General features: G+C 56.1%; 2 protein-coding genes across 6 annotated transcripts in view; one reads left to right on the top strand and one right to left on the bottom strand.

Moving 5' to 3' along the window:
• The first annotated feature begins 6,445 nt into the window (after positions 1–6,445).
• On the top strand, positions 6,446–82,420 carry Adgrb1 (adhesion G protein-coupled receptor B1). Of its 5 annotated transcripts, none has more exons than XM_074069314.1 (33): positions 6,446–6,602; positions 14,827–15,048; positions 18,618–19,579; positions 29,363–29,524; positions 30,388–30,498; positions 30,963–31,127; positions 31,220–31,384; positions 31,700–31,864; positions 32,163–32,327; positions 32,502–32,603; positions 33,917–34,023; positions 34,204–34,398; positions 35,127–35,195; positions 35,840–35,948; positions 39,946–40,089; positions 40,594–40,669; positions 40,894–40,996; positions 42,344–42,387; positions 55,947–56,088; positions 62,400–62,503; positions 64,207–64,309; positions 64,873–65,023; positions 65,932–66,001; positions 67,052–67,118; positions 68,978–69,063; positions 70,763–70,861; positions 74,519–74,690; positions 76,203–76,298; positions 77,139–77,193; positions 79,359–80,059; positions 80,924–80,959; positions 81,173–81,280; positions 81,636–82,420. In XM_074069314.1, exons 3-33 carry the CDS (start codon positions 18,808–18,810, stop codon positions 81,831–81,833), a joined length of 4,842 nt encoding a protein of 1,613 aa, XP_073925415.1. In that variant the 5' UTR covers positions 6,446–6,602; positions 14,827–15,048; positions 18,618–18,807; the 3' UTR covers positions 81,834–82,420. The 5 variants fall into 5 exon arrangements, with proteins under 5 accessions (XP_073925415.1, XP_073925416.1, XP_073925417.1 ...); XM_074069316.1 differs by having other exon boundaries at positions 6,447–6,602; positions 77,139–77,178; XM_074069315.1 differs by lacking the exon at positions 14,827–15,048.
• Positions 82,421–98,954: 16,534 nt separating this feature from the next.
• LOC109681786 (maestro heat-like repeat family member 5) overlaps positions 98,955–139,236 on the bottom strand; it is a 73,198-nt gene continuing 32,916 nt past the window's right edge. The window contains exons 9-29 of the mRNA XM_074066999.1: positions 135,082–135,204; positions 133,523–133,645; positions 133,339–133,415; positions 132,903–133,038; positions 126,973–127,068; positions 124,709–124,813; positions 115,383–115,518; positions 115,150–115,244; positions 114,017–114,166; positions 113,232–113,386; positions 112,080–112,224; positions 110,631–110,815; positions 110,294–110,431; positions 109,983–110,094; positions 109,602–109,745; positions 108,828–109,004; positions 107,409–107,564; positions 105,573–105,695; positions 99,654–99,756; positions 99,384–99,458; positions 98,955–99,159 (exon numbers count right to left, since the gene is read on the bottom strand). Coding sequence (XP_073923100.1) covers positions 99,062–99,159; positions 99,384–99,458; positions 99,654–99,756; positions 105,573–105,695; positions 107,409–107,564; positions 108,828–109,004; positions 109,602–109,745; positions 109,983–110,094; positions 110,294–110,431; positions 110,631–110,815; positions 112,080–112,224; positions 113,232–113,386; positions 114,017–114,166; positions 115,150–115,244; positions 115,383–115,518; positions 124,709–124,813; positions 126,973–127,068; positions 132,903–133,038; positions 133,339–133,415; positions 133,523–133,645; positions 135,082–135,204 — 2,652 coding nt within the window. The 3' untranslated portion in view covers positions 98,955–99,061. The remainder of the gene's footprint in view (positions 99,160–99,383; positions 99,459–99,653; positions 99,757–105,572; positions 105,696–107,408; positions 107,565–108,827; positions 109,005–109,601; positions 109,746–109,982; positions 110,095–110,293; positions 110,432–110,630; positions 110,816–112,079; positions 112,225–113,231; positions 113,387–114,016; positions 114,167–115,149; positions 115,245–115,382; positions 115,519–124,708; positions 124,814–126,972; positions 127,069–132,902; positions 133,039–133,338; positions 133,416–133,522; positions 133,646–135,081; positions 135,205–139,236) is intronic.

Here is a 139,236-nt window from a genome sequence, read left to right on the forward strand (position 1 = left end):
TGATCGTGAATCAGGGCTCGTCTCTGAACAGGGATCAGTATGCATCCAGAGTCTCTGAGTGGGGAGCAGATGAACATGTGACCAGGCCAGGGCTCAGACAGTGACAAAGGATCAGAACTCTCTCTGGGAACAATTAGGATGCTTTGAGGACTAGAAACAGTGCTCAGGTGTCTCAGGCCATTTCTGACCTAGTTCTCTACGGGACACGTTCTCTCCTTCCCTTTCTGCCTGTCAATCTTGAAAACTTCTCTCAAAGAACAGGTCTACGAGTCAGAGTGTAAGCTCTGGTCCTGGATCCTGGCTATGTGACTGTGGGCAGTCACTGTCTGCTGTTCTCCCTGCTGGGGAAGAGCCCTGCCTCGCCACCTCCATCTACAGTGCCTTACCATCTACAGTGGCCTGCAAGGCCTCAGGGTCCTCCACCCAAGGGAGCCCGTGGCACACAAGGCTGGCTAGTGCAACCTTAACTCTGGGTGACCTGCATTTTGCCAGGCCCCTGAGGGGTGTTAGGAAAACCCGCGGATCTCGCCTTGTTTGCACAAGGAGAGTTGTGAGGAGTGACTGAAAATAGCCTGACCCCAAGGCGGGTGGAGCAGGGTGCCTGTGGGGTAGGCTGGGCCACTCTGGTTACATAAGTGTACAGCTGCTGGAGGCCTCCACGGAGGCCTGTGGATGAGAGTTGGCACCACAGCCAGGAGAAAACCTGGTGCCCCTGGCCCTATGGACAGGATTGGTGCCCTTGTGGCTCCTTGTTTGGGTAGGGCCTGGGTGGGACCTAGGCTTTCCTGGCCTGACAAAGATAGCCTCACAGACCTTGCCAGTGACCACAGGGACTGGGTGTGAGAAACCATTCAAACCACTGGGTCCGGAGTCCCCCAGACAAGCTCTAAGAATCATTCTTCCTTTGTCCTCCTCGCTGGCAGCTTGCCCGGGTCCTGGCCTGGTCAGCACTTTCACCTCTGAGACTTGCTAGAGCAGAGAAACAAGGCCTGCCCCACAGAACAGATGTGGTCTGGACACTCTCCTTCATGAGCCCTTCACCCTTGTCTGCTCCCCCACCCAGCCTTCAGGTCAGCTCCCATGGGCATCCTTGGAACTCCATGGGAAGAATGTGGCAAGCCTGATGTTCCCCCATGTGACATCAATCTGTGAGCCAGGCTGTTGTGCCAGGGCTGGGGGCAGGCAGCCAGGCTTCTCCAGGGTCTTGTCCATAGGAGGTTAGGATTAGGGTTAGAGTGTGAATGTGGAGGTGGGGTGGGGAGGGGATCCTGGCCAAGGCTGCTGCCCCAAGTGTCATGGCAATGAAAAGCTAAACACCTGGGGATCAGAGGCAGGGCCCAGTCTCTTGTGGAACTGTACCTGCCCAGTCCTGTGGACCCTCTGAATATGAGAGCACAGCACCCACAGGACCTTCTCTGGCTCTGAGTGGCCATTAAGGGTCCACAGGGTTGGGCAGGCACAGTTCTACCATTCTGGAGGCCGGAGGGGCCAGGAACTGTGGGGTAGCAGGAGGAGAAGCTATTAGTGGCCAGACAGCCATCTGCTGCTGTCACCCAGGGCCTGGGGGCCTCACTGAGTCAGGGCAGCAGGAGGGCAGTGGACAGGAGACTTGCAGTTACCCGAAGCTTCCCACCATGGACAGGTGCTCCCTTTGCTTACTTGGTCCTGCAGAGACCATATAAGGAGGTGCCACTGTTGTCCCCATTTACAGATGAAGCAAGTGAGGCACAGAGGCAATGATTTACTTGCCTGAGCTCATAGAACTAGAAAACAGAGGAGTCAGGACACAGCCCAGTTGCCTGGCTGCAGGGATGACTATACTGCATCCTGAGCTGTCCCCACTCTCACCTGGGGGCTGTGATGGGGGGAGGGAGAGCTGCTCGGCTACCTGGAGCCATGGATTGGACTCACTAGAGACAAGTTAAACCTCTGCCTGGGAGCCTCTAAAGGAGGGAGACCATGGATGAGGCCAGCCCTGTCTAGTATAAAAGCACTAGCCACACATGACAATTTAAATCAACTAAAAGTGAGTAAAATTAAAAATTCAGGTCTTCAGCACAAGTCACATTTCCAGTGTTTGGTGGTCACCGTGGCTGGAGGTGGCTGCGCTGGTAAGAGAAGAGCTAGAACATTGTCAGCACTGCAGGTGGTGCATGGACAGAGCCCTCTGGACAACTGAAAGCCCCAACCTTCTCTGCCCCATGCTGTCCCTAGCGCCCAGGTGTGAAGCCCCGGAGGGAGGCGAGGGGCCTCGAGGTGGACACAGCTGAGGTCAGCCTCCCGAGCTCTCCCTGCTGCCTGAATTCCAGGCTGGAGGTGACAGAGCGCCCATATTCTTGGAACTACTCTGGCCCAGATGACCATGAAGTTGGACAGCCAGAAAGCACACAAGCCCAAGGGCTCCAGTGTCCACTTCTGCCGTAGCTGGCATGGGCAACTGTCAAAGAAGGATTCACAGAGCTTCACGGAAAATGAGCAGCTGTGCAAAGCGCCCAGAGGCCACCAGGTACCTGTCTTGGCCACCCTCAACCCTAGCTGGTCTTGGGGTACAGAGTCCTCACTGGGCCCAGGTAGGAGCAGGAGCCATGGGGGAGAAGAGAGGAACCAGGGAGGGCCTTGGATGTTGCCTTTGCTGATGGCTGGGCTGAGCTGAGGTGCTCGTGATGAGCCTGGGGTATGAGAGGGGACTGGGGGGCTTCCTGGAGGAGGCTTGCCCTCAAGAGTCTTGTTGCCAAGAAAGCTAGGGAGCATCACTTCACTACAGCACCACTTCCTGGACACTGTCACGATGTGGGGCCTTTGAGCCAAGGAGAGTTGAGGCTGTGAGGGCAGAGCTGGCAGAGGGCAGGGCCTCACATCTGCTGGAGGTGGCATGGAGGCTCCATGTCCTGTCTGTGAGGCTGCTGTGGCCTGTCACCTGCACAGTGTGTTATCTGAGACCCTTCTGCCTCAGGCTTCCAGTGTCCACTGAGCAGCTGGGGAGGGCCACGGTGTGCCCAGGCTGGACCTCTAGGCTGCCCTCTTCCTGCCCATTCCCTGGGTGACCTCAGTCTTGGGAATCTGGCTAACGGAAAGAGGTCTCACCTGTCTTGGGCATCCCCAAGGGCGGGGTTGGTGACCACGGGACTAGCAGTCAGGGATCCGATACTTGACTGCAGATAAACCTGTTTCCTCTCTGAGGAAGGGGCAGTCCTTGGTGACAACGACTGGAAGTAAACAGGATGCTAAGATTTGCTTCATCCTGGAGGATTCTGACCCTCTCCCTGTGCCTCTCTGATTCCCATGCTTCAGAAGTGCCTGACTGGCTGCACTCACCCTCTGACCAAGGCCTGGATGTATAAAATTGCATGGGTTTGGGGTCAGTGTGTGACCAGGATTAAGGCTCAGCCTGTGAGCATGGTTAGGTTCAGTGTGTGACCAGAATCAGAGCTCAGCTGCTGGAGTCTGTGGTCAGTGAGTTCAATGTCAATCAAGGGTAGTGGCTGAGTCTATGGATGTGGATAGGGTTTGGTTTCTGGCCATGGATAGCACTTAGAAGGTAGCAAGGGTCTCATTTCCTCTGGGCTGTATGAGGAGACTACAGGACTTGGTGCCCAGCTGAATGGGGCTGGTCCAGCAGAGGACAATCAATTCTCCAGCAGTGACCATACCCCAGAGGGAAACTGGTTTGCGTGGGGCCAAGACTTAAGAGAGAATTGGGGGACAGGCTGCTGGGGGCAAATTGGGTGCAAATCTGGTTTAGAGTTTTAGGATCTTGGAGCATCTGGTCTGGAGGAAGCCTTCGAAATCATTAAGACCTCATGTACCAAGAGGGAAACTGAGGCTGCAGCAGGGTCAGGGTGTACTCCGTCTCCACTCCTCAGGTGCCAAGATAACAGGGGAAGCTGGGCTTTGGTCTGCTCTGTAACTCTCTGGGCTCAGGATCAGAACTGGGGTGAGGAGGCAGATTTTCTAAAAGGAGCAAGCCAGGGGACAAGCAGGGACTTCCCACAGAGGGAGAGGAAAGCATGCCTTTCCCAGCCCCAGGCGGGGAGAGGAAACTACCTTGCCCTTATGGCCATTCCAAGGCGGAGTCCTAGGCCATGCCCCAGGATCCCATGGCAGATTCCAAAGCTAGGAGCCAGGGATTGCTGCTACCCTCCCCCGTCATAGGGGAGCACAGAATGGGCTGAGATCCTGACTCAGAGCCTCGGCTGCTCTGCCTGCCTCTTGGCCTGATATCAGAGGCCCCCTGGTGGCTACAAGCTGCTACTGCAGTGCAGAGACCAAAGCAAGGGCACCTGCAGCTAGGGGACTGGGCATGGGGAAGGCCCAGCAGGAGTCCTCAGCCAGATTCTTTTTGGGGATGTCAAATGCTTGGGGAAGAGTCACTTTCCAGGGAAAAGGAAGGAGGAACGGTATGCTCAAGAGATTGGACTGGGAGGGGGATGTTCCCAGCTTTCTCTATGGCCCTTCTGATCAGTCCCTCAGATTTTTCTGGAGTTCCTAGAGGTTCAGATCACAGGCTGGTCTCATGGGGGCGACTGGTGTGGGCAGCGTTGTCTGGTGAGATGTGCAATGTGTCCGGGTGCCTTGTTGATTCACCCTGAAAACTGGGGTGCGGATGGTGTTGACAGTGACACTGATGGGGGAGGTGTTGGTTGGAGATTATGGTGGTTGCCACTGGACAGCAGGCTGAGGGTGCTGACAGTAATTGTGAATTCAGGTTGGTGCTGACAGTGGTGGTACCTGAGGGAGACTCATGCCGAGTTACTGGAGAGAAGCAAACAGCCAAACTAGATGCTGGACTTCGGTGGCAATGGTACCAGTGACCTGCCAGGAAGGTGAGTGTGGAAAGTAGTGAACACTGTGCAAAGGGTCTTGCATTTAGAGTGGACCACAAGTTGTGGGGCAGAACCAAGCAGCTGAGGCAGAAGCATCCTGGTGGGGAAGGACGAAGCTTCACTTAGGTGACTCCTCCAAGACTCTGGCTTTCAGTCTGAGAGGACCCATTTGAGGACCTGGCCAAAGACCTAAGAAGCAGAGAAAGGACCAGGGCTGGCCCAGCAGCTGGAGGGGACAAAATCCAACTAGGGGACTGGGATCCCCACTGTCACCAAGTCAAAGAAGAATGGATGATAAGAATGGGAGAGAATTGCTGGGGACAGCCACACAGGGTCAAGGGAGGGCTAGACCTCACTTTCAAATCCACCCCCTTTTAGCTCTGTCCCCAGCACCTCCCCTCAGCTTCTCCGGATAGTAGTCCCCTTGAGGAGAGTCTGGACCAACCCAACCTGAGCAGTTCACATTGGCCTCCCCCCACCACCTGCTCCTCTTGGATGGGTCCCAGTCTCTGCCTCTGACTCCATCTCCTTGCCCATCACTCATCCAACGCCCCCACCCACTCACCCACCTATTCATGCATCATCCTTCCATCTGCGTGGCCCACCCGTCTCTGCAGCCCTCCCTCCTGTGCTGCCCCGCCGTCCATGTATCCCCCAGTCCTGCTCATCCTCATCCACGTCCTTCCCCATGCATGCACCCATCTACGTCCACAATCCCACAGGCTCTCCAGTCACCTATCTATCCATCCATCCTCCGGCCCACCACCGTCTACACTCACCTACCCCATCACCTTCCACCATTCCATCTACCCAACGCACCTAAATGTCTGTGCACAGCCCTTAAGTCCTCCTCCCCATTCATCCGTCTGTCGTCCATCCATCATCCATCACCCATCACCCAGACGGCAGCCACTCTCCTGCTCCTGGAAGAGGCCAAGAGAAGAGATCCAACTCTTGGCTTTCCTGCTGCGTGGGGCAGGAGCCGGCTCTCCTAGGTGTGCGCGCCGGTGCGTTTTGCCCCTCTGTTATCCCGCGCCCCTCCCCCACACCCCGCCCCCCAGCTCGCGCTCCCCCTCTAATGTGTGATCTGGAAGCTCTATAAAGCCTGATGTAATCCGTAATGCAGTCTCTGGCTCCCGATTCGGGATCCAGTTTCAGAGAGCGAGAGATTGGGGAGCGCCGGCAGCCGGGCGGGGGAGCAGCTCGCGTCTCTCCTCCTCCTTCCCCTCGTCCTCGTCCTCCTCCTCCTCCCCGCGCCGCCCCGCCCCCGGCTCGGCTCGGTTCGCCCCCCCCCCCTCCTCAGGAAGGGGAAAAAAGGCGAGAAGCGCGGGGCAGGCGAGAGGAGCGGAGCGGCGGCGCGGCCGGAGAGGGAGCGGCGGGCGCAGGCGGCGGCGGCGGCGGCGGCGGCGGCGGGCGCGGCGTTGGCGGCGGCCCCGGCGGAGCGAGTGGAGCGGGCGAGCCGGCGGCACAGGCGGCCGCGTCGCGTCCTGGCCGGGCCCGGGCCCGCGCGCCTCGCATCGCCCGCAGCGCGGGTATCCGGACCGTGTCGGCGTTCGGGGGGCTCCGACAGGCGGGGGGCGGGGAAGGGCCTGCGAGCGCTCGCGGGGCGCTCCAAGGGGCGTCTCGGCGAGGCCGCGAGCGGGCCGGGGGCGGCAGGAGGAGCCCCCCCCTTCGGGTCGGGCGCCCTGCTTGGCCGCGGGCGACGCGGGGCGCTCCGGGGGATTTGCAACTCGCCTGATCAAGTCCTGGCCGGTGGAGCTGCTGCTGCTGCTGGGGAAGGTAAGGAAGGCTCCGGCGGGGGTTGGGGGCGCGGCGGGAGGGGGCGCAGAGCGGTGGGAGGGGGTCGGGAGAGGGGCGGGCGCCCGGACTTCCCAACTTCGCCGTTTGGGGCTTCGCAGCTCCCAGGTTTGCGCTCCGATCTCGGGAGTTTGGACCCCCCCCTCCGCCTGTCCCCCCACGCCTGCCCCTTTCTCCAGCGTCGGCGACGGAATCTGGCTGGTCCCCTCGCGCCCGCATAGGGCAGGCTGAGGAGGGGGCGACCCTGGACGTGGGAGAGGCTCCACCGCGCTGCTCACCTCACCCCCATTCTCACACACACATAGCCGGGCCAGGCTGGCAGGCTGGGTTGGGGAAGGCACCCCCTCCCCATCACATGCACAAACCCGGGGCAGGCTGGGGAAGGCGTTCCCGTGGTGCCCCGACACACAGACGCTGGCAGGGGTCTAAGGGAGCCCCGCATGGTTCCCCAAAGCCATGCTGGGGAGGCTCGGGAGAGACACCCAAGTGTGTCCCCCCTTCCCTAATCACCCCAGCCCCTTACATACATTATAGGGGCCCGCGACATCCTCCCCCCACGCACAGAGCTGGAGGCGGGCGGAGAAGCCCAGACTCCCCCTCTCAGCCTTCACTCACAGACCCAGCATTGGGAGACGAGACCCCGAGAGGTTCCTCCCCAAATTCGGGAGGAGGGCTATCCTCCCCACCACGCTCCGCACCCCAATCACAAACACGGGCAGACGCCCTCCGTTCGTTCCTTGTGTTGCTTTCCACTCGGTCGTACAGGCGGTGCGGATAAGCCCCTCAGAACTTTGGGTCGGCCCTGAGCCTTCTCCGCGCAAAGCAGCGAGGCCGGGCGCCCAGCACTCCCGGGTTCGCGTCCCCCACAGGCAGAGGCCGCCGGCCTCCGCCGCCGCGGAGCTTGCTCGGGGCTGCGCGCGGTTGCCTCGAGGAACGAGCACGGCCCCCGCCCCCTCCCAGAGAAGCTGGGGGGCTCGGGATCCGTTCGAGGGCCCTCTCCTTTGGTCCCCGCGGCCCCTGGGCAGGGCAAAACGTCTCCGGCTTCAGGAGGGGATAGTGGAGCTGAGAATCACCGTGAAGCGAGGCAGCCGGGAGGGCTTGTCGGAGGCTGCGGCTGTGAGTCCCGGGTCCCTCCGCCTGGCTGCGATGGCTCCTGCTTGGTCACTCCCAGGCAACCCGGAGGGAGCGCCCAGCCTGGCACCCTTGACTCGGGCCTGCTGGGCACCTTACCCTTTCCACTTTTATTTTGGGCTTCCAAGTTTCTTGGAGTGCACGGGCCCGGACTAGAAGCGGACGTCCCTAACCCCCTCCTCCTCCTTCAGCACTGGTTCCCTCCCTGAGGTCTCCATCACGTTCTATTCCACCACGGGTCTGGGGCTCAGAGTCCGTAGTGTCAACTCCCAAGTTGGTGAAAGGCATAGAAACGTGTGGACGGCCAGGGGGCGCGCACTGCCGCCCCAGAGAAGCCACTTGGCATATGTGCTGGGGAGGGGGCTGGGAAGGTCTGCGCGTCTGCTCCACCTTGGGGTCACTAGGAGACCCTCAGGACCATCCCTTATAGACACAAACACACACCCCCTCCGAGCGAGAACCGCCGCGGGGGGCAAAGCTGTGGCCGCGCGGACGGAGGCGTGGGGAGAAAAGGAAGGCTGGTGTTCTTTTCCGTATCTGGGAGGCAGTTCGGTGTCCAGGTCTGGGAGAGCGAATATTACGTCTCCCAGAACCCGCAAGGGTTCCATTCCTCTGCGAACCCCACAGCAGAGGGAGCAGCAGCAAGGGAGATCGAGCGGGGGAGCCGCTCCCTCCCAGACCATGGGCGGCTGTGAAACTCTGCGTCCTGGACGCCCGGGTGTCCCCGGGTCTGGCTTTGAGTACCCGAGCAAGGTCAAGCAGGCGAACAAGGGGGCGGGGGCTCCTGGGCGCGCCCCCACCGGCGCAGAGTTGGGGCCTTGGAAAGGGGTGTGGGCATCCCGCGGAGTCAGTCCCGCGCGCCCGCCGCCCGTGCGTGGTCCCCAGAGGTGGACATAGCGAGCGTTAGGGGATCCCGGAGCGCCAGGCGCCCCGCCCGGGGCCCTGCGCCCTCCCTCTCGGTTTGCTCGCTGGTGCTTTCAGACTTGTTGCACCTGGATGCGGGGAAAGGAGGCTGGCTGGGGAGCCTGGAGCCTGTACGAGCCCCGAGGCCAGGGGATGAGCCAGGCCGGCGCGCGGTTCCGCGGGCGGGCACTGCGCCGGGGGCACGAGCGGGGATTTTGCCTCCTCCGGTCCTGGAGAAGGGCGCTTGTCCCCGCCGCGGTCCCGCGCGGGGGCGGAGAGGAGCCTATTCTTTGCCTTCGGCATCATGCAGCACTCCTTGGGATCCTGGGCCGGGGAGGGGACGCGGCCAAGTTGCAGAATCCTCCAAGTCCTTCCCTTTGCCGCAGGCTCCGGCCCCTCTTGGGCCTCGGCGGCCGCGTCCGTGAAATGGGGACGTGGATTATGCTCTTGGAGCCTTCCAGCCCTGACCCCTTGCGCTCATCCCGATCCAACGCTGTGGGTCCGCATTGTGCTGGGTCTGCGGCGTCCGGATCGGAGGGACCCAAGGCAGCTCGGCGCCTGCGATCACACGGCCGCGAGGCCGGGCGGGAGCGGGCCCCGGGCAGGGCCGGGCAAGCGGCAGGGGCCTAGGCAGCTTCCCTGGCGCGCTTGTCTCCTGGCCGGCCGGTCTTGCCCAGCCACGCCTGCTGGAGCGGATCTCAGGTCTCGGAACCTGTCCCTTGGGGACGCCGCGGACTCCAGGCCCAGGCGACCAGCGCTGGGCTGCGGTGGCGGAGGGCGGAGGGCCGAGAGCGCTTCCTCGGACGACCGAGAGAGGGCGCCCGCGCCGCGCCGCACCGCGCCGGCCCTGCCCGCCCCTTCCGTCTCCTCCGCGGCCGGCCCGCGCTCCGGCCCCATCTTGGGTAGTCGGGAGCTGCCCTGACTTGTCCCTAGGTTCCAACTGCTCAGCCGGCGTCACTAGTCTTGCCCAGACTTGCCTGGCCACGGTCCACCGTGCACAGTTGTGTGTGTGTGCTTATATGCACGTGTACATGTGTGTCACGCGTGTGCACGTGCGTGTCGGTCTGTCTGCAGGCTGCTGGCTTGTGTGCACGCATGCAGACGTCCACCTGGCTGTGAGCAGCGCCACTCCGGCCTTGTGTGAGTGTGCGTCCTGCAAAGCAGGACCTGGGCAAGCCACTTTTCACTGTCAACTATGGGCAGGGTCTGTACACTGTGTGTGCTGCGCAGCTCGGGTGGAAAGCCCTAGCAACCCTCCCACCCCAGGCAGTCCCTCCCAACCCTTCTCTTGCCTCCAGCTGCTCTCTGCCCTCCATTCTCTCCATCCACAGCTAAGCCATGGTGCACAGAGCTGTGATTTCTGGGTAAACATGGCCTGGGGCACCTGATGGGAGCCGCTTGTGAGGAGGCAGCACACGCCAAACGTACACCCTAGCACTGGAAGTACAGTGGTGGACAAGTGGTGGAATATGTGAGGAAGGGGCCTGAACAAGCTCCCAGTGGCTCTGGGAACCCAGGGACACAGCTCCCCCAGAAGGCTCCCAAAGTAAAACTGGGGCCAAAGAAGGGGTAGGGGTCAAAAGGGTCTGTGCAGAGGAAGTTGTTGTGTAAAGGCCCTGAGGCATGTGAGAGTACAGGTGTGAGCCCTGGACAGGAGGACGGTGAAGGGTAGGATAGGGGGATTTTTCAGGGGCAGATCCAGACTAAGGGACCCTGAAGTCCTTGTTCCGTGCTCTGGGAACTGTGGGGAGGCACCTTAGGGTGTTAGAGTTGGTGACTTGGCCCGATGGACATGCCAAAGAGATGGTAGGCACCCCTTTGGGCAGCCAGGTCAAAGGGGAACTAGTCAGGAGGCAAAATGCACACCGCATTGTATGGGGCGGCCACACCCACAGCTGCATGGCACAGGAGACATGACAGCACCCAGCCCTCGTGTGACCCAAGGCCTACACACACACCAGCATGTGCATAAACACATGCACAGTGCAGACGCGCATATCCCACAACACAGGACGCACTCAAAGTCTCTATGCCACTGCAATCTTCACGCCCTGCTGTGGGCTCACTGGAACATGCAACACAACCTGCACATGGTGAGTTGCACACAGAAGTGCACACGGAGACCCTTGCTCACGTGTACACGTCTACACATATATACAGGAGGGAATGTGGGCACAGGCTACACACTCAGGGTACCAAAAGTGTATGCACATGTCCTGGGACATGACATCACGTGTTCCAGGAATATCTAGGCTGGAAGGACGGGAAGAGTCCTCACTTGGCCCACTGCCAGGGGTGGATGGGAACCCCCTGCAGGGCAGGACTGAGCCACAGGACCAAGCCTCAGAGGCTTGTGTTCAGATATCAGTTCTCGGGGGGCCCTCAGCTGTCCTAGCACCTCAGTCTGTGTTGTGATGACAGCCTTCTCCTGCCTCACGGCTGAGGTGAGGTGTGGCCCCCAGGACAGAAAGCACTGAAGCCCGCCAAGGAGGGGAGCCCCCCGCCTGTCCTTTCCTGCCTCACTGCCCTCCCTCTTCTCTCATGTCATCTCGTGTTTTAAGTGAGAAAGTGGTAGAGCGGGGTCAGCATAGAAGGCCAGGCTGCAAAAGGAGTGTCTCCCTGCCTGTGTCCTCCCTGCTGGCAGTTTCCTACTGTCTTTCCGGAACACTCAGCCTCCACAAGCAGGATCACGTGTGTTTAGCCTGTGAGTGTCCTGTGAAAAGACATTTCTTCCTGGCTCTTACCTGCTTCTCCCCAGGATGGACCCCTGTGCCCCTCTCTGCCCCCTGCTTCCCTCCTCTTTGCACAGCTATTTGCACAACACAGTCATATACACACACATGACCCTCCCTCTGTCCTCATCCTCTTCTTCATCATCACCCCCCGCCCACACTCACCTCTGAAGCCCACATCATCCCATGCACACACATCATGGTTCACTCCACCATCACCACCACCTGCATCCCTATCACCCATAGCTACCTCTGCCCACGACCTCTGTCTACCACCTGTCCCATGGCTGAAGTGTGGGGTCTGGGGCTTGCTCAGGAATGAAGATGAGTTCCTGCAACCTCACCAAAGGGCCTGCAGCTATCTGTGCTTTCTTGGAGAGGAGTGTGCGTCAGGTGGGTCCCCTGCAGCCCACTGGTCCTCATTTAGCGGCTGGGACACTCTAGTTCAGTCTACAGTATTCTGGGAGTTAAAAGGCAGGACTGGACCATGAGATTGGCCCAGGCCGACCATAACAAGGCTCTAGCTCACCCAGCTGTGAGCCAGTTTTAGGGGTGCTGACTCTAGGCTGGGACTTTGGGTTGAGGGGCCCTTGAAGGTGGGAGACAGGCAGAGGAAGGGCTGGAGGCAAGGCCACTCTGGGGCTCTGCAGGGCCATGTAGAGGTGGCCTGGGTCCTTGAGACTGATCTTGACAAACTTGGCTTTTGAGGGGGTCCAGGAGGAGTTGCACAAAGCCCCAGCCCACCCCCTCGACATCTATACCCTACTTTATGAGTCATAACCCATCCTTCCCAGGCCCCAGTACAGGCACAGGGATCCGAATTGTACTCCTTGCTTCTTGGTACTGTGACTTTGGACCAGCACCCTTGCCGAGAATGGGCTCACCGGCCATGGCAGTGGGCAGAGGGATCCTGCCTGCTGGCCTAAGCGTGGGCCTGAAGCTTGCCACATCTCGGGGCTGTGAGGCACCAGCTTCCTGTGGCTCACACTGACATGCAAAGCCATGCCCTCATCCCTTGCACACCATAGAATTTGCACACCCGCACTCCTCACACACCCACATGCTGCCCACTCATAAACCGCACGGCACCTTGCGTGTGCACACACTTGCTCTCACATAGGCACGTTCGCACAGCAACTCCAGAAAGAACGTGTACACACGGTGTGTCCACATACTTACATACTCACTCTTGTACACATTGCTCATGCACCTGCACTCGCCTCTGCACACACTCACACACGCGCACACATCTTGGTCCCCTGGGCACTAGGCCTGCCCATCTGCAAGATGCATCTGTCCCCTCTCTCACAGTCTTGTCCTTCTGTAGTTCAGCCCTGAGATTGCCCACCTGGGCCTTCAGTGGAGGCCTGGGCAGGGCCTGCTCCCCAGGCTGCAGCCCGCCCTCAGCTACCTGTCTGAGCACTAGTTTGGGATTGCTCTCCCACTTCCTTCTTGGAACGGACCTTTAGTCCTAACCTGCTGTAGCACTGACATACTGAAGCCAAGTCAGGAGACCTGTAGGTGGTCTGGGCTCAGGTCCTTCTTCCTCCCATCCATCCCTCGGCCTGCTGCCATGAGCTCTGCCACTAGCAACCCTGCACTGGGAATGCAGGGCCTGAGAGTAGCAGGGCAGGGGGCACATGTGGTCAAAGGCCAGGGGCTGAAGCGTATGGAGTGTCTTTGAGGCTCACAGGCAGAGTGGGGTGATGGATCCTAGCTGGAAGAGGGTGCAGTGAGGCATAGGGCCGCAGTGGGGTGGGATGAGGGGGTGACACCTGAGGGCACTGATCAGCCTCTCTGGGCCTCAGATCTATGTCTGTGGTGGAAGTGAGACCCTGTGGCAATAAGACTGGAGGAATGCCTTTGCCAGGGCAGACTAGGGAGGCCCAGAGCAGAGCCTGGTCCAGGCAGGGTCCCTCTCCACATCCCCAGAGTGGCTCTGAGTTCTGCCTCCCAGCAGCTTCCAGCCAGGTTCCCTGGTAGCCCTTGTGCCCAGGCAGTCAGTGGACAGAGGACTAGGGGGCTGGGCCTGGCAGGCATGGTGAACGTGGTGAGCTATATGGGGACCCTCTTGATTTTTGTGTCCCCCGTGGGCATAATGCACTGGTCTTCCCGGCCACCCTGCCTCTCTGCTGAGCAAAGCAGATGGCTGCATGAGTACAAGCATAGCTTCCCTGCAGGACCCCATGGGGCCTCCCTGGTATAGGCTGTGGCAGGACAGGCAAGTCTAGAGACCATGGGCTGGGACAGCCCTTCTTGGCTCCATGCCTCTGGAGGGAGGCCTATCCTGGACTCTCAGCCCCTAAGTGCTCTGAACCTTGAGATGCACATACAGGTTGTCCTGGGCCCGTAGCACAGGGCCCGTGAGCTGCCAGGCCCGGGCCACCTCCACCTCCAGTGACCAGCTGCTTGCTGGGCCAGGCTCTCAGTCAGTCTCTTGGAGTTTGCATACAGTTGGGGAAGGGGGGTGGCTGCTGAACCGCCCTGGGGCTCACCCTCAGAACAGGGGTACACACCCAGTTCCACTCCCACCAGACATGCATCCATTCTTAGGCAAACCATATACACATGCCACACAATCAGGCCTTGATTTCAATCAGGTCCTATGCCTCAGTTTCCCCATCGTGCTGCAGGGGGATGGGTGGGATGCTGTCAAAGGCTTTTCTCCACCCTCAGTGTGTCTGTCCCTGCCCCTCAAGGCCAGCAACACCCCCACCCTGGACTAGTCTATACCAACAACCCCGACCCAGGGCCCAGGCCCCTGTGTCCCCTCCCCACCCATCCTGGGCTGCCAATGGGATCCCCAGACACCAGCCACAAAGACACTCTGTAGTGCTGCGGCCTCTGAACAGTGCCCGCCTGTGTCCTGAAAAGAGGCTGTGCTGGGGGAGGGGCAGGTGCCCAGGGCACAGAGGACTGCCCAGGGGTGGGAGGGGTGGGCATCCATCCTGTCAGGGTGCCCCACGGCCTCTAGGCCTGCTCCTCCTGGCCTGCAGGCATTGCTCGCTAGTCCCGGTCATCGGTGACCTTTTTCTATCCTGTGACTTCTGGCTTTTTGTCCCTGCCCAGCAAGGCTCCTGGGTCCCTGTCTCCACTCCTGGGCCCCTCCACCCTATGGCCCTGCTCAAAGACCCGGCATGGTCTCTACCTGAGTCACCCTGCAGACTCTGAAAGTGCTAGGCAGCCTCCTCTGCACTGGGGATGGCAGGTGGATGCTAGGAAGGACTTCCTGGCACTAAGGGCAGTTGGACCCTGGGAAGATCCAAGAGAGGCAGGTGCCAAGGGGGATTTGCCACTAATTGAACACTGTCCTGGGAGCCAGAGGGGGCAGAGGGTTATAGGGTCTGCCCAGAGTTATGCAGGCCTGGGTATGAGAACCTAATTACCACAGAGGTGGCTTGTGGTTTGAGGATCAAGACAGTCACCCATTTCCCTGGCAGGAGGGCCAAGAAGAGCCTCGTGATTACATTGTGAATGCCTAACCAGAGGGTTCCAGCTACCACTGGACCCCCAGCCATGGGGTAGGAGCTAAGAGCCTCCTCTTGCCTGCCACTGCGGCCCAGAAACACAAAGGAGGCTGGGGAATGGTGGGCCCTGCTGGCCACAGAAAAGCCATGCTACAACTCCATTTCCAGTTCCCTGCTGCACTGAGCATCTAGGAGGTAAGGCTGGGAAGATGCTGCTTGGGCAACCTGGAGCCTGCCAGGAAAGTACTGAGAGTGGGCTTGAGAGGCACGGGGCTCAGGGGCCACCCAGTCCAGCCCTCAGGACCCTGGCACCCTCCCAACCCAATGGCCAGGGGACACTCTCATCACCCACATGAAGCCAGCCTTCTGCCATGTGGCCCTGACCACTGCCCTGGGAGAGTCCTCCTCTCACACCAGATGTGTGAGAGCCACTGTCTATGCCCACTTGACATGACTCTTGACGCTCTGTCCCCTCTGATGGGGGGAGGGCCTTCTCCCGCTCTCCCTGCCACCCTGTACCCTGAAGCCAGAGGGGTCCCCAGTGAAGATCGGATAAAGCCAGCTCCCCACTTACACTTAGGATGCCACTGGGGCACTGCCCCTCCAAGATGCTGACCTCCCCCCACCGCTGCCTGGGAGTGGGAATGACCTGGGCCAAAGTGCTCAGGCCAGGCTTGGCATGGTGACATTGAGACCCAGGAGGGGTCCCTGTGACGTGGCCCAGCTCAGCTTTCTGCCTAGGGGGTCTGCTTTGGGATGAGAAGGCGAGGAGGGCCCTTGAAAGAGGGGTCAGGCAGGTGGAGGTGAAACGTTGCTGCAAGGCTGCTGGGGGTGGAGGCTGGTACGGGCATATGGGTCCAGTGCACAAAACCCGAGACTGCTGTCAACGTACCCTGGAACCCAGTATCCAGGGCAGAGTCAGGCGCTACTGTGGTTTTCACCCTCGGGTTGACTGGGATACCGCTGGTGCAGCAGAACCTTTCCCAAACGCCAGGGGGTGGTGAGTTCAAGTTCAAGACACAAAAGAAGACACCAGGGCTCCAGGAAGGGCCCAATCTCCACTACCCACCTCCAAGGCCTTTGTGGACCCCCTGTGGGAACCCCAGGTTTCCCAGGGACCCTGTTTGAGAACCCCGTGATGGTACTTGTTGAAGGCTTCTGAGTCTCCACGGACACGGCTGCCTCAGAGGGAACTGAGCACTGCCTGACTTGCCTCTTACTGTGCCCCCCTCAGTGGTATCTCCTACATTCTTAATCCCAGGCCAGACATGTCCCCTCATGTTCCCCGCCCCAGCTGGCTCTGGGGCATCCCTACTGCCTGCTCCGTGGCCACTTCTGCTGCAATCCCGCAGGTGAGCTCAGGGCTGACTGGTAGTTCCGCTGCTTCCACTGCTACCTCCTGCCCACTGAGGGGGACACTAGGGGACCTACGTCACTATCTGGGACTCAAGAAGTAAGGTGGCCTTGATTTGAATGGTGACTAGTGACATGAGGCTGGCCAGCAGGGATGCGGCAGGGCCTCTCCTGTGGGTTCTGGGAAGGTGGCAGGGTATGGGCTCTTGCCTCAGTGTGCCTATCTGTAAGATGGGTACATAGCAGGGAGCCCTGGGGATCGCTGCCTCAAAGGCAAAGTGCCAACACAGGATGGTGCTCAACGCTCATCCATCTCCCTGTGTGAACTGAGAAAACAATTCTGTTTTCTCACCAAGCTGAGCCTTCAGAGGCCAGTGTGCTACATAGTGCTGTGTGGCCAGGCTTGAGAGGCCAAGCATCTGTTCCAGGCTGTGCCCATTTTTTGGCCCAGCTGTGGTCCATGGAAACTGGAGCTTATGCATCCCCGCTCCTTGCCTGTTCCAGGCCAGCAGAACCAATATCTTCCGTGGGAACACTGTAGAGAAAGGGTACAGGGCCTGAGCTGGGACTGGCTGTGCAGAACCCCTGGGGAGAAGGTGGAAGACTTAGGGGTGACCTTGAGTGAGGGGCAGGGCAGGGTAAGGTTTCTGGCTTTGGGGGTGGCTCTGGCTGGGCTGTGTGTTTTCTCCGACATCATCCCCTGGGACTGGGGCTGATCCCTGGTTCTCCCGGAGCATCAGGGGAGAGTCTGTCTCTAGGGTGGTGCTCCAGTGAGGGGCTGGTGTCAAGATCAGCAAAGCGAGAGGCTGGCTGTGGGTCTCTGGCTGCATAAATGAGGAGGATAGCCAGGGTGGGTAGGTTCTGCCAGGCCATGTCCAATGTCACCCTTAGGGTTGGGGCTGGCCAAGGAGCTTCTGGAGGTAAGGAATGTGGTAGCACTTGTGCCGGGGTTGGAAGCTGGTGATTTAAATTTGACCTCAGGGCTGGGACTGGCCAGCCTGGGTTATTCTGCACCCCAATAACCACAGCCTCGCTGCTTCTTCTCCCTGTAGGCTCACTCCCTATGCCTCACTCGCTGAAATTCTTCACCCTGGCTCAGCTTTGACTCTTGCTGAGAGCAGTGAGGCTCCTGCCCCATTCTACGGAGGCAAACTGAAGCTCTGTGGCAGGGATTGTCCAAAGACTGTCCAGCATCAGGCACCCAGACTCCCATTAGCTCAGAACCTAGGCACAGGCTGGGACTGGGCCTGGAGGCTGCCTGGGAGGCTGGCGTAGAAAGAACCGAGGACGAGATGCAGAACGCAGCAAATCCCTGTGGGCCCACGACTGTGTGTGTAGGGTCAGCAGAGCAGAGGCATCCGCACCAGGAGGCCAAGTAGAGTCAGGGGGAGGGGTCTGCCTGTGACTTCCTCCCTCCCCCACTGGCTCAGCTGCTGAGGGGCTGGACCATCTGGCCGGGGGGGCCTTGAAAATGGTGAGGAAACTAAGGTCTGGAGGCAGAAGGAATTTGCTGAGGCAAGTCCAGGATGGGCAGTGCCCAGCTTGCTGAGGCCAGGGTGGTTCTGCATGTCCCTGCTCTCAGGTGCGGTGGGCAGCTACACAGCCTGGAGTCTGTCCTAGTGCTGGGGTCAGACTAAGTTCAAGTCTGGGTTTTCTTATCCACTTCCTGTGACCTTGACAAACTCAGTTACTCTCTGTGTCTATTTCCTTGTCCTGTACTGGGGTAACAGTGTGCCCTTGCAGAAGTGGGGGTGGGATGAGGCCAGAGGCCAGAGGGTCCTGGCACACAGGGCAGTGGGAGGGTGAGGAGGGGGCTCCTTGCAGGAACACACAAATGCAGTGATGCCAGGCAGTCAGCAGGGCCAGGGCCAGAAGACACAGCTAGTGCCATGAGCATGTCTGAGTCCCTCACCTCCAGAGGCCTTATCCTTCCTGCTGTGGGGGTCTGCACCCACTCACTCCAGGCTTGGGGAGGAGGCATGGGGTCTGCTGGGAGGCAGACCTCTACTCTCCTTGTCCGTTTCCTGCTGGTCAGGTTGGCAGATTCTTCCCAGGACGGAGGAAGGGGACAAGGGACAGAAGAGAGAGTGGAGAGGGCCCAGAGAGCCAGGCCTCTACCTTCAGGGGGGCCAGAGGGTGGTGAGCAGACACCAGGCCACGCCAGGATACCAGTGGACCTACTCTGGGGGGATGGAAGAGGGCCTTTGTGCCCCTGGCTGCACTTCTGCCCTGCATGTGACACACTGTGAGGCAGACGAGCAGATGGACCGAGCTGGTGCTAAGCAGGATACCAGGGCCTGTGTCTGCCACCCAAAGCCTCCTGCCTGGCTGCATCTGCTGAGCTGCCCTCCTCAGGCCCGGAGTCTTCATCCCAGAGGTTCATGCTGTCTCCTCCGCTCTTTCTCTTCTAGGAGCCACCACTGCTCTCTCTGTTGCCTGAAAACGTGCCTGTCCCCATCCCACCCTTGCCAGGCCCCTGTCCCCAGCCCCCTGTCCCCTACTCCCGGCCAGGCCCCGCCTGCCGCCGGACCCTGGCATGTCAAGGCCTGGCCCTTGCCTGCCTGCCCAGCCCGCGGAAACCCGGCGGCCCCGCGAGCTAGGATGAGGGGCCAGGCCGCCGCCCCGGGCCCCTTCTGGATCCTTGTGCCACTCCTGCTGCTGCTGCTGCTGCTGCTAGGGCACGGGGCGCGTGCGGCTGCAGGGGCAGACATGGGGCCCGGGGCCGAGCCGTGTGCCACACTGGTGCAGGGCAAGTTCTTTGGCTACTTCTCTGCGGCTGCTGTATTCCCAGCCAATGCCTCCCGCTGCTCCTGGACCCTGCGCAACCCGGACCCACGGCGCTACACGCTCTACATGAAGGTGGTCAAGGCATCTGCACCCTGCAGCGGCCCTGGCCGGGTCCGCACCTACCAGTTCGACTCCTTCCTGGAGTCCACTCGCACCTACCTGGGCGTGGAGAGCTTTGACGAGGTGCTGAGGCTTTGTGATCCCTCAGCACCCCTGGCCTTCCTACAAGCCAGCAAGCAGTTCCTACAGATGCAACGCCAGCAGCCGCCCCAGGACGGAGACCCGGCCCCTCTGGACTCCAGCGACTTCTCCGTGGAGTACCTGGTGGTGGGCAACCGCAATCCCAGCCGAGCAGCCTGTCAGATGCTGTGCCGCTGGCTGGACGCCTGTCTGGCTGGCAGCCGCAGCTCACACCCCTGTGGGATCATGCAGACCCCCTGTGCCTGCCTGGGTGGTGACGCCGGTGACCCAGCCTCCAGCCCTTTGGTCCCCCGAGGAGACGTCTGTTTGAGGGATGGTGTAGCTGGCGGCCCTGAGAACTGCCTCACCAGCCTGACTCAGGACCGGGGCGGGCACGGTGCAGCAGGTGAGTGACCAGTGGCTGGGAGAGAACCCAAATGATTCCGCAACAAAGGGTGCAATCCCTAGCGCTGGACTCTGCAGCCCCTTCATCCCAGCACCCCTGTCCGGTCTGAGAGACTGCGTGCGGAGCTCAAGTTCACTGTAGGTTCTTTGAGAAGGAAGCCTGGCTCACACGGGGCCTAGCACACAGAAGGTGCTCCTGGTGCTGAATGAATAAATGAGGGAAGGAATGAACAACAGGTCCCAATCCGCCCCTGCCCACCCCCACCCCCCCCAGTGGGGGATTTTTAAATCCCCAGCTCAGAGAGAATCCTTTCTTTTTGTCAGGGGGGACCAATCTAACAGGCCTGAGGCTGCAGTGGCTAGTGGCTGGGGCTTCTTAGGTTGGACGGCTACCCTGCGGCCAGGGCATAGGCTGAATGGATAGAGTGGGCAGGGTGGGCTCTTTGGAGATGCTGCAAGGGGGTGAGATTTTGGTAGTCTGTGTGGCACGTCTGCAGCTGCGCCTTGCAGAGCTCTTGCAAGTGTTCTAGATACTGGGAGGTCAGGGAGAACAGGAACAAGGCGCTGCCCTCCTTCAGCCAGGAGGAGTAAGGGCACACGCATCTCCAGTGGAGCCCAGCTATAAGGACACAGCAGGTTGACCCTCGAGGGTGTAGAGGACATACAGTTGCCTTATTTGAGACCAGGAGGTCACTTGGACTGGGGACCTTGTTTGAGGTTCTGGGAGATGTGAGGGAAGACTATCCCTGGCAGAGGGGATGGCAGGGGTCTGAGTCTGAGCTCGTGGCATCTTGGAGCAGAGAGGAGCACAGTCCACAAAAAAAGATGTCGGGTTTTAGAGCATTTGGGTTCCTTGGTGAGACAGGGGCCTGTGCAGCGTGAGCAGTGGGCTGAGGGGCTGCTGGTGGGCTCCATGGCTGGTCACAGTGCAGTAGGCCAGTTCTGCACATGCCTAGAGGCAGAGCTTCTGTGACCTGCAGGAAAGAAGGAGCGGAAGACCTGGGAGCCACGCTGGGGGAAGGAGGCTCGAGTGTGAGAGGCTGGGCAGGCTTAATTGTGCACAGGTGTTCAGGGCAAGTCTGGTCTGGATGCTCCATGCCTGAGGGCCATTGTAGGGTCTTAGGAGTCCCTAAGGGCACCTGGGGGCCTTGGCCTCTCTGGGGCTGGTGAGGCCTGTGAATGCCTCAGAATAAAAGTCTTTACAGGCATAAAACAGGCTGGGCAGGTTACAGAGGCAGCCAGTTGTCCTAGATCACGATTTTGTTCACGGCCTCAGGCCACGGATCCCAGATCAGAAACTTCCATGGGGGTGAGTTCCAACAGACAGGAACCAGGGAATAGAGTTGGGGGGCTAAGACTGATCTCCCTCCAGGTGTCCTTGGAGGGCAGAGGCACTGTCCGTGGTGGAGCTCAGGAAACCAAGTGGAAATCCTGGGCACATCACTCTATCAGGGGCCGCTAGTGGCAGGAAAGGAGGGCTGAGGACAAGCTTTGCATCTGGACAGGCTGGAGGTCACTGTGACCTTGGCAAGGGCATTATCCACAGTGTGGTGGGGAAGGGAGTGGGCCTGAGGGATCCCCAGGAAGGATGGAGAGGAGGGTATGCAGGGCTCCTTAGAGGAGAGTACCAGGGCTGTGGATGGTTGGGGGTGGGAGAACTCTGGAGGGCTGGGCCAGCTGTCACAGGCAGATCTGGCCATGCATCCTGCTTTGTCACTCCTGGTCATTTAACTGCTCTGAGCCTTGGTTCCTTCTTCTTCAAAATGCCAACCACTTCAGAGGGCTGCTCCCTGCTTAGGTGTGGTGGATCTCAGGGGCCTGGCCCATGGTCACACCCCATAGGCAAGAACCAGTCTTGAGCATCATTGTCTGGTAACGACTGTGCCAGGGAACTGCCAAATGCAGCGCAGGGCAGCGTGGAGCTAAGCAGCAGGAGCTCTCAGGCGGGTGTGATGGGACGCCTGGTGCTAAGCAGAGGCGCTGTGGGGCTGAGAGCAAGCATGGAGCTACATTCCTTTCCCGAACGCCTGCTATGTTCAAGATCCCGAGAAAGGTGCTGGGGATTAATGGTCAGGCCTCCCCATGAAATGTGCAGGTGAGCTTGAGAAGTGGATGGCAGAGGAGTGATGCGCTTGGGCTGTGAGAGCAGAACAAGGCCAGGGTTCCTAGTAACAACCAGGACAGGAAGTTAGCATGGGTATGGCAGACATCCAGGAGGTGGCTGACGCTGGCCTGGTCAGGATGCATCAGTGAGGTCTTGGAAGACGAGGTCCTTACAGATGAAAGGACGTGGGCCTGGAGGCAGGAGAAGGCCAGCCTTCCCCCAGGATATGATCAGCAGTGAGGATATCCACTGGGGCTGGGGGAAGCAGGGTGACAAGATGCAGCAGAGAAAGATCCAGAGAACAGAGTGGGTCTCGAGGGTGAGATGCCTGTGTGTCAACAGAGTGGGAGCGTCGTGATCCGAGCGCTGGCACCTTGAGCACCAGGACAGGGCCAGGATGAGGCAATGACATTTGAGCCACAGCAGGGCCTGAGTTCAGTTGAAACCCGACCCTGGCTCGCCATGTGTTCCTGTGCCAATCCCATCAGCTCTCAGCCCCGAAGGGCCTGCATTTGCTTTAAAGAGGAAGAGGAAAAATACCTTCTTTCCTAGATTGCTGTGAGGAATGAGAAGTGGGGTGAAGTGCTTCTAAGCAGAAGCAGTGCTGCTGATGAAATATCAATGTCCTCGTTTATTATTAGGCAGAGACTTCAGAGGGCCCGGGGGGCAGAGGCAGATTGAGGCAAGGATGTTTGGAGATCAAGTTGGGGTGTGTGTGTAGATTTTGAGATTGAATGTTGGGAAGTGGTGCTCAGAAGCAGGTGGGAGGTGTGTGTGTGTGTGTGCATGCTTGTGTGCATATGTGTTCGTGTGTGCACTGCAGTACAATCTGTGTATGTGTTTATGCATATAAGTGTGTATGTACCGTTTGTGGCATGCATTGCATGTGTATGTGTGTGTGCATGCATGTGTGTGTGGCTCATGTAAGCCTGGCGTGTACACGCATGTATCCAGTGCATTGTATGTGTTCACATGTGTACTTTGTGAACCCATGTGTATGTGTGGTAGCTGTGTGCACGTGTACAGCACATTTTGCCTAGATGTGGTATGTATGTGTACATCTGGGCACACGCATGTGTGTGCAGGTAGTGCCTCTTGCACTTCCCCATACATGCATCCATGGGTGAAAGTATGTACATGCATGGTGTGTGTGTGTGTGTGTGTGGAGTGTGCCTGTGTGTTCATACATACATGTGTGTGGGTGTGGGCGTGTGTGCATGTGTTGAGCGTGGGCTCTGTGCACTATTCTGACATCGCAGCTCGGAGGCTGTCCTGCACTTTAGGGGCTGTCCGTCTCGTGGGGAGATAGTTTGGAGAGCATACACACCAGGCTGCCGGCAACATGAAGCAGGGAGCATGTCTTTGTGGGTTGGTGGAATGTGGTCACCCAGCTCAGGCCCTAGTGCCTGTGCCATGCTTCCAGAAGGCCGTGAGGCTTCCTGGGCTGTGGAGATAGAAACGAGAGATGAGCTTAGTGATAACAGCAGCGGTTACTGGGGTCGACTTTGGTCTAGAAGCCGCCACATGTTAACTGGTGTGCTCTCCCTGCATTCCTCAGCCATGGGCTGGGATGTAGCTCAGTGGTACAGCGCTTGCCTAGCATGTGTGAGGCCCTGGGTTTGATCCCAGCACCAAAAAAGAAAAGACGAAAAAAATAGAAAACCTCCCCTCAGCCACGAGGTAGTGTCCCCATATTGAGGCTCCCTGCCGTGAGGCCTCTGCAGGAGCTGTGCCTCTTTCTGGAGTGCCCTCTCCAGACACCTGCAGGGCTGTCTGCTTGGAGCCTTGCTCAGATGTTGCCTGCTCAGTGAGGCCCACCCTGACGAGCTGTTTAAAATGGCAATAGCCCAGCCCCAGCTCTCTGCCCCTTCTGTCCCTTTCTCTTCTGCTGTATGTGCCATCTTTGAACACAATGTATAACTCCCCTGCTTCTGTCCATTGCTTACTGTCTGTCTGTGTTGAGAGGTGAGCACCAAAGAGGGGAATATGTGCCCCACTCACTCATTTCTCTAGCGTATACCAGGACCTGTGTACAGTAGGCATTCGGTAAATGCTTGCACAGAGACATTAAGGCAGCAGCCAGGGTCACACAGCATAACTGGTGGCTGGCAGCAGAACAAGCTAGAAGTGCCACTGGGCTTCTCCTTCAGTGTGCTATACTCAGAATGGGCATGGAGGGCAGGCGTAAGGCTGAGAGGTCATTAGACTCTTCAGCAGACGGGAGGCTGGTCCCAGCAGGTGACTGACATCTAGATCTTGCCTGCAAAGCCTTGTACCCAGGAGGCTTGGCCTCACTGCCAGCAGGGGAGGGGTCAGCCTTGTGCACCCATCCCTGTCCCAAGCAGGCAGTGCCTGGCAGAGCTGGGGAGTCAGCAGGCGGCTGGGCCAGCCTGTGGCCCATTTTCAGCCCTGCCCCTGCGAGGCCCATCCAAATGCCACATGGCCACGTCACGTGTCAGATTCCGCAAACACTCCTCAGGCCAGAGCAACTGTCCTCCTTTCCCCCACCCGCTCCGTGGCGGCCAGGCCCTGGTGCCCACCCTGGGACTCGACACTGTCTCCCTGTCTCTGCATCTCTCCCCCTCCATCTCTTTCCCATCTCTGCCTCTGGTGAGATGAACCACCTCTCCCAAGGGTCATTTTAAATATTTATGTTTTAATTAGAGAGTTGTATTGCAGGCACACATAAGATAATGAAAAAGCAGTGTCCTGGGTTTATGGGAGCAAGTGTGTGTGTGTATCCCTGGGTATATTTCCCTGTGTGTGTGTCCCTGCATGTGTGGCCTTGTCAGGGGAGGCCCCATGTGTGTGCGTGTGTGCGTGTGTGTACACACTCGGGATGGGGTGGCTGCTGAGCTGGGCCTCCATCTCAGGGTGTGGAAGATGCTTTGTAGGTCCGGTCCTTGAGGAGGTTAGGAAACATGACTGTTCCTAGATGAGGGCTGACACCCCCAACCCCTTGCCCTGCCTCCAGGGCTGGTCATTACTCAACCCTGGCCAGTGAGCCCTCTATCCCATAAGGCTGTATCCTTCCAGGACCCTCACCAGGTCCTGGGATAAGTGTTGGGGACTTGCTGGGATCTGTAGGCCCAAAAGGCAGTGTGAGGAGGAGGGCCTGGGTACAGTTTGGGCTGTGGTGGAATTCTGGGAGTGATGGGGAGAAAGGTGGATTGGGAAGGCAAGATGTTGACATCTGTCATTGAGTAAGGGCTTTGTGTATAAGAGTCATCCATGAGAAATTCCCACAGGCCACCAGCCCTTAGCTGTTACCTGCCTGAGTTCAGCTTGTCCAGCAACAGCAAGAGGCTCTTAGGGCCTAAATTTGGACTCTGCTTCTGAAAAAAGGTGGGAGAAAGGAGATGTGAGGTTAGCTGCTCGTAGCCTCTGTCACCCCATCTGACAAGCAAGGGAGGCCTAGGAAGGGGTAGCAGCTTATCCAAGGCCCCCAGAACGACCTGGGCTTTTGAGCTTGCAAACAGTGCACCGTTCTCTGGATAGGGATGATCTAACAGACCCGGAAAAGGAGCAGCAAGAAATTCTGAGTCCCTGCCCACGTGGCCAGCTCCGGCTCAGTAAGCCTCAGATTCCCTTTTGGAAATCTGGGCATAGGACAGCACTTGCTCATAGGGTCTGTGTGAAGCCACCAACCTCAGGGGAAGCCAGTGTTCCACAGGTAAGCCCACCTGGGAAGTGACCTGGTGGGGCTGAGCTTGGCTTCTTAGCCATCCTGGGATCCCATGGCCTGAGAGGAGCTGCCAGCCTAAAGTGGGGGCTAGGTCAGCACCTGCTGGACAAAGGGCGGTGATGTGGGGCTGGGTGGAGAGAGGCCACAGGGAGCCCTCTGCCCAGTCCTCAGAGGTCTGCCTTGCTCATCGTGTGAGCGCTCTGAATCCTGTTCTCAGCTCCTCCGTCCACGATCAAGTCTGGGTGCGCAAGACAGGCTCTGACATGGTCACAGGGGAAGCAGGGGCCCATCCGTGAGCCTGCGCAGGGCACCCTCCACGGACCATGCAATGAGTGCCTGGAACTGGATGGGAAAGGGCAGGAACTGACCTGCAGCCCAGGTGCTGCCCAACCTGCTGGACTTGGGAGCCCTCTGCCGGAAGAGAATGGGAATGCACAATTCCCCTTCTCCAAAGGGGATCCCAGAGCCTGGCTGGAGGGGGATCCTTCCATGTCCCCATTTCAGTCCACTTGGGTTGCAAGATCAGGGGAGCCCACCACCTCCAGGCCAGGGTGCTGGGATGGAAAGAGCACCGGAGCCCCCTCACAGTGCACTCTTGCTCCTGGGTGGCCGGCCTGCCTGGAGGCCGATAATTGGCTCTATTCATCCCCGTAATGAGATGGAAATGAGGCTTCCAGACAGAGGGGGCATTGAGCGGAGGAATAATGGCGACTTCTTTCCGGGCCTGGAGTGGCAGCCCACCCCCCAGCCCTCCTGCTCGTCCATGCCTCCTTGCGGCCCACCCAGCCCTGACGCACCTCTGTGTCCCCCGGTGCCCTGCATCTCGGGCCTCAGGAATCCTTCCTGGGTGACTCCCTCTCTGGCATGGATGCACTCGCTCAGCAAACATTTATTGAGTGTCAGCTGTGTGTGAGGACACACATTAGAAATGAAAATGATAACAAATATAGTAGCTACCATTTTCTGAATGTGCGTTAGTGGAGGGAGTGTGGCCAGGACTGAGGATCAGCCAGTGACTGAGATCAGGGCTCAGTACATGATGGGATATCAGAGATCCTATGCCCAGAATCAGATATTAGTGTGTGATGAGGATCAAGTATGTGACCAGGGTCAAGAATCACTGTGATCTGGATTAGGGCTCAGAGTAAATAAGTCAAGGCTAGGCCTGAGGAGGTCCATCCTCTGAGCTAGTGTCCCCTCTCCCCAGTATCTCTTGATGTGCCCTGGCTCTCTCTTCCCTTCCCCCTCCCACATCCTCACCACCTGGGTCACCAAGGTAACCAGCCCTGAAATAGTGGGTGTTTTGGCAGCTGAGGCCTAACCTGGCTCTATCCTGAAAGGCTGCGCTCTGCAGCAGTTGCCATGGGAACTGAGTGGCATCCTCCGATTAGCCCGGCTTGGACACCCTCTCTTTCTCTCCCACCCACCACCAGTTTCCACATCACTCAGGCTTCCTTGCGGGGGCTGGGCTGGGGCAGCAAAGGGGGCGCCGGCAGGATGTGCCACCCTGACTAACCCATCGCAGGTCTGCTTCCCTGGACCTCTGCTCTCTCTGTTCCTTCGTCTGCAGTCATGGGATGGGATGGCTGTGGCAGGTGAGACCCCTGAGGCTGGGAGCACTTGGACCATGGTCAGTCCTGGCAGGTGGCCTTCCCTGGGATGGGGGATGGGGTTTTGAAATCTGATCTGGTTCAAGATTTGGAATCTGACCTGGTTCAAATGTGACTCTTGCTCATCCTGAGTTAAGGCATGTGCCAGGCAGCCTCACAGTCGGCCACCTGGGCCTAATCTGTGGGTAGCTGCTGCCCTGTCCTGCCCATTGTGCATGTGGAGGCCATGCCGGGTACTGCTCGCCCTTGGCCCCCAGCTCTGTGCTCAGTTTCTTGTGTACCCTCACTCCCACCTCTCAGAGGTCTTCCAGTGTTTGCATTTGCAATTGAAGATGAAATAGTATCCTCCATTCAACTAAAGACCCTGACCCCTTAGCTCGGCACCTTGTGAGAGCCGGTTTTTGGGTTGCTGTCCTCGAGTCCTCTCACACTAGTTCCTGGCTGTGTAGACACTTCACTCCCAGGCTCAGTTTCCTCTGCTGTAATCAGGTGAACACGTTGCCTTGTAGGGATGGGCTGGGAGGTGAGGCTGAGGCACCAGGCACAGAGCAGGGCTTGCCAGGCCACTCTGGTAACCCTCTGGATAGCCATCCAGGAAGGGAAGCAGTCTTCCTTGGAGGGTGGGGCCAGGGCCTGACAGCCTGGCACAATTCCTGCTGTTCCTCTTCTTAGCTGAGGACCCAGGGGTGTGCAGGGAGGTCTTCTTGTGAGAGGAGGGATGTCCTGCCCTGATGGAGCAGAGGCTCAGAACCATCGCCCCAGCCTGTCCCCTGGTTGTGTCCCACTGGTGGTCATGTGGCCCCAGCTCAAGAGCTCTGCATCCCTGGAGCCCACGGAGCTGTGGCTCCGTGAGAGAAGGGAAATGGGAAGTTTCCGCAACAGGCATGGGGGCACGGAAGATGGCCCGCTGCCTTATGCATCCACGCTCTAGAGGAACCTCCCGCTTGTGAGGGTGATTCCTGCCACTTGTCCCAGCGCCCCCTGCTGGTCTAGTCCCAGCACAGGCGAGGGACAGGCAGGCTCTGGCTGCGTTCCAGAGCTGGGACAACTGCAGTCCAGGGACAGCTCTGACCCAAATGGCCACACCCACACCCTGTCCTTTACAAGCTCTTGCTTGCTATTCATCCTCCTGCTGGTCACTGCTGGGAAGTCAGCTGTCATCCTCTGATAGATATGAGGCCAGGGAGGTAGCCTAAGGCCCATTGGGTAGGGGGGCTACCAACCCTCTGGGACCTCCCATCTCCCTACTCTCATCCCAGAAAGTGGGATCTCCTCCTATAACCCACAGATAAGACCAAGGTCTTCCAACTGCCTAGAGGCGCCTCAAGTGCTTTCTCCTAGGGATGCAGCCTGGCCCTGGGTGCCTTGGCAGGCAGTGTGGGGCAGTAGCTTCACCTTGAAGGGTGTCTCAATGGTGGCTTCAGCAAAGCCTCCTCCAAAGTAGGGACAAGGTCAGGGTGTCCTCCCCAGGCAGTGTGCCTGGGCCTGAGCCCAGCTGAAGTAGACACCTGGGGCGGACTACCTGCTGCTTTGAAGTCCCCATAGCATCCAGGGGGACAAACATGACAGAGACCAAAGGCCATGCAGTGGGAGGGACCTGGGCACAAGACCTGGACACAGCAGCCCCTGCTGCTTGCCCCTGGGTGGTGCCCAAGCCCCAGAGCTGTGGGCATCCCAGCCTATCCTCATTGTTCCTAGAGGCCTTGGGGCCTCCAAGGGTCAGAGGTCTGGGTTGTTGGGAGAACATGTGCCAGTGGAGGCAGTGAGGACTGCCAGGGTTAGGGTGGAGGACCACGCAGGAAAAGGGCTGGAAGGGGTGTGGCTGGGTAAGGCCTCCGGGGAGCGCTTTCAGTCTGTGGTCAGCTCTCTCTGCCAGGTCTAAGGGGGGTTTCTGCCAGGCTAGGTCACCAAGTGGCTTTGGGGTCCCTGAGCTTGAGGGGAGTGGCTTACAGGACACAGCTGGGGTTGGGGATATGGAGGGACTCTGCAGTGACCAAGGCCTGCCCCCCCCCACTATGCAGATGAGGAAACAGGCTCAAAGGGACAGACCTGGGCCGGAAACCAGCTTGAGGGCTGTAGGGACAGGTCTACAAGAATGCCTCCTGCCCTCCTCCTCAGCAGGACCTTGTGGTACAAGGCAGCCTTGGGGTGGGTGGGAGGTAACCATCATTCGGCAAATCAACTGGGACCTCGAGCTCATGGCTGACCTGAGTTCCCAGAGGATGTCCTGGGAGCTGAGGGGCACGGCGGCCCACCCTCCGCCCCCTAATTCCCCTGGCCCAGGCTGGCCAGGGTGCTTCCCACCCTGGGTCCAAGCCCCCAGCTTCCCTCCTGGCCCGTCCCCAGAGCCCTTTTGGCCCTGACCCTCACCCTTGGTTCCGCCAGGCGGCTGGAAGCTGTGGTCCCTGTGGGGCGAGTGCACGCGGGACTGTGGGGGAGGCCTGCAGACGCGCACGCGCACCTGCCTGCCGGCCGCGGGCGTCGAGGGCGGCGGCTGCGAGGGGGTGCTGGAGGAAGGACGCCTGTGCAACCGCAAGGCCTGCGGCCGTGAGTGCGCGGGACAGGGGTGGCCCGGGGTTGGGGGGCAGAGTTTCTAAGTGAGTGGTGAGATACTGGGGAGGGGCTTGGGTGGTACCAGGCAGGGGAGGGTCCCGGGCCTGGAAGAGACCAGCAGGCCTGCAGGGGAAGGGCCAGGATGCGAAGAACAGGACCTGGTTGGAGGCGGGGCCGTGGGGGTGGAGCCTCGCGGAGGGTGGAGGCGGGGCCTGGCCCAGGAGGGGCGGAGCTGAGTGTAGGTAAGGCCCCGGGAGGGGCGTGGCATCTGGTGCTAGCTGGGACTAAATGGGGATTCCTCCTCACTTGGGCTGGGATTTTGGGGATGTCTGTCTCCTTTTCCTCCGCCCAAGGAGACCTGGCCAGGCCAGCCGAACAGGACCCTAGCCGCATAGGACCTCCAGAATGTATTTCTGTAATAAGGCTCTCTAAGGAGCTCATGCATTTTTTAGCTGCTTCCATAAAGTTAAATCAAGTTCTAATGAGACTGTTGTTCTTCGGGTTGGTTTTCCTTGATGAACTTTCCTGGGGAGACAGTGTATCTCAGGAGCCCGGGAAGGTCCCTGGGCATGGGACAGGGGCGGGCGGGGGCAGAGACAAGGGCAGCTGATAGGATGATAGGATGTTGAGCGGGAGCCACTCAGAGGAGCTGGTCTGTGGGCCTTGGAGACCCCCAGAAAAGTGACCATCTGAAGGGAAGATAGGACCTCAGGAAGGGGACTGAGGGTTGGTGCCAGGCCAGGTGCTCTGGGCCGGGTTTCCCAGCTTTTCAGTGGGGTCAGGCAGCCCTGGCAAGTTGCTTGCTGTGGAGGTCGGAGGGGACCCCACAGGAACACTGACATGAGTTCATCCTGCAGCCGCTGGGCGCACCAGCTCCCGGAGCCAGTCTCTGCGGTCCACGGATGCCCGGCGGCGCGAGGAGCTGGGGGACGAGCTGCAACAGTTTGGGTTCCCCTCCCCCCAGACCGGTGAGCGGTGGGGTGGGCAGGGCTGCTGTGCACACAGACCTAGACTGAGAACCAAGGCACAGATTCGGGGAGGGTTGGTTCTGGGACCAGCTCTTTGGGTAAACACTCTAAGTTAGTAATTGCTGCTAATTATCAGTAATAACTTTAATAATTTCCCATAATTAGACTCTTCTCTTAGGTGTCGGGCGCTTGCTTGTCTCCAAGCAGCCTGGCTTTAGGGGAGCTGGTGTGAGTGAATGGGCCTGTCCAAGGGTCACCAAGGGACCCAGATGTGGCCCAGGCCAGCCCTGGGGCTCCTAGCCCAGCTGGGAAACCCTCCGTCCTCGAGGCCAGCCCAGTTCTATCTAGCCCCACGGGCCTGCTGCCCTGCAAGGCGATCTGCTCCTGGGCAGTCCTCCAGGTCTGGCACTGCCCTGTGGGCGGTGGCCTGGTAGGTCTGTGACGCTGCGGGGCTGGACCCACAGGTGACCCAGCGGCCGAGGAGTGGTCCCCGTGGAGTGTGTGCTCCAGCACCTGCGGCGAGGGCTGGCAGACCCGCACGCGCTTCTGCGTGTCGTCCTCCTACAGCACGCAGTGCAGCGGGCCCCTGCGGGAGCAGCGGCTGTGCAACAACTCTGCTGTGTGTCCAGGTGGGCGGGGCGGGGGCGGGGCTTGGGGAGGGACCACAGGTCTTTGGGGCGGGGCCGAGCTAGTAGCTAGCGCCTTCCTAACCCCTCCTCAGTGCACGGCGCCTGGGATGAGTGGTCACCCTGGAGCCTCTGCTCCAGCACCTGCGGCCGCGGCTTCCGGGACCGTACGCGCACCTGCAGGCCCCCTCAGTTTGGAGGCAATCCCTGTGAGGGGCCCGAGAAGCAAACCAAGTTCTGCAACATCGCCCTGTGCCCTGGTAAGTGAGAGGGAGGGGCTGGAGGGGAGTGGGTCCACTGGGCCATTGGCAGGGCCCAGGAGCCTCAGAGGTTGAAACCTCAGGCTGTTCCCCTGGTGGGACGTTGAGGCCTGACCTGGGGCGTTCTTAACAGTGTCCCAGATTAGGTGTTAGTGGTGGTCCTGTGTGTTCACGCCCCTTCCCAGGCTGGGTGTTGGGTGGTGGTCCTGGGGGTGTTCACGCCCATGGCATAAGCAAGGTGTTGGGGGTAGGGACCTGGCATTGGGGTGCTGGGTGTTCACACGGCTTCCTCCCTTCCTTCCCCGGGCCGGGCAGTGGATGGAAACTGGAATGAGTGGTCGAGCTGGAGCGCCTGCTCCGCCAGCTGCTCCCAGGGCCGGCAGCAGCGCACGCGGGAGTGTAACGGGCCTTCCTACGGCGGCGCCGAGTGCCAGGGCCACTGGGTAGAGACACGAGACTGCTTCCTGCAGCAGTGCCCAGGTCAGGCATCCACCTGGGGAGAGGACAGCCCCTCTGGGGGGTCCAGGTGTAGGGAGGGGACTGTGGGGGTGCAGGAGGAAGGTGGCAGGGCACTATTGTGTATCAAGCTAACTTTAGGCTTCTCCTCTCCTGGTCTCAATGTCCGCGGGTGTCTGTGTCTCTGTCCTCATCCCTGTGGTCTGGCTCCCTATGTGTCTCTATCCTCATGGCCCCATGTCTCTGCATCCCTCCCTGCCTCTCCTGGACCCCACCCTCCTGTTTCTTTCACCTGTGCCTCTGTGTCTGGCCACCCCCACAGTGGATGGCAAGTGGCAGGCCTGGGCGTCGTGGGGCGGCTGTAGTGTCACATGTGGGGGTGGCAGCCAGCGACGGGAGCGTCTCTGCTCTGGACCCTTCTTCGGGGGAGCAGCCTGCCAGGGCCCTCAGGATGAGTACCGGCAATGTGGTACCCAGCGGTGTCCTGGTGAGACCCCTCTCACACCATCCATGTTGGGCTCTGGGAAGATCTGGGAATGGCTGGGCGGCTCTGGGCTACATTGACAAGAGAGGTCTTTAACTTTCCTGAGCCTGCTGCCAGCTCCAAGCACACCCCCTTTCCCAAACCCTGACCTTCTCATTGTCTCTGACCCCTCGGCAGAGCCCCATGAGATCTGTGACGAGGACAACTTTGGGGCAGTGGTCTGGAAGGAGACTCCAGCTGGAGAGGTGGCTACAGTCCGGTGTCCCCGCAATGCTACAGGTGAGAAAAGTGGTGGGGTCCCCTGCCCTTGTGGAGGTCCCTACAGTCCCTCTCTGAGACTTGAAACCCAGACAGTCCCGCATGTGTGCTGGGGAGAGGGACATGGGCTGGGAGTCTGGGAGCACAGTGTGGGGACGCTGTGGCAGCCACTGTGTCCCCTGTGCTCACTCAGGGTGGGTCAATGCCCAACCTTTTTAAGTGAGATGTCCTGTTGAGTCCCCACAACTCCACGAAGTGGCCATTGTTGCCCACTTACAGGTGGGAAACCAAGTCAGGGAGAGGTCAACACACTTATTTAGGCTTGCAGAGTCGGTAGGAGGGACGGTTCCCTTGAAGGCAGTGGTCCAGTCCCTACGTCAGCCCTGAGGAGTGACGGGGAGGGACTCAAGCAGTGGGTTCTACGGGAAAGGTCATACCTGCACCCCAGTACTGTTCTATAGGTGGCTTTGACACCTGAGAAGTGCAGGCAGGATTTGCTGAGCGCTATTCATGCAGGGACTTAGCTTTTTGAGCCTCAGTTTGTCATCTGTAAAATGAGGACCTTAGGAGATCCTCCCCATGGAGCTATTATGGGGAATGGGTGGGGTGGTCCTTGGGGTAAGGGGTGGTGGTGGGTGTGTGTATTGCCAGCCACACTTGCTGCTCCCCCTCCCCTTTGTTACAAGTCCCTGGCAAGATGTCATAAATCCAGAGAGACAGAATGAGGCAGTGTGTGTCACACTCACCTGGCCTATACCACCATTCCTTAGTTTTGTTCCCATTTAAGTCAGTGACCTGGGAGTCATCAAGCCACCCTGTGGCTCCTCTCAGGAGACAGGGCTGTGACAGTTCCATATGACTGTCACCTCTGTGTCCCCACTTAGCTGTTCCTAGTGCCCAGAGTATGTCCTGAGAGTACCCTCTTTCAGACGGTGAACCCATGTTTCAAGCTCTAAATTTCTGACACCAGACAGCCCCCAAAGGCTGTCCATGGTCCCAGACCAGCTAGACCATGGCAGCCCTGTAGATGCAGTGGGGCAGGGCCTGGGGGCCAGCTCTGCTCAGGGCTCTGGGTTGGGAAGGACTGAGAGAGGCCCTGGCTGAGTCTGAGAGCCCCCATTTGGCCAGGGACCTCCATGCACTGCTTCACCTCCACGGTGCTGGGTCTCCAGGACCTGGGGCAGCTTGGAAATGTAGCGAGGAAGGGGACAAGGCAAGCCTGGCCCTGCTTCTGCAGGCCGGAGGGTGCTGAGCAGAGTGGCCCTGCCTGGGAGCTGTGGGTGGGACCTTGTGCTTGGCAGTGAGCAGCCACTGAGAAGCGAGGGTCTCCCCAGGTCTCATCCTCAGACGTTGTGAGCTGGACGAGGAGGGCATTGCCTACTGGGAGCCTCCCACCTACATCCGCTGCGTCTCCATTGACTACCGAAACATCCAGATGATGGTGAGGACTGGCCCTGGGGCCTGCAGGTTGTCCCCTGCCCTGTGTGATGGAAACAGTACCTCGTGCTGTTTGGACATGAGGTTGGGGGCTGCAGGGGTCCTCCAGGCATGGGAGGTCCTTGCACCTGCCTGTACGGGACCTGCAGAGGGGACAGCATCCAGTCCTCTCCATACTCCACAGACCCGGGAGCACCTGGCTAAGGCTCAGCGTGGGCTGCCAGGGGAGGGGGTCTCTGAGGTCATCCAGACGCTGGTAGAGATCTCCCAGGATGGAACAAGCTACAGCGGGGACCTGCTCTCCACCATCGATGTCCTCAGAAACATGACTGAAATCTTCCGCAGGGCCTACTACAGCCCCACGCCTGGGGATGTGCAGGTGGGTTCTGGGGCAGGGGGGCAAAAATAGGGGGAGGGATACTTTGGAAAGTGGCTGGAGAGCCATGCTGGAGCCCCAGCCTTGGCCATCAGTGCGGCCATGACCTCACGGTAACAGTGAGCCTCAACCCTGGAACAAGCTGATCCCTGATACTGGTCACACACTGAGCCCTGACCCTGATCACACTGTGAGCCCTGACTCTGGTCACACACTGAACCTTGGTTCTAGTCATAGACTGAACCATGATTCTGGTCACACACTTAAGACCTGGGCCTGGTCACACTCTGAGCCTTGGTCCTTGTCATAGGCTGAACCATAATTGGTCACACACTAAGCCCCAGTCCTGGCCACACACTGATCCCGGAACCTGTCACACACTAAGCCCTGGCTCTGATCATATGCTGAGTCCTGATCCTAGTCAAAGGCTGAGCCCTGGTCCTGGTCATGCTCTGAGCCCTGGTCTGGTCACACCCAGAGCCCTGGTCCTGGTCACACTCTGAGCTCTGTCCTGGTCAAACTCTGAGCTCTGGTCCTGGTCACACTCTAAGCCATGGTCCCTGTCACACACTGAGCCCTGATCCTGGTCACATACTGAGTCTTGGTGCTGGTCACACACTGAATCCTGGTCCTGGTCACACACTGAATCCTGATGCTAGTCACACTCTGAGCCCTGGTCCTGGTCACACACATATGCCTTGCTTTGTTTCACTGGTCCTTCTTCTTTCCAGAACTTTGTTCAGATTATCAGCAACCTGCTGGCAGAGGAGAACCGGGACAAGTGGGAGGAGGCGCAGCTGGTATGGGCAGGGTCTGGGGCCCTCATGGTCAACAGCATCAGGATGGGAGAGGGCATCCTGGTGCCTCCTAAGTCCCAGGCCTGCAGGGTGGGGCTCACTGGGTACTGCAGTGGCTCTGGGTCTGAATCCCCACTCGGCCTTCTGCCAACTGTGTGACCTTGAAGAAGCCACTTAACCTTGTGAGCCTCAGCTCCTCATCAGTGGGTGGACTGTGGCCTGTGCCTAGGGCTGAGTGAGGAGAGCAGGAATGGTGTTGAACTCACAGTGCATGTCCCGAGGACCAGGGCATGGGATCTACCTCAGCTGCAGCCAGCAGCCAGCCTTCTTTCCTCCCAGACTGACCTCAGTCTGCCACACCTGTCCCCAGAGCAGAGCCTGGGGTGGTGCCCTGGGGGCCCCTGAGCACCTGCCTCAGCCTAGGCACCTAGTGCAGGGGCGCAGTAGCCCCCCTGGGCATCAGTGATCTGGTCCACGAAACGTGAGTGGACCCGCAGAGGCCCTGGCCCTGCTTCCTACCAGGGTGGAGAACAACAGGCAGGGCCCAGAAGAAAGGGAACTAGGAGGGAAGTGGGGGAAGCCAAGGGAGGGCTGGAGGACCCCAGCTGGGATGTAGGCGCCTCCCCCAGCTTGGGCTGCTCCCCCAGATGGGCCCCAATGCCAAGGAGCTTTTCCGGCTGGTGGAAGATTTTGTGGACGTCATCGGCTTCCGTATGAAGGACTTGAGGGATGCGTACCAGGTGACAGACAACCTGGGTAAGCCTACCCCTCGCTCTGCTGGCCCCTCCATGCTCTGGTCCTGTGGCCCTGGCCAGGGATCCCGCCTTAGTTTCCTCATCTGTGTGACCAGACCCCTCTGCAGGCCTCTGGGCCAGTATTTCAGATCTGGTCTGGGGTCCCATTGTCCCCTGATGGCTGATGGCAGGGCCTTGGGGACCCTTCACAGCGGACACAAACAGGAGCCCCAGCCTGGGCCTGGGGCATGCTTCTCCCTGTGCCATCTTCTGTGCCTTCCAGCGGCCAGTGTCTTCTCTGCCCTCCAGTCCCAGAGGCCTCGTCAGGCCCTGCACCTTCTCTGCTTCATGGCCCTTGATGGGTCTCAGTTTTCTCCTTAGGGGATCATGATCACACCACCTTATGGGGACGTAGACTGATAGGTAAGGCTAGCAAGTGCCTGGGACCTGGGGTAATGGTAGCTGTCCTTAAAATATCCAGAGCAGTTCCACTTAGTGGTCATCACCACCTTCCCCTCACACTCCTCTCACAGGCCCCACAATTCCCATACCTCTCTGCCTTGGTCAGGGACCCCACACACAGGGGACCTAGGAGTGGGTGCTGACCCCAGCTGTGAACCAACAGTACTGAGGTGGGAGAGTTTCGCCTCCCTCATGAAGATGCTTAACCTTCAGTGATGTGACTGAGATCTTCCAAGCATTATTGGCATACACCCTGGGCCTCTCCCTGGCCCTGTGCTAGGGTCCTGTGGCAGTAGATACAGAGCTTCCCTGGGTCAAACATTCCCACATTTCCTAAGGAGGAAGTCCCATGCTGACAACTGATGCCTGCCTTAGGAACTCAGGGTCCTTTGATAGCTGCAGGCACCTCTGAGAATGGCAGGACCAGCCTCATCCTAGGAGAATCCAGGCCAGGCACTGTGGGGACCACCTGGCCAGTGGGTCAGCAGGGCTACTGCTCACATCTGTGCCCCTTCCTAGGTGAGGCTCAGGGTGCCAGAGAGGGGAAAGCTTTGGTGTAGCCCTACAGGGATGGGTGTGAGTCCTGGCCCAGCACTGCACTACGGCACCTGGCTTCCGGGGTTCCCAGCATGGCCCAAGCCTTTGAGGGCCCTGACCTGCCTCCCAAAGCCTGCAGTGAGCTAACTCAGGGCCACCCCTTGTCACCATGAGAGGCTGGGCTCCTCCTAGTCACCCCTCATTACCTGTGACTCCACATGCTTCATGCAGCCCTTCTCCCCACCCTCTTCCTATGCACACCATAAACCTTCTTGCCCCACCCACTTCTGTCCCTTTCACATGTCCCCTGAGCCACTAGGGACCCCCCAGTCACCAGTCATCGGGGACCCCACTCTCATGGGCCAGTGCTACCCCTCGGGGCTCCTTACCCTTCTGCTTAACTGGGACCCCAACACCCTGCAACCCCCACCATGGGTGGTGACTGGGACCCTGGGGTAGAGGTGGGCTGGCTCTCCACCCTCCTCAGAATTCCTTCCATGTCTTCTCTCCAGCTCAGAATTCAGGTGCTCAGTCCTGAGACCTACCTCCTTGCCTTATCCCAGGTTCTGCCCTGGTCCTTGGTCCTCCCCCTGGTGCATCCCAAGCTTTACACCACTGGGGCCTCCAGCATCCCACTCCCCACCCCACGCACACCTGTAGTTCCTGCTGGTCAGCACAGTTCCCATGGCCCTCAGGTGCCTCATGGGACACAGAACCCTCTTGTGAGTCCTACCTGCTGCTCACCCCAACCTTCCACCTGCCATGTGCCACCCTGCATATCATGTACTGTCTGCCATTCCACCTTCCCTGGCCTGTTCTCAGCCCTCCACCCACTTCCAAGCCCCCGCTTCTCTGCCCAGCCCATCTTCCATGTCCCCTGAGAACTGGAAGCCACCAGTCGAGGACTTCCCACCTTGGCCCCAGTGCCCTGTGGTGATACCATCCCAGCTTCCACCATGTCCACTCAAGCGTGTGACTGCAGGCACTTCCCCACCCCCACCCTTTACATGTCCTTTTACCTACTCTTGCTCCTCTCCACTAACAGTGATGCCACCTGTGCAGAACCCTGTATGTCAGGCCCCCCAGAAGCTTTTGACTTCTGGTTTCTGGCTGCCACTTCCCTTGTGCAGCTCTTCTCTCCTTCCCTCCCCACCTTCTCCATGGGTCACACCAGACCCTTCCACATACAGGCTGGATTGTCCCCTCCTACCTGGATGGTCTGTTTGTTCACTGAACCCTCTGCCTGAGGCCCCCAGCATCCATGCATAGCTTGGGTCTCTTAGCTCCAGACTGGGAGGCTCCCATGGTCTTGGCTTTTCACAGGCACTGCTCCCCAGACTGCTCCCCCTGGCGGTCAGAACATGGAAGTCACCTCCCTCTGCCTGTAAGCTGCTTTGAGGTCCACTGCTAGGGCTGGACCATTTTCCAAAGGGTCGATGTAATGCCCAGATCTTGGCCTCACCTCTCTCCTGAACTCACCCCCTGCACTTTGCCACCTACTCGGATTTTTCCTCCTTTCCCTCCCCTCTCCTCTCCCTGGGACATGTGCCTCCCCACACCTGCCCCGTCACCCATGCTCCACTAACCTAAGTGACTGCTTCCTGACTACCCTATTTGGAAATGTCACCCTTGTCTTGTGGCCACCACTGCTGGCAGGTCATGTCCTCTTCCCTCACTCTACGTGGATGCCAGGAGAGTTCTGTCTGTCTCCTGTTCTTTCTTAGCACCCGGACAGTGTCTGGCACACAGTAGGTGGTCAGAACATGTGCAGAAGGAATGATTTTATCCGTTCATGGTGAAACACTCGGTGGCAAGGGCCAGCTGTGTGCTGGGCATGGCGTTGAGAGGAAGCAGTCCCTGTCCCCAGGGCCTCTCCTGAGACCGATGCTGTAAAAGACTGAGGGAGAGCTCTGATGCTTCTGGGTTCAACTGTAGGACTTTGCCCTTGACCAAAGGCTTGGGGAGTGGGGCAGGGATGATGTGGGCAGGGATTGGGAGTACAGAGGGACCAGAGACACCAGCTCTCTCACAAGGGCTTCCCTCTGTCCCCTAGCATCATCCCCCTGGGCTTGTTTGCCTCTGGGCCCAGGTGCAGGTGGTGTCAGAGGAGTAGAGCGGTGGGCAGGGGGCCTTCCAAGGCATCCTCTGAGGCTGAGGAGGGACCACCCTGCTGCAGTAGACCTGGCTGAAGCCCCATCTTGAGGCTTGAACTGGGCTGAGGCCTGGGTGTGCCAAGGTCATTGGACCCCAGGAACAGTTCCCCTTGAGGAGGTCAGCTGGATACAGGGCTGACAGCTTCCCACCACGGCCGCACTTCCCTACACTCTCTGCCCCCAGTTATTACCCCCAACCTGTCACCCCACCATTACCCAGATGCCCAACCCCGAGCAGAGACTCCCACCTGTCACCCTCCATTCCAGAGGCTAAGCTCCCACATCCGAGCGGCTTTTTCTCCTTCACAGCCCTGCCCTGTGAGGCAGGGAGCCTGCGTCCTCCTTCAAGAGAGTGGAGAGAAGCTTGAGCCCAGTGGCAGAATTGGGCAGCAGCTGGCCTTGTAGATGTGTGTGGGGGTGGGGAGTGGAGCTGTATGCCTGATTCCTGGGGATCCCTCTGTGACCCCAGAACCCACCTTTGGCCCCTTCTAGCCACTAGGGGGGCTGAGTCTGGCTTGGAACTTAAGGTTGCTGGGTAGGACCCTCTCAGGTCTGACTCATCAGCTAGGCCCACTCTCTGGGGGCTCTTCCCCTTGCTGACCCTCCTGGTCCCTATCTGTGACCCCAGGCTCTGGAAACTTGCCTACTTTGGGACTGGGAGTTGTACGGGAAGCAGTATGTGTGAGGTTTGGGGGTCTGCAGCCTGAGGACCCAGGGCTATGGCAAAGACTGGGTAGGAGGTTGCCCCTGGCAATAGTCTGGACAGGTGGCCCCTCCCCACCCCTGAGGCGGGCACCCTGTACCATTGTCATGCTCACCAGCTCTCCAGCTAAGGCTTCCCTCCATCTCTGTCTTGCCCCACATCAGTGCTCAGCATCCATAAGCTACCGGCCAGTGGGGCCACTGATATCAGCTTTCCCATGAAGGGCTGGCGAGCTACAGGTGACTGGGCCAAGGTGCCAGAAGACAGGGTCACCGTATCCAAGAGCGTGTTCTCCACGGGCCTGGCAGGTGAGGCCTGGAAGTGGGGGGGGGGGTCTCTCAAGCTATGTGGGCCTGAGTCTGAGGACCAGTACCCCGGGAAGTTCCTCCTGGGGTCCAGCCCACGGCCTCCAGTGAATGACAAGATGAATCACTGTTACTTCTTGGGGTCCCCTCTAGGGAATCCTCCTTGGGGCAGTGTCTGGGCATTGCCCTGAGCCAGACAACTCAGCAGGATAGCAGACCAGTTCACTGTAGGCAAGGGAGGGGCTGGCTGGACCACACCGCGACAAAGATGCCATGACAAAAATATGTCCTGTGTGCATGGCCCCCAGGGGGCCCAGCTCTGCCCTCCCTACTGGGGGCCCAGGCAGTTGCCCCACCTCCTGGCTGCAGTGCTGTGTCCATGGATGGGAAGGGCCTCCCCTGCTAGGACTGTAGATGTGACCCTGCAGACAGTGGTGGAGGCCAGCGAGTACGGGTCCAGACTAGCTGGCATCAGCAGAGTTGGGGTGACGCTGTGCTTCCTTCCAGAGGCCGACGACTCATCCGTGTTTGTGGTCGGCACCGTGCTCTACCGAAACCTGGGCAGCTTCCTGGCCTTGCAGAGGTGAATGATGTGGGCAGGCAGGTGGGCCGGGCTTTCACGGGAGGCCTGGGGGAGGTGAGGGCAGGGTGGATGGGGAGGGAGGGCAGGCTGGGCATGGTGCTGACCAGGGTGCAGGGCCATCGGTGGCCTTGGACTGAGGAACCCAGAGGGGCCAGGCCTCGGGAAGGACTGCAGGGCTGGCTCAAGCCAGTGTCCATGGCTGCAGCTTCTTTGGCTTTCCCCAGGAACACGACTGTTCTGAACTCCAAGGTCATCTCTGTGACTGTGAAGCCTCCTCCTCGCTCCCTGCTCACACCTTTGGAGATCGAGTTTGCCCACATGTACAACGTGAGTTTCCTCCGCATGCGCAGTGCCCTGCACATGCCTGTATGTGTACGTGTGTGTGCAGCAGCATCTTCGTCTGATCCTGTGTGGACCTTCCACACTGGTTCTCAGACAGTGAGACCTCACTGTCTCACAACGGCCCTGCCAAGGTGCTCTCATCTCTGCATCACAGAAGGGAAACCCAGACTTGGAGAGGGGCCGTGACTTGCCCAGGGTCACAGAGCAGCTGATGTGGGGGCTGAAATTCAGCCTCCATCTGACCTTCCACCAGAGCTCTACCCACTCTGCTCCAAGCTCCATCTGCCAGCTTTCCCCCTGGGGATGGGAGATCCACTTCCCTCCATGCCTAGCATGCTCATGGGGCTGGGATTCTGAGGGAAGCCCTCTACCACAGCCCTGGACTGACCACCAGGCCTCACCGTGCAGGGCCTCAGGAACTGTAGTCCCACGAGCAGAGTGACTGGGAATAGGAGCCTGGTTCCAGGCCGCTGCTGCTGTGTTACCTAGACAGGTGCCCACTCTCAGGGATGCAGAGATGCCTGGTAGGCCTGAGGAGGTGGCTGTGACTCCAGGGAGACCCTGGGTGCCATTGCTCCCCATCCAGGGCCTCAGGGAGGTGACGGCAGAAGCTCTTGTTACCCACTTACCCTGCCCCTGGATGTGTTGAACCAGGGTCCCCAAGGGGACTTGGGTCCTAGATTACCCAGCCAGGACAGGGAAGTTATGGCCACAAACCACAAGCCATGGCTGTGGGAAGCTGTGGAGACCTAGCCCAGCTGCGTGACCTGGGGGGAGTTGCTCAGCCTCTCTCTCTGGGCCTTGGTGCCCCAATTCCCAAATGGAACCAATAGGACTGTATGAGGACCATGTAATTCCCCTGTACTGTGAGTGTGGGCAAAGCCTGTGCCCTTGTGGCTGCTACCATTTTTACCAGTGCTGGATAGCAGGCCTGGCAGGGATGGTGTCCAGAAATGCTCCCTGGACATAATTGTGGGACCAAGGGCATGAGCTGCCCAGGGGTATTTGTTGATCCCCCACTGTGTGTCCACATCCCCCTCACTTACTCTCCAGAGGGAGGGTCTCCTACTTTCCCATCAAATGGTTTCAGCTGTGCAACTTGGCCCTGCCATCACGCCTGGACCAGAGTGGGGACAGGAGCTGTCCAAAGCCTTGTGGTGAGTGGTGGGGGTCTCTCGGCCTGACTACCTTGGGCCAGTCACATCTCTGCTCTAGGCCTGTTTCTTCCTGGTAAAACACAGCCTCTTAGGGAGCACACAGACAGGTCCCTGGTGCACCAGATGGGGGCTGACAGGACTTACTTTGGTCACCCTGACTCTCCTTCTCTCCCAGGGCACCACCAACCAGACCTGCATCCTGTGGGATGAGACAGATATGTAAGTTCACCTGGGCTTGGTGGCCTTGGGGCTCTGGGGTGGGGCTCGGGGAAGCCCGTGGGGGGTGTGGGCAGGTTTTAAGCAGGTGGGAGGTACTGTCTCCCAGTCCCTGTTTATCTGTGTGCTGACTTGGTCCTCACCACTTCCTATTGGGTCTGTCTCTCCAGCTGGCCATCCCCATTTCCCCACTCCCAGGGAAGTCCATAGTTCACAGGAGGGGAACAGACCGGTCTGCCCTGGACAGGGCAGGGTTGGCAGGGCTGGGCCTGTCCCTGCACAGAACAGGCCAGTGCTGGTGTTAGGCTGCACTGAGTGCCAGGCTCCAAGAAGCCGGGAGGTGGCTGGGTGGCCTGGGAGGAAGTAGGGTCTGAGACTCCAAGAAATGAGACAGGACGTGGGCTTCAGGTCATCCTTGGCAGCCTCAGATGGCCCTGTGCTCAGTCCTTGTCAAGCACTTAGTAGGCACCAGCCCTGGTCGGGCACAGTGACTCTGCAGGCATGGGTTGGAGGCTGAGCCACCCTAGAGCCTCTGGGATGCTGGCTCACAGAGGAGGTAGAAAGGAGTGAGGAAAGTCTTCGAATGGCAGGAAGGAAGTGTGCACCCCAGGGGCCAGGAGGGCCAGGGAACTTGGGGCTCTGTCCTGGTAGGCCCGGGGCCTATGGGGATGGTGCTGTCAGAATGGGTCCACCTGCCTCCTCTGCCTCAGCTCCTTCCAATTCCCCGGGCTGGGTGACTTGTAAGTGTGCTCAGGCAGCCCCAATATGCTTTCTTGACTGTATTTGCAACAGGCTTTCGTACTCTAGACCACACAGTGACCATGTGGGTCCCAGCAGCAGGGAGGCCTCCTGAGTTTCTGGTGCCAAGGGCTACACTGGCCTGGCAGAGGGAGGCAGGGTTTCAGGTTAAGGCACCTCCGGAGTGCCAGCACAGAGGCCAAAAGGCACAGGGAAGCTGCAGTGGGGTGGGGGGTAGTGATGGAAACTGTTGGGGATATGGGACAGTCACCTGCCCACCCATCCACCTGACCACCTCCATCCTCTACTGATGAGGCCTGGGCCCTCAGCTTTCTCCACCCCATTGAGGAGGAACAGTGCCACAGGAGCAAGAAGGACCCAAATGTTAGGTTGTCCTTTGTACCCAATGGATCCAGAAGTGTCTGGGGGTAGGATGTGCTGGGCCTTCTGAGCAGGGTGGTGGAGGCCTCTGGGGAGGGGGGTAATGTTAGGCTCTGCACAGTGGGTGTCCGGGAACAAGCATTGTGGCAGAAAGAACCGTGGTGCAAAAGCTCCATGGTTTTTGGTTGGGGTTGCAGGGCCTGGCCATGCTGCCTCACCTCCTGTGGGGCACTGAGCTCCTCTGGCCTTTCCTACTGTGGGTCCCGGGTCAGGCTGGGATGCGCCACGGCCCTGGAAAGCCAGCCTGCTGGCTTGAGTTGCTGTCATGGCTTTCCTTGACCTTTGCTAGTGGCATAAACTCTCTGTACAAAGCTGAGGAATCAGAAAAGAATGGAAAGAGGACAAGCGAGAAAAACACTGCTAGGCTCCCAGTCCCTAGGCTGCATCTTGGGGGAAATTGAGGCATCCCGGAGTTTTGCATTGTCAGGGACAGAGGTGATGCTGCAAATGCCCCCCTTGATATTGGGGCACCAATATCCCCCCCCCAGCCCAGACAACCCTTTGGGCAGCTTCCAGAGGGCTCGCCCAGTTCACCCAGCCAGCCCCTACTGGCATCCTGGGGAGCCTTCCTACTTTTTACAACATAATACTGAGCCCTGATCCTGTCCACAGACTAAGCCTTCACCATGGTCACACACTGAACCTTGATCTTGATCATGCACTGTGTCCTGAACCTGGTCACACACTAAGCCCCAACCCTGGTCACACTGAGCCCTGACTTAGGTCACAGGCAGATCCCTGTTTCGTGTCTTAGCTAGCAACACTGAACATGTTCACACATTCTGTATGTGCCATGTGCTTACAGGACCACCTCCTCCTCCCACCACATGCAACAGTTGACAGTGTGACACTTATCTTGCATAGAACAAGCCAGAGGCTTCCACCCTAGCACAGACCCTCTGCCTGCCTCGCCTCCAGTAACCCACACACAGCTGCACACATGCTCAGCGTCCCCACCTGTGCAGGCTCTGTAAACCCTGTACAGAGCTTCAGGAGGGCCGGTTGCCCTCCAGGCAGTGTTCTATGACCTAATCCCACCCTCCCAGTCCTAATATCCTGCATCAGCCATCCTGAACCCCAGGCTCCTACCCGCTGCCCCTACACCAGCCTGGCCAGTGGGGGTGAGGGTGAGGGTGGGAATGGGAGCAAGGGAGTCCAAGCTAGAAGAAACCACCATGGTGTGGCATGCCCCATACTGCACCCCCAGCCAGTGTTCCTGAACCGAGGGGCCATGGCACCCCACATCAGTGCTGCCTAGTGAGGCTTGTGAGTAGGTGTGAATGGGCAGCAGGAAGCAGGGCCAGGTGGGTGAGTGGATCCCCAGTGGGCATCACTGAGTGGTGGTCAGGCAAGGTGGATGGACTCAGGAGTGTGGGGCAGATGGCCGGGGACAGGTGTTGGGAGAGCAGATGGGTGGCAAGCGAATGACCAACTGATGGACAAGACTGGGGGGAGGGAATTGAGGATAAGTGGGTGTGTGGATAGAAAAGTTGAGCAGGTCAGAGAAGGGACGAGGGCGGGAGGGTGCTCCAGAGTGGTCAGTTTCCAGAGCTGGCCTGGCTGATCACCCTTGTCACTACAGACCCAGGCTGGCAACAGCAAGTCCAATCTTGCACAGTTCTGGGTTCAGAACCCTGAAGTCAGGCATTGACAGGGCTGTGGTCCCAGGGAAGACCCTCCATACCTCTCCCAGCCCCTGGCCGTTCAGGCAGTCCCCAGGCAGCCTCACCTGGGCTTCTCCCTTCTCATTCCCTGTGACCTTGCTTCTGCTTATAGGGACACCAGCTGCTGGGCTTTGGCCATGTCAATATCCTTAGCTCAGTTACACCTGCAAAGACCCTACTTCCAAATAACCTGTCATGATTACAGGTTCTGAGGGAAGGACGTGTGCATTTATTTTGTAGACTGAGACATAGGCAAAGAGGGGGGTGGGAGATGGGTGGAGAGACGACAGGACTGGTGGGCACAGAGAGCTGATGGAGGCTCTGCCAACACCTCAGATTGTAGCTCTGTGGTCCTGAAAGGACACCTCCCTGGTGGCCATAGGAACCTCTGTCTTGCAAGCTTTTAAATTCCTTTTTGAGAAAACACCTCAATTATGCAGAATCTAAAAGTCAGAGATGAAAAGAGCTTCAGAGACCATCTGCTTTCCTCTCACAAGTGGTTCCACTGAGGCCCAGGCCGAGGCACGGGAGGAGAGGGCTCTGGAAAGGACCCTCTGCTTCGGGGTCATCTCACACATCAACCATAAAGGCTCTGGGAAGTCTTGTGGCAGACTGCTGTCCAACTGTGTTGGGAGGTTCCCCAGCCAGTGGACCCTCAGTTCCCTATTCTGTTGTGGGACCTGGCCAGCAGACAGGCACATGCAGGGATATAAGGAGAGACATCCCTTCTACTCTTGAGTCCTTCCCCAGAGCCTGATCCTGCAAGCACCACTAGATCCATCATTTCCCTTTGGAAGTTTTCTCTGTCTATTTTTCAGCTGGGGAGACTGAGGCCCCAGTGCCTACTTGAAAGACTAGGGCCTCTCTTGGGGCATTCCAGGGGGGTCTGCACTCTTCCTGCTCCTGTGCAGACAGCCCTCTCCCCACCCTCCAGGCCTGCACAGCACAGAGGGACCAGGCATAGTGCAGCAGCCTGGTCCCTTTAAGAGCTCAGCCTCTCCCTGCTGCTTTCTGGTCCCGTGGGAGAGGGCAGTGAGGGGCAGGCAGGAGCCTGGCAGCCAGCGGAAGGCAGGCTTGACAGAGGCCTGGGGCACTGCCAGCAGCCGCTTCCCAGTCCCAGTTCTCTCACATAAGTTGGTTCCTGATGGGGCAGAGGAGGTGCAGGGGTGAGAGTGGAGGCGGCTCGGCACAGAGGCCTCTTTGGCAGCCCAGGAGGGGTCTGGGATCCACACATGAGGAGCAGGGAGGGGAACTGTGCTGGCTTCCCTGTGCGTGGGCTAGGGCTGAGCTTCCGCCCCTACCCAGGCTCCTCTGGCTTCTCTGGCTCCATCCTGGTGAACAGGAGAGGTGGGCAGGGCCTGCCGTGGCCAGCTTGGCTCTCCTGCAGTTCCCCCCGGGCAGGCCTAGAGAGAGTAGGATCAGGAAATCAAACCCAGGGAGAAGCCCCATCCATGTGGGCCAGGAGTATCTATGCCTTGCACTAGCTGGTGGTCCCACAGGGGCAGCGCCCCAGCCTTCCATGGTTGTGGAAGGGCTCAGCTTTTTGGCTTGGCTAGTGTGTGGGGGGTCTTTCCCTTCCCTTATCTCAGCCACTGCCCCACACCCCAGCCTTCCTGAGGGGCCCCTCTAGCCCGACCCACTTCTCCAAGGGCCCCATCTTCTGACACCCCACCCTGTCATTCTCTCCAGTAGTGACCCCATTCCACAGCTGCTCCATAGGTGCTTCCTGTTGGTCAGGCCCCTGGTCTCGTCTGTATAGTCCCAGCTATGCAAGGATACATAGTGAGCCCTCAGCAGGCGTCATCCTGGGTTGGAGTGCACCCTATCCTAATGGGGTCACCTGTCCCCTGGAGACTGGGACTTCATCCATTCATTGTGAACATATGACTACAGTGACAGACAGGTTTACCACCCAGGTCCCCTCACACCATCCACTCACCCAGCCCACACCCACCAGGATGCCTGGCCTTAGTGATCCCCTGAGCTGTGGATGGGGAGCGGGAGCTGCAGGGAGGGCTGCTGGCTCCATCCTGGACCGGCCTGGACTCACCTGGAGATGTCTTTCTTGAGGGCTGGGGGTCCTTAGGCTCAGGAATCCTTGATTCTGCACACATTGACTGCTCAAGCCCAGGCATGGTTTCCTCAATTGTGATGGGACAAGAGGAGGACCCGCCTCCAGGGCCACTGCAGGCCCCCAGTACTAGGAGGTGTCACCAGCCTTGCCCTCCCCTCCCCTGCCTGCTCCCTTGCTTCCCCCACTCATTTTTCTTTCTTCTAGAAAAAGCCCCGCCTTCTGGTGTGTCTGTGAGGGGCTCCTGGTGGGGGAGGGGTAAGTGGAGGTTGGTGACATGTTAAGACAGGAGCCAAGAAAAGCTCTAGGCCAGGAGGGGCTTCCCAGAGACAGCAGCGAGCCATGGGGACATAGCACTTCCTTGAGGGTCAGAGGGACATGCTGGCTGTGTGGGGTGAACCGAGTATATATGTGGCAGGAGGGTGGGGGGGGTGCAGCATGTGCAAAGGCCCAGGGGCAAAGCTCAGTTGGAGCACTGGTTCAGGGAGAGGTGGTTATCAGGGCACAGAGCACCACAGGTGGAGGGAAGAGCCACGAAGGCCTAGGAGCCTCTGGTGGCCCTTGCCTGAGTCCCCACGCCTCTTTTTAGATGCAGAGCCAGGAGCTCTCTGGCCTCTGAGGTGACCAAGCAGAGGTGGAATTGGGGTGCAGTGAGTGTGGAAGGAGACACCTGGGACTTCCTTCCTGTCACCTGCTGAGTGCCAGCCCTCTGCCCAAGCCCATTCTACTGGCCAGCCCCACCTGGACAGGATGCCAGGGCTGGAGGGGCAGCCATGCTTGCCTGGCCCTCACTGCAGGTTCATGGGTCTTGGCTACACGAGGGACCACACAGTGCTCTCAGCCTCCTTCATATCCATCATGCCAGCAGCCTTGAGGAGGCATGGCAAGGATGGGGAAGGGGTGTGTCCTTAGGAGTCTGCCCTACAGGACAGGGATGTCCCTGGGAGGATAGAGCCCTTTGCCCCAGAGGTGCAGTTTTCTGCTCAGCCTGCAAAAAGTCTTCATCAAAACTTCACCTTTGGCTGGGGTGTAGCTCAGAGGTACAGCAGTTGCCTATCATGTGCAAGGCCCTCGTTTCCACCCCCAGCACCACAAAAAAAGATAAGGGGAAAAAAAAAACTGCTTAAAAATGCCATGTTCCTCACTGGTAGGAGAGGGCAGCAACTGTTCTCATGTCTTCAGGGGCTGACTTGAGATGGGGGAAGGCAGGATTTGGGATAGACACAAGGAAGGACTTCCAAGTTAGCAGGGAAGGCCAAGTGATGTGGGTGTCTGTTTTCTCCCCTGGCTTTGGTGCAAGGAGCCTGGAAGTGGGCAGGTTGTGGGTTACGGGGGACTGTATGGAATGACCCTAAGTGGCCAGGTCTTTGGGGCTAGGTGAGCTGTGAGGTGCCTGAGTGGAGGGGGTGGACAGAGTGCAGCAGGTAGTGACGCAGGTGAAGCTGCCTACTTCACACTGCGGGTATCCATGGGAGGATGGCAAGGCCTCTTGTGACATTGGGCCCTCCAGGCCATTCCCTGTACATGCTGGAGCTGAAGGAAGGCTTGCATTCAAGCACTGCTGACAGTGGTCACCGGGCTCATGTCCATCCTTGAGACAGCCAGGGCGCTGTTCTGATGAGGAAACCGTGGTGGTGGTGTTGCTGGCGGTGGAGGCGATGAGCTGCCCACAGGTGCAGGAAGTAATTGTGGTGACCGGGAAGGGGCAGTCACAGTAGCAAGGGCTAGCTGGGTGAACATGTCGGTTGTGAAGATGGTGCGATGGTCTTGGCGTCAATGCTGTTGGTGGTGGTGATGGTGGTGATGGTCACCACGTTGGTGGGGTTGTTGTGGGGAGGGACGTAGTAATGGCTGGGTGGCTGTTGATGGTGGCTTTGGCGTTGGCAGTGGTAATGGCGGTGGTGGTGGCTAATGATTGCTGTTTATGACGGTGGTGTTGCTGTTGACTTGGATGATGTGATTGGGATGGTGATGAGTGAGGTGGTCTTTATGGTGTGGACGTTGAGGACCCCATCGGTAGCGGTGATGATGGAGTTGGTGATATAATGGAGACAGTGTTAGTAATCTTGTAGTATTGATGTTGTTGCTGCTGGTGGCTTCGGTAGTGTGGGTAATGGTAGCCATGTTGATGTAATTGTGGTGGCGATGGTGGTGGCAGTGATGTTGACAGTGTTGTCATTGATGGGGTTGGTAGTGGTCTCAGTGGCAGCTCTAATATTTCTGAGGGAACTTGCAGCCCATTCCCCCACCTTCGTGGGAGGCAGGACCCACCCATCCCACAGGTGGCAGTGCTGTCTCAGAAACCACACAGCTGTCAGGCAGGAGGGTGGGAGAGCAGGGCAAGGGTGCACAGCGCTTGGCAGTCTGGGAGAGTGTCTTAGAGGAGGTGAGGCTTGGCCAGCTGGGAGAGGGGTAAGGCTTGGATCTGCTAGGGTAGGACCCAGGGTGCTCAGGCCAGGGAGGTGCCTGCTGAGTGAGGAAACACACTTGACTTCCAGTGGGCACCAGAAGCTGGAGCATAAGGGCTCCCGTGCCTAGATAAGGGCCCTTGGCTGTCAGGGTAGATGACAGGCCAGGTTGACGGGGCTGCAGGTACACGTGTGGGAGCCTGAGTAAGGGGTGAGGGCCTACAGTGGGCATTCTGGATGCTGACCCCTGACATGGGTTACAGGACCCGAGCACCCCAGACCAGGTCACTCTTGCTGGGCTGCTGAGCCAGGGTCTCCCAGGACCCCTGCTCTGCCTGGCAGATAGCCTGAACCTCTGTGCCCTGCCTGTCTGGGTTAGGAGGGTCATAGGAGGAGCCACTGGCCCTGGGGAGGTCCATCACAAGGACTATCTATGGCTGGAAGCCCTGACTCAGAGTGGCCGGCGCCAGGCAGGAGTGAGCGAGATTAATATCTTTGTATGGTGGGGACTTGAGAAGCCCTGAGGGCCCTGGTGGCTCAGACATTGGCAGCCCCAGAGGCGAGGATGCCAGCCTGACGAGGCTGAGTCTCATTGGCTGCTGGGCCTCAGAGTGACCCAAACTGTGGGTTGGAGACAGTACCCCTCCAGGCCCTGGGCATTGCCCAGGCCTGACTCAAGGGGCTGGGGCTGATCTGAGCCAAGCAATGGATTCTCACAGATTGGCAACAGAATGAGGCTGGATATGGAAGGAGGCCAGGGAGGCTTCCTGGAGGAGGCCAAGGCCCACAGAGCCCGGAAGGACAAGGCAGAAGTAGCCAGAGGCCAGGAGAGGGCAGGTGAATGCTGGGCCACTAGTGGGTCCCCTTGGCTAGACTGTGCCCACGGGGCCAAGGGGCTATGCTTAGTGAAGCAGAGCTTAGGAGGGGATCCAGCACAGCAGTGGGGTAGGGCTGGTGGCAGGGCTGGCCAGTGGCAGTGCTCAGAGCTGGCAGGAAGGCAAGTGGAAAGCTTGCTCACCTGGGCAGGCTTCCAAGAGGAGGCGACCACACAAGTCTTGATCTGGGGTGAGGAGTCAGAAGGTGGGGTTGGGAAGTGGGCACTCCAGATGGGTGGAGTATGACTAGGTGGGATTGGTGCCTGGGACAGAGATGGAACATGGGGGCTGATTTGGGGGCCCAGGCAGAGGCCAGCTCATGAATGGTCTTGAAGGCCAGGCTAACAAGACCCATCCTACAGAGGTATCCCACACCCTGCCCAGTGTCTGAAATCCCCCGCTGGGGTGTGCTGTGCCCACTCCTGGCTGCTTTCCGCAGTGTGGGAGGACACCCTGTGAGTCATTCACACTGGAGTGTGAATTAGCCCATCAACTCCAAGGGGACCCCGACAGCGCACAGTCCCATAATAGCACCTGCTTCGTGGGCTGGCAGGCAGAGAAGGCCTTGGCTCAGTGGGCGGGAGGTGGGCTCAGTGCACTCTCTGTGTTACTGTCTCCTGATGTCCCCTGAGTATAAGGGCCTCCATTACCCCCCCCTAAACAGGTGCAGATGTGTGCATGCCCACTGCTCTGGGAGGCCACTGAGCTCTGAGAGGTTGGGAGGGTGGGTGGGGCCAGGCCTTGCTGCCCACTCACCCTTTGTGGTGCTGGACTGGGCCTGCCAGGTAATGAGAGAGCCCAAAAGTCAAGCCTGTGGCCTGGCTGTGGGTGGTGCCATTCCCTCTGGATCTCCCATGCTCTTCAGCTCCCACTTTGCAGGGCCCTACCACACGCAGGTGCTTTGTGGGGGCTGCCTTTGCAGGGGCCAGGCCCTCTCCCACTGGCCGACTGGTGATGCCCTCCCTGAGCCACCCTCCCTGGGACCTTGGGACAGATTGTGGCCCTGAACTGGGAGTTGAGGGTGAAATGAGGTGGGATCTGCACTGAGTTGGGGGCCGTGTGGGGAGCTGTAGGACTGTCATGTTTGAAGAAAACTGCAGGCTATGACAGGACCCTAGTGGGTGACCACTAGGTCACCCAGGGGTGAGAGGGTAGGACTGTCATCCTGAGCTCAGCTGCAGGCTCTGGGGAGACATCGGCATGGCCAGTGCAGGTTGGGGTGGCCTTCATCCCCTCCTCGTCTGGTGCCTGGGCTACACCATGCCCCCACTGCTGTGCCTGTGCTGCAGTGGGTCCTTGGTGTCCTTGGGACTGTGGTCACCAGGGTGTGCTCTGGGGGCAGTAGGGTGTGAAGGATATTGACTCAGGTCAGTGGATCACTCAGAGATGGAAGCGGCAGGACAGGAAATTGTCCTGTGAGTTGGGGATGTGGAGGTCATCGGTGGCCTTGACAGGAGTCATGTAGGAACCATGGTGGGGGTCACTAGTGGCCTGCAGAGGGACAGGCAGTGTCTAGACCCTTCCTGGAAAGGGAGAGACTTAGTCCTGCTCTGGGGCCCTGTTTGAGGGGTCCAGGCGGTCCCCTACCTCACTTAGGCGGGAGGGGATACTGGTGTTTTGGAACTGTCACTGACCTGGTGGCTCCGTCTCTAGCCCTGAAACCACGGTGGGGGAGATCATGTATGACTGACCCAGATTCAACAGTCCTGGGCCCAGGAGGGGAGAACTGGCTTTGTGGCCCAGATATTTTAAGTTTTGGTAGCTCGGACAAGAGGTGGCAAATGTTCTCTCACATGCGCGAGCTGAATGACTTGCCTGTGCTGCAAAGATAAGACAAGTGCCCCCGAAACAGGGTGGATTCCAGTCAGACTTGGTGAAGAACTTCTAGATGTCGTGAATCTGGACCTTGGTATAAGAGGAAGCTTAGAGGTTTTGTGGAAAGGAGGAGGGCTGAGGGTTTCTGGCCTTCCCCAGGTGACACACAAACATTCTCATGCCAGGACGACTCCCGATCTGTCCTCTTGAAGGCTAGTCCTCGGCTAAGGTCCAGGGCTACAAGGAAGGCTGGGTAACTCCTGGAAGCTTCTCTGAGTAGGTCTCCTCCTGACTTGGAATGGCAAAACAGGTCACCCCTGCCCCACTGCTGTTTCAGATCCCAGGCTATCTTGAGGGTTCCTTGCAGATCTGTGTTCAGTTGTGGCTCAGATGTTGACCGGGAGGTAGGGAGGAGGGGTAGGGCAGCCAGGGAAAGCAGAGCTGGAATCTAGGCCTGCCACTGTCTTGCTGTGTGGCCTTGGACCACAGCTGCTCGCTGGGAGCTTCGTTCTTTTATCTACAAAGCTGACCTGAGAGTGTCAGAGAACAGTGATGAAAGGCATGGAAGCCTTTGTACAGGATGGAAGCTGTTATTATTGGGGTGTAGGGGAGGGCTGAATGTTGGGGTGCTGGGGATGCTCCTGACACACGTTGCCGGGCCCGCTGGACTGGGGAGGCTTGGGATGCAGCACCCCCATGGCAATGCTGCAGGGTCCATCTGGGTCCTACACCCTGGCCCCTGCCACCCCGGCCAGCCATTCTCTGGAGCAAGGGCAGAGAATGCCTCCTCTGCTCTCCACAGCCTGTGGTAGCAGATGGGCAGCGAGGTGGGCAGCAAACCCTTCTCCCATGCCTCTGGGAGGCTGATAAGCTAATTGATACCACAGCAGCCCCAGACCAGGCCCCAGCTTCTAGGCTGGCTGTCTCCCAGGTAGGGGCTGGCAGCTGTGGGCCAGGCGCCCTGTTGACTCCCCAGTGTGGCTGGGAACCTGCCAGGCTGCTGGCCCTGGTCAGCCCAGCTCCCCTCATCCTAGCATGGAGTGTGGTTCCCTTAGAGTCCTCGCAGCAGCCTGTCCCTTGGGCAGCTGGGACAGCTGAGAGCTCAGAGCAGGAGGGCTGGCCACTGCTGGTACCGGGACTATGCAGAGCAGAGTGGCTGTGAACCTAGCGCTGGCTGGCCCCAGCGTCCTGCTCTGTAGAGCAGCACAGCCAACACTGGACAGGTTGGTTGGCCGCGCAGTGCAGTACGCAGGCTTTCCTGGAATGAAGGCGCTGTGCCTCCTGGCTGTGCTATGCTGGAAGTCTGTGATTGCTCTGAGGTGACAGGCATTACACTGCCACCGCATGCTCAAGGGAGGGTCAGAGACAGCCAGGACTCAGTGGCTGCTGACCTGGAGGATGTAAGGCATAAGGGAGGTGGTGAGAGGACATTCTTGGAACCCCTGAGTTCTAGGATCCGGGGTGCCATTTGAAGCTTGGGGACTTTCCAGGGACCTCGTGCTCCCTTCCCTGTCCCCTCCGTACTGCAGGTCCTGTCCATCCTTCTGTAGGGGAGGGTGAAGAAGTCCCTTCCTTGGGCTGTGACTCTGGCGCATCTTGTGCTGGGGACACAGGGTGGCAGGCCAGGGGTGTGGCTGCTTTGAGCAGCCCAAGTCCTCAGCCTCTGGGGTGGGGCTGTGACTGTCCCTTGAGACCTGTGAGGTCTGGATGGGACAAGCCCAAAGGCTCAGAGGTAGCCCTGGGAGACAAAGAGCCTGTAGGTGGCACGAGGCCCTTCCATGGTTCACGCCTATTTTTTTCTTCTTTCTGGGACAGAGAGGGCCCTTATTGGAGGAGTCCAAGGCCTCCAAAACCTGGCCTCCACGGGCCAAGGACTTAGCCTCTCATACTGCATTTCAGGGTAAGCAGACAGGCCAGACAGGGGAGGGGCTCCTGGGGTCACCAGCCTGGAGCCAACCCTGCAGAGCTGGAGGTCAAGTCCCGGACACTTCTCTTTACCTTTCCTGTGACCTGTGGCTGAGGTGTTGTGTCTCTCTGGAGTAAGTCTTTCCCAGGAGGTGAAGGGAGCCTGAAGGAGAGGTAGATGCTAAGGCATTTTGGGTGTCCCTTCTCCCTGGGCTGATTTAACAAGACAGGCTGCAGCTTCCCGGGTGTTAAGAGGAAAGGAAACAAGAAGTGGTGCCGAGCCCACGGAGAGCTGAACCCTCAGGTGCTCCAGTTCTGCCCGGTGCCGCTCAGCCTGGGCCTGGTGGGGATCCATCTCCTCTTTACAGAGGAGGAAACTGAGGAAGGGAACGTAGGTAACGTCCAAAGTTGTGCAGCAGAACCTGTGGTTGAAATCCAGGTGTCTGACTGGAGGCAACCTTCAGCTCTGTCTGGGTGGGACAGGGCTGTGTGTGGGCGGCTCCTCTGGGAAGAGCAGCTGGACAGAGCTCCTGGCCACAGTGCAATCAGGCAGGTGCCTTAGACTCTGGCTTTGCAGTCCCTTGGTACACATGGGGTTAGGCTGGAGAAGGCCTGGGGACTGCAGCCGTCATCCGGACTGGAACAGGGAACTGCAGCTTGAAGGCTGCCTGGGGCAGAGAAGACCTGAGATGGGTTCAGGAGGCAAGGTGTATGCCTGGTCATAGTGACTGGGAAAGGCGTAAGGCCTGATGATTCTGGGTTCAGAAGGAGACCACTCCCGAGTGTTGCTCCTGCAAGCTCAGATCCTGGGGTGCACCTGTTCACCTCCACCTGGCAGGCTCAGAGCCTTGGGGCCAGTGTGGGACTCAGCCCCAGGGAGGCCCTACCAGACCCATTCTGCAGGACAGGCCCAGCCCCAGGGTGGGCCGCTGAGGGATGGAGGCTGGGAAGTTTCTGGCCAGAGGGCTGCCTGGAAGGCTAGGGATGAGGCTGGTGGAGGAGGAGTAGCTGGTGGAGCAGTTTAGTTCCTGGCACATTGAGAACCTAGCCAGAGCTTTGCTTAAACGAAACCGGGGCAGTGGCGGCCTGGAGACAGCAGGAGGGGCCTGGGTCAGACCACAGAGGGAAGGTCCCAGCTGCGGGCCGCCTCCCTGCGGGGCGGGCTGAGGCCGTCCTCGACCGGAGCGGCAGACGCCGGGGGTGACAGGGCCTGGGGGGAGGAGGGAGGAGGGATGGAGCAGTCCCAAGGTCACCAGCTCCAGCGGCGCCCTGGGCTGTGGGCTGCAGAGCTCCGGAGTCCCTCCCCGCTCCGCTCCCCAAGCGCCCCCGCACCCCAGGTCCGCGCCCCCGCCCCTCGCTCCGGGGCCCTTCGGGCGGGCCGGGCGGGGGTGCGGGGCGGCCGGGCCCCGGGCCAGCTCCCGCCTCCCGCCGCTCCCGCGCCCCGCGCTCCCGCGGGCTGCTCTCCGCGTCTCCGGCGCGCGGCGGGCGGCGCAGAGCGCGGCCATGGGCGCCCGGGCGGCGGGGCCTGGCGGCGGCGGGGCGGGCGCGCGGCTGCGGGCGCAGGTGCGGGCGGCGGGCCGGGCCGGGCCGCCCGCGGGCCGCCGCCGCTGACGCTGCCTGTCTCCCCGTGTCCCGCCGCCCCCAGACCCTCCTCCTCCGCCCCCCCGCAGCTCGGGCCCTGGTCTTGGCGCGGCTGCCGCACGGTGCCCCTCGACGCCCTCCGGACGCGCTGCCTCTGTGACCGGCTCTCCACCTTCGCCATCTTAGCCCAGCTCAGCGCCGACGCGGTGAGACCCCGGCGGCGGAGGCGGGCGGGGGAGGGGAGGGGAGGGAGGGGAGGGAGGGGCGCGGGCGGGGGCAGCGCGGGACAGCGCGGCCGCGCGGGCGGGGAGCGCCCCGGACCTTCCTGGCCTCTCAGGGGTCCCTGCGCCCAGCAGCCACGGTGGCCGGGCTGGAGAGGGTGAGTGGGAGCGGAGTGGGCGGCGGTGCGGAGTCGGGGACCCCCAGGAAGTGACTGGTGAGTCGTCCCAGCTCCACTCTCCTTGGAGGCCTGGGACCTTGGAGAGAGCCGGGTACTGAGGCGTCCAGGCTGCGGAGGGCACTGGGGTGTACCCCTTCACTTGGTGCCCTGCCTGGATGCGGGGGACAAGGAAGAGGAGGAGGCACTGCCACCTATTCGGAGCCCTTGGGCACCCGCTGCAAGTGGAGCCTGGTCTGCGGAGGTGACAGCGTCCCTAGGCAGGGCTCTGGGGGCGGCCAAGGCTGCTGGGCCTGGCCCAAGTCCCCAAGCAGGCCCCATCATCTCAGGGGCCTCCTTTTTGTTCCCGTGATTCTTGTGGGGGCTGCTGGTTTCTATGGCAACACATCCAGGGCAGCCTGCTGGCTGGGGCCCTGGGTGCTGCGCCCAATTCACTGGTGCTGGTGGGCTCTCTTGCCCCAGGAAGGCCAGCCCCACCTCAGGTCAGCTTCCCATGGGGGAAGGAGCTGGGGGTTTGTGCTCTGCCCCTTACCTGGATCTTGTGTGGAGGGGCCAGGGTGGCAAGGCTGGACGCAGTTGGAGAAGGGACTTGGTTCCTTGGGTGTTGGGAGGCATAACTTGCCCCTCAGCACCCAGGCTCTCAGAATGCCTGGCCAACCCCTTTGTCCTCTGGAAAGGGGAAGGGCAGGTCATGCTGTCAACTGGGGTCCCCCTCAGGGTCAGAGCCAGACAGGACTTTATAGTCATCGTCACCATACTCCTCCACTGACAGGCATGGAAACCAAGCCTGGGAGGGGCTTGCTTATGGTCTTGGAGTAAGTCTGGGCAGGACAGTGCTCTGTTTTATTAACACTGGCCCTGGCATGCCCTCGCCACCAAGAAGCCCCCTTTGGCTCTCAGGAAGAGGTGGCTATTGGTGTAGGCAGCCACTCATGGTCTTCTTGAGGTCCCAGGAGGTGGTCCCGACAGCACAGAGCTCAGCCGTGGTCCCCAGTGTCTGCTGTTCCTTACGCTGTGTGACAGGACCAGGGAGGGAGAATGGTAGTCATGTCCCTGCCTCCCTTTCTCCCAGACCAGGGTTGGGCTGTAGGAGGTCAGTGTTGGACACTGGAAACTCAGGCTTGTCCCTTAATCCTGTATCCTGGACTGTCCTCCTGTCCCTCCAAGCCTTGGTTTCCCAAGATTGCAAGGGACCCAGTGTCCTTGGTGGTGACTAAGGAGTGCTGTGGGTGTGTGCCCAGCTCCTGGAGCACAGTGGCGAATAGTGCGGGTGAGTGGCGAGCTCAGGACACTGGGAGAGAATGGGGACTTCCAAGCAGAGCTGACCATACTAGGTGCCAGCAAGGGGAAGGAAGGCCACTCTGCAGTAGAGGGGCAAACAACACTGGATCCTGGCTTTGTGTGGCAGGAGTCAGTAACTGCCCTCAGGGCTTCTAGCATCAGGTCAGTATTCGCAAACCCAGAGTGCTCCCGGTGTGTCAGGGTTCCCTGTCTGTGTGTCCCAGACGAGGCAGATGAAGCCAAGTTCACAGAGCTACTCACAAGCCTTGGAACTGAGGAACGGCTGCCTCCCTCTCTGAACCACAGTTGCTTGCTTGTAAGATGAGCTTGTAGCTGGCCCTGCCTGGCTAGGCTGTGTGACTCCAACAGTAGACTACAGGCCCCTGTGGGTTCCCCGTGCTGTGCTCAGAGGTGAAGGCTGGTAGGGAGGAAAACAGGGTAGATGCAGCCTCCACCTGCTGCTCACCTGCCCCTGGAACCTCGCTGTCTTCCTCTCCTTTCCCACAGAGTCCCCATTCTGCCAGCACCGGCCGCCTGAAAGGTGGTTCCCACCCAAGCCACTTGGGGGGAAGGAGAGAGTGCAGGAGAGACCCTGTCTAATGCAGCTGGTCCCTGAATTGTTCCCATGTCCCTAGTGCTGGACATCTCTGAGTGCCCGGGGCCCAAGTCAAGACCCAGTCTTGCCCTTAAGGGCTGGGATCTTTTCTGTTCAGACAGTCCAGGCCAGGCAGCCAGGCTGGAGGAGGAGAAGCTGGTGGCTCTGGGAGCAAGCAGTGGCCTCCTTTCTCAGGTGGGGAGAGGGAGAGAGTGTGTGTGTATGTGTGTATGTATAGGAAGTTTGGAGCAGGGTCTCGAGGGGTGTGCAGGAGTTCACCAGCCAGCTTCGTGGGGAGGAGTGACAGCCATCCTGGGGAGGTAAGAAAAGCATAAAGGTGCCAGGGACAAGGAAGATAGCATGGGGATAAAAGGGGTGGAGAGGCACTGCTGCCTGGGGTCAGGGAGAGGGCTCGGCTTCGTCCAGAGGGCAGGGGTGGTGGGGGCAGGAGGGATGTGAGCAGAGGATTGCAAGGATCCTGGCAAGAGTGAAGACAGGACAGCAAAGCCAGCAGGCAGGGAGGTGGCCAGGTCCAAGCAGAATGGCCACAGGGAGAGCCGGGCTCTTCTTGGCTGGCTGTGGAGAATGGTGTTTTGTGTATATCCAGTCAGGACTGAGGAGGCAGGGACTGTGGCACCTGGGTTCAAAGCAGCCTCAGGGAACAGCTGTCCAGACAAGGACCTGAGATAGCAGTGGAAATGGGCACCTCGGCTGCACCCAGGAGCCTGGGTGGGGAGCTGTCAGCAGGACGCACAATAAGGGAGACAGACCCAGGAGCTCGGAGCTGGCCCTGAGCCAGAGCGTGGGCTGGCCACTGGGCTGCGGCTGCGGAAGGTGAGTAACCGCTCTGAGTCACACCTGTGAGTGGGACGAGCCACCTGCCTGGGAGCTGTGGTGGGGATGAACTAGGCAGTGCAGTTATGATGCCTGATGCAGCCCTGTTGTAGTAAACAGTCTGTCCGGACAGTTGGTGTTGGTGTTGCTGCTGGGAGTGCTGCAGACTGTTAGCAGGTGGTAGCTGGGCCAGAGTCCTATGTGCAACCATGAGCCGGGCTCAGAGCACGCCCAGGATTAAGGATCAGAGTGTGACTGGGATCAGGGCTTAGAGGATGACTGAGATCAAGGCTCAGCGTGTGACTTGGGTCAGGCTTTAGCCTGTGTTCTGGATTCAGGCTGGATTAGTAGATGAATGAAGTCAGGTTGGTTTTGTGGGCATTTGGGAGCCATAAGTGGTATTGGAGCAGTGACAAGAGAGAGGTCACACAGCAAGATGGAAGTCAGTCTGCAGGTTCACAAGGTGTGCAGGGTTTGGGAGGGGACTGGTGGCATAAATGGTGGGGAAGAAAAATAAGGAAGGCCATCATGGATGTGGGTGTGGTGGGATAACCCTGGGAAGCCAAGGGTGGTGATGGGACATTGAGCCATGAGGCTGGCTCAGGTGGTGTTCCTAGGGCCCCTGTGAGGTGACTTCTCTGCTGAGAGAAGAGCCACATAAAAGTCAGGGTAAGGACACTGGGCAATGGAGCAGCCTGGCAGAGGCCCTGGGGCAACACTGAGCTTGGCATAGGCTCTGTTCTCCTACAGGGGGCTGGCTTGGTTCTGCCTCCTCTCAGTGGGAGTTGGGATCTGTCCATCTCTTGCAGTTCCTAGTCTGTCCCTCCAGGCCTGGAGTTCCCTGACACCCCTGCCCCCAAGGCTATTGCTTGTCCCCTCCCCACATCACCCAGAGCTAGGCAAGGGCTGTCAGGAGTAACCCATGAGCCACTGGGGAGGAGCAGGCCTTCAGGGAAGGCAAGTGGGTGGCTGGCGGATGCCAGGCCTAATGAGGGCAGACAAGGCAGATGGCACAGAAGTCAGGACTGGAGCCAGCCATGGCACAGGCACGGGCCACTTGCTTGGCCGCCTGTGACCTGCCCAGGACCTTGGAATATTTGCTGGTCACTCTGACCCCCACCAGTCCCTATTCACCCAACCTTCTTCCATCTGGGGCCTCAGGTTTATCATTGGTAAAGGCACAGGGTGATTGCTCTCTGATCCTACAGAGCTGTCGCTTTGAGAAATGGTGCTGATCAGTCCCTGGGAGTACCCAGTGCTTTCCCACTTTGCCTTCAGAGTGTTGTTTGGGACAGCTGAGGTGAGCAGGACTACTTGGTTGGTTGCCTGGGTCTCTTGCAGAGCCCAGAGGCCTTTTATCAGCAGAGAGACCTGCCTGCAGGTGGTAGCTTTTGTTGGGGAAGAGGAGTTGAGCCTCATTCCTTACGAAGCAGGGTGGTGCCACGCTACCCAGCATGCATGAGGAGCAGGCTGGGCATCGGGTTCAAGGGAGCAGATGCCAGGTGTGATTTTGTCTCGGGCGTGTGTGTGTCTGGGGGGGTGTCACTCCGAGGGTGGAGCCACAGGCAGGCCACCTCAAGCTTCCTCTTGGCCTGGAGGGTAGAAGAGACAGGGAAGAGGCAGGGGGACAGAACTGGAGGAGTCTGGGTGGGTGTGCAGCCCCAGAGCACATGAAGTGCCTCCATGGCCAGAGCTCAGCATCACACTCTGGTCCAGGCTGGGCGGCCAAGGCCAAGGCCAAGGTTTTGTGGACAAGTGGTCAGCAGAAGTGGGGTTTCACAGGGTCCCAGGAGTAGGAAGGAGGGACCTGTAGGCATGGTGGGCCTGCAAAAGCCAGGGGCAGGTCTGACCCTAACTAAGCACCTGTGGGTGACCTGGCTGCTGCCGCAGCCAGGCCAGCTCCCAGGGACCAGGCCCTGTAGATGGATCCCTTGAAGCTCTCCAGGAGCCCAGAGCTGCAGCCCTGGGCCCTCAATGGGGCCTCCAAGGACCACTGGCCTTCTGGATGGCCTTGGATACCTTCTCAGCTCTTGCACAGAACCCCCCCACCCCCACCCTCCTTACCTTCCTTTGTCAGCCATTAATTTATAGCCATCCTACCCTGGTGGGGCTCATGGACACAGAGGGCACCCAGCTGCAGGGACAGACAGTCCCTCCTGTGTGGGACCTGGGTCAGAATGACTCCCAGAGGGGCCAGGGAGGGTAGAGGAGGCTCCCAGGGGGAGGTGGTGCTTAGGATGCAGGGAAGGGCAGCCCAGGCCTCAGGAATAGCATTGTGTGGATGAGTACTCAGTGACTTGGGCTGAAACCCTATCCAGGGTGAGAAGGGCCACCTGGGGACAGGAGTGGGTGTGTGGGGGTTCTCACCTGTATGACATCCTCTGGGTGGCCAGCAAGCCAAACTAGGGGAGCAACATGACACCAGCATTGGGTGGAGGTGCCTGCAAGAAACCCCTCCTCCCCCAAGGCCACCCTCCTGACCAGCTCCCAGCTCATTTCTTCTTCCTTCCTGGAGCCGGGTGGGAGCAGAGTCTTGGGTGGAGGGGTTGCTGAGTTTCCTCTTATGCCTCATGTAGTTCATGGTTTGGGCCTGGCATGAACACGTCCTTGCATAAGCTGGGAGGAGCCTGGCATCTCCAGGCTGTGCTGGGTGCGTGATGGGTAGTGGTGGGGGTGGGGGGGTTCTGTCAGCCTGGCCTCCCTGAGCTGGGCATTCTGGGATTGGATGACTGGAGGTAGGGAAGTGAGCTCCAGGCAGAGAGTGCCTCTGGTGCAAAGGCCCTGAGGTGGAAAGGAGGAAGTTGCCTGGCAGCCTTGGCAGGAGTATCAGGGGGACTCTTGAGTCAGGCAGGCAAGGGACAGCCAAGATATGGAGGTACATTGAGGCACAGGCCAGAGTGGAGGGGAGGGAGGAGAGCAGAGAGCTTTGGCAAGGGTGCTGGGAGGGCAGGCTGTGGAGTGATAGGGGGGTGGGCAGCTGGAGTGCTGACTGGCTGCCTAGGTGGATGCTGCTGGAGCTGTGGGGGCCAGAGCTCCATGGTGTCCATTCCTCCTGGTAGTGTGTAGCCACAGGCCTAGAGCTGCCACAGGGAGCAGAGATGCATCCCTGACCACACCTCTGGTGTGGGGGGAGACTCCCTAAAATATGGGGGCCTGTGATGTGATGGAAGCAAAGGGTTTATTGGCAGGCTTAGCCCATGACTGATCATACTAGTGGGGGCTGTCCTCATCGAGGGCCCAGCAGAGGGTCCTGGGGTCTCAGTGTGCTGGAGGGGTTGGCTTCTCACAGCGAGAGGCTGGGCAGGACAGAGGGTGGGTGCCCGTGGGCTGCATGAGTGACCTTGGCCTGTTGGCTGGCAGTGGGCAGGCTGGACAGCAGCTTACTCTCTCCATCTCTCCCGGCTCCCCAGACCATGGAGAAGGCAAGTGTGCCGTCCGTGACGCTGATCGTGGGCTGTGGCGTGTCCTCCCTCACCCTGCTCATGCTGGTCATCATCTACGTGTCTGTGTGGAGGTGGGTGCCTGCCCTGGGTGATCCAGCCACCTTCCCAGTCACCTGCACTACTGTCTACCACCATCACAGGGGCACCTCCATTCTGCCACCTGTTCCTGATCCAGCCTACATTACCTCTTTCATCCCATGCCCCACCACACCTGTTCCAGTTGCTGCTACATTGGTTGAGTGTTACTAGAGAGTGGTGTCACAGAAGCAGGACAGGGTGGACCTCTGGGCCACACCTTTTTCCAGATGGGCCTATCCTCACAGGTCCCACTTCTTGCTGTCCCCTGATGCATTTCCTGACAGATGCCAGCCAGCCCTGAGCCCATGCCCCAGCTGGGCACACTTGAGCATCTGCCCCTCACCCACCGGGGGTCCCTATGAGACCTGTTGTCTTCTGTGTACCCGGTACACTTGGGCCTGCAGGGCCACAGCTCCCTGGGGCGGGTCAGGACTCAGGGCTGAAGCCTTTGCTCACCCCAGCCCCGTTCTCCTTCCCTCAAAGCAGTGGGGACCCCCAGGCACCATCAGCCCCTTTCTGTCCCATGTGGGCTACAGAGTGGCTGTGGGGGATGTGCATGGGAGCCAGGGTGAGTTTCAGGCACAGGTTCAGGGCAAAGTAGCAGGCCACGTGTGTGAGAGTGTGTCCCCACCTCTAGGCATGTGACTGCGGTGTGTGCTGGCTAAGTAGCTGTCTCCCTGTCCACCTGTGTCCGGCCCCATTGAGTAGTTCAGAGGCAAGAGGGTGAGCCCAAGGTTGCTGTGCAGGCAGCTGCCTGCAGGACTAAGCCTGGGCTGACTGTGCTGGGTCTGTGGGTAACACAGTATCCGCCAGTAATCAGAACTGACGGCTTGGTCTGTGCCCAAGGCAGGGCAGCAGGAGGTCGATGTGGCCAGTGCGGGAAGGATGGCCTCAGCCCTACTGGTGACTGGGTGACTGCTCGCAGCCGGTGCCCTACACTGTCCTGTCAAGGGCAGAGCATGCAGTGCTCTTCACACTGATCTCATCAGGAGGACCATGGCTGCCCCAACCCCTCTCCTGTCTGGGGATTGAGGCTCGGAGGCTCTGAACTCCAGCTCTGATGTGATGGAAGCAAAGGGTTTATTGCCAGGCTTAGCCCGTGACTGATCATACCAGTGGGGGCCCCACTAGTTTTCAAAGCACCTTCCTCACCCAGCACTCTGACCATCATGACACCCCTGGGTGCCGTATGAGAGACTGTGCTGATGGGTGGCCCCGTGAGGTAGTACAGGTCCAGACAGGGAACGTGGTCTGCCTACCCAACACCAAGGCCACATGTAGGTCTCTGAAACTCAGCTGTGGTCTCTTTGCTCTCTGCCTGGGTGGAGCTCAGTGCCCAAGCACTGTGGTGATGGCGGTGATAGTTGTGGTGGTGGTGGTGGTCGTGGTAGTAAGGGTGATAGTGGTGGATGTCGTGATAATAGAGGTGATGGCGGTGAGAGTTGTCGTGATGATGGTGGTGGTAATGGATGTGATGGTGGTGGAGGTGGTGGTGGTGATGGTGTTGGAAATGGATGTGATGGTGGTGGAGGTGATGGTGCTGATGGTGGTGGTGGTGGCAATGGCGAGGGTTGTGGTAGCAGTGATTTTAGGGAAAAAGTGGAGCCCTGGTCTTAGGGCAGGCCACGTAATCTTTGCCCTTGTGAAGACGAGGTCCTGTTGGATGCTGACCTTAGGGCCCTGTTCTCTCCCACAGGTACATCCGCTCGGAGCGATCCGTCATTCTCATCAACTTCTGCCTGTCCATCATCTCCTCTAATGCTCTCATCCTCATTGGGCAGACCCAGACCCGCAACAAGGTAGGCAGCCTCCTGCCCTGCCACATGCAACCCCACATTTTCAGGTAGGGTAAGGGTGTCTCTCTCCAGCAGGGATCTCCGCCCCAGATGGCCCGGAGTCTGGCAGCTCATGGTGGAGCCCCTCAGCCTGCTGTCCCTGCCTCCCATTCTGTGGTCTCCAGACCCTTCTGCCTGTAGCTCAGCCTTGGGTGGGGGCCTCTGTTTTCTCACGGGGCCATATTAACATGTAGGGGACAGAGGAATTGCAGTGAGACAGAGAAACCCACCTTGGGACACCTCCGTGTGCTGTGGCAGCAGCTTTCAGCTACAGCAGTCTTGCCCATGACTTGCTTGGATCCATGGGGTAGAACGTGACCTCTTTGGGCCTTGGGTTTGACACCTGCCAAACAGGGCTTGAACTGGGGCTCGGAGAGTAGACCAGGTTGCTTATTGCCTGAGGACTTGGTGGGTCACAGCCTGGGACGCTGGGCACTGGGTCTCTTCCAGCACTGCCGGGTGCTCACTGGGGGTTGGCAAGGGCTGGTGAGCACCTGCCCAGCCCCCTCAGCCACCTGCCTACCCAGGTGGTATGCACGCTGGTGGCGGCCTTCCTGCATTTCTTCTTCCTGTCCTCCTTCTGCTGGGTGCTGACCGAGGCCTGGCAGTCCTACATGGCCGTGACAGGCCGCCTCCGGAGCCGGCTCGTCCGAAAGCGCTTCCTCTGCCTAGGCTGGGGTGAGCAGGGCATCTGGGGCAAGGGTGGATGGTGGCTGCACTCTAAGCCTCCTGGTGTTCCTTGTTCTGGCCCTGCTCTTGGTTCCTGCTAGCACACAACCCCTCCTGCTAGCCCTTCCCTCCACCCTCTGGGGCCTCCCACCCCTGCCAGGGCTCCTCCCTTCTGGGCCTTGTCCCTTAGGCCTGCTGGGAAAACACGCCCAACTAGTTCAATTTGACTTTTTAATGTAAGCCTATCTGTACGGCACTTGGGACATACTTCTGTTAAAAATGATTCCCAGCTCGGCGTGGTGGCTCATGCCTGTAATCACAGCTACTCAGGAGAGAGAGATTGGGAGGTTCATGATTCGAGGCCAACCCTGTGCAAAAGGACCGCAAGACCCCCATCTCAACCAATGAAAGCTGGGCACACTGTAGTTTGTCTATCATCACAGCTACAGAAAGAAGTATAAACGGATCGTGGTTCAAGCTCGCCCAGGCATAAATTCAAGATCTTATTTAAAAAATAACTAGAGCAAAAAGGACTGGGAATATGGCTGAAGTGGTAGAGCACCTGCCTAGCCATCACATAGCTTTGAGTGCAAATCCCAGTACCACAAAAAAAAAAAAAAAAAAAAAAAGATGCCTAGTTAATCTGAAATGAGGTAGAACTGGATGTTTTGTGTTTTTTTCTTGCTAATCTTACAGTTTTGCCCCTCATCTCTCCTGGGCCTTGTGGTCCCCACCTTTGCCCACCTCCAGCCCACCTCTCACACACTTTGTGGGGATGGGTGGGGAGGGGGCTGCAAAGGTACAGCCTGCAGGGGTGGATGGGCTCGGACTGATGTCCTCTCTTTGTCCCCATCTTCCACAGCAGAGTGGGTAGAAGTGGGTGGGGGCCGACACCCTCTCTCCTGGTCCTTCTCCAGGGCTCCCTGCGCTGGTGGTGGCCATATCCGTGGGATTCACCAAGGCCAAAGGGTACAGCACCATGAACTAGTGAGTTGGGCAGGTGGGGGTGGGGGATGGGACAGCCACACGGTCCCCCGGGCCTCACATAGCCTTGAAGATGAGGGCTGCCCTGCTCTCCACCTGTCTGGCTGGCATTGTCTTAGCCAGGCTCGGGGAGGGTGGGTGTTGGGGACCAGAGACTGAGCCCTCCCTCGGGCAGCCCCCTTGCTCCCAGCCAGCCGGCCAGCCTCTGCCCAAGCCTGCAAGTGGGGCTTGAGAAAAACACCATTGTTGTGAGGCTGTCAGAACCTTCCACTTCCTCACTGGGTGGCAATAAGGGGCTGTTAGCTTCCAGGTATCAGTGTGCCCTGTACCTCGTGTGAGCAAATCTTGGTAAGGAGGAGGCCCCAGGACAGCCAGGGCACAGCAGCCCTCCCTGCATCCTCAGGGCAGGGTAGGGGTGGGGCCATTTCACAGACAAAAGCCCTGAGACCCAAAGGGTCATCTGTGAGGTCCTGGAGCCTCAAATGCTGAGCCAGTACACTTAGGGCTACCCTAGAGGAGTGTGGGCTGCCCAGGTGGGGTGAGAAGACCTGGTTCCAGGATGGGGCATGGGAAGGAAACAGAGACCTGCTGGGCTGCTGGATGGCACAGTTGGGGAGCAAGGCAGGGATGGTGGCTGATAACAGCTGAGTGTAGATGCTCAGGGATTTGGAGCCTGGGAGTGATGACTGGTAACACTAGGGAGGGCCAGGCCAGGCCTGTGAGCACACTCACAGGGGACCAGGGGACCTCCAGCATCATGTCAGAAAGGAAAGTCCTCCAGAGACCCCGAGAGAAGATCCATAAAGGGCCCACGTCCATGGAGGAGAGCCTTGGGGGTTCCAACCAGGCCTGTCCCCTGCGCTGGGGTGACGATGGCTGCCTAGGGACCCCTAAGAACCCCAAAGCAAAGAATGTGTGCAAAGCGCCCTGCATGCAGGAGGTGCTTAATAAGTGCTGCCCCTTCCACAGCTCCCTAGCTTCTGGCCTTCCCTCCTGAGACGCTGGCAGTGCCTCCTGTGGGTGGCAGGTGCTGACATCTGGTCTCCTCCACAGCTGCTGGCTCTCACTGGAGGGGGGACTTCTGTATGCCTTCGTGGGACCCGCTGCTGCCGTTGTGCTGGTACTGACCTGGCCCACTTCCCTCTGTCCCTGGCTGTGTCCCATGGCCCCTGAGTTTTGTCTTCTTCACCTGCCCCGGGCCTGCCTGGGGGTGCCTGCCCGGGTGGCCCAGTCACCAGGGGTGGGCAGCTCCCCCACCCCTACTCTGACTCTCTTTCCATGTGACAAGGTGCAGGGATTGGGCCAGGGTACCAACCTCTTATCCTAAGAGCACGACCTGCCTGACTATTAGACACCAACTAAGAACCCGGAGGTCTATGCAGGTTAGGTGACTGAGTAACGGGGTGGCTGGGGCCGGATGGACTGATGGAGTGTGACGTCACAGGGAGCACGAACGCTAAGGCTGGGCCACAAGCGTCCACTCACAGCTGTCAGTGTCTGGGGATGCCGTGGACTGGGGCTACTCATCCTGATGGGTGCCAGGAGGACCTTCCCTTTTGTGGTACTTGAGTTTTCCTGTCTGTCTATTTGGTGAGAAATCCAAAGCCACTAGCTGGGGGCCTGCTCAGAGCTGCTAGTCTTGGCTGGGCCTACCTCTAAGCCCAGCGTCCAGTCTTTGCCCCGGGGCTGACAGGATTGAGGAGTACAGGCTGTAGACCCAGCCTGGGGGTGGGCGCTGCTCCCTCTCACACCCTTGACTCCCTGTCCCCATCTTCTAGTGGGAACTTGGGTTGAACATGGCAGACAGGTGGAGCCTGGGCGCCTCAGCTGCTAACTGCAGGGCTTGAGTGAGGAACCTGGGTTGGTGGGTGCAGGCAGCTGGCAGTATCCGTTGGTTGTACTGGACCCTCTCACATTCTGGCACTAGAACCCCTGCTGTTACTTCTCAAAAGCACCTAGGTGGGAGGTGAGAGATGCCAGGGGTGCATGGCACCTCTTTTGTAGCCACAAAGCACCTGTGGGTGCTATTTAAGGGTAGTCTTCTGGAGAATGGGGAAGGGGGACTGCTTAGGCAGGAGCCCCATCCCTGCTGCCTCACCCCCACCTCACCCCACAGGACCCTGAGCCCTGGCCACCTCCTCTGATTGAACTGTGCAGAACTTGCTGGAGGCAGGCAGCCTGGGCTACTGCCCGCCTTTTCCACCTCTGCCATGTAAGCCAGGGAGGCTGCTCAGGAAGGCCATTTCCCTCAGGCAGACTGGAAGAGCAGCTGCCTCCCACAAGCAAGGCCAGTGCATGGAACCCTGAGTTTGCAGAGCTGTGGGGACAGTATGGTCACCTTGGACCTCTGGGTGTGGTTCTTGGCACAAGGATCCATGGAGTCCCAGGGCTCCCCTCAGCCTCAGGAACATGGCCCCTGGGGGAAAGGCCAGGGCCTCAAGACAGTCTTTCTGCAGGGGGAGCAGTGGGGGAGCCCCAGGGGGCCTCGGTTTGTCTTAGCATGGGCATGTGTGACAAATTAGCAGAAATGGCCAGGGAGAAGGGAGTCCCGGGTCCCCAGGATACAGAGGCAGCTCATGGTGCGTGGGCACAGCGCCTGTCTTGGGCAGCAGAACAGGAAACACCTGAGACCCCGAGAGCCTCCCAAGTACAGGTACCCAGCCGAGGCCATTCACAGGCTGAGGGCCAGTGTGATTGGGAAAGGTCAGGAAAGAGAGGTCTCTGAGACAGACTGGCGAGGGCATCCTTGGCCCTGAGCTGAGGAGCTCCCTGTACTCAGGGAGGGTGAGGGGGTCGGGGCACTGGCCATGTGGGGACACCTGGAGGACAGGGCTTACAGAGGCCCCTCTCCTGGCCGGCCCCGGGGTCTGTGTGGTGGAAGTACTGGAGTGACCTTGGTAGCCTGCCAGGCCCCAGGGTGTGGCTGCCATTGGCCAATGCACACATGGGCCCGGCCCACACCCCGCCTCTGCCCGGCAGGTGAACATGGTGATCGGGATCCTGGTGTTCAACAAACTCGTGTCCAAAGACGGCATCACGGACAAGAAGCTGAAGGAGCGGGCAGGGTAGGCCCGGGCTGCCCTGGTGCCTCGCCACCTTGAGTTGGACAAACCCAGAGCCCACCCACCCCGATCCCCTGCAGATGGAGATGCTTCATCGCCCCACCCAACACTACAGGGCTGGGAGCCCCAGAGCAGTTGGGCAAACTGAGGCACCTAGTGCAAAGGCCTGCTTAGGCCACAGCTAGCCCCTACTTAGTTCTGTGCCTCAGTGTCTCCGTCTGACTTGTGAACAGGTGGAGCCCTGTAGGGTCCCCAAAAACAGTGAAACTCATTGCTCAGCGACACCCTCACCTGGTGCTGGGCTCAGGCTGGTGGAGGGTACCCCAAGACCGGGACTTCTGGTTCCCTGGTCCCTGCTCCCTACCACAAGGTTGTTGTGTGACCCTGAGATAGGACCTTTCCTGTCTGGGCAGCCAACAACCTGGCCCTGTGAGGCCTTCGTCACAGGAAGGATAGTTGAGGTCAGGTAGGGTGATGCCCCTCCAGAAGGCTCAAGGCACCATGAGTGTGCTGCGCCAGGAGAGGAGGGAGGGAGAGGGAGCTGGAGAGAACCCTGGGGACAGGAGGGGTCACAGGAAACTGGGGGCAGGAGTCTTGCCCTGCCCCCCTGAGCCCTCCTCCAACCCTCTGCCTGCAGCTGTCTGTGTCCTGCAGCTGGTATCTGCGTGGGGTCCACCTCTGCCCTCCCCTCTGTGCCAGTCTTGCTTGGTGTCTGTCTTTCTCTGTCTCTTCCTGGCTCCTCTACTCTCCCCAGTGAGCAAAAGTAGCAGAAAGCCTTCCCTTTGGGTGCCTATGGATTCCTGCCTGGCCTGGTGAGAGCCTGCTGAGGTGGGGTGGGGCTCTGGGGTACAGCTGAGGGCTTAGCCCTGACCCTGGGCCTCAGCTCCCGGTCTGTGATGCAGAGGTTTAAGCTTCACCAGGCCACACACCCAGAACAGTGGCTATGCACTTAAGAAGCTGCAGGGCTACACATCCGGGGCCTGAGCCTCGAGTGGCGTGCAGACCGCAACTACACAGTGGCAAAAGCAGTCGCAGTCCTTTGAGTGCCCTCCCATCCAGCCTGTTTGGCTTCACTTAGAATAACCATTGAAGTAGGTTCTGTTTTTTCTCTTCTCATCTCACAACTGAGTAAACTGAGGTTTAGGGAGGGTGACTAGCTGGTGGAGAATGAATTGGAGCCCAGCTTTGGACATTCTGGGCCCATACCTCCTCTCTTCCCCAGCATTCATCACATCCACACGCACAGACATGCGTGTGTGCACAGGCATTCCCACCCTGCCCTGCAGAAGCCCACTGCCCAGGTCTGCTCGCAGATGGTAGGCCTCATTCTGTCCAGCCACTCACGTGGGCACCCAGACCCTGGTGGGGCTGGCAGGTGGACCTCTCCCCCTGGCCAGGCCAGTGCGGTACAAGATGCTCTTACTCGGAAGGAGGGAAGGCAGTGCAGCCTCCCTGGGGAGCTTGCTGCAAAGTGCACCTGCGAGACAGAGGTGCGGTCAGCTGAGCAGGGCACCCTAACCCAGTTGCTTGCCTGCCATCCAGCCCTGGCAGTCTGTGGCCCCTCCCATGCTCACTCCCCCCTCCCAGGCCTGGGTCCCTTAGGTGGCTGAAAGCCTGCAGCCGTCTGAATGGTTTTGCTCTTTTCTGTTGCCCCGTTGGTTTCGTGTTTGCTTTTGTTTCAGCCTTTTGATTTCACTTGCAGTCAGCTGCCCGCGCCCCCCCTCGGGCACACCCTCACATGTGCGGAGTGCGGAGTCCTCTCTGCGGCCGACGCCACCTCCGACGCCACCAGTAATGCCATGTTAGTGCCTTGCTGCCACCTTGGCACAGCCCTGCGCGAGCTCTGCTCCCTCCTAAGTCACATCTGTTTGTTTTATGTTTTTCTTTCACTTCTTTCATCTCTGCCGTCCCCTCTGGGTTTCTAGGCAACCCTGCCCTCTACCCCATGTCTGCCTCCAGGCTCCTTGTCCACACTCCAGGGCCTTCACGAGGCACCTGAGACAGGTGGGAAGGTAGGGAGTGGGCCGGGCAGGGCGGTCAGGATGGGAACCGAGGCTGTCCCTCAGGGCCATGTGAGAGGCAGGGCTGCTGCTGCTGCCTTCTGCTGCTTCCCCAGTGCTCCCCTCCCCCCACCCCACACACAGGTGGGCGGGGCCCGGCCTATGTGAGTATGTCTGCGTAACTGTCTGGGACTGCGTGAACTTGTGTGAATGTGCAAGTGAGTGTAAGTATGCGCGTGACTTGGTATCGCACACAGCGTGTGTGTGTGTGTGTGTGTGTGTGTGTGTGTGCAAATGTGACTTGGCAGTGTGCATGCGTGTGGATTTGCAAGCACATGAGTGGGTAGGTGAACATGTGCATGGGGAGTGGGTTTATGGGTGCATAGGCATGTGTGTAGCTGTGCACAAGAGTGTGACTGTGGGAGGGGGTGCCAACGTGCATGTGTGTACACCTGTCTGGCCGTGTCAGGTAGGTGTGTATGATTGTGAATGTGACGTATTGAGAGGCAGCCATGGCCAAGGGACAAGAGGGAGGGGCCCTGACTAATACACCAACCAAGCTGGCCATTACCAGGGTGAGCAGGGAAGGGCACTGTGGGCTCAGGTGAGTGGGGCTGAGCTTCCTAGCCCAAGATGTCTCTTGTCCAGGCACTGCCTCTCTCAAGTTAGAGTTGAGAGACTGGCTGAGCCCCAGACTGGAGACCCCAAGACCCTCCATATTCGTTTCCTGAACTGGGTATGGGAATTAAGGAATCCACAATTCTAGGGGTCTGGGGCGGGAGGGAAAGGGCTACTGGATGCAGATGTGGGAGCTGAAGGCATTAGGGTGTCCAGCAAGCAGTGTATCCTGTGCCTGGGACCCACGCTACCCACAGGACAGGCGCCCTCCTTCAGGGAAGCCAGGTCTTTGACACTAGTGTTCTCATTGGGTGGAGGACTGTCCTCTGAGTGGGCTGTAGGGAGCTCTCCCTTAGTACGGGCAAGCAGTGGAGACCAAGGCCAGGCAGCAAGTCAGAGGCAGTAACCCCCCAGCCCTCACCCAAAACTGTCTCCCCCCTGGGCAGCTGATACCCAGGGAGCCAGCAGCTTTTGGATCCTCAGACACTGGGCTGCTCTGGGCCTTTCCAGGCATGTGCTGTGCACACGCCATCCTCTGCAGAAGTGCCTCAGAAGCTGCAGAGCTCGAGAGTCATTTACAGATCCCCAAGCCCTGGGCCACCTGCCAACTGTTGGATGAAGGACTGGCTATAAATGTCAGTCTGGTGGCTGGCCCCTGCAGGGAGACAGCTGAGGTGTCTTGTGGGGGGCCAAGAAGTCTGTGTGGGTGGGAGATCAGATTGCCCAGGTGCAGGTGAGGGAGAAAGACAAGCTTCTGCCTCAAAGGATGTCTGCTTTGGAAGGAAGGAGAGAGGTTATTGGGCCCACTGGCATGGTGGGGAAACTGAGGCCAGGAAGGGTCTTACTCAAAGAGACAGGAAGTAATTTGTTGGAAATGTGAATCCAGAGGGCCTGTCTGGCACGGATCTGCCTGCTGCAGGAATAGATGAGTGGACAATTCCAAGAGTGTGTGCAGTTCTGGCCACTGCAGCCCACAGTGGAGGCCCCATGCACCCATCCCCAGCAGCAGGGAGCCTACAGGTTAACAGGGCAGGGTCAGCCTGGAGCTCAGGACTTTGGACTTTGTGCCTAGGACAGAGATTCCATTTTAGAAGGACTTGGAGCGGGGGGGGCTTCAGAGATTTGGCTGTCCCTTCGTAAGGGGCCATGTGAAATCCACTTTCAGAGCCCATGCTGTGGCCAGGGGAGGGTAGGGGTGAGGGCTTCAGGACAACTCCTGGCTCTGGCCTAAACCAGAGGTCCTATGCTTGAGGTTCAGGAGGCGCTGGCTGGGCAGGGCTGAGGGATACAGGCCTGGGTGTCCCTGGGAGGCAGTGGCTGCTGTGTCAAGTGGTGATGCGGCAGCTGGGACAAGCAACTCCCCAGAACAGGGTCCTTGGGAAAGGAAAAGAGCAGCAGAGCCAGGCCTGCTGGGACCTGGAAGGGGAGGGTCAAGGCTGGAGCGGGTGTGACTGTCTGTGCCTAATTGATGAAGATGAGTCAGGCCTCACCTCTGTAATCCCAGCTACTCAGGAGGCAGAGATCTGGAGGATCGAGGTCCAAGGCTGGCGCCGGGCAAAAACTTGAACTCTACCTGAAAAATAAAGCAAAAAAGAGCTGGGCTGGGGACCTGGCTCAGGTGGTAGAACACCTGCCTAGCAAGAGTGAGGCCCTGAGCTCAAACCCCAGTACTACAAGGAAGGAAGGAGGGAGGGAGAGAGGCAGGCGGGCAGGCTGGTCATGTCCTCTAGGGGCTGGTCCCAAGCAGATGCACAGTGCTAGAGAGGGAGCGCTGCCTTTTGGGTCCCTGCTAAGGCTCTACTGGCTTTAGGGGTCCTTTATCTGGCTGGACCCCAGGACCTCCCAGCCTCTCCCACCAGCCTGCTGCCCATGCCCCATACCCTGGATGCCATCCTTGTTTAGACCCCTGCCCCTCCCTTGTGTAGACAGCAAGGTGATCCCTGAGAGAAGGGAGCACTGATGTAGATGGCAGTCCTGACCCCTGGGTGACCACATGGCTCTAGCACTTTGGAGCCCTTCGTGGGCCAGCATAGCCCAGTCAGAGTCCCCAGCAGCTCTGTTGGTGGTGCCTGGTCTCAGTGGCTCCTGGGAGTCATGGCAGTGCCAGGGTTGGAGTTTGCAAAGTCCCTGGTGTCCTCATTTGAGCACAAGAGGCTCATGGTAGCAGGTGTGTTGCCCAGGTGGTGGGAGTGCTAAGGATGGCCTCTGAAGGGGGCAGAGGCTGGGGCAGGGGCAGCCCAAAATGGGTCCACAGGCAAGGAATGGGGGGCCCAGGAGGGCTTGACACATAGCCCCAGAAGAGGAGGAAACACCTGCTGTCTGTTCCTGTCTGTCTTTGTCTCTCCTCTGACCTTCTGGCTTTGTCCAACTGTCTACAGTCCGTCCTGTGTCTCCCTTCAGTTTCTCTGTCTGTCCCTGGCTACTTTCCACCCATGGCCTGGCCAGTACACCTCCCCCAGGGCCATCTTGCACTGCCATTTGGGGCCTGGGGCCTGGAAGCTGGAACCAGGGTCCTTCTTATTGCACCCTGCTCCTGGGATCTCTGTCCCTTTCAGTCTAACCCCCCTCTCCTGTCACCTCCTAGACAGTCAGGGACCTGAGTGTCTCCTCAAGAGCTCCTCTGCCTTGCTAGGCCCTTTATGCCCCTGGGGACTACCTCCTGCGTCCCTTGGACCTGGCAGGTGCTGGGCAGATCTGTGTTCCAACTCCAGGGGCTGGGACCTGGGGAAGGTCTCAGGAGAGAAGTGGGAAGTGGGGAAGGGATGGCAAGGGAACCATGCAGGAGCAGCGGCTGGCTGGGGCTGGGGACTGGGGCCGCAGTTGATGCCCTCCATCCCCAGGGCCTCTCTGTGGAGCTCCTGCGTGGTGCTGCCCCTGCTGGCGCTGACCTGGATGTCCGCAGTGCTCGCCGTCACCGACCGCCGCTCCGCCCTCTTCCAGATCCTCTTCGCTGTCTTTGACTCCTTGGAGGGCTTCGTCATTGTGATGGTGCACTGCATCCTTCGGAGAGAGGTGGGCACTGGAGGACCCTTGGGTACCACTAGGTGGGGAAAAGGGGTGGGAGCTTCCCTAGACAGCTGGCTAGGCACGGTAAGGAGGGAGAGGTGTGTGTATCTCTCAGGGGTTGAAATTTTGGGAGACTCACATCTTGCCCTTGTTGAGCCAGGACAGGGCTGGAGGGACATTGCTTCTCTTTCTCCCTGGAACCTCCTAGAAGGCTGCAGAAGGACTTTTCAAAGCTCATGGATGTGAAAGAACAAAATGAGTTATGGCTGTAGAACCAGAGGTCATGGCATCAGCTGATGGAGGAGACCCAGCCACAGCTGGCAATGGGATGTCTGGACACTGTGTTCCTGCAGAGCCTCTGGAGTAGGGGCTCTCCAGGACCTCAGGCATCCAAAGGGAGGCCTTTGTGTTCCTTCCTGGGCTGCAGGGCTGCCTGGCTTCCCTGCCTGATGCCTCACTGCTTGGGAGGGGCTCTGGAGATTGGGACAGGTGGGGTGGTGAGTGCCACCCTGGGTGAGCTCAGGTCTTGGGCCCACCCCTCAGGGAGCTGTGATACCACACACACACACCTGGTCTCTGACCTCAGGAAAGATGAGGAAGGCCTGAAGTTCCCAAAATGGGTCCTGTGGCGGACACGATGCAGAAGTTCTGTCCACAGCCCTCCACCTGCCCACAGCCAGCCATGAGTCACCACTCAGCTGTGGGTGGCTACTGTGATTGCAGAGAAAGGCTGTCAGATCAGCTGCAGAGCCAGCAAGGCAGGAAAAACAGCACATGAGGAGCAGAGGCAGCACTTGCAGGGAGGAAGGAACCCCCAGACCCCTCCCTGCCACTTTGAGAGAAATGCCACCTTCCCCAACTGTTTGAGCAGCACCTGGCTCTGGCAATTGGATGTGCCCCTGATTCTCACCACAGCCCCACCCTCAAGTGCCATGGCGTCTGGCCTGCTGGTGGGCAGAGTCTGGCCCTGCAAGGATTTGAGGCCACTGTGACTTCTGTGAAACAAGAATAGTATTCGTCAAGAGAGGAACAGAAGGAGCTTGAGAAACTCAGAGCAGCACAGAGCTTAGTGGGCAGGAGCAGGGGAAATGCCTTCCACCAACTAAAAAAGATAGAGATTTCTCAGAGTTGGAAAGTGAAGCTCATAGGACCAGCTGGCTGAAGTAGTTGTGCAGGATAGAGAGGAGGGGGCCATCCATTGGAGGCTTGGCCCTGGGAGTGGGGCTTGCACGAAGTTTCACCTGTAGTGACAAGCTGGAGAAGTTACAGGCTCACTGTCCGTAGCCAGGACCGTGGAGCTTTGGTGATACGGGGTGGACCAGAGGCTGGGTGCCCTCTTGGATTGATGGGGTCTCTCACTGTGTGCTTCAGCCCGCAGTGCCTTTCTCGGGCCGGAACTGAGTGGGTGTGTTGCTGTCCATTCTTCCCCTGCTGCTGTGGGTCACCCCTTTCAGAGGCATGAGACTCATCTCTCACAGGGGTCTGTGACTGCCCACCGACTCTGTCCTTTCTCCCTAGGTCCAGGATGCTGTGAAGTGCCGTGTGGTAGACCGCCAGGAGGAAGGCAACGGGGACTCGGGGGGCTCCTTCCAGAACGGCCACGCCCAGCTCATGGTAGGACTGGGAGCCCGGGAATGCAGGTGTCCCCACCAGGGATTCCAGGTCCTCCCTGTGCCCGGAGCTGAGCCCTGGCAACCCCATTAGAGGAACGCTGAGCCCAGTTTTCAGTTGGGGAAACTGAGGCTTGCCACGGTGAAATCCCTGGTCCAGGGTTTCGAGCTGGTGTGGACTGAGTTGACATGTTTGAGCAGGGGCTATGGCTATCCCACATCCAGCTGCATGTGAGGTCCTACACTTTGCTGCTTACCCATACCTGTGACCACACACAGGTTCCTGGAGCATCACGCTCCTGTGCATCCTCAGCAGCCTCTGTGGAACCTCCAACTTGCCATACCCCACTCTCAGCAGGCAACTCAGGCAGCTCATACGTGCTCGTACATAAAACCTCACAGCTTGCACTCTCTCACACGCATGCACTTACACCATGAGTACTCACACCTGTATTTGTATGCATGAACACCCGCATGTGCACAGCTAAGTGCATACACAGGTATGGCCATCCATGTGGCTTGTGTTTCTTAGTGACAGAGCACACAGCACAGCATTCAGTCATCTCCAGTGCATGGATTCTTATGGCTTTTTTTTTTTTTTTGGCAGTACTGGGGTTTTGAACTCAGGGCCTCAAGCTTGCTTAGGCAGGTGTTTTACCACTTGAGCCATTCTACCAGCTTGAATGCATGGACTCTTTAGTGGTCCTGGATGGGCACCTGTGTGCTTGTGCCCCTCCAAGATGTGACTCTGGCTCTGGTGGCCCTATCATAGCACCCCACAGGTGGCAGCCCTCCTGCCCACTGGCCTGCAGCCCTCACCCCACCCACTGTCTCTGTCTTGCAGACTGACTTTGAGAAGGATGTGGATCTGGCCTGTAGATCAGGTGAGCGCCTGACAGGTGAGAGCCAGGGTGGCCTACCCGGCCACCCACTTCTTTCTTTTTACTCTGAACATGTGTGTGAGCTTCATCTGTCCCCATCCCACACCTGCCTCCCACACGGGCCCAGCCTGCCCCTGTGCTCCTTCCGCCCAAGGCTGCAGGAAGGTCTGTGAGTAGCACTGGTGAACCTCCAGAACCTGTCCTGGAGCCTACTTCCTCACATGGGGATCACAGTCCCTGTCCTCAGAACCCCTCCACCCTTTCGTCTTTCCCCTTCCCCCTCTTCACGGGGCAGGGAGGTTGGGCCAGCTCCACAGGAGACCTGGGCTCCCTGGCCCTGGCCCCATCACCCCCGCCACACGCTCACATTCCGTGTTGCCTTCATTCATCCATCGTTAGTCTGAACGGCGGGGAAAGGCAGACTGAGCTTTCACACTGGGTAGACATGAGTGGGAGCTGGAGGAAAGCATGGAAAGGGATGAACTACTGGAGTCCTAGGTGTAAAAAAAGGAAATCAACCATCCAATTAAGGGAGCTCTCCTCCCCCAAGCGTGAGACCACAAGGGTCTGCTTCCTTCTCCCATGGTGTTCGTGAAACAGGTGCCTCAGGCAGTGTCAGCCAGTGTCTTTCTGGCTGTGGAGGGGCTCCATCTGATTGGTCAGGTGTTTAAGGGACACTTTTCTGAAGATGACCCAACTTCCACAGCCTCCCTCAGAGGCAACCCCAAGACTCAAGAGCAGCAGGGGCTGGGGTGACCAGTGAGTGCACTGGCTTCCCAAACCTGACGGCTTTTTGTGGATGGCCTTGTACCTCTGGGTTGTATGTGGCTTGTGGGTACAGAGTGGTGGCTGTGCTGTGGGTGCCTGAAGGGGCAGAGGCCCTGCGTGGGATGTGGGGGTCTGGGAGGAGTATGGGGAAGGGGGCTACACACAACCAGCCATGGTGCTGGATATTCACTCTGCTCACAGGGACAAAGTGTGGTGTGCAGGAGGTGGGAGCCCCTGGCTTGTGGGGTGTGGAATGGCTTATGGCAGGCTGGTCCACAGGGTCAAGAGTTCCCAAAATGATCTTGACCTGCGGTGAAAGGTGTGTAGGTTTGACGAAAAGATGGATGTCCCCACTCAGGGCATGGGGGGAGGGCCAGGCAGAGGATAACAGAAGAAAAGAAGGGATCCAGGGTAGTGGCATGAGGTGCTCCAAGGGTACTGGGGAAGATGTGCTGGGAGGTGAGTGGCCTTGGCCGTGAAGCTGGAAGCTGTGGATGACCAGACAGTGCAGCTGCTGATGAGGTACAGGGAGCAGCTGGTGGTCACCAGCTGTGCCCAGGTCTGGTGTGGAAGCCTGGCCAGCAGCCAGCAGGGGTGGATCATAGGGCCAGAGCAGGCTGCCTAAGGAGTGGCTCCTTTCTGGCTCTCTGGAGAGCGGAGCCATAGAGAGAAAGAGACGTGGAGAGCGCCCACCTGGGAAGCTGGGTCACAGGCAGCTTTAGCTCTCCTCTGGCCAGTGGGGGCCAACTGAAAGGAGGCAGATAGGGAGACAGCTAGAGTCCAGGTCAGAGGTCACACTTCCTGGAGCAGCTGACACAAAAGAGAGATGGCTGCATGAGACCTGGGTAAGGGGCTTAGGGGACCAGGCAGCCTTCAGGGAAAAGGTAACAAGCCAGGCACAGCTTGTGACTGCAGAGTCAATGAGGGCCTGTCAAAGATACAGGACCTGAGTGGGCTGGACCACTTGCCAGACCTCATGGTCCCCGAGGAGCTGTGGGACTGGGTCCTGGCACACCCTCCCCACATGAACGCAGAGCCAGCTGGACCAGGACTGTGAGCGGTGGACACATGTGCTCAGGGACCAGGCAGGCCCTCTCCCAGAGTGGGGAGCCTGTACTTGTGCTTGCAGCAGAGGGACTGCCCTCGCTCACCCTTCTCACCTGCTAGGACAGCCGTGTGCTAACAGTTGTTCATCCCTTGGGAGGTGCCCAGTAGGCCAACCCTGTTTGAAAAGACAAAGGACCCTCAGCTGCAGCAGCATGGGGCCCAGTTTGGGGACATGGGCCCAGCATCAGCCAGTAGGTTGGGTCCTAGGGCAGCAGCAGCTCCAGCCAGGCTTCCTCCTGCCTCGGGGTCCATCCTTGCCATCCCGACCCCTCCTCCTTTGTCTGCTGTCTCTCCCACGGCTCCCACAGTGCTGAACAAGGATATCACAGCCTGCCGCACGGCCACCATCACAGGCACTCTCAAGCGGCCGTCACTGCCTGAGGAGGAAAAGCTGAAGCTGGCCAAGGGGCCGCCCCCCACATTCAACAGCCTGCCGGCCAATGTGTCCAAACTGCACCTGCACGGCTCACCCCGCTACCCCGGCGGGCCCCTGCCCGACTTCCCCAACCACTCACTGACTCTCAAGAAGGACAAGGCGCCCAAGTCCTCCTTTGTTGGCGATGGGGACATCTTTAAGAAGCTGGACTCAGAGCTGAGCCGGGCCCAGGAGAAGGCTTTGGACACGAGCTACGTGATCCTGCCCACAGCCACAGCCACGTTGCGGCCCAAGCCCAAGGAGGAGCCCAAGTATAGCATCAACATCGACCAGATGCCCCAGACACGCCTCATCCACCTCAGCATGGCGCCGGATGCAGGCTTCCCCACCCGCAGCCCGCCCACCCGCGAGCCACCTGGGGGTGGGCCCCCTGAGGCACCCCCTGCCCAGCCCCCACCCCCTCCACCCCCACCACCCCCTCCACCCCAGCAGCCCCTACCCCCACCACCCACCCTGGAGCCAGCACCCTCCAGCCTGGGGGACACTGGGGAGCCTGCAGCCCACCAGGGACCCAGCTCGGGGGCTGGGACCAAGAATGAGAGTGTTGCCACGTTGTCCGTGAGCTCCCTGGAGGTGAGGGGGGACCAGGGACTGGGCAAATGGACTACTGAGCCAAGCTGCAAAGGACAGTGGGCAGCCACTGGGCACAGTGGGCCTGAGGGGCAGGCCTCCCATTAAGCTAGGCAGCCGTGGTCAGTGTAGCTGGAGAGTCACTGTGCTCGGAGGGCTGGCCTTGGACTCTGGCAGAGTCAGATAAATCCAGCCAGTTCCATGGTTGGCCATCCCAGCAGTGCGCCTCTGCTTAGGTCAGCTTGGAGCTTGAGATGGCGCCAAGCCTCCCTCAGCTGCTAGGACATGAGACTCAGTTTAGGCCAGACACTCAGGGAGCCTGCCCTGCCCCAGGTCAGGTTCCACCACCTGGTTCTCGGCCTTTGGAGGTGCAGCCATGTTCCAAGTTCACTGCTGGGTGGGCTCTGCTATGTGGTCCCAAGTTTGGGTCTTCCTGAGCTGACTGAGGTGAACACCCTTACCTAGCCCTGGTGGTGGCTGCAATACAGTGTGTAGAGGAAGGAGCCACCTCAAGGTGGTAGGCAAGCCCTGGAGCTGGGAGAGGTCATGGGGACCTTGGCTTGCCCTGGAAAGAAGGTGTTATTTGGGAGTCATCACCACCAGTCTGTCATTATCAGCTCTTGCCCTTTGGCCCCAGCAGCCCTCCCCCTGCCTCTAGTCCCCAGCTGGCACCAGTGTCTTCTGGGAACGGGCAGCCTGTACACCCTGGGTACACTCTGAACATGTTCCCTAGTCTGGCCTGGACCTGGAGACAGTGCAGGTCTCCCCTGACCTCCCCCATGCTCAGGCCAAGAGAGGCCTGGCCTTGTGATCCAGGAGGTTTTGGGGGTACCCGGTACCCAATGGCACATACCCTTCTCTCCACAGAGGCGGAAATCGCGGTATGCAGAGCTGGACTTCGAGGTGGGTGCCGGTGTTCTGTCTCCAAGCATGTGGGGTCGTGTATGGTCTGAGCCTCCATGGCCAGGCACCTCAGGCCAGCCCCATAGGCAGGAGCTGGGGAGGGGGGGTGAGGCCCAGACTCTTGAGGCCATGTTCCCTGGAGCCAACCACAAGTGGGGCAGAGGTGGAGAGAGCTGGTGCCCTTCCTGCTCAAGTCACTGCTCCCCCCCGCAGAAAATCATGCACACACGCAAGCGGCACCAGGACATGTTCCAGGACCTGAACCGCAAGCTGCAGCATGCGGCCGAGAAGGACAAGGAGGCGCTGGGCCCAGATAGCAAGGTCTGGAGGGCGGGTGGGCTGCATGGAGCCCCTGGGCAGGTGCCTTCTCCCCACTACCCCAAGCTGTTTCTCCCACATCCTCTTCTCATCCATTCACTTGGTCTTCCCCCAAAGACTGGCTTGGTGGGGCCCAGGGTGGGCCCTGGAGGGGCAGGTACAGGTGTGGTGAGAGCCAGGATGGGTGGGCTGTGAGCAGGCAGGCTCCACGATGCCCTTCACCACAGCCAGCGAGCCTGACCCAACCATGCGTCCCTCAGTGTGAGTCCCGCCCTGAGGCCTTCCTCCTTCTCTCCTCTCCCCTGTGTGCATCGCTCCCTCCTGCTTGTGCCCTGCCTGCACTACTGGCCTTGAGCAGCCAGAAAAGCAGCAGACGCCCAACAAGCGGGCCTGGGAGAGCCTCCGGAAACCCCACGGGACACCTGCCTGGGTGAAGAAGGAGCTGGAGCCACTGCCCCCCTCCCCGCTGGAGCTGCGGAGTGTGGAGTGGGAGAAGGCCGGCGCCACGATCCCACTAGTGGGCCAGGACATCATCGACCTCCAGACTGAGGTCTGAGCGGGCGGGCGGTGGCCTCGCACCGGGCCAGGAGGAGGGATGCTGCTCTGCCCGCTCCGGCTGCAGGACGGGCAAGACATGCTCGTGGTGGCGGGCCAGGCCTGCGCCCCAGCCTCAGAGCGCTCGGAGGCGGCCAGGCAGAGGGCCCGCGGTGCTGGGACCAGAGCCAGATGCAGGACAGGAGGTGGCACGGCACGGCCAGCACAGGGCTCCAGAGGCCAGAAGGTGCCTCAGACTCTGCCTTCCTTGGGGAAGCCCCAGCGGGCAGGCGGGCAGGTAGGCGGCTGTGGACATGGACAGGCCTGGTGTGGCCAGCGTCCCCAGGTTCCCCGCCTCAGCCACCACTGCAGAGGACTGCCTGCAGCCCGCCAGCCTGGCTCCGTTTTTTAGACACCCCCATCCCTCGGGAAGCAGCCAGACCCCCACTTCCTTCCAGGGCCCTGGGCCCCTTCCAGACCCAGGTGGAGAGCACAGCCCTGACTCCAGGCCCCAGGGGCAGGGACTAAGCCCACTCCGGGAAGAAGCAGGGTGGGGAATCTATTTTTTCTCTCCTTTTCTTTTCTTCAATAAAAAGAACGAAAAACCCAGCTCTTTCTGTGTGTGGCCTTCTTCCCTGCAACACCCCAGCCCCACCTCAATGGCTGGGAAGCAGCTCCTGCCCCAGGCCTGGACATCTGGGTCTTGGATTCCCAGCCAGCGGTCTTGGTGTCCCATCCCGTCTGGTGCCCCTGCCTTCCACCTCAGCCTCAGCAGCTGGGCTACATGAGGCTCTCGGGACCCTCAGCTAGAACATCTGACCTCCTTTTTCAAAGCAATCTGAAATGATGAGAGGAAATTCAGGGAAGATAACAGAGAAGGAGCTTGGACCTTGGTCAGCACCAAGGTCCAGCTACCTTCCTCCTGCAAACTCCCCTGCAGTCCTGAGGCAGGACCCAGCCCACAGCCCTGGCTTCCATTGTCTATCACCTGGTGTCCCATCCCCAGGCCATGGTCCAGTCCATGGGGTGAGTTTGGGAGGCAGACGTGAACATGTCAAAGCCACCACCAGGCCCAGTGGGAGCCCCCCTTCCCTGCCTGCCCATCCTGCCATCCCAGCTCTGAGCTTTTTCCTGCTTCTCTCAAAGTGTCCAGCAGAGGGCAGTATGAGCCCCTCAAAGAGCCTGGTTGGGAGAGCTGTGAGACTAGGGCCTAGGAGGCTGGGGAGGCCATGGGGCGGGGAGCATTATAAAATTATCCCGCCTGTTTCTGCACCCTGAGGAACCCAAGAACTGCAGACCCCACTGGGCCCCTTGTCAATTCCCACAAACCGCAACTTGAACTGGACCCTGGATGCAGAGGCCACCCTGAGGAGAGAGAGGGTACAGGGTGGACTATTTGGTGTCCCCAGCACCTACCCATGTCATCCAAAACAAAAACAATGCCAAGCTAGAAGACAGGTGCAGCCTGACATAAGGTCCCCTTGGCAGAGTGGTCTGTACCTCATCCCTCCCTGCTGGGGGCTCCATGTTTGCAAATCTCACTGGATGGACATATCTGTTACCTGCTTGAGTGTCCTTGTCAGCGGGTGGGGGGATGGGATGGAAAAGGTGCTTGCCGTGTGCAGTGACCTCACAGAGTGCAGACAATCTTGTATAACCACGTGTGCCCCCCACATGGCAAATGGAGGAGAGGGAAGGAGGGCAGTGCGTCCACAGCAGCCCGGAGGAGGCCATCGTGAGCCCAGCATCATCCCTGAGACATACTACACCAGAAGAAAACGCTCCAAAATCCCAGAACATTTGGGTGAGATTGGGCAGGAAAACATGACCCAAACGGCATGCCCAGCTGGTGTGAGACTCGTGTGTATGTACGTGCTTTGTGGCAGGGAGGTTCACGTGTCTCGTCACGGGCCCTATAGAATATTAAATGGAATGTCACAGTCCTCTTACGCCCTTTTTGAACCCACAGAGGCCCTGCATTCCAGTCCCATCTGGCTGAGGGCTTGTGATGAGCTGTTGTGGCCTATGGTCCCCTCCCCACCCTGCTGTTAAGGAAGGAAGCTGGGGGTTTCCCCGGGGCAGGGAGAAAGGGCCGAACTCTCGGCCCCACCTGGTGCAGGCAGCACAGGGAAGTGCCAGGGCTGGGCTCTGACCAGGCTTACCACTGTCCTCGTGAAATGACACGTGCTCTTGGCTGGCTCCCTGACTTCCCCTGTCTCTGCTCACTCCGTGTAACAGGAGACCCTGCAAAAAAATAAAAACCAAAAACCAAAAAGCAGCAAGAAGTTCCCAGGCCAGGCACTTCTGTGTGCCGGAGGATTCAGAACAGCTGAACCATTAGGGTCAGGACTCAGCTGAGTCACAACAGTCAAGATGCCCTCTGGGTCCAAAGTCTGGTTTCTCCTCCCCTGCTGTCCTCCTTCCCTTTCCTCCCAGAGGGCTGTGTTTGTGCCAGGAAAGGCCCCATCCCATGTCCTGCCTCAGCCCTGGTGCTCACGGCTACACCATGGCCTCCTCCTGTGGTGACTCCTCATAGAAATTGCTGTCCATTTCCTGCCTGAGTGCAGGAAGTCAGTCAAGTAAGGCCCTACTGGACCCATCAACACTCTGGACCCTGCTCTGGTAGTCCCAGGCACACTCTGTGAAGAGCCCAGTGCTGGGGAGGGCCTTGGCCCAGGGGCCCCAAGATGCTCCAAGCAGAGACGGGGCCTCTACTGGATCCCACTGTCTTTCACCCTGCTGCTCAGAATGGTGAGCTCCCAATGCTGGGCAAGCAGGGGTCATGGTCTTATCTATAGTGAGGATACCAGACTCAGGGTGGCCATGTCAGGCTGCTGGTGTCCCACAGGGCTCCGAGGGGCTGCACTTGGAGCCTAGCCTCTCCTGGCACCAGTCCTGGGCCCTTCCCCAGTGGGTACCAGTGGGGACTCCATCTGCTCCTCCTCCCACCAGAAGCCACTCCTTTCCTACAGAGCCCGGAGATGGTCATGTCTCTAGAAAGTTCTTCCTAGACCCTTCTTGCGTCCCCTTGCTCATCTTAGCCTCCCTGACCCTGAGGTTGCCATCCTCTTCAGCAACCAGTGACCAGCCGAGACCACTTCTGCCTGCACCACCCTGTGCTAAAGAGAGGAGCAGGGCTGAGGGTCGTGGTGGTCACCGTGATGGGCAGGAACATTGTGGGGGCCACAGGTGGTCGTGATAGTTTTGCAGCTGGAGACTTAGCTGGTGATGACGGTGTGATGGTCACGCAGGTGGTGCTGATGGCAGTGACTGAGACTTTGGGGATGGCGATTCCCAAGACAACAACTACCATGATCTCTGTCTTCTGGGAGCAGAAAGGAGGATCTCGCATCTCAGTCCGTCCATGGTGCCTACGGCTTGGGGGGAATCTGGAGGCTGGAAGGAGGGGCACTAAGGACAATGACTAGTCTCTGAGTCAGCTGGGGTGGAGCCAACAGGAGTGGCAGCTGCCAGGTACCGAGCTTCTCATCCGCACCCACACTCCCAGGAGCCAGAAGAGGCTCCTCCCGGCCTGGTTCCATCTGCTCATCCCCTCAGGGTTTGGGGGGACACTAAGAGGTCCCCCAGCCCCTTCCCCAAGTGGGCTTTCTTCTAGGCAGGCTAGAGAGGCCCATCCACCTCTCTCACCTCTCTTGCCAGACCCCAGTCCAGCAAACAGACTTGCCATCAGGAAGTCCTTCCTCACATCTAGCCTACAAGCCCTGTGCTCCAGTGTAACACCCTCAGTGGGTTCCATTCTTCAGTCATCCCCTTCCCTTCCCTTCCCGCTAACCGGCCACCCCCACACCCCACTGTCTGTGCTGCTCATAGCGTCCAGGGGGCCACCACATGTTCTCAAGTCCTCCTGGTTTCATTCAGGGTGAAGGTGAGTCCCGGGGTTAGGCCTATCACCTCCGCAGGTCCGATTTCCCACAGGACTTGCCTCCAGAGAGGAGCGAACACGCATGTGATTCCCACTCCAGGACTTGTTCCAGAGCCTTCCACTAGCCAGGAATGCTTAGCCCACTGCCATCTTCCTGTGAAGCAGTGGCAACATGGGTGAGTGTGAGGCCTGGAGGGCTCCCCGTGGCTTCCTGAATGTCCTTGAAGTGTCAGGGCAGCTGTGGCTCACCCGGGAAGCCCAGACATTTCCACCCTTCCCCCTGCAAAGGCCATTCCAGGCCCTAGAGGTATGAGTCAGGCACTCCTCCTCTGACAGATTCAAATCCCTGGCCCTGGCTGTCCCCTGCCCCCAGGCTCCTGCATATGTCTTGGCTCCTGGGGAGGACACTGAGGATGGGCCTAGAGGGGCCCCACCCACTGGGACATCCTGTGTCCCCAGGTGGGTTTGCTCAGACCTACTCATGAGAGGTCTAAAGGGAGGGGAGACCCCAGCCCAGCGTGCAGGGCAGGGAAGTCCCAACAAGCGTGGCCTCTGCTCCCCTCACTAGGCTGTCCACAGGCAGGAGGCCAGGCCCACTCTTACTCTGCCTCAGACTGCCCCCTCTGGGCCTCAGTTTCCCCACTGCCCATGCTGACAAAGGGGAGCAGGACTGGGTGTTTCCTGGAGACCTTCCCTGACCCACAGTCTGTGACTAGGAGCTTCTCAAGGAGACTGGAAGCTTCGGGCTCCCCTTTGGCAGGCCCTAAAATTAACTGGGAGGGAGAACGTCTCTGAACAGCTTGTGAATGTGCCAGTCACCCGCCCCACGCGCAGCGGAAACGCCTCCAAATAAGGCCTTGGCAGAGCGGAACCGGCACACGAGCCCGTCACCACTCACGTCAGCACCCAAGCATCTCCCCCAGAGAACCGCTGCATGGTGGGGGCCTGGGAAGCCTAGCTTGCTCCAGGTGCCCAGAGCCTACCGGGCATCAGTAGCTCTCTTCACTTGGGGTCCTGGAATTTATAATTATGGAACCTTAGAATCTACTAGCCTGAACATTTGAAGTCAATGTATGGAATCTTAGAACAACCAATCACTTCTGCCCCAAATCTCAGAGGACACTGACCCCAAACAAACGGCCACAGAGAGGACAGGCTGGTATCCCTGCAGCCACCCATGGCCTCACAAGAGAAATGACCCAGGGGATGGGGAGGCAGCATGGCGCCAGCTGCCGAGGCGGAGGTGTTGCTGGGCTCAATATGGCTCCAGGGAACACCATATGGACCCCACCCGGGAGGGAAGGCAGGAAGGCAGGAGGCAGCACCCCCATCAGCAGCCTCCTGTGCTCTCTCCCAGGAACTCCTGGGAGGAAGAGGGGGACTGCAATCCAGGGTTCCAGGATGGTTTAGGAGCTGGTGACCTCAGTTGCTCATCCCTTGCTCGGCTAGCAGTGGGCAGGGCTGGGGTGCTGCTCCCCAATCACCCGTGCCTACCTACACTTCACCTCGCCCATATCCTTCCTGTTGTCTTCCAGCCCCTGTTGAGGCTAAGGGACCCCCCAACCGTCAGTGGATGCCACCCCAGTATCTCCAAAGCGTAGTGCTTAACCCCCCTGATGCATGAGGGGGTCCTGCAGGTCAGGACAGGAGGCAGAGGGATGGTGGCACAGATAGGTCCTGGGGAGGGGAGAGCCTGGTGACGGCACCTTGAGAATAGGGCAGTGGGGACAAGGCAGGGATGTGAACCCCACCCCATCCTGCAGGAAGGACCAGGCTGAGCCTGAAGGTGGGGGTCCAGGGTTGGCCAACATCTGGGAGGGGCCAGCCTTGGAGGCTACTGGTGGCAGGTGTGGCCGCTGAGCAGGGGATGGGAGAGGTGTCAAGTGGAGGTTCCTTCTCTTCCCAGAGGCCTGGGGGTGAGATTTTGCTTTGGCGGGAGCTGCCACCTGCTAAGCCAGAGGGAGATGCCTTCCTCAGGCTCCGTCCCTGGGTCGTGGGGATGGAGCAGAATTCCAGTCTCCAGAGAGGGCTTCTGGCTCAATCCAGGTTACCAATAGGTCACCAGGAGAGGGTGTGGGCAAGGTCACATGACTGAAGCCTGGACCACTGCTTGGCTAATCCTAGACACATCTCCAATCCCTGCCCCCACCCTCAGACCCTCCTCCCTCGTCCAGTCTGCCCATATTCAACTGCCAGAAACACCAGCCCCAGACTTTGCCAACACCTCTCTCCTCCTGGCCTGATCTGGTCCATCATTGGCTTGGGGTCTCTCCTAAGTCATTGTGCACCTGGTATTAAGCTTTGGCAGAGAGGCTGGGTCCCCTCGGGACAGAGGCCACCCCTGAAGCCCAGAAGACACAAGTGTGCTCAGAGGAGGCCCTCGCCAGGGTCTGACAGTGGGATGGGCTGAGAGGAGCCCTGGGGTAGAACCCTCCAGTCCTTGTCACCTGTCTCCAGTTGTATGCTAGGACATGCCAGGAACAGGCAGCCATTGGAGGGAGACAGCAGAGGACCAAGTGAGCATGCCTGGAGGGGTGAGGGAGCCTGAGTCCAGGCAGAGAAGGACAAGCCACACCCTGAGGCAGCAGCTGCTCAGTGCCATGGCATCAGGGTCCCCAGAGCCCCCAAGCTCCTCGCAGCGCCTCTTGTGGATGTGCCAGGCTTTGTTTTTTTTTTTTTTTTGTGGTACTGGGGATTGAACTCAGGGCCTCGTGCATGCAAGGCAAACACTAAACCACTAAGCTATATCCCCAGCCCTGTGCCAGGCTTTGTAAGGGTGATGGTGGTGGTGGTGCGAGAGCTCTAGCAGAGGCTCTTGCCTCTGAGAGGTCTTGCCTGGGCCTCACTGAGGACCGGGACTGCTGTGTCCTTCCCCTGGCTCTGAGGAAGAGACCAGGGACTGTGGTGGCAGGTATTTGTACCACCTCCAGGACCCCTGTGGGGTATGCGCTATTATTGTCCTCTTTTACAGAAAGGAAACTGAGGCACAGCGAGGGTAGTGGTGAGAGCTCAGCCAGTGGTGGTGGGAATCCCGGCACCAGGCTGCAGCACTGCACCCTCACACCCCGATCCCGCACGGTGTCTGTCCCTGAAGCGTGTGTAATGACAGCAAAGCAATGCAGTAACGTCAGGGAAAGAGGCTCTATTTCCATTTCCAGACTAAAACCAAAGCAAGATCCCACACCGACCTATCAACCATCGGGACCTGGCTGTTCACATGCCTGAGCCGGCACGGCCCGCATCTTCAGACCCACTCTCCCCAAGCTGCACACAGCTCCAGCTGAGGCATCTTCAGCCTGGTTCTCCCCATGCCCCCTGGACTGCTGCAGGGATGTGCTGTGCTTACTGCTCAGTCCAGTGCTGCATTGCGTCCTGCCCACAGCCCCAGTGCCCTGCAGGGCCCTTTGCAAAAGGGTTCCCCCCTCCCCAGACTCCTTAACATCTCCCTTACCTAAATGCCCCTCACCAGCTACAATTTGCAGAGCTTTGCAGGCTTTCTCTTTCTTCTGGAGTCAATTTCAGCTAAGGTTATATTGAAATTCATTGCTCATAATCTCTCAATGCATTCAAATTTCTGCTGTCTGTAGTCGGGTCCTTTGTCATTTCTAACACTTGAATTGTGCCTTCTCCCAGCTCTTGTTCAACTTGCTTCTTTAAGTGGTTGTTGTAAAGAACAGTTTTGCCTTTGTGAATTATTACATCATTTTATACTAGCCTTTCTCCTTATCTAATCTAAGCACTTTTGGCCATCAATAAACTGTTACAGTAGCTCCACCCTGCAAGTTTCCATATGTATTATTTTTATTGTCATTCAGTTGTAATTTTTAAAAATTTCCATTATGGGAACCACCTTGGGTATGTAAGTTATTTTTCCTATGTATTAAAGGTGTGTTGCTATGTAGCCCAGGCTTCCTGGAACTCACAATCCTCCTGCCTCCATCTCCCAAGTAATATGAGTTCTGGGATTATAGGCATGCACCACAAAGCCCAGTTTGAAATTTCTAATTTAATGACAATGCTCTCATGGAATGTAGTCTATGTGACAATTACTTTGTTGCATAAGAAATGACCATTTTAATAAATATTCCATATGCATTTTCTAATTGTTGAGGACAGAGTCATTTATGTGTTCGTTAAACCAGGAGTGTCAATTTCATTGCCCAAATCTTCTATGTCATTATGAAATTTGGTCTTATCTCTGCTTTTTGGCATATAGCTCCTAAGACTCTTGAAGTCTCAGGAGTGATGACCGTCTTTTGTGAGCTAATGCGAGGACTGCTGGCTGCGGGCTCCTAGCAGCTTCAGGATGGGGTCGGTCACAGGAATGACCAAGGTAGGATTACAGGGTAGGGACTTCCCAGGGAGAGAAGAAGCGCTGAAGGTTGAGGTGATCACCAATGGCCAAGGACTTGCTCAATCACGCCCACATAAGTAGGCTTCTATAAACCCCAAAAGGACAGGGTTTGGGGAGCCTCTGGGTGGCTGAACTGTGGTGGCTCTGGAGGGTGACACACCCAGGGAGGGCGTGGGTTCTCCATGCCTCCCACATGCCTCACTCTCCCTCTGTCTCTCCATCTTTAGCCTTTGTGACATTCCTTATAATAAACGGGCAAGCATAACTAAAGTCTTTCCTGAGTCCTGCTAGCTGCTCTGCCGGATTAACCAAATCTAAAGAGTGAGCCCCAGCCTACAGCCAGCCGGCCAGAAGTCCGAGTGCTTTCTAGTGGCATCTGAAGGGGGCAGCCTTGTAGGATGGAGCCCTCATTGCCTTGTCCAGGCAGCTGGTGTGGAATGGAAAGCAAGGGGAGGACGCCCACCAGGTGTCGGCTGCTGGGCTGCTTGGTGCGGGGACAGCCCACGTCTGGTGACGGAAAGCAACTGGAGACAGGGACTTCTTCCCTTTGGTTTTTTCCCATCTCTTCAGTTATGGTGCATCTGCTTAGCCAGTCAAAAACTGGAAAAGACCATTTGAAATTTTCCACTCTGATAGTGGAAAATTCTTTGTAATCCCATCAGATGTGGCTCTGTATCCTTTGAGAAATTCAAGTTCAGATTTGCCCTGGATCCCTTCAAAGCAGCCATCTCTCTGCAAAATGCTTTTTGCTTTTGACTTAAAGTCTATCCTGTCTGATATTAACATGGGTCCCCCCTCTCTCCTTTGCTAAACTGTATTTTCATGGGTTTACGGTATTTCTCATGTAACATCATATAAACGGTCTTAAAATCCAGTCTCATTAGCTTTGAGGTGTAGTTACATTTTGTCATTAATTACTGATGACATTTCCCCATCTTGCTTGGTGATCTAGATACTTTTAAGAAAAATCTCCATTCTTCATTTTTTGAAGTTGTTGCATCTTTAATAGATTTATCTTTAACCCACTTTTATCTTTCACTAATCTGGAAATCACAAAGATTCTTTCTATTGCATTTCAGCTGTCCTTTGAAATCACTGGAAATCTGATGTAACAAGGTCTGAAATGTATCAACATATCACCCCCTCCACCCCAAAAAAGACAAGGCTCTCAGAACACAGGCATGCTTGTCTGGGCTCCCTTGGTGACATGGCCTATTGTTCTGGTTCTGGATCTGTTTACTCCATCAATAAAACAGTCATCCTGTAGGTGTTTGGTGGCATCCACACATGTGGCTCCCATCCTTGCACTCACCACAATGTGAGAGACCCCACATCTTCCTCTAGTGAGCACTGTGGATTGGGTGGATTGTGACGCCCTCAAGTTCTTCTTCCTCTCTCTCTCTCTCTCTCTCTCTCTCTCTCTCTGTCTCTCTCTCTCTCTCTCTCTCTCTCTCTCACACACACACACACACAGCTCCTCCCTTGTAGCCCCATAGCCCTCCCCTCCCCCACAAGCAACAACTCATAGTTGGTGGCGCTCTTCCTTTGTAAGGGTTTTTTTTTTTTATTCTGTGACAATTTCAGAAAGTTGCAGAAAGAGTCCAGACAGTTTTGGGACCATTCCTAAGCTTCCACTACAGCTAACATCTTATATAACCAGGGCACAATGATCAAATCCTACACTTATTTAGCTTATATTGTTCTATATCTCAATCTGTGTTTTTAAATTTTTCCACTAAGCACATTTTTAAAAAGATCCATCTGGCTGTTATATATGCATCTGATCTGGTACTTTTTTTCTTTTCCTTTCTCAACATGGTTTATTCTAATAAAAAATACACTCAAACATATTCCACAGATTACGTGAAGCTATACATCACGGCATTCTCTTTGCCTGGCCACCAACACTGATGTGCGTACTTGAATTTCGCATTTTCATTTAACTTTATTGAGAAACAATTTTGAGTGTGATTAGATTCACTCATTTGAAGTATTCCATGAGTTTTATGTGCACTAGGGGGCACCATGGCCCTCCCAGGGACGTCAGCTCTAGGAGGTGGACTTGGGTAACTGTCCCCATGGGCAGGACACAGAACAGTACCTCGGACCCCAATTCTCTCATACCACCCCTTTCTAGTCAAACCCTCCCCCAGCCTCCATCTCTGGCTACCAGGACTCTATTCTGTTTTTGTGGTACTGGGGATTGCAACCAGGGCCTCATGCATGTTAGGCAGTGCTCTACCACGGAGCCATACCCCCAGCTGCTTTTTCAACTTTTGAGACAGGATCTTTCAGGGTTATCCTGCCTCAGCCTCCTCCTGAGTAGCTGGGATTACAGGCGTGTACCATGCTGGAATTACACAGGTCTGAGGCCTTATCACACTGACTTCTTTCACTCATGCCATTCATTTAAGGTTCCTCCATGTCATTTCGTGGCTCGATAGCTCATTTTATCTCAGCAGCAAATAAAGGTCCATTGTCTTCAGTGTATCACAATTTATTTATCCACTTTCCTACTGAAGGGCATCTTGGTTGTTCCGGTTTTGGACAGTCATGAAGAAAAGCTGCTGTTAACATCTGCACACGGGTGTTTGAGTGGATGGTGTTTGAGTCACAGCTCAGCCTGTGACGTCTGGGTCAGACAGTAAGAGCACATTCAGCTTTGTAAGAAACCACTAACCCGCTTCCAGAGTGGCTGATGCACATCACTGTCCCTGCAGCCGTGAGTGGGAACCCTGTTGTTCACATCCCCACCAGCGTTCGGTGTCGCCAAGGTGCTGCTTGGCTGGCCGGGTTTCTCGTCATTCTAACACGTGTGTGGCCCTGGCACCTCACCGTTTCAGTTCTCTAATGAAATGACATGGCCATGGCCATCTTTTCATACGCTCATTCGCCCTCTGCCGGTCTTTGGTGAGGTGCCCGTTAGATCGTCGGCCCGTTTTTAATCAGGTTGTTTGATTCCTTGTCACTGAGTTTTGAGTTGTTTGCATATTTTGGATAATAGTCTGGCAATTATTTTATCCCAACCAGTGGCCCCTCTCTGTTCTCTAAGCAGAGTCTTTTGTAGAGCAATTGGATTTAATTTTAAACAAGTCTAACATCTTTCCTGCTTTCATGGCTGGTTTGGGGGTTGTATCTAAAAACTCACTGCCAAATTCAAGGTCACCTAAATTTTTTTCTCTCTCATCTTCTAGGAGTTTCGTAGTTCTGCATGCTCCATGTAGGCCTGAGGTCCATTCTGATCATTTTTGTGCAAGTTGTAAGGTAAGAACATTTTTGCCTCATAGTGTCACCTTTGTACCTTGGTCAAGGAGCAGCTGGTTTAGATTTGAGTCAGTCTCTTTCTGGGCCCTCTGTTCTGTCCTATTGATGGATTTTTGTAGTCTTTCACCAATACCACGCCATCTTGGGATTTCTTGCTCTGTCTTTTGTGTCTCTGCTGCAATATTTTAATTTCTTACTCACTGCATTACTTGTTTTTTTTTTTTTGGTGGGGGCAATACTTTGGTGTGAACTCAGGACTTTGCACTTGCTAGGTAGGCACTTTACTACTTAAGCAATGCCTCCAGCTTCACATTAGTTCTTAAAGGTGTGGCTGCCATGGCTGCTGAAAGTCTGTGCTGATGACCCACCTTGGGGTCCCGCTTGCTTAGTATCTGTTGATTGTCTCTCCTTGTGAGTGGTTGAGACTTTTCCAGATTCTTCATACGTCATGTGATTTTGGATTGAAAAGATGGCCTTGGAGTTAGTAAACAGGGACTTTTTGTTTCCTGTTTCTGTTGCACATCTTGTGTGACTGATTCTGTCTCCCAGGTCAGGTACCAAGATCAGTTTGGAAGTCACAAAACAGGGCCATTCCTTCCTTCCCCACCTCCTGCCTCTAAGGAATGGTCCTGCCACAACCTTTTCCTCCCATGTGTCCTGGGGACTGGAGTGGCAGAGGACAGACAGAAAGCACACAAAAGGCAAGGATGTCCTTCCCTCTGACACACAGGAGCCTGTTTTCAGTTCTGGGGACCAGAAACAGGGGCTCGTCTTGAAGCTCTTTGTGCCTGAACTGATGGATATGTCTGGATCTTGGGTTGTCTGAGTCCAGGCAGGGAAATACCAGAGAAAAAGTGAGACTTAAAACCACCAGTACAGACAGGGGGCTCTGTGTTCCACTGCACACCTCTGGCTCTGATTTCTGGGAGCCTTCTGGGCTCCATGCACATTAAGCAGGAAGCCCAGCCACATCCCGCAAGCGAGACAGATGGCGTGGATGCCTGACTCCATCCAACCCATTATCTCCTGTCTCACAGTTCTTCGTGAGTGCGTCCCCAGTATTTTATCTATCTGTCTCTCGAACACTACCTTGCTACAGGGCACACACAGGTGCCTTGTGGGACTGGTAAGAGAACCGCCTTGTCCTGGAATCTCAGGAATGGATTCCTGTCACACCAGGATGTGTGGCCTCAGATTGCTCTCCACAATGTCCCTTGCAGGGCATGGCTCACAGAACACTCCAGGGCTCCCCTTCCACACAGTTGCACCCACACCAGGCACTGACTGACTTTCTAATTTGTGCTGAAGAGGAACAATGTAATACATCCTTTCTTTAATGTGCGTTTTCTCAATAGCCAAACTTGTGTCTTCCATGTACTTGGCTTAAGTCCTCTTCTGTGTACTACCCCGGGTACTCTTTTTCCCTTTTTAAAAAAATTATATTATTGTTGTACTGGGGGTCCACTGTGACATTTACAAAAGTTCTTACAGTATATCATAGTTGAATTCACCCCCCCCTCCATCACTCTCCTTTATCCTCTCTCCCCCCGTTCCTGGAACAGTTTCAGCAGGTCTCATTTTTCCATTTTCATACACGAGTACGTACTATTTCCACCACATTCACCTCCTACACCTTTCCTTATATCCTCCCCCTCCCACTGGTAACCACCCCCAGACAGGATATGTTTTACCTTCCTATTCTCAGCTTTTGAAAAAAGATATTTTTGTTTGTTTAAGATAGCTACACAGGGAGTTTCCTTGTGACATTTCCATGTATATATATATCATAACCTGAATTGGTTCATCTCCTTTATTTTCTTCCTTTCTACCTTAGTCCCCTTCTTATGGCAATTTCAACAAGTTTAAAACTTCTGTATTCATTCTCATATAGAAAGTACATCAGTCATTCACCTTCTTAACCTCCTTCCCCCTTGCTCTCTTGACGCATTTTTCTGCTGGAGGTGCCGCCTTGTCCTGGCTTGTTTGAAAGAGTTGTTTGTATGTTCTGGGAATCATATTAGCCATTACAGGTGTCTCCGTGTGTTCCCTGTTTCTTCACTTTCTCCATAATATCCTCCATTAATTGGAAACCCAGTTATGGTGACACCAGCCAGAATTGTACTTCTAGGTCAATGTGGACCATCTTCTTTCTTTTCTTCAGTCTTAGTTCAAATTTTGTTTACATCAAAACTAAAATGAAAAGCACAATACTGAGTCTCGTTTGTGCCTTATTTTCTTTTCAAGACAGGATCTTACTATGCAGCCTAGGTTGGCCTGGAACTCACCAGGAAGTTTGCTTATCAGTTCCTTCATTCCCCACAGGTCATGACAACCTTCTAGAGTGTCCTATGCTGACTTTGAAGCCTCTCCTTGCATACTCAGCTCTGGTGCAGACTCCAGTCGGCCTTCCTGGGTGGGCACAGCTCTGGTGAAGCCTTCCTGCATGGGGAGCCACTCATTTCTCTCCACGTGGAGATCCTGTCATCCTCACCCTACATCAGGTTTCTATGTATGACCAGAGTTCTGTCCCCAAGTGCTCTGCTAGGCTGTTTTTAGACAAAATACACTTTTTTCTTTTTATTTTCTGATACTGTTTACTTCCATGACTTTACAGCATGTGTTAAAATTTGGTAAGAGTTGCGTTTGCCTGCCGTGGACAAGGTCCTGGATTTGAACACCAGCACCACAAAGAAAAAAAATTGTTAAAATTCTATCTGTTCTTTTCCTTCTTTTGTGGCAACTAACCCAGAACCCTGCACACTCTAGGCAAGCACACTACCACTAAACCACACCTCCAGCCCTTTTTGAGACAGGGTCTCACTAAATTGCCCAGCCTGGTCTCAAACTTGTCATCCACCTGCCTCAGCCGAGTAGCCACCATCCCTGGTTTATGGGTTCTTGCTTGATGTGTTTTGCAGCTATATTTCTTGGCAACTGTATGTCTATGGTGCCCTTAGCTTCTTGTGACACTGTCTTTCAACAACACACACACACCCATTGTCCCATGTAACCGTAGCCAGTGCCAGTGGCCTTCTTGGCAAGAAGTTCTTGGTTTTGATGCATCTGGAAATGTGTTCATTTTGCCTTTGTGCTTGAAAGTTAGTAATGCTGGGTTCTCGGTCCTAGGTGGCAGCTATGGAGTGTCACTGCACTCTCTCCCAGCTGTTGTCACTGTTCAAAAGTCTGCTGTCGGTTGGTCATTCCTATGGGGGTGGGGTAGTCCACTTTCTTTTCTCCCATGTCAATACGTCATGTTTACACGTGATTTCATCTGCTAGGCGTTGTGCCTCCTGTGACAATGGTGTCGTGCCTTTTGTCTGTTGTGGAGAGTTTCTAGGGATTTCATATCTCAATTTCAGCTCATTCTCTTTGGCTGTGACTGACATACTATTTGATTTAACCATTGAAATTTAGCAATCATATTTTTCCTATCTCAGAGTTGTGATTCTTTTTCAGATCTGCTTGCTCATTTTCTTGGTTCTTTTACTTCTTTCATGTTGCATACTTGAGTGTTTTGACTGCTGTGCTTATTCATTCCAGTGCCTGAAGTTCCCAGGAGACTAAAACCTCTGAGACCCCTCTGCTAACTCATGCTGAGGGCTTCTGACCTCTCATCTGTGAGCTTCTGTGGGGAGCTCACGAGATTGAACTCAGTCTGTCTGACGCAGAGGCCCTGCAGCAGGAGCGGCTTGCACGTGGCTCTGCACCTCACCCACTTCTTCTTGGGTTGGGTGGGAGCTGCTATCCCTTGAGCCTTCGCCCGCCCTGGCCTAGTGCAGCCTTGGCTTCAGTTCCTCATCCTCCAACTCCAGCCCCCGTCCCCAGGGTGGCCCCACACTCCACTGCTTTCTTCATCGTTCTGGTATCAGCCCACTGTTTCGGGCTCTTCGATTGTTTTTTGTTTTTAAGCCCCTGGGATTTTCCAGCTGTGTGTTTTAAAGTGTATTTATTGTAGTTTGCCCAAGTCTGAGTTGTACCGCAGTGGGATCTTTGGAGCATCTCGTTCCCACACTGCAAAGGCTGGAAAACTCCGCCCTGGCACCTGTGCCCACCTGCCCACCTCTCAGTGCTCTGGAGAGATGTGCCCTCTCTTCCCCACCCAGCCTCTCAGGAGCATCTCAAACGGCCACTGGCCTATCCCTCCCATGGTCGTCTCTACTCTTGGTTCCTATGACTCCACACTGCCCCAACCTTCCTCTTCGGTTTCTGGTGGTCTCTGCTGGGATATTGACCACCATCCAACCATGAAAAGTTGGAATTCCTCAACATGCTTTCCCTCGCCCATTTCTCCCCCAAGGCCCATCATGCCACAGCTTCAGCTCCCTCCATACATGGAAACTGCAAATCCAACATGGTAATTCAACTGGGTCATGCTAGGTCCACACCTGCTACCTTGGCTCCTCAGACTAGGCCACCTGGCCCCACTTCACTGTTCTGCTCCCTGTTTTTCTGCATCCCTGTCACAGCACTTAGCTGGGTACAGGGGCTGCTGTGTTCTGAAGGGCAGCCACTGTTAGGAGGAGAGCTCTGGCTTTAGGCCTCTGCCCTCAGCCAGCTGGGAAAGGCCCAGAGCTGGCAGGGCTTCTCCACAGACCACTTGGTGGGGGCGATATTCTTAGTTTCCACAACTGACTTCTGGTCTAGCACTTCTCACTCCTGGTGCTCCTGGTGCCTTCCCCACTGAACACGAGCCCCACCTCCTCCATGAGTCTCTCTCTAGGGGACATAGCTGAGAGGTGGGGATCCCTGGTGAACTCCAGCATCTGACATGGCCCACTGCTCACACCTGGACCTGTACTCATTGTATGTGTGTGTCTCCAGAGAGGCCGTGGTGCCCATGAAGACAAGAGCAACATTTAACCTGAGCCACATTTGAGGCATTGGCTTCATCACCATTAGTGATCACTGTGTGGTGCCTATGCTCCAATAACACCCTAAGGATCTCAGATTTCCTTCAGGCAGCTGGAAATCTAATGTCACCATGGGAAGCAGGCATCCTAGGCACTCCTGAAGAGCCTGGATGAGCTTGGGGAAGGAGAGAGACTTTGCAGAAGGGAGGGTGGTATCCACATTGGGAACTTCCACAGAGGAAGTGCAGCCAAGCTGAAGGGAGGAAGGTATCCCCAGAAGGCTGAGGGCTCTGCCAGGGCCTGGTTGCCAGCCTTGCAGTGGGGCCTGGCAAGAGAGAGAGACTCAGTGGCCACAGCAAGCAGGTGGGCATACAGGCAAGTCACAGAGGCCCTAGGCCATGGTCCAGACTCAACAAGATGGATGTGAGTTGGATGTGCACTTAGGAATCTTCACTGGGACTGGGAAGATGAAGAATGGATGGAGCAAGCAAGGAAGCAGGAAGGAAGCCTTGCTAGACTAGGAGGGCACAGGGGGTGATCTGAGACCTGCTAAGGATGGGGAAGGGGTTGCCGAGGATGACGATAGGGGTCCTGGGCTCCTGAGTGTGGCAGCACCAGCTCCTGCGTCCTGGACTCCCACTGCCTAATGAAGACCCTAGCAGTTTCTGAGGATCCAAGCCACAGGCTTTTCCTATCTCGTGGTTTCTGGTGTCTGGGTGAAGTGGAGATCCAAGCCAGGTTCAGCACCAGCACAGGAGGGGCTTGGGGCAGGCAGAGCCGAAGAGGCCAGTGCACACTCTGCAGGCTTTTAATAAAGATAGAACTCAACAAAGATGGCAAGGACAGGATGAGGGCAAGGACAGATGGGGACAAGCCAGGCAGATGACTGACCCTGTGGCTCAGGTCACATAGTAGGACAGTTCCATGATGTCCTCCAAGGATTTGTGGTAAAACCTGCGGCATGTAGAGTCCGGGTCATTGCTGAGGTTCTCCAACTCTGTGGCAGAGACCAAGGTCTGACTGTGGCTGTGTCCCACCAGATGACCTGCTGTGGAGCTGTGAGGTCCCAGTGGGGGTCCATCTGTCCCCAGACCCAGAGTCTAGAGGAGAAGGTGGGCCCACCCCCACTATTGAACAGGCACCTCCCCACCAGAAGGACCCCCTGGAGTGTCAGCAGACAGGCCTCCTGCCACCCAGCTGGGGCACAGGCTCCTCACTCACGTTTCTTAAGGATTTTCATGTCGTCCTTCTTCAAGCAGAAGCAGAGTTCAGTGAAGTAGTCCTGAAGCATGCCCCCTGGATAATCAGGGAGGTGGTAGGCAGTGAGCAGCCCCTGCCCACTGGAGGCAATGGGCCAGCAGGAGTGTCTGACCCACCCACTGGGCCCAGAGCCACTGCCTGGAGTAGCCCCTGGGGACATGGGCCTGGCTGTCCAGTGTGGAGGCCCAGGCAGTCAGATAGGTAGAGCCAGGTCTCTGGGTCAGTGCCTACCAATGAATTTCATGGCTGCCAGCTTCAGGGTGGTGTGGGGGCTGCCCAGATAGGTGAAGGCCTGCATCAGAAATCGTTGGTAGCTACCAAAGTTGCTCTCCACCTGGGGGGAAAAGAGATGGCCTGTGGCCAGGCCAGAAGCACACATGGTACCTGGCTTCTGGGACATGGCTCTACTTAAGTCCTCCACAGCAGCCCCAGCTCCCCCACCCCCACCTCCGGTGCCCAGGGCCAGGAAGCAAGGAGGGTAAATACCCCAGGCTGGGCTCAGAGCCAGGACTGGCCTTCTCAGAGTCATGATAGGAGGGGCTGACAGCCCAGGCCCTACAGGTTCACCTCCTATACTCAATCTGATGTGGGGCTTGGGAGAGTCTGTGTCAAGGGGTCAGGTCCACCCATATCTGTGGCCCCTTCCTAACATGACCCTGGAAATCCCCTGGCATGCCTTTGTCCTCCCTCTTCTACCCACCCTGCCCCCTGCTTGGTTCCATTCCACCCCCAGGGCAGTGCTGAGCACTGGGATGATGGAATGTGGGGAACATCCATCATTGGGTGAGGGGCAGTGATCTGCAGGACTGGCCAGCCTGGCTCACATGTGGGGACATTTGTAGCTGCAGAGGCCACACCTCTAAGAGGTAAGCTGGCCCAGGACAGGGGCTGCCATAGAGCAATGAGGATGAAGTCAGCTCTAAGGAGGTGGGATAGGGCATGAGGCCTTCATCTGAGCCTCTGAACCAGGCCCTGCTATGGCAAGGGTCTCCAAAGTCCTTTAGTTCCATAAACGAGTTTGCTTTTTCTGAGCCTGTGTGAATTTACTTTTCTGCCACTGGCACTACCAAGATGCCAGTCGGTCTAACACCCAGGCATTCAGCCCCCAAGGCCACCCTCCCTGCACTCCCCACAGAGACCCTGGAGCCATCTTTGTGCCCAGGCCATGCAGTCCCGGCCACTTCCATGGCCAGGAAACTCATGCTCAACCTGGGATTCACCAAAGGGCTCTCCTAGTTGGGCTAATGCAGAGCTGCCTGCCTTCCACCCAGGCCTGCAGTATAGACTTCATGTCCAGCTGCAAGGAGACCTGGTGTCTGTGGGACTCCTTTCTTCAGAATCCACCATGCTCCATTCCATTCTCCTTCTACAAAGAACATTTCAACTGTCAGCACCCAGTGTGCTGGGGACCTGCCATCCACTTATGGCCTTGAGAAGACAAACACTTCCCTGCTCTGTGCCCACCCAGGAGGTGGATGGCAGTGCTAACTATTGCACTGGTATGTACCAAGATCCTGGCAGGTCATATGATTTTCCCACACCAAGATATCAGCTCTCCCTGTGGGCAATGATCCCACGTCTTAGAGTAGGAAAAGATTAGGAAGGGTCTGGAATGTTTCTAATGTTGCCAGAAAGAAGAGTGCTTTAAAGAGAAGTCCAGGAGCAATGTCCAAAAGAAAAAGATGCCAGGTACAGGGGCAGCTGTTGGCCAAGCAGCAACAGTCTGATCATGGAAGTAATGCTGATGCAGACGGTGACAGAGGTTCCTAGAATCAACCCACCTATCATCAGCCACGTGGGCTGAGCTGTGTCCTGCAAAGCCCAGAACCTCAGGAGTGTGGCCCTGGATGGAGATGGGTGATCAAGTTAAAATGAGGTCATCAGGGAAGGCCTGATCCATATGACTGGCATCCTCGTAAACAGGGAAGTGTGACAGAAACAGGTGGAGAAGGAGGACACCATGGGAAGAGTGGAGCCGAGTCACCGTGAGTCGAGGAGTCGCAGAAGCCAGGACGAGGCCTGGAGCAGAGGTCCTCCTCAAGCACCAAGAGGGCAGGGCTTTAACTCCTGACCAGGGCTGCTAGCCCTGATGGGCAGGTGTGTGTGGCCTACTGTTCAGTCCACTGAGGTGCTTTGTTTGGTTTTGGTTGGCAGCCTCAGCAGGTAAGTGGAGCCATGGGGAAGTGAATCATGAAGTAATTAGAAAGGAGGATGACAGGAAGAAAGGGAAGCTAGTTTAACACTCAACTTTTCATTGGTATTAAAAAGTGGGTAAGTGTTTAAATTCATGCATCTTTTCTACCAATGCTTTTAAAACATCAGGCACTGAGACAGCAGCTGTCTCCTGTAGAATCAGGGCTCTGAGTGACCACTCAGCCCAGGTTGGGACTGGAGCATGTTCCGGTACTGCCTGCCCCATGTCCCCCCCACAGACAGCGGGAGGGGCCTGTAGGCAGGAGCACCAGGCAGCTAGCTGAGGCGGACAGCAATGATCACCCACCCACTCCACACTAGTGACTGATATGAGACCCACGTGATCCTATCATCACGGTGTACCCCATTGGAGGAGCTCTACCAGCGCTCATAGAAAGGCAGATGTGTCCAGATGGCAGTGCATGGGAAGGAGTGCAAGTTTCTGAGCAGCACTGCGTATATGTGGGGACAAGTGAAAGCCCCAGGGGATCAGCAACCCCTGGTGGCAGCTTGACTAGGGGCCTGTAAGGGAGAGTAGCATCTAGGACCCACACAGACAGGATGGCAGCTGCTTCTCCTTGGGTCTGAAGAAACTATAGAAGCTCTAGAAAGGCATGAAAATAGGAAAATTGCTGAAAACAGAGGGCAGTGGAGAGCAGCTTCCCAATAAGCACCATGGTGGCCTGAGGACATCCCAACCCTCTTTGCCTCCCCTGCTGTCTTCACCTGGAGAAACAAATTTAAATGTAGGGGTTTTTGTTGTTTTTAGTGATACTGGGGTTTGAACTCAGGGCCTCATGCTTCCTAGGCAGACGCTATACTACTTGAGCCACAAACTCAGTCCTAAACATAGGATTTTCATTAAGCTTTTAGAAGTATATAAATAAGCCTAGCATTAATATATGAATGCCCAGGGAAAATTACTTTGTTAAATCTGTAAGTTTTAATTTATTTATTTATTGCCTAAGTAACGGGCAATAAATATTAGCAGTGTTGACTATTTAATGCTTTAAAATCTGGTTTTGAAGCAGGGCGCCAGTGGCTCATGCCTGTTATCAGCAGAGATCAGGAGGATCAGAAAAAAGAAGAAAAAAGCTGATTTTGAGGGCTGGGGTATGCTTCAGGGTAGGGCCTTGGATTTACAATCCCCAGTACCACAAAAATATTGTGATTTTGGTTAATTAATAAGATCTGTAAACTGGGCATTTAATAAAACACAAAAGACAATACATACACCTCTCGTGCAGGGAAGACTCTCCAAGATAAAGGAATTGGTTAACAAATTCTCTTAAAATTCTTAATCAAACAGGGAGTCACCCAAGGGCAGAACTGGACAGGGACAGAAGCCAAGAGCTTACACTCTGGCTGCCCTGAGTATAGGCTGTATCTCTACATGGAGGCTGGGGTTAACCCCGACCCCTAGGACACCATGGGAAAGATCAGTCCTGAGGCTGTAGGGACTCAGAAGGAAGAAGCACCCCAGACCCCAGGGGAAGGCAGAGACCAAGAGAAAGCTTCCCTCAAGCCCAGATGGAAAGAAGAGTCTCTTGAGACATGGGACCCTGGCAAGGCCACATGAAAACTAGAGTTTGGATTTACTTGGCCTACGTTCTAGGGGTACCTCAGAGCTGAGAAGCTAAGGAAAAATCTATCCCCAGTCAGGAGCAAGCAAACACACCGAAGGAGCTCAGTGCTAGCTGAGCACAGTGACAAGATAAAGGCAGAGGCACAGGGCGAGAGTTGGCAAACACAAGGTGGGATGCTCCAGGGCTCCAGAAAGGGGGACCACTGAGCAGACATGATGAGGTGTTTTTTCAAGTGATCATGTCTATGGAAAGTGAGAACTCAGGATGAGGATGAGGACCCTGAAGAACAGGCCGGCTAAGGGTACTGTGCCACCCAGAAAAGCAGCGGGTGCTTTATTTGTGAATTAGAGATGGGCAAAAAGACCTCATGAACTGGGAGACAAACATGGAAAACTACCTGAAATGTGACATCAAGGGGTAAAAAAAGATGGCAATAGGAAATGAGGCTCAGATGTGTAGACTAACAGACTGAGGTCAAACACACATTAAATGAGCAACATCTGTGAGCCCACTGTTTTTTTTTTTTCTTTTTTCTTTTTTTGCCTGTGATCTCCAAATTTGTTCATTTCACCTGGTCTGTGGATGTGGGTCTGCGCCCTCTGCGTCTGCCCCTTAGCCAGCTGGTCCTGCAATGTTTTCAGGAGGGACCCACCGAAGGGAGGCTACTCCCCAGATCCCCAGTGCCCACTCCTGCAGTGTGCGTGACCCCAGGCAGCAACACCCACTGCTGGTGGCAGCTTTCTCCCAGGAGCCCATAGGAAAGATGAGGGTTACAACAGGCTGTGTCTATGTGACAGCACCCTGTGAGTGGCTCCCCTGGCATTGCAGAGGGCTCGCCACAGTGACTGCTGCACCCCATGACTTCTCTGCAGCTGGGCAGTCAGCTCCAGTGGTGGCTATTATCCATTACACACATTACACAGGCTGCTGTGTGGTGTGGGTCATTTCAACTGCTCTCCCATCCTTGCACTCTTTCCACTTCTTACTGGCAGCTCCTGCACCAGCTTCCGGTTGCACTTTTTGCTTCTGTAAGCTTTTCCTCCTAAGTGGCTTTGATGGGCACTAGTCACTTAGTCAGGATTGTGGTGAAACAGTTAAGAGGCTCCAGAGGCTCATGCTTCTGGTGTCAACAACCATGCCACATGGTGGACAAATGGCACCACTGCATGCAATGGGTGAGCAGCACCTGCTCCCACAGGCCGGGAGCTCAGTGCCGCAGCCCTGTACAAAGACCTGGCCCACCCTTAGATCTCCTTGGCTCCATCTCCTGGATTTGTTTCATAAAAGCCACACGGAACAGGGAGCAGCTTCTCACAAATCCCTACAGCATAAGCCACACAATGGAGACCATCTGAATGGAGTAGACCTGGCTACACTGCAGTTGAAGGCTTCTGAGCAACCAGAGATACCATGGGCAAAGCAAAGGGACAAGCCACTCTGTGGAAAATATTTGCAAGACAAATAATGGGCCTTGGGTCCGTCCTCAGGGCGCGTGAGGAACGTGCACACATTTCTAAGTGGGAGACAAATAACCCTGTATTGAATGGGGAAGACCAGACTGGGCAACTTGTGGCTGAGCCCTGGTCAGCTGGTTCCCGATGAGCTCACCCTGGAGGCCACACTGTGCCCCAGGAAAGAAAATTCTATGCCCTCCTGGGGCCAGTTTGTGCTCTGCCTCTTTCAGGAAGCCACCCCTGGCCTGCTCCAACCTTCAACTGTCCACTGCTGCCACACGTGGCCTGCTGGGCAGTGCCCAGGCCACTCTGACCAAACAGAATCAGGAACTGAGGGTCCATCTCCATGTTTTCCTCCCTTCACATTCAAACAGGAGGGGGAGGGATGGCAGAGATCATGAGGCCCAAGTTTCAACGGCCAGGCAATGTTTCCCAGCTCACAGGAATGCAATGCATGCACGATGCAGTGGGGCCTTGAGGACAGACCTACTTTGTCCACCTGTGACTCAACCCTGCCTAAGAGTTTGGGACTATCACCCTGACAGCCTGGTCCCAAGTAGAACATAAGGAGAGGCTAGGGTCTGAAGTTAAACTGGCTGCTGGCATTTCCTGCCCACACTCAATCCTGGGCCTAGCAGTGTCTGGGGGCAGAGGCTCAGCTCTGAATTCAGGTCTGCACTGGAATACTAAGGCACTGTGTCCCCCGAGAGCCCCTCCACAGTGGTCTCGGATGGACACACTGCAGGCACACAGTGGGGGCTCTGTCTCCCAGCCCAGCTCTATCATGGAGGGGGATGCTCCCTCTCAGGGGCTCAGGTGACTTTTAAATACCTGGGATGACTTCCCCACACCTTAGGCCCCTGCAGAGAGGGCTGGGGTGACTGTGCATAGCCATACAGCTACCTCCCACACCTTACCATGTAGATAAAAATGTCGTTCTCAGCACCCAGCCCTTGGCCCCATGCCAACTTGCTGAACACTTCCTTCTGGAACTCCCACTTCATCAAGATGGCGCAGCGTAGGAAGGTGAACTTGGCCTTCTGTGGGTACAGAGCAGAGACCAGTCACCCCCAGGAGTCCCTGGCCTCCATCCATCATTACATCCCTTCCAGACAGACCCCAAGGGAACAGGCTTCTGCAGTGACATTACCCCAGGACACCTAGGGTCCCAGGCCATGTCATCTGCATGAGTGCTAGAGGAGGTTGTGCCACAAGAGGAAGGGGTGACCCCACCCAAAGTGAGCTTTCTTTTGTTCCTGTTACTACTGAACCTAACTGGGCCTAACTGGGGGTGACGAGAAATGCAGAAAGGACAGGATAGACAGACAGAAAGTTGGGGCCAGGTATGTTGGGTGCTCAGGTGGAGATGCACAACAGCCTCATTGCTTCTGTTCTCTATTCTCTTCATTTACTCTGCTTCTTTTCCTGTCTTTATTCTTTAAGGCCTTATTCCTTTACAATTCCTTAAAAACTTTGCTTCCAAAGTCTCCTATTCTTTAAAATCTTACTCCTAAAGTCTTCTTTTCTGTTCTTGAAAGTCTCTTTCCTTAGACTTGCTCTGTCCCAAGTTTTCTCTTAGCTTTTCTTTAGCATAATCTTAGTCTTTTCCCCCAGACTTGCACTGTCCCATGTTCTCTTTAGCTTTTCTTAAGCCTATGTATAAAGTTCTCTGTGCAGACTTGCACTGTCCTCGCAAGCTGTCAACTAATTCTATCAACCCCTCTTTAGCAATTCTTTTCCCTTCAGCAATACCCCTTCAGCCATTAATTTTCCCCCTTCAGCAAAAAGCCTCCCACAGCCAAAAACCTCCCATCCAAAAAAGCCTCACATCCTCCTTCAGAGTCTTTTATATCCAGTGGTAAACAAGGAGGTGGAGCAATGGTTCTCGGGGAGGAGTGTGACACTGTAACAAGAGGAACCTGCATTCCTGCTTCTAAACTTAGGAAAAGCTGAGCTGCATCTCGCCTTCTCATTCTCTTCTGTGACTGGGGCTGTGCCAAATCTCAGCCCACAGATTATTTGACATAAACATCTTAGGAAAAGCAGCTGCTCTGCATCTTAGTCTCGTCCTATTCTGCATCTGGGGCTGTGCTGAACTCAGCCTGCAGAACATTGAGTACAACTGTGCTTATGTCCTCACAGGCTTCTCCTACTCCGCTCCCCACACCCCCCTCTAAGCCCACACTTCCTTCCTTCTTGAGGCAGAAAGAAGGCCTAAGCAGCAAGGAGAGAAAACCACTGAAGAGTCAGTTTGGAACATCAGTCTTGGAAGAGGGGCCAAGACACAGGGCTGCAGGGCCACCCCCATGGAGGTGTGGAACCCTCCCAGGAAGCACTGGGCACGCAGGGTGCAGGCAAAGTGCCCTTCTGCAGGACACAGTCTGTGCCACTGGCCCAGGGAGGGAAGAGCAGAGGCAGAAAGACACTGCACACAGGCCCCTGAGGATGATTTCAGGTGTGTGTATGTGGGGGGGGGGGGCGGAATCTGCAGCCAGTGGAGGTTCCTAAGGGTAGGAGGAAATGGAGAAGCTGTATGCAGGTGGCTGAGGAAACCACCACCAGGACGGAGTCCTCTCTCTTTCTCTATCTGCTGGTTTGCCTACAAGGTCAGTGTTGGTCCTCCCTGTCTGGTCTAAGTGACCTCTGTAGATTGGCAGCCTTGCTCTGGGCTCCAATCTCAGGGCTGAGTCCTCCAGTCCTACCAGCGGGTGGGTCTTCCCCCAACCTGGTTCCCTGAGCCACAGCCCGCTCACCATGATCACTTTGGGGCAGGAGTCAGCCAGGTGGAAGAGCAGGGGCACCAGAGCCTGGGAAGTCAAGGTCTTGAGCGCCTGCTGAAACTTCTTGCCACCATTGTGGATGACATTCCCGAACAGGAAGATGGCGCCTCCTCGCACTTCTGCCCTCTCCTGGAGGGAGACAGGCAGGCCTTCCACTTCTGCAGGTGAAGTAAGTACAGGGGCCCTTCTACCCCAGAACCTGCCTTCCAGCCACTGCCCTTCTTCCCTCCCTCATTGCCCATGACTTTGAGCGGCCAGTGTTTGCATCACTTTGGCCCTGTGACACTCAGAGACGGTCAACCTCACTCCTGACAGCACTGGAGCAGGGGCCACTTAGCACTGGACTCCAGTCCATGCCCTCCTGCTCCAACTGCCCTTTCCCTGCCCAGCTGCCTTCTCTCTGCTTGCCACCCCTTAGATTTGTCCTTCTTGGTTTCTCCACTCTGGCTTTCTCCACAGGTCCTCAGACTGACAGCAGTCACACCTCTACTCTCCCGCAGGTCAGGGCACCAGAACGGTCCCAAAACCCCAGGCAAGGCTCCTTCCCCATGTGACTGCTTCACTTTTGTAAATAGCAGCTAATAATAGTGCTTTTGTCCTTGGGCTGAGGTGAGGGTTGAGTCCAGTACCAACAGCAGGGCCCACTAATGTCAACCCAGATCCTTCTACTGCCTCCTCCTCCTCCTCCTCCTCCTCAGTTCTTATCCAGTGACCCTGGACGCCTCCATGAAAAGCAGAGCCATCTTCTGCCCCGAACTGGCTCGACCTCCCTCCTCCTCCCGCCCAGGACTTGCAGAGTCCACCTCCCGCCTGCCCACCCCTGTCCTCTCCCCTGGGGCCCACCAACCCCGAGGGGCGTGTCGCCGTCGCACTTCCTGGGGCCGCCTGGGCCAGGCTCAGCCCTCTTCCCTGCCGACCTCGCCGACCCTACTCAAATCCCAGAGACCCGTTAATCCCGTCCAGGCCGGCCCTTCCCCTTCCCCAGGAGTCTTGGAGAACGCGCCTGCCTTCTCTCCCCACGCAGCCCCATCTCCCGGCCGGGGACCCCCTTGGCCTCTCTCGGGGTGGGGTGTGCGCGCGGCTGTCAAACAGAAGGTGTTCTAGCCCGCGGCAGGAGCCCAAAGGCAGCGCCTTAAACATAGCTAGCGCAGCGCAGAGCATCAGCGGAACCTCCCTTCCGTGGCCTCGTTTCCGGCGGGGCGGAGCAGGCAGCGGACATTACCCACAAGGCCCCGCGCAGAGTGGCACTGGCTGCTCTGATTGGCGTGCTCGGGTGAGGCTGCGCAGGCGCACAGAGGGTGAGCTGGGTTTTCAGGGGCCTCCGGCTGGTGTCCGCCCAGCCTTTCTCGCTCCTGCAGAACTTCCCCACCCCACCTTCCCCAGCCTGCTCACATCCTCGAACAGGGGCAGCAGGTGCTGGGCGATCTTGAGGCTGATGGCACCCACGACCTGGACGCTCAGGCGGTGCATGAGGTCACCCAGGATTTCCATTAGGCCCAGGAGGTCCGTCGGCTTGGGCTGCAGGAAGCTGTCCAGCAGCCCCATCAGATGATTCTGGAGCAGGGTCGCCTGCAGAAAGACCCGCCATCCTCACATGGGACCCTCTGCCAGCTGCCCCCAGGTGGGTGGCTGGCTGGCTGGCTGGCTGGCTCCCTATTACAGCTGTGGTGGGCACCTGAACTTCTAGCCCTTCCCAGCCCTATATCCAAACCAGTCTGCAGGGTAGTGCGCCCTGAGTGAGTGGAGGAAGACTGAGTCCCTGAGGCTGGCTGCACTCCTGCCTCCCCTGCACCACAGTTTATCTGGGAAAAGCAAAGCCTGCAGCCTCATCCCAGTTCTACCATGGTGCCTTTGGGACCTACAGTGCTCTAAGAAGCCCAAAAGGGCTGGAAGAAATGGGTAGAACATGAAGAAAGTACCTAACAGGTGGTGGTCAGATGAGGAATTCCTACCTGGAAGGAGGCCAAAGGCACTGGTCTCAAAATCCCCTAGCCTTAGCAGTGCAGCAGGGTCTCTTGAACACTGCCGCCTTCTGACATGGCCATGACCTTCCCCATCTCCCCCTCCCAAGGAGATACCTATAGCGGTGGCTCCTTTTCCCGTGCCTTGGCCTCCCTCAAGCCCTCTTAGGATGGCAGTGGATGTCTCCCCAAGCTCCCACCCCACCTTCTTGGGGTGCACCAGGATGCTGCTGAGTCCATTCAGGCTCATGGCCTGCACCAACTTGTTGGGGTTACGTAGGCCCTGGTTCAGGGAGTTGCTCACGACCTTCCGAGACATGTGCTGAGCGACCTTTGGACTGTTGAGAAACTGAGTAGGGTGGGCGTTGTCAGCCCACCTGTCAACTACAGCTACCAGGGAAAAATCAGCCTACACCACAGAATGAGACAGTGGAGTTAGACAAGAAGCAAACAGATCCGACATGTCAGGCAGAAGTTAGGATGCCTTTATATCAGAGGATAGGAGAGGAAGTCCAGCTCTCTGTCCTCCCTAAGGGGCAAAGGACACAGTAAGGAGCAGGGCCAGGGTGGCTGGGGAGAGTCTGACCTCTGTGAGGATGAGGATGGCTATGATGTTGTCCCGCTCCTCAGTGTTCTTCAGGAAGATGACAGCCTGCCCCAAGACAGCCTTGATCTCGCAGTCGTAGTGGGCCATGGCCCTGTTGGATGGAAGAGGAAGGCACTGTATCCCTGAGGACTCCATTCTCCAGCACTGGCCAGGAGGTTGTCTGGAGTGCAAGGTCCAGTGTTTGGGGTAGTGCAGGCAGGAGCCCCATAAGGGCATGGTATAGGTCTGGGCCTGAGCTTCTGCCCCTCCCACCCGTTGCCTGGCAGAGAATACCCAAGTTTGGGGCTCACCTGGCCAATAGGGTCACTCCTTCAGTGTAGGTTTCCAGGTGCTCAAAGAGCTTCCAACCATCGAGCAGCTTGACATGGGCAAACACCTCCCAGTACTGGGTAGTCCAGAAAAGGCCCTTCAGCGCTTCCAGGCAGGTCCTAGGGCAGTGCAGGGCAGTAGGAGGAGGTGGGGTCTCTGGGCCTAGCTGCCACCACCTAGGCTCCCTTACTTCCCTGCTGGAAGCTGTCAGGTGCTCTACTCATTGTCCCCACTCCATGGAACACAGTCTACTCCTCCCTGGGTCCTTAGCATCTAGCACAAGAGGAGCCAGAGGTTCTTAGAGGGGGCTGGGCTCACCTGCAGGGTCCAAGAGGCTTGGCATCCAGGATATCTTCCTGGTAGTCTGAGATGCCCTCTACCATGCCCAGCTCAAACAGGTAGTGAAGCTGTGTGAGCAGGCCCAGGAGAATGCCAGCAAAGGCCCAACGGATGGTGTCTCTGTACTCCTGGGTGTAGAGGAGCTCATAAATGGTCCCCAGGGCCTGTAACAGTGATAGAGCAGGGACTAGAGGGGTCCCAGTGAGTACAGGAGTTGCAAGCAGTGGGCCACTCTGTCCCTAAGTGCCTTCACATGGCCCCACCCTGGCACTCTGCATCAAGAGCCTTTGGCTACTTCCAGCTGTATGCCCACTCCTCCAGCAATTTAGAGGCAGAACAAGACTACCCGCCCCCCTCAGTCCCTGGGGTTGGGCCCTGACCTCCTGGCTTTGCTCAGACTTCAAGCTCTGTCTGGCCTCCATATCACTGGCTTCCGTTCTCCTGGCTTGGATCTACACTTTGATGACTTGCCCGGTCCTCTCCAGGTGCACTTCATATGGGGAGATCCTTTCCAGAGCCTCCCCTTGGTGAAGGCCTCCCCTGGTCTTACTGGCTTTCTGGTCTTGGCCCTGGTTTCCTCTTGGAGGGGCTGTGATTGGCTGATGAATCCCCTGGCTCTTCCCCTAAACCATCCTCTAGGCAGTCCTGTAGTCATCATGCTCCCGCCCAGCCCCACCCCACTTCTAGAGGCAGAATAGTCCCACTGCTCTTCTCCTTGCCCCAGAATCCTCTTTTTAAAGGGCAGCGCTAACAACAGTTGGAAACTTCCACAGCTTCCCATCGCTTTTTCTGGGAAGCTCAGGCCCTGGCCAGGGCCCATGGACCTCATTGGTTGGCACTGGCAACCTTCACCTCCCAAGTCTGCCCTGCTGCCTCTCCCAGGCCTCCCTGTACTTCCCTTGGAGCCTTCCAGTGGACTCTCTTCACCCCTTCATCTGTTCTCCTTGTTCTTATCCCCATGGCAGGCCACACACAGCACACTGTGTGGTTATTTGTGATTGAGTCTCATGAGGGTGGCTGGCCAGGGTTCTATATTCCCTAACATGTTCCTGGGAATTACTTGCCATGCATCAGTGGCTACTTGGTTTTTCTGTTCTGGCAGGAGGTATACAGTGGGGCACCCTTATGGAGAACAGTGCTAATGGCAGCGGGGAGGCCCTGAGATGAGGTGGCCAGTCCATCAGCTGATGCCCCACGTACCTGGTGGACCCACATGTGCAGGGCAGGAATTCACAGGGAGCAGGTGAGATGCAGTGCCCACCTTAATGAATGACCACTGTCTTACCCACATCTGTGGAATCACCAACTGTGGCAAGGGTCTGAAGGTCAGGACCCTGGTGGCAGCACAGGGTCACCCTGGGATCCCACTGGGTTCTGAATGATGCCACTGCCAAGGGGATCATGGAGGCAGCACGAGGAACTGCTCACCAGTAGGGAGATGAGCTGGGACTGTTGAGGGGGCCGGATGAGCTCTCTGGAAGGCCGCAGCTTCAGCTTCATGTACAGCAGGGTTATGACCTTTTGGGCCAGCCGGCGGTGGGCAGCTAGGGCCTTCCACAGGGGTAGAAGCCGCCTGAGGAGACAGGAGTGCATGGCACTACTGGCCATATTGGGTACACCACCGGGGAGGACCTCTGTGCACCCAAAGCGGTAGCTCCTAAACCAGCTGTCAGCAGAAGGCTTGCCAGGTGTGCAGATGTGGATGGACGTAGCCAAGCCCTCAGGTGTGGTGATTAGGGATGGACCTCGAGATCTGTGTTCTGATGACCAGCAGGGCTTGCCCCTGCTCAGGCTTAGCAGATTGGCTTGGCCTGATATTTGGACATGCCCGTGCCTCATCCCCCACCCACCCCAGCTTTTGCTAGGAGCCTGAGCAAACCACTGCCCTCCTCAGCCTGTCTCTTCTCTTGGAAAGAGAAGGTCCCTCACTGAGCCCCTCAGGCAGCCGGAGGAGTACAGCAGAGCCCAGCAAAGCCAGGAACCTCGGCAGGTACAGTTCAAGAATCCCCAGCTGCACCAGGTTTCCGTCAGAGGCCATGCACCTCATGATCACGTCAGTGTCCCCAGCACTTCTCACACTGCAAAGTGTACACACAGCCTGCGAGGTGGTTAGCATGTGGATTTGGACCCCACAGAGCTGACCGACCTAGACTGCATTCCTAATGAGCTCATGGGGGACGCTGCCATGGCTGGCCCTCAGTCCACAGTCTGAGTAGCAAGACTGCAGCTAGGAAAACCAGCAGTGCCCATCATGGTGACTGGGGCTCTGGGTCAGGTGGCAGGGGCAGGAGGCACTGTATATCCTCGCAGCATCTGGCTAACATCCTGCTCCACTGCAGGTTGGCCTCTGGGGGTTCTCTGAGTCTGAGGGATGTTTCTGTGCTGAAGCTCCCTCTTGGGATTGCTGGAGCCTCTGTTTAACCCCAAAACATCTTCAAGACCTTTCTGGCCCCCAGACTGGAATCTAACAGGAGCCCTCAGGCACTCATGCCACCCCAGGGCCTGCAGTGAGCCTGTGGTCTGGAAGCAGATATGGCCTGGGAGAGCTGGCTGCCAGGTGGCTGGACAACATCCACCTACCTCTCCGAGGGGTGGCACAGGGACATGATCACCTCAACCACCTCCTGGGTGTGCTGGGTACCCAGATCCGTGATGGCTTTCATCATGGTCTGCTGGATGCTCTTGAACTGGATGCTTGGCAGCTCCTGGAACAGGCTGTGGAGGATCTCAGCCACCTGCACAGGGGTGAGGTAGAGCACCCCCTCAGACAGGCCCTGACAGAGCAGGGTGAGCCCACAGCAAGATCCCATGTGTCCCTGGTGGGACTGGGCTCCGTGGCTCATGGCCACCCTGCCCATCCTTACACCTGCAGCCCACCTCTGACCTTGGGAAGGTGGGCGACAGGCTGCGAGGGCCTGTGTGTTTGACCCTGTAGGAGTGCCTGAGTTGGTGGGGACTGGCAGCGCCAGTGGTTCAGCAGTGTGGGTGAGTCTTGAATTCAGTTGACCAGGCAAGACTGAGGGCTGCTCTCTCCTGCAGGCCACCAGTGAGACAGAGTTTGGCTGTAATCACAGCAGCAGGAGAAGGTGGACAAGGGCCTGGTTGCATCCCAGCCTGATGCCTCCATGGCCTGCCTGCCCCAGGCCGATGGGAAAGGCAGCTGGAAAAGGGCTGCTGGCCAGAAGCATGTTGGGCTCCACTCTCAGGCTGCTATGAAGGATACCCTGTGGTCTCTGTGTGGTGTGTGCACACACTTATGGCCCTTAGTGTGTGATGTGGGCTCCCCGCCTGCTACCTGCAGGAGGCACAGGCCTGGGTGAATGCAGGAGCTGTGCCCACCCAGAGAGCCCTTGGTTAGCCCCTACCTGCTCTGGCCTGATGCTGGGCTCGCTGAAGATCAACTGGAGGAGCTTGCAGGCCAGGTCACAGCGCAGGTGGCTGCAGCTGCAGAGGCTGTGCAGCAGCGTGAGGACCAGCTGTGTGTGCTGCGCCACTGTCAGGTCCTCCTCGAAGGCCTTTGGAGAGGGAGAGAAGGGGTAGGGAAGGGGGTGCCTCTGGTCAGCAGTAGTCCAGGCAAGTTTCCAGCTTTCACTGCAGATGGCATGAAGATCACATGCCCCTCCATGGGAATGCCATGGACACAGACTTACAGGGCCCCCAACCCCTGCCCTTGCTGCTGCACTTGTAGAAAAGACTACCCCTATTCTGGAGACTTACCCTAGAGACAAGGGGAGCAAGCAGCCTTGCCTGGGAGGTTGGGAGCCAACCCCACCCACAGCCATGGCTAGCACCTGCCTATGCACACTTCATGACTCCCTCACCTGCTTCCCCTGAGAACTCATTCTTGTTAATCACAAACCCAAATTCCTGTCCTGCTCTCTCCTGGGAGAGGCTGCTAAGATGCCAGGCTCAGTCTAGAGCTGTCCCCGGGAACTCCAGCTGCATAGAGACTTCACAACCTGTCCCAGGCGCAGCAAGATCTCTGGCCTGAGTGACCCTCACTTAGAAGGTGGGGAAACTGAGACCCGGGAAGATTAAATGGCCTGTCCAGCGTCTCCCAGCCAGTTAGGAGTCCGAGCTTGGACCCTCCTCCCTATCCTGCGAGGAGCTACTTTGGGAGACTGGGCCAGAAGAGGTCAGAAGGAGTGGGGCATTCAGCTCGCCTGCGACAGCGCTAAGACAGGGATTCCCCAGCAGACCAAGATTAGCTGCCACCTGGGCCCCAGTGGGAGGCTCAGGAGCGCCAGAGAGAACCTCAGACCTGCGTTTCCAAATGGGCCTGTGTCCAGGCAGACACTGGACGAGGAGAGGCAGAGACTGGTCACTTTCCCTGATAAGAGTCGGAAGCCAGGGCCCCATCCTGGCCTTGCCCATCTTGCTCCCCTGTATAGGGACCCTCTTGCCCCTATCTGTACAATGACCAGGGGAAAGGTTCAGGTCCCCCCGTGCTCCTGGAAAGGTTGGAGTCAGCCCTCCCTACCCAGCCAGAGAGGCCTACCTTCACCGTGTGATATAGCTTCATTTCCAATTCTTTGGAGGCCCTGGTGTCAAGGTTCCTTATTTTATTCCATCGCGTAGATTCCACCAACATCCCTGTGTAAGACTGGTGCTCAGGAGAAGTGCTGGCCAGGGAGGCTCCCCTGCTCTCAGCATTGTTACCCTGGCTCACAGGCCAGCAGTGAGACCTGAGGAGCCTGACTGTCCCCCACCCCAGCCTGGCTTGCAGCTCACCCTTCTGTTGAACCACGAGCTGGAGGAGAAGAAAGACACACTGGTGAGCATGGCACCGGGTGGTCTCATCCTTGTCCTGCCACAGCAGAGTCAGCAGTCCTATTTGGTGGCCCAGCACAGAGGGCATGGCCTCTTCCTGGGGAGGGTGGGACAGTGAGCAAAGCCAGGCCTGTTACCTTGGGCCCTCCAGCTTCCTCCATTCCCATACCCAGCGTGGGGTGTAAAAAGGGGCTACTTCAGGAGAACTCTTCGCTTCTCTGACCCTCAGTCTCCTCATCTGCCATGAGCAGTAAGGGTATGCACAGCTTCCCTGTGTGCATGTGTGCGTGCGTGTCTGTGTGCATGTCTGCCTGTACACACACAGGCAGGTGTTTCTTTTGACTGCTTTAAGGTTTTCCCATTTCTCATTGATTTTCAGCAATTTGGGTTGTAAAGTGCTCAGGGTTGTTTCCTTTGTGTTTATCTTGCTTGGGGTTCATTGATATTCTTGGCTTTATAGGTTTATATTGTTTATCAGATTTGAGTGTTTCCACCTTTTGGGTTTTTTTGGCAGAAGAGTTTGATCTTAGAGCCTAAGGGCTCTCTACCACTTGAGCCACACCCTCAATTCTTTTGCTTTTTGCTTTTCAGATATGGTCTCACACTTTTGCCTGGGCTCGCCTCAGACCAAATCCTCCTACCTCTGCCTTCTGAGTAGCTAGGATGATAGGTGTGATCCACCATGCCCGGCCCTCAAAGTATCATCACTTACTTCTGTCCCAATCCTCTCTCCTCTCTTCCTGGGACTCCAGTCAGATATGACATTATTTTACAACTCACTGCATGCAGCTTGTGTTTCTTTTTCATGATCTTTTTTTCCCCTTAATTTCCATAGGTTCTTTTGTCTTCAAGTCCACTGACATTTTCTTCTGCAGTGTCTGGTGATCTAGTGACTTTTTAAATTTCAGACATCATATCTTGTTTGTGGTTCTAGAATGTTCTTTTGACTCTTTTATAGTCACCATCTATCTCTGACATTTCGTTCTTTTGTTCTGTTCATGCTTTCCTTTAAATTTTTGAACATATATAGTCATGGCTGTATCATGACATTTCATCAGTTCATTTTACTGTAGTCAAATTCTACTTCAATAAAGCAAAACAGTGTGAAGTTTGGCAACTTCACAACCACGTGAGGGTGTGGGCTTCTGCAGAGTCTCCTCCTCTGTGTCCAGCCTCAGAGACCAGGGAGTTTCTAAAGTTGGATTTTGACTAAGGCAAGAACTGCTCATGTGCCCGACAGCCTGGACCCCAGCAGAAGCAGCCCCAGTGCTGGGCTATTATGAGCTGCCATCAAGTGCTGTGGGGCTGGGACCCCTTCTGATCATGTGTGCAGAGGGTGGAGGCAGAGGACAGCCCTGCTCTGGTGGGGGACGGGGGGAAGTGCCCACTTCCCTCGTGGGCTACAGTGCTGGTCATGTCAAAACGTTTCTTCTGTTCCCCAGACTTAGAGAAAGAGCCCCAGGACACCCCATCCAGTTTCTGGTGTCTTGTGGTCTTGAGTTCATTCCTTCTTTGAATCTGATGGATACTTCTGAAAAAGCGAAACGTATTTCCATCTCTAGATGAGTCCCTCTGCCCCTGTCCACCCGCCCTGTGAACAGCCTGCATGCAGACTGCACATCCAGCATACATCACACATCCAGCGAGCTCGCTCAGAGCACACATACCGCTGGCTTCAGCTGACGAGACATCCAGTCTCTTGGAGTTGTGCTTTATCCAACATTCCTTGTCAGTGCACCAAGATTTCCTCTTGGATCTTCCTGCAAAGGGTGCCCAGAATCTAACCACTGATCACCACCACTAAGTCCCACCTCTGTCACCTCTTGCCTGGCCTCTGAGTATGGTGCCCAGCCTCCACTCACCCCATCTGTCCTCCTGTGGAAGCCAGACTGTAGTCCCTTTTCCTCCCTCTCAGAATTCAAGTCCTTAGACCGTACGCTACCCACCCCCTGCTAAGTTGCCCCAGTGGGACCAACTACCTGGCTCCCATGCCACCTTGCTTTCCTGCACCCTGATCCGGTGACCCCCAGAGGAAACCCTTGTCCATCGCAGGTCTGCATCAAGTTAATCTGCTCGGTGAGGAAGTCCTGGCCCCATTATTTTTTGTAATTTTTTATTTTGCTGTTGCTTCAAACTTAAGAAGAATGGCTCAGAGAATTCTCATACCTCCTTTATCCAGCTTTTCCAGTTATTCACACTTTACCCTGCTTCCTTTTTTGCTTCTCTTTCTCTTCCTTTCTTTCTCACTGGAGACACTGGGCATTTTGCCTGCCAATACTTTCCCATTTACTTCCTAAGAATAAAGATGTTTGGTTATATTGTAGCAGGGAGGAGGTCCAGAAAAGAAACAGACAGGCTGTGTTCTGATGAGACAGGGGGAAGGGATGGCAAAGCAGAAAGATAAAACTTAAAGAATTGAAACATGAAGGTCACATAGCCCCTGGGGAAATGAAATAGCCAATGAAGTCACATGGAACCACAAGTTCCTGCTTGCAAGGGTATGTAAGGTGAGACCCCTTTGTTCTTGGGGCTCAGCCTTTGGACACGAGTCCACTGGCTTTGTGTGGCACAATAAAATGTTGCTTCCTGCTAAAATGCCTCAGTGTTCTGTATCTCGACTTGAGACTCCAGCAACATTTCTTGGGGGCTCGTTTGCCAGGATTGTGGAGATGGTGAGTTGTTGCCTCCCTTGTCACCAGGGCGTGTCCCTGAGGTGGCCGGGAGGAGACCCCACCAGGCGCCAGGGGACAGCTTGATCCAGAGGGGGATTTGTCCTCCTGGCGAGTTGGGGTGAGGGCCTCGGATGCACAACGAAACTCAGCGAGGTGCAGGAACCAACTTGGAAGCACTGCTAATCAGACTGGTAAGAACCCTGGTCCAAATCTGAGCCTGACCCAGGAGGCAGAAGGGGAGACTGATCACCTCCCAGAGACACTAGTAACTGCCTGTTGGGGTGAAGCCCTGTCTCTCAGGTTCAGAGAGCAGGGTGGAAGCACTGTGCCATACAGAAGTACATAAAACACCTCCAAGAGTTAATGGAGGTTTTGCGCTTTCTCTGGGAAATAGTCACGACTGAGGTTAAAGGATGGGCAACAAAAAATCCCGTTCCAAACGGGGGAGACTCCCAAGAGAACAGATGCATCATCCACCATTCCCCCGGATAGCCCTCGGTATAATGTAAATGTTTTTTTCTTTTTTTGAGAGTGCACTCTAGTTTGTGTGTGTGTGTGTGTGTGTGTGTGTGTGTGTGAGAGAGAGAGAGAGAATTTGTGTAAAGCACTGGGCAAAATTTGATTTCCTCCTGGAATCCCAGCTCATCTTATGTACGCTTAAGTTGACATTTTTTCCTGGCGTACTTAATGTATAAGATTTTTATGTGTGTGTGTATATGTAAGCATCTTCAAAGTGGTTCTTAAATGCTGTTATAAGGTTAATGTGATATCCAAGGTAAAAAAACCAGGGTGTTTGTTTTAAAGATCCGTTACAAACTGCTTAAGCTTTTTACATTTAAATATGTGAACATCTTGAGGATGGTTCTTACTATAAAGTAAATGTAAAAAAATTATTACTCTGCTCTACTGCTACTTAAAACACACACACACACACACACACAGGTTTTCAAACTTACTTCAATCAGGTCTCACTAGGGTGCAGGCATTCAGAGATTAACACTCTGGCTTAGACCAGAGGAGAAAAAAAGAAGGGAGACTACAGTCTGCAACAGATATCTTAAAATTTGGGTAGTTAAAAATGACCTTAGCCTGTTACATTCTGTCATAAATAAAATATGGGATTTATTTCTCTCTTGTAGTACATGGGTCTATTAAATGGGCTTTCAATGAATTGTTTTTACACAAAAAAAATTTTTAAGGTTGCTTTCTGTTTTTTTCCATACAAATACAAGGGTCTAAGTTAAAAGGTTTTATGAGTTAATTTCAACAAGTAACGTGCATATATATATTGTTGGAGCCAAAGTGGCTACTTTTCTGGGATTTACTGTGTGTCTAGAATTTGCCTTGAATTCCCTACTCTGGGGGCCACAAGCAGCTTTCTGCAAGCTCAAAAATGTGACAGACCTCCAGCTAGGCTCTGCAAGGTTTCCTGTGACGGTGACCACAGTCTGTAGTGGGGGGTAGAGGGGAAACTCTGTACCAGCTTGTTTCTCTATAACCGGCTTGTCTTTCTGACCACCTGTGAGCGATGTACTGCACAATCCTCCTGGTTACACAAACCACCGGGGGTAAATAACTCATCTCCTGACCCTGATCAGAGGGGGCTCAGGGCTTTGAGAAATTATCTGCCCTGAGTCTGCTAGCATCATAAAATTCCTGCTTCCTGCAAAGTGGTCTCGGTGAATTTGTTTCCCTCGCTGTTTCCCACAACAATATATGATATTAAAGATATGGTTTTTTTAAATAAAAGGATAAAAAATACTTTTAAATAAGAAAAAAGGATAAAGACAAGCTCCCCCGGGGGATACAAAATTAGCCGTCATAAATGTACAGAGTAAGTTGTCATAAAAGGATGGAGTTTATAAATGCTTATGTAAGTGATTGAGTTGACTAAAATCCAGTTACATTAAAGGTTTTGTAAGATCAACATTTAATGTACTGATATTAAGCTAAAACAATTTTCTAAGCTGATAACAAGAAGACTATCTTAAAAATACTGTTCTTAATAACATTTACAAAAACTATCTTAAAATGGTTTTTGTTTTGTCAAAATAACTCAAAAATTTTTGGTGCTACAGGTTAATCCACAAATTTATCAAAACAACAAAAGCTTATTAAAACAGAAAAGCAGGAGACAGCTGAGCACAGGGAGTACTGCTGCACTGATACGAGGGTTGAGACAGATTTACTTATATAAAGCAAAAAACAAAACAAAACAAAAAACCAAAGTGCACCCTCCAGATAGGATTAAAAAAAATAAAAACTCAAAAAAAAAAAAAAAGCACTACATTGGAGATCAAGACCTCCAGTTTTTATTAGACTCAACAGAGTGGAGATGTTAGTCCTACTCCTTCCACATGGTAGGCAAAGAAAATTTTTGGCCTGGGATGGCCAGATTGGGCCTGTTATTTTAAGGGGGGGGGCTCCATTGACTACAGGTTGGTGGGATCCTTCTGTGTGTCATGAGCCATCTGTTAATGTCAACAATCTGGGATATGATCCCTTATCAACATCTGAACCATGATTCTTGGCCACTATGTTTCCTAACTCCATACTTAGTCCCCATAAATATTTACCTGTGTTCTGTGGTGATTTTTGTTGGGGTTTTGACTATTAAGGTAACTGAGTTATAACTAAATAAAAGTTCATTTAAGAGTTGGTTTATGTAAAATTTTCTAGATGACCTCATGGTTAAACAACTGTTGTCTTGGGTGACTCTAATGCAGTTGGTGCCCTATATGTGTCTGTGACTGGGCTATTTGGGGTCACTGACACTGTTCTCCCCCCAACTGATGAGAAAATCTAAGGTTTTACTTCAAGAGCAACAACTAAACTAATGTGTGTGTGTGTATGTGTGTGTGTATATATATATATATAAAACGTCTAGAGTTGTGATGCTGTTGCTGGTTCCTGTATACTAAATATATTTATGTTTTTCAAGTATATCAAGCCTTCTAAAATACGAAATTTAGAAGAACATGGTAACAAAAAGTTAGTGGTACTGATATCCTGTTCTGTTAGTTGCTAAATTGTCCATCAGAGTTTTAACCATGGCTTTTTTTTTTTTTTTTGTCATTACAGTTGTGATCCTTCTGGGGCATTTACAATCAAGTCCATAAAAAATGACTCTAATAACTACTTATGTATCAACCAGGTTAGCTTTTTAGACATCTGCTTTTGTTATATTTTGTCTTGTATTGTCCTTTTCTAGAAGCCCACTGCCTAAGAGCCACTCCTTCTAAGCCCCTTTGTTGCTTAAATTTAACCAAAAGTGTCTAGTTGGCACTGATTCCCACCTGATCTGCTTGTTATTTCTCCTTTCCCTGCCACGTGGGACCAAAACAAACTAAACAAACAAAATCCAGTAAAGAGCAAATTCTCACAATGAGGGAAGAAAATGACAAACTGAGAAAGATCTTCAGTCTACGGCCATAACACCCTGAACATGCCCAATCTCGTCTGATCTTGAAAGCTAAGCAGAGTCGGGCCTGGTTAGTACTTGGTGGTGTTTTTTGGGACTTTTTGTTTTTGTTTTTTTTTGGTGGAACTGGGGTTTGAACTCAGGGCTTCACCCTTACAAAGCACGTGTTCTACAATTTGAGCCAAGCCTCCAGTGCCCTGGTTAGTACTTGGATGGGAGACCGATCTTCAGAGGAGACCGCTCAGAGACAAGCAGTTTGGAGACAAGTGGGGAATGCCATCAAAGTTCCAATGGAGTCACTGGTGCCAGACCTCTCAAAAATAACCAAGGCCGAGAGGATTGAGGAAGTGGTTCTTATACACATGTGGCTATCTGGCATTAAAGGCCTCCTATCACAGTAGAAGACAGGGTCTTCTACTTAGAGACAAAACGACTATTTTTACTGGCGCTAAACATGTCCTTTGATACTTAAAGATGGTGGTTTTAACTTTTTTAAACAATGAGTTTTCCTGGACATGTATACTGATATATTGTTGCCATGATAATTTTACTCAGAAAAAAAAAAAAACCAGAAGATACTGTCTGGTAAAAGAATAAAATGTCCAACCATTAAAACCCCATTGGAGGGGCCCTTTTGTTGTTATCTCGTCTACCTCCACTACAGTTAAAATAGCAGAAATTGCTCCCTGGATTCACCACAGCCGAGTGAAGCCAGCCTCTCCCGAGTGGGAGTACATCCCTGACCCAGCCTTACCATCCAAGATCACCCTCCAGAATGCCTGCGCCCTTCCTCTGCACGACCCTGCTTCCCAGGAGATAACTTGGGACCACGAACAACAGGACAACAGCCTGCTCTAGTCACTCTGGAAGCTGACTAGTCTACACATGGAGGAAGCTCAAACATAGGATGCACCTCTGCTCTCCTCTACCTTTTGGACTGGCCCTTGCGAGGTTTCCCCATGTGCTGAATGTTATAAGAGAGCCGTTGTTGGGACCTCTGCACAGCCACACTTTGCATCATGCATGCACCCACCAACAGGTCAGGTGTTACATCGGCTCATATATTCCCCAGGTTTACGAGGTTGCTGGTAGGTGATACTGGAAGTCCCAGAGTTTAAAAAAAAAATACAGGCTACATTTGTCAAGAAAAGATGGGTCTTATCTTGGGAACATGTTTGATATTACTCTGTCTGGTTCCCCTGGTGTTATGGTCCATCAGGACCTTTATAGAGGCCACTATAGAGAGAAAGCAGCCGCCCATGTAATGATGCTATGAAAATACAAACCACTAGGCCAAGGTGATGCTTTTTGACCCTAGGCGGGTCCGAGCATCAAAGTGGGGGGAATAATGTAGCAGGGAGGAAGGCCAGAAGAGAAACAGACAGGCTGTGTTCTGATAAAGTAGCAGGGGTTGGGGGGGAGGGGGGATGGCATAGCAGTGAGATAAAACTTAAAAATCTAAAACATGAAGCAGGTCCCATAGCACTGGAGGTGAAGTAGCCAGTAGAGTTACATGTAACCACATACAGGTTAGACCTTGCCTTTTGCCTCTGTAACCTGCTTGCAAGGGCATATAAGGTGAGACCCCTTTGTTTTGGGAGCTCAGCCTTCGGACACGAGTCCGCCAAGTCTGTTGCAGCACAATGAAGTGTTGCTTCCTTGCCTCAGAGTCACCACCTCCAAGGACACTGTGAGTTTCACCAGGAGCGGTGGCAGGGACAGATCACGTCGAAACCACAGGGCATCTAACTCCCTGCAATGGCTCTGCTCCGGCCGGCTTCTGACTGTTCTTCCCACGCACAGCAAGGCCCGGAGGCTCGTCCTTGAGGTTGGCCCTCGGGGAATTCCTCCTTGGCCTGCCGCGTGGTGCTGGCCCGTGGACACACCACGCGCGCCTGTGCGTTCTTGTGGCTGGACAGGAAACCGTAGCGTTTACTCCTTTGTTTATGGATCTCTTTTCATCCCCTCTGGGTAAACACCAGGAGTGGAATCGTGTGGTTGGAGGTATGTGTTTAAAAGAAACTTGGAAGTTCAGTCGAGGCGGTTCTAACATCGTACACTCCCCATCACTTCTGGTGGCTGTGACATTTTTGGTTGCTCCTCACCTCTGCCAACACTGGTGTTGCCAGCCTTTAATTTCATCCTTCTGGTGGGTGTGCAGCCATCTCTCATTGCAGTTTTAATTTGAATTTTCTTTGCATGTTTGTTTCCATGTGCTTTGTAAAATGCCTGTTTGAGTCTTTTGCCCATTTTAAGAGGTAGGTTATCTCTTTGTTGAGTTGTAGGAGTTTGTTATATTTTCTGGATACACACTTTCTGTTTGATATACACGCGTTTCTCTCTCCATCTTTGTCCTGAGTGCACACAAGTTTCTAATTTTGATGAAGTCCGTTTCATCAATATTTTATTTATAGCTACTGTTTTGTGAAGAGATCTGTCTTCCTTAGAGACTTCATGGTTCGGAGTTTGCATTTAGTCTCCTTCTCCTCCTTCTCTCCCTCCTCTTTAATTTTTTTATGTTTTTATTTTTGAGACAGGTTCTCACTATGTGGCTAGGCTGGCCCCAAACTCAGGATCCTCCTGCCTTCATTTCCTGAGTGCTAGGATTGCAGGATGGGCCAACACAGCAGGCTAATTCCGAGTCTTGTCGTACTGTTTCCCGTGATGTGAGGTAGGGGCTGAGGCTCGCTGCAGCACTTCCTGCTGGGAGGACAGGCCTTTGTGGGAGACGGGTGGATGGGGTAAGTGGGGCATGTTTCCTGAGCCCTCTCCTTTCCTGCCGATCTGTTTCCCAGAGCTCCAGCTTGATTCTCTGTTTCCAAGGTAGTTTGGGGTGGTGGGTCCCCCTCCGTATCATGCAGCTCCCCGGCGGCTTGGGCTGTTTTCCCTTTGATGGATGTTTTCCCAGGTAGACACCAGCTCCCTCCCTGCCCTCCAAGTCTTTGTTCACTGTTCACAACAGGATTTCTCCAGACCTCCCTATTTGAACTATAGCCTCAGTCCCAGGCCTGGGGCTTTTTGGGGACTTGGTCATCTTCTCCTATCACAGCCCCATGTCTCACACATGCTCAGAAAATAAGGACTGCAAAAATCCACCATGCTCCCAACAAAGCCCCAGGGTCAGGTGTGGACCTTGTCCCCTCCCACCTGCTGCTCCCCAGGGCCAAGGGGCACAAGGGGCACAAGGGACTCACGGCAAGCTTCAGTTTGTCCACTACGTGTTGCAGGAGCAGGAAGATGGACTGCACCGCTCGCTTGCGCTCGTGGCTCTTCTCCGACTTCAGCCAGGGCTCCATGTGCTGGGATGGGGAGAGCGGAGGGGGAAGCTGAGGAGCACACACTCAGGCCCCTCCACAATGCAGCTCAGACTCGATAGGCCTGAATGCGTGAGTCCCAGCCAACCAGACCTCTGGTCTCTCTACCCAGGCATCAGGGCCGCCCCTGTAGGAAAACCAAGGTGATTCTGTCCACTCTCACATGGCCAACACAACACTACAAAACAGCTGCAAAACAAACATCAGCTGAGTGTCTTCCGGTTCAACTCAGCCCACTGTGATCTCCCTGGAGGCCATGTCAGATCCCCCCTAAGGCTTCCCCACCTCAGGTGTCAGTCCCAAGCCCTAGCCATGGTCTAGGCTTCAGCCCAGCCCTCTATGAATCCAGTGTGTTAGCCCAGCTTTCATTACTATAAAGAAAGAAGTACCTGAGGCAGGCTACTTTATAAAGAAAAGGGGTTTATTTTGGCTCATGATTCTAGAGATCCAAGGTTGAGGGGCTGTGTCTGGTGATGACCTTCTTGCTGGTAGAGACTTGAGGTGACACAGGGCATCTCATGGCAGAGACAGGGAGTACCCAGGCATTCGTGTCTCCTCTGGTCTCTGTCCTTATATATAGTCACTAGGAAGGCTGGAGATGGTAGCTCAGTGATAGAATGCTTCTCTAGTATGTGCACAAGGCCCTGGGTTCCATCCCTAGCACCGTGGGAAAAAAAAATGGCCACCTGATCCCAGGATCTACCCAATCCCAGGGTCTCCTCCACCCTGATGACCTAATCTAATCCTAACTCCCAAAGACCTCACCCCTAACCTCCATGGCCGGATTAGGTTTCCACCCTCCCAATGCCTCACAGTGGGTACCAAAAATCCTTTGTCACTCCTGGGCTTCTACAAGCTGTGTTTTGGGAACCGTGGCCAAAGACTAAATGTGACAATTCTACAGACCGCACTGGAGCTTCTGGAAGGCTCAGGAAGCCCGAGCTTCCCGCAACTCTGAGGAGTTTGGTGTCCTCAAGAGCCTGGGCCTGCTGGAGCACTGGACAGCAGGGGTCATGCAAAGACCCCTGGTTGCCTCTCTTCTCTGAGCCCGTCTCTGGGGTCACGTTCCCCAGCCATTGCCTGGGTCGCCTGCTCTCATTGGTTCTTGGCAGTTTGTTTCCAGGCTGAACCTCCAGCTCCCTGGATGTTGGTCTTGTCCCCTGACCTCAGACCCTCAGACAGGTGTGACCACCCCTGGCTCACAAACTTGTGCCCCTTCCCCAGGGGTCCTCACAGAGCTCCTGCCCAGCAGGGGTGGGCAGAGGTGGCATCTCTGTCCTGAACAGAAGAGTTGGGGTCAGCCAAGCCTCCAGCAACATCCGGCTCTGGCCAGCAGTGTATGAGGTGGGCCTTGTTGGTGTGACACAGCCCAACACTAGGAAAAACCCTCTAACAACTGGCAAGCCTGGATCCTTCATGACACAGCTCAGCTTCCCTCACTGGTTCCCAGGCACCCATCAGAGCCGCAGAGGGAGACCAGGCCTGACCCAGACCCCACCCTCATTCCCAGCCCACAGCCCTCCTCCCATCTCCTTCCTTTCCTGAGCTCAGCTCTAGACAAGATCCCTTCAGGGTAAAGAAACAGGCTCAGCACCCCACTAAGCCACGTGGCATTCTCTAGGGACATTCCTGTACCCCATGTGTGAGTCAGGACAGGGTCTGGGGTTCATAGACCTGGGGGTCCCTTTCTCTGCCTCTAGCCATGGGGGTGGGGGTGAGAACCCAGCGAGGGCCTCTCAGGCCCAGTTCCCATATCTGTAGAGCAGCCATGGGGTCACACCTGGGCGGGAGCGATTAATCCTTGTGATGCACAGTGCCTAAGGCCCATCTGGGTGCTGCCACCCCTCTGTGGTCCCACCAGGATGGGACAAGGCAAACAAAAGGACATGGAGACACAGGGGGAGAGACTTCCTCCTGAGTTTCCTGAAGCCACGTCCAAATCCCTCCGAGCCAACTCCCAACGCAACGTGTTTGTAAGATGGAGATACAGAGGGCCTGTGTGGCAGGGAGGAAGCACTGAGACCTCACTCCCAGTCAGCTGTGATGTCTCTGTCTCTCTGCCACTGTCTATGTCTCTGTGTCTGTCTTTCTCTATTTCAACGTCTCTTTCTCTAGCGCTGTCTCTCTCTGTGTCTCTTGCTCACCTGTAAGAGGAAGCAGACCTCATCCATGCTTGGGTTCTCAGAGACAAAGTTCTGGAGAAGCAGGTCAAGGGCGTGCTCCGTCTTCTTGTACAGCATCTAGCAGGGGACACAGCCTGCTGCTATGGCATAATGGGGGTGCCCAATAGCCTGCTCCTCCCCCACAGAGGAAAGAAGTTTGCCTGGGGCCCAGCCCTGGTGGGTAAGGACAGATGACAGGACATGGCTGCTGGACTCTGCAGATATTAACCTGGGGAACAGGGAGACCCATCTCCAGTCACGAGTGGGAGTGGAGCAGGGGGAGCCATGTGTGTCAGGTGTCACAGGGCAGTGGGCTCCCCTGCCTGCTCAGGCAGCCCCTCCCGCTCCCTGCTGTGGGCCCCTCTTCAGTGGCCTGTGACCTCCTTCCTAATGACCTAGAACTCCTGATGTCTTCAGAAACTGAGAACACGGCAGGTCCAAAGCCACACACTGGCCTGTGGCCCAGGTCTGCCCCCTGTGGTGCTACTGACTCTGTACCCCACCTCTGCCAGGTTGAGGGCCAGAGCTGCCTCAAGAGCCAAGGAGACTGGGCTATGCTCCTGACGCCAGAGTCCTTTTCATGGCACTCAGTAGCCACATGTTCCTCTGTCACTGCTGTTATTTCCTGAGCAGGTCCTGGTCCTGCGCCCTACCTTGGGGAGGTCCATAGGAACCAGGCCCAGCTCCTACCCTGAGACCCTCCTGGCAGAGCTGGAGAAGCAAACCAAGTAGTAAAACTCTAAGAACACGAGCAAACAGCTGAACAAGTCCGAGTTAAGAGCCATGGAGGACTGCCAGTGCAGAGTCACTTCCCTTGGAATCGGGGGACCAGGGCTCCTCAAGGGATGCAGGGCCTTCCTTCTCCTGTCCCTCCCTCCCACTGGTGGAGTGCCAGCGGGAAGGCGAGGCACCAAAGTGCACAGGATGGGGAGTGGCAAGGACAGAGTGGCACAGGTCTGACAGGGACCCAAGGCCTCGGCTGGGCAGGGGCAGGCTGTGTGTACAGAATCCACCCACGGCTGGGGTTAGAGGGGGTGACCCCCCCCGGGCTTGCAGAGTGCTGGCCACAGGTCCTAGTCACATCAACCCGGCACGAACACAGGCACACACGCACACACAGACGGATGAGTCGACATCAGGCAGCTGTGGTTAGAAGTACAAGCATAGGTGTAGGACCTGGAGGTGGAGGGGGGGTGGGGGTGTATTTAGAGGAGACGGGGTGTGCTCAGGGTGGCATGGCTGTTTAGGATCCAAAGCTCCAGGATGGATACAGACATAGATAGAGATGTGGGTATAAAGGACCAAGAGAAAGAAACACAAAAACCATCCTGTAAATCCTAAAACAGGCACTAGAATAACACGACAATTACAGCTGGGGAGTCAGAAAAGCTTCACAAAGTTCAACTGACGCACAACGCAGAGAGCGAGACAAACAGGCAAGCGGAGAACGAAGACACGGAGGTTTAAGCCCAGTGTCCTCGGCTGAGCGGCTCGACGCCACCTCCCGTAAGCCGCAGGATTATCACGCTGGACGAAGAACAAGACCCAGCTGTGTGCTACCCACTCAAAGGACCGCACGAACCCAGACCTAAAATGAGATGGCAGTGACGACGAAGGGACGTGGATGTATATGGGGGATGGTCTGGGGGACTCTACCCTTGAGTCACTCCTCCAGCCCTTTTTTTATGTTGGGTTGTTTGGAGATAGGGTCTTGAGAGTCAATTTCCTTGGTTGTCTTTCATCCACAAACCTCCTGATCTCTGCCTCCTGAGTAGCTAGGATTATAGGCACAAGCCACAGAGCGTGGCCAAAAATAAAATTTTTTAAAAAGCAAAAAAAAAAATTTTTTAAGGAATTTTTTAAAAAGGAATATAGCAAAAGCAGCCTTTTGTGTCAGTACGTACAGATCTGCCTTTGGCATTGTTTTATTATTGCTGCTGCTCATTTTTAATTTTTAATTTTTAAAAATTGCTGTCTAGTAAAGACATTATAACTTTCAAACCACCGCTGTATTGCCGGGCAGATAGGTTGTCTGCAACTTTTTGCTGTTTCACCAGTACTACAACCAACATTCCTGAAACTGTAACTTTATACATCAAAAAAGAAAGAAAGAAAGAAAGAAAGAAGCCCGCCTAAATGGAATGAGTCAAGAAGGTTGGAAGTAAAAGACAGGATGAGCAGAGGCAGCTGGAGCAGGTGCCGAGAGCTCGGCCCAGAACCCAGTGGGGTCTGTTCTTCAAGAAGACAGAAGACTCCCAACAGCAGATCTTAGGGACAGATGGGGCCGCAGGGGAAGCAGATGAGCCCACTGACGTCAGGGATTCCCACACCCTCCCAGTCCTGACAGAAGCACACGGAATCTGTGAATTACAGAGCTTCGTGCAGTCCACCTGACCACCCAGCCTTCGTAAGCCTCCGAGGAGCGCACAGTGCAGATGCTTCCAAAGTGCACATGGCACACTACCAGCGTAGACCACGGCTGCCAACAAATCCAAAAGGATTTGTGCGACTCCAAGAATTTTCTCTCACAAAATCAGAATTACATTTGAAGCTGAGGCAGGACGGATGAGGGAAAATGAGGCCTGGGAAACGGCAGTGGGAAATTCAGAGAAAAGCACTGTGTTGACGATTAGCTTGATTAAAAGCACACAGGCACCACTTCCTTTGCTTTAAGCCTCACACTCCCTCAACAAGCTGCAAGATTTAGTAAAAAAGAGAAAAAAAGCAAAAAGGAGCAGCTCTCCCCCTGACCTTACCTGCTTGCCCAAATAATTAGTGCACTCTGGGAACTGAGCTAGGAACTCTTTTTAAAGAGACACTTATCCTGGGAAAAACCACTTGGGAAAATGACTCCTCTGGGCATAAAAAGTCTCTGTAAAGGAAAGCAGTTATCCCACGATGGACACCAGTCCTGAAGGCACATCTGGCAGAACCCGTCTTTGTTTAGAGGATGCCAAACATCTATGTCACAATGACCGAGATTTAATAAGTGGACCAACCTTAAAATCTCTGGCCCCAATTGGTAAGCCAGTGTAACAGCACGAATGGCTAAATGTACCAGGTGTCAGAACAAAGGGGAGCACTTATTCTAGGGTGACCTTGAACCGAACCCCCAACCCACTTTTTCACCCTAAATATTTTCACCCCTGTCATTGGAGCACTCACTGCACCTGTTACCTGGTGTGCCCGCACCCATGTCTGGGCTGTGTTCTATCTTCCTAGTTTTCCTTTCCTTTACTAATAAACTTTCTTGGTCTCTATCTCAACGTGTCCTAAAATTCCTTTTTTGTGACAACGTCACGACCTTGATACCCAAGGGTCAGGAGGAGCCGCCTCCCTTTTGGAGATCTCTTCACCTGTTCCAGCAACAAAGCGAATTAATATACTTGTAAATAACCCACAGATCCAAGAAAAAATAAAAGCTGAAACTAGCAAGTTGACTTCAGTTTAATTGAAATTAAACTGGGTGACAATGAAAACACAATGTATCAAGACTAATCATCGCAGGCTGGAGGAATGGCACAAGAGGCAGAGCACCTGCCTAGCAAGCAGGAAGCCCCGAGTTCAAACCCCACTACCACCCAAACAAGCCCTAATCATCTCAGTAGATACAGAGAAAGCATTTGACAAAACCCAACAATCACCCCTGATAAACTTTCTGAGAAAATCAGGGAAAGAATTCCTAAAAGAGAACATCTTCAAAATAGTAATAAAACTAACAACCACAGTGAGCACCATACTGAATGGTGGGAGACCTGCTGCTCCCAACTCAGGCCAGAAGCCGGGTGAGGACGAGGATGAGGTCCTCTGTTCAGCGTGACAACAGAAGTTCTAGCGAGTGCAATAAGCTAAGAGTAAGAGGTCAAAGCCATCATGATGAGAAAGGAAAACGAACACCGCCTTTACCCAAAGAAGCACGCAGCGAACCGCATGGACTCTGCAGAAAGCTGCCAGGTGAGTTTAACAAGAATAACATCCAAACATCCCGTTGTGTCCGTGTATTCCATCAAGGAACGGGGAAGTTGAAACACTTCGATGCTGTGGAAAATGTCAAGAAAAGAACGTGAAGGCACGGGGCAGAGACTGACAACGGACACGTGGAGCTGCAAAGCACAGGCCGAAAGGAGAGGTGGCAAACCAGCACGTGAAAAGATGCCCGACGTCGCTAGTCACGAGAATTAAGCCACAGTGGGCTCCCACGCAGCCCTTCGAGAACAGCTCACATTGAGGACGGGAGCACCTGGCACCCTGGGCCACGGCGGGCGGGATATGCACCACTGAAGCCTCCGCGCAGAGCCGTCCAGCAACTCGTTAAGTGTACACCTTCCAGAAGCGCTGGCTCTCTCACTCTTGGGTATTTACCCAGCAAAAACTAAAACATGTGTGTCTGCAGGAAGACCCTGCACCCAGACGCTTGGAGCACCTTCCCTGGTCACAGGGCATCAGATGAAATGCCACTCAGCACTAAAAGGAAGGAGTACCGACTCCTCCCACCTCCTGGGCGGATCTCCGAATCACCGTGGTGAGTGGGAGGGATCCAGAGAAACATACAATGCAAAATGCCACTTATGCAAAATTCTAAAAGTATACCAGCCTGTGTGCAGGGAAGAGTCAGCAGCACTTTCAGGGGAGGGGGAGGGGGAGGGAGAGGGGTGGGAACTGGCAGGGGTGCTGGGAAGGGGAGGGGTCTGGGCAGGGCTCCCACATGGGCACAGGACGCTTTGGATGATGGATCTTCATAAGCATTTTGGTTACCCGTCAAACCATGTGACAGTGTTCACTTTGAATGTGTGCGTCGTCGCTTCGTATGTCAATCACACATCAATAAACCTGGTAAGACAACTTCTGCCCAGTACCATTGTGCTATGTCCCTGATGTCCTCTAAGTGTGGCCCTGGCTGCTGGGACTCACTTCATCTAATGGATAGACATGGGTGGCAGGCAGAGGTGGCCCCCAAGTCCTCGTGTGGGTCACGGTACCCACTCCCCAGCTGCCTGCCCACAGCCCCAGGGAATTGCCTCCTGTGGCTCCTTCTGGCTCATGGCCAGGGAACGGCCAGTGCAGGAGCTGGTCAGTCCCAACTGAGCCAGCCCATATCAGCGCTCTCCCACAGGGTTGGCTGCCACCTTTCTCCCTGGCCACATGCAGGTGGGCTTCATCTGAGACCCTCACCACCCTCAGCTCCCTGCAAGGCCCCTCTGGAACACCCTGGTGGACCATACACATGGACTGTGCCTCACTTCTGCTCTGGGAGCCCAGCTCAAGGCACAGAGCTCAGTTCCCCACCGAGGCTGTTCTGTCCATGGCTCCTTACTAACTGGGTGGGCTCCTGGAGCCCATGCTTGGTCCTAGGGGCTTCGTTCCCACAGGTCTTCTCCCTGTCCCCCTGAACACTCTGCTTTCCTGTACACAAAGCTGTGCTGATCCAGCCTCAGTGTGGCCTTGGATATGCTTTGGTCATGGATGTGGAATGGCGGCCTTGCTGTGTGCTGAGGGCAAGCAGGAACAATCAGAGGCACCCGAGTGACAGCCAGCTTTGTCCCTACCTCAGTCCCCTAGGGACTGGGTCTGAGCTGGCAGACTGGGTCCACGTGGCTAAGGGTGGAGGATGTACCCCAAGGCTTTGGGGGTGTTGATCAGCTCAGTAGAAGCTCATGAGTAGAAGCTGGGGCCAGGGCACACCTCACACGATACAACAAAGCAGCACCAAGACCAAGGTCACATTTGAGGCGCAAACCCCAAAGATCAGGTTTCTTCCAAGAAGGTCAAAGCAAGTCTGGCACAGCCAGAATGGAACCAAGCCTAGACTCGGGGGCTCCTCCCTTTGCCCCTCTCCTGGCAGGCTTGACAACTGGGCCAGCACCCAGAACCCACCACCCAAATGGCAAAAGGTGCTAGGCACAGGGTGTCACCATGACATCAGGGACTGGCTCCAGCGGTGGCAGGATGCTCCTCAGTGACTCTGTGGGGGGCAGCAGGTACAAGCTCCGCAGGCAGGTCTGCAGGACCTTGGACTTGACCATGGGTTTGAGGCTGGGCCGCAGGTTGCTGTAAGATACCAAGGAGTCTGGGCTTCTCTGTCCAGCATGTGTGGAGGGAGGCTGGCTGGAGGGGCCAGAGTGGGTCAGGATGCCAACACTCTCCACTGTGTCCCGGATCAGGGCTCAGTCGGTGCTAGTGCTAACAACGTATCTTGGACAGGAAACAACACAAACGTAGCCTCCACCGTAGAGTGCAGAGCGTCAGCCCACCCAGCATTCTGTCTCCATCCTTGGTGTAGCACCACCCACATTCCCTGCACACTCAGAGGGCCCGGCTGTCTTCATTCCTGCGGCCCAGGGGATGTACCTCAGGGCCAGGATGACCAGCATGATCTTCTGCTGGAAGAGCGAGGCCAGGAAGTTTGGTTCCTTCTGGAGCATGCACTGGAGGAGTGGAGGAGGCCAGCATGGAAGCCGTGCCAACCAGTCGCACAGCCTCCTCGCCAACCTGGTGCCCCCGAGTGCCCACTGAGGGCTTGGGTGCCACTCACCAGCAGGCATTGGATGAGCTCAGGGATCTGAGTGAACTTGTAGCTCTGGGCGCCAGACTCCCGTCTCAGGGCTCGAGTGAGCAAGATGGCCGACAGAAGGAAGCTAGATTTCAGGACATCATCCTGTCGGTGCCCAGAGGGGTGAAGGGCCAGTTCAGGGACCTCAGCAGACACATCCCTGAAGTCCTGCCACACACCCGGGTGACCATCCCAACCAGGGTGCCAGCAGCGTGCACACGACATGCACAGCACACAGCACATCTACACACATCTACACGTCTACACAACACGCACACGTGCACAGTTCTCCTTCACACATAATCCACCTCCACACATGTACGTGACAAAACCACACCAGCACACCGATGTCTCCATATGCACGGTGCATACGTACACACACAGAGCGCACACCCCTCACACACACAGGACTGACCTACAGCATGAACACCTCACGCAGCACACGTGTATGGACAAGTTCACACCACGCAGGGCACACACATGTACACATGTCACACACACCACAAGCCTGTGACGGGGCCGTCTGGGCCATCCTGGCACGTCTGTGTCTGGCTCTGCCCCTTGCTTCCTTTTGAGCACCTGGGCCAGAGCCTTCAGAGAAGCGAGGTGCCCAGGGCTCCCTGTGTGTGGGTCCCGCCTCCCTCTGCCAGCCTCACCGCCCTGTCCTGGCCCAGCCCTGTCCCCAGCACCTGCATCCAGGGCACTGGACTCAGCAATGTGGGAGCAGCCCCCTGCAGGCTCTGCCTGGCCATGCTTCTGTTAGCCCTGCCTTGGGAAGCACGTGGGCACAGGTGAGGTGACCTGCAATGCCCTGCTGTCCCCGCTGTCCCCACTGTCCCCAGCTCACCCAGGGGCCGCAAGTGAAGTAGTATATCATCCGCGAGACAATGTTGTCCACCCAGGGCAGGATCTGTGCCTTTGCGTGCATGGCCATCTGCCCGTAGCACAGCAGGAAGGTGCTGCTGATCCATTTCCAGTGCGGGTCAGCGTCCAGCCTCTGCGGGAGGACAGGCAGGCACTAGCTGGGCCTGGGTGGCTACTGGCTGTCAGCGCCTCCTGCCCAGGAAGAAAGCCAAGGCCTCGGCACAGGATTGTGGCCGGCCAGCTATGTCACACTTCACAGGGACCAGGACTCCCCTGCAGGAAGTCCCTCTGACTGGCTCTTCCCAGCCCTCTGTATTCCCAGCCAGGCCTCCTCCCCTGGGGCTCTCTTGTTATCTGCAGTTCCAGTGCAGGGACTGGGCAGGAAGATGGAGCCACCCAATGCTCGTCCTGGGTCAGGTGCATGAGGAGGAACTGAGGTCCAGGCCAGGCACAGCACCAGAGGCGGCCCAAGACTCAGTCCAATAGCAGCTGGGGAATGCATTCATAGGACCCTGTGACTCAGGGGAAGCACAGAGATGGAGCTGCATCCAACCCCGCCCCCCCCACACCCCCTCCTGGAGATGGGCAAGATAGAATCCTCTGAGGGAGCTGAGGCTGACACCCTGCCTGTCCCAGGCTGCCCTTTCCAGCAGGGCCCAGCCCCAGGGCCTTTCTACCTGGTGGGGCTCTGGTGATGTGAAGACAGCCCTTAGGAACCTGGTGCGGCCCAGGTGCTCCAGCAGGGCCCACACCTCCTTCAGGTGCTTGGTAGAGGCCAGGCCCACGGCCAGTGCAATGCCCTGTGGGCAGAGGACTTTGTGAGCCAGGCCCTAAAGAGACAGCATCTGAGCTCCCGACCCCCTTTCCAAGGGCCATCCTCCCGGGTGGGGGTGGGGGGCGGCTGCTCTCAGCTAGGCTATGTGCCTGACAAAGCACACAAAATCTCCATGGAGGAGTCTTTGCTCCCATTTCCTGTGTGGGTAACACGAAATGTTTCTCTTTTCTTCTCCCCTCCCCTTGTCTATGCTTTATCATGTTATACGAAAATAAATTCCTTGCTAAAACTTTCACCTTGTGAGACCCCTTGAAATGCTTTTCAATGTTTGTGGATCTCAACCACCTGAGATTTTGCATGGAAACTGGAAAGCTGTGGGAGCCCCTTCATCTGTCCTCCAGTGTCATAAATTGGCAAGCCTGAGCCAGGAGTTGACCCTCACAAGGTATGGAAGCATGTAGCTTTGGAACTTTTTTCTCTCTAAATGTATCTTAGCTATGGTGGAGGTTTCTTTCACCTCTCCTCCTCCGTGGTCTGCCTCTGTCTCCTCTCCCAGACTGGCCACCCAGATGAGGACAACAGAAGCAAAGATGGATGAGGAAGGAGCAAGGCGGAAGGGAGAGAAGTCCTGCTCCAGTCCCATTGTTACTTTTCCCAGCCTCCCGAGTGACTTCCCAGGGTCAAAACATCAAATCACTTGAGAATCTTGATGGTGTGTGGCTGAGGGTCGGAGATGCTTCTCTCCTGGATCCTTCCCATCTAATGCTAAGTCTCGAAATCTGTGCAAACTCTCTACTAACAGTTAACCCCTTCAAGTCTTGCTTCCAAGGTGGGACACCTTTCCCATCACAGACATGTCAAGACCAGGGGAGAGAGAACAGGTCATGGACCAGGTCACTGCGGGCAGCAACCATAGGCTGTCCTGTTCACTCTCCTGGCCAAGACACCACGCGGTCAGTCCGGGTTATGGACCCATGCCCTCCGCCTCATGTGCGCAGAGGCTGGGGGGACCAGAGAGGGAATTTCAATTTCTTGACTAAGCTTTTCTTTACCTCCTACAGACGCCCATGTGTTTACATTTGGGATCTTAACATTCCAGGTTGTTACATTAGCTAAAAGGCAGTAAGAAAGCCCCCTGCTTGGGTTCTGTTATGGATTCAATAAGCCATTTGGGGTTTTATGTTTGTAAGGGGCTCCTTCCCTGAAATTAACTCTTGACAGGCTAATTCATTCTACATTTGCATGCCTACTAAGATAGCCAGATATCACCAGTTTCATTGGCAACATGACATGCAGATTCTCATTTGGAAAACTAATTTTTGGTGTAAGTTAAGAGGCTGGGTTAGTAGGTATAGGTAAGAACTTTCTCAACGAAACCCCAGCAGCACAGCAACTAAGAGACAGCATAGATAAATGGGACCTCATAAAACTAAAAAGCTTCTGTTCATCAAAAGAAATGGTCTCTAAACCAAAGAGAACACCCACAGAGTGGGAGAAAATATTTGCCAGCTATACATCAGACAAACGACTGATAACCAGAATATATAGGGAACTTAAAAAACTAAATTCTCCCAAAACTAATGAACCAACAAAGAAATGGGCAAGTGAACTAAACAGAACTTTCTCAAAAGAAGAAATTCAAATGGCCAAAAACACATGAAAAAATGCTCACCATCTCTAGCAATAAAGGAAATGCAAATTAAAAGCACACTAAGATTCCACCTCACCCCTGTTAGAATAGCCATCATCAGCAACACCACCAACAACAGGTGTTGGCGAGGATGCGGGGAAAAAGGAACCCTCTTACACTGTTGGTGGGAATGTAGACTAGTACAACCACTCTGGAAAAAAATTTGGAGGCTACTTAAAAAGCTGGACATCGATCTACCATTTGATCCAGTAATACCACTCTTGGGGATATACCCAAAAGACTGTTACTCCAGAGGCACCTGCACATCCATGTTTATTGCGGCACTATTCACAATAGCCAGGTTATGGAAACAGCCAAGATGCCCCAGCACTGACGAATGGATTAAGAAAATGTGGTATCTATACACAATGGAATTTTATGCAGCCATGAAGAAGAACGAAATGTTATCATTCGCTGGTAAATGGATGGAATTGGAGAACATCATTCTGAGTGAGGTTAGCCTGGCCCAAAAGACCAAAAATCATATGTTCTCCCTCATATGTGGACATTAGATCAAGGGCAAACACAACAAGGGGACTGGACTATGAGCACATGATAAAAGCAAGAGCACACAAGGGAGGGGTGAGGATAGGTAAGACACCTAAAAAACTAGCTAGCATTTGTTGCCCTTAACGCAGAGAAACTAAAGCAGATACCTTAAAAGCAACAGAGGTCAATAGGAAAAGGGGACCAGGTACTAGAGAAAAGGTGAGATCAAAAAGAATTAACCTAGAAGGTAACACCCACGCACAGGAAATCAATGTGAGTCAACTCCCTGTATAGCTATCCTTGTCTCAACCAGCAAAAACCCTTGTTCCTTCCTATTATTGCTTATACTCTCTCTACAAAATTAGAGATAAGGGCAAAATAGTTTCTGCTGGGTATTGAGGGGTTTGGGGGGGGAGAGGGAGGAGGCGGAGTGGGTGGTAAGGGAGGGGGTAGGGGCAAGGGGGAGAAATGGCCCAAGCCTTGTACGCACATATCAATAAAATAATAAAAAAAAAGTTAAGAGGGTGGCCTCGGGGATCCTGTATCCTTTTTCCTAGAGGAGGATGTAGGATGCCAGCTTTCCACCCAAAACTAGGTCCCCTAAGTTTTCTTTAAAAGGTTTGACTAAGAACAAAGTTGCTGCAGCCCAAAGTAAACTATTATTAGAGTTATTTAAAAAGCACCCTCTGGGGGTAAATCTGCAGTCTTAAAAGAAGCCATTCTAAGTTAAGATCCTGCTCCTTGATCCTAATCCTGCGTCCCAATATGCTTCCAGGGGACCCTGCAATAAAGATGGGGGAGGTGCAATGATTAGAATATTTGGATTCAATTTTGGTCTTTAGCAGGGAAGGGGTGGTGCATATTAAAACAGGAAGTTTAAAGGTATCTGTTGTGATTTGCATAAAAATTAAAGGCTCTGAATTTATCTTGTTGCTGCCGCATGGAAAATTCTAACTTACACATGGTTTAAAAGGCTTTTCGGTGAGTGCACGCTGATTGTTTTCATGCGTCTTTTGTGTATCTTGTGTTTGCGATTGACTTAAAGGAGGCAAAGATTCTAGAGGCTGCAACGACAGTTTTGTTAGACTTTCTTTTGCTTCAGCCACCACCACAAGCCACAGACAAAGCGAGTTGTGAAGCAGCATTGGAGAATTCCAGCTCATTTATGTGTGCTTAAAATGACATTTTTTTGGGCATGCCTAATTTGTAAAACTTGTTCGAGTGTGAGCTCGTGTGTGCGTAAACATCTTCAAAATGTGTCTTAAAATGCGGTTATAAGGTTAATGTGACGTTCAAGGTTAACAAGTAAAAGTTACCTCTTGGAGCACCTGTAAGTATTCAGGATTAAAGATTAGTTTTAAAGGGAACTATCTAGACTTAAATACATGTGGACAAGCGGTCTTAACGTGTTTCATTCTGTTGCAAGCAGATCCCACTCAATATTTGTGTCAGCTAGCAAATGCGTTTTTATAAATTGTCGTTTAAAGAAAGAGTGTTCTTAACAGGTCTCAATTAAATTATAAGATTGACGGTACTTTATTCTATTGAAAAGAAACTATTTTAATTAAACTTTTAAGCATTTAAGAGAAATTAAGATTTTGGCAATTACAAATAATACAGAAACGTATTGGGTAGGATGTAGGGGGAGAGAAAAGTGCTTTTGGATGAGAAAGGATTTTGTAAGAAAATGTCTGTCCTAAAGGCTTGTTTCAAAAATAAAAGCGACAAGGACAAACCGTCAGAAGGTTCAGGATGTCGTATGGAGGTCCTGAGTGATGTGAACAGCAAATGGTGGTTGGAGTTTATAGGAGTTTATTGAGTAATTAAGTTGACTGCAGTTTAAGAGTAGTAACTGGTAAAACTGGCTTACAGGAAAGG

The sequence above is a fragment of the Castor canadensis genome, chromosome 3 (assembly GCF_047511655.1).
Source record: "Castor canadensis chromosome 3, mCasCan1.hap1v2, whole genome shotgun sequence".
NCBI classification, from domain to species: Eukaryota; Metazoa; Chordata; class Mammalia; order Rodentia; family Castoridae; genus Castor; species Castor canadensis.

Excerpts from the sequence above, each read along its gene's own strand:
- Adgrb1 (XM_074069314.1), top strand. The coding sequence starts at position 18,808 with ATGAGGGGCCAGGCCGCCGCCCCGGGCCCCTTCTGGATCCTTGTGCCA. Across the intron at positions 30,499-30,962 it reads GTTCCCCTCCCCCCAGACCG|GTGACCCAGCGGCCGAGGAG; the intron begins GTGAGCGGTGGG and ends CTGGACCCACAG. Across the intron at positions 31,128-31,219 it reads CAACTCTGCTGTGTGTCCAG|TGCACGGCGCCTGGGATGAG; the intron begins GTGGGCGGGGCG and ends ACCCCTCCTCAG.